The sequence below is a fragment of the Epinephelus lanceolatus genome, chromosome 24 (assembly GCF_041903045.1).
Source record: "Epinephelus lanceolatus isolate andai-2023 chromosome 24, ASM4190304v1, whole genome shotgun sequence".
Taxonomy (NCBI): Eukaryota; Metazoa; Chordata; class Actinopteri; order Perciformes; family Serranidae; genus Epinephelus; species Epinephelus lanceolatus.
In genome coordinates, this window is record NC_135757.1 from 7,353,719 (window position 1) to 7,462,557 (window position 108,839).

Here is a 108,839-nt window from a genome sequence, read left to right on the forward strand (position 1 = left end):
TAAATGAGATGGCAGTATAGAGGACTTCCACTTTATCAGGATCAGTCTCCTAGCCAGTATAGTGGTGAAGGTGATTACGTTCTATTGGGATAAAGAGAAAGAGGGTAAAGAGGTTGACACCCCAAAGAGAACTCTGACAGAGTTAGGGTCAAGCTTTCAGCCCAAAATCTTTTCCCAGAGGTTGAACAAGGATGGACGAAGCCAAAGCATATGTACAAGATTGGCAAGGGCCTGATTACATCTGTCACAATTCAGGGAGAAATCCTTGTGAATTTTAGACAGGCGAGATTTGGTAAAATAAGCACCAATTTACATCTTATCAAACTATGCTTTGCACGAATAAAAGAACTGTGTACCCTTAAGCAATACTTCCTCTCCCAGATCTGTTCCCCATAACAACGTAATTGCATCTAGTGAGTCTATGTTTAAGTTATGAATCTGGTGCTAGAAATAGCCCCTTGAAAAGATGGAGATGGAATTAAGAAAATCATGAAGAGGTGAATCCTCTGGCAGACTGCGTACAAAGCTATGGGCCTGTAAGTATCTGAAAAAGTGTTCCTTGGAAAGCAGGATAAGCAGTTACGGAAAATGGATGGATGGATATTAGTGTACCAATCTCAGAAAACTGTCATAGGATGTTTCTATGAAAACAGAAACAGTGCTCTGAAAGTGTGCAAACATCTTTAATGTTTCTTCTATAAAAACTGTTTTCACATCAAGTGGGTAAAAACCAATCAAGACACAAACATGAACAAATCTGAAGGCTCAACAGTGAACAGGTCATGTAAGAACACTTAAAGTTTATATATTGAAACTGTTCCTTTTACTTTAATATGTAAGGCTTAACTTTGATGAAAATTTCTCCCGACTTTGGACATGAAGTGCACAAACACAGATCGGAGAAGTTAACACAGACGGAGGTCCGGACTTAAGATCGTGAATCCACATCAGAGGTTGCTGTTTACATCCCGACCCTGGAAACACACAAACACTTGTCATTTATCATCGCTCCCACACTTCACTATTACCAACACTCCAGGTAAACTAATGGAGTCCCTCCCTGCTCACAAATGTGTTGAATTCATTCGCGCTTGATACTTTCGCTATTGATAGCCTACGCAGCTGTAACGTGGATGTGAAGCACGGATTGCAAAACAATGGTAGAAGAGAAGAAGAAAACAGTTCTGTGTGTATTGCAAAACGGGGTTAGCATACCACAATAGCACGTCCTCAATGCTACAACATCTAAGAAGAAAACATCCAGTGTATATAACGAGTTCGCCGAATGGACCCGGCAGAACAGGGTACGTTAACGTCATGTTTAATTGCATTTAACCTTAATCAGTGATCACTAGCTGAGATTCATAACGCATGTAAAGAACGTACGTGTATTATGGCTTTATAATGGCTGATTAATAACAGAAATCAATGGGGTGGCTAACGTTACCTGGCAATGCATCATGTGTATTAGCCAAGTTTTATGAGAGAATGTAGCAACACGCGGAAAATAAAATGTGTCCAGTGTTGGTTGATTTTTCGGCGGAGCGGGTTTAGCGTTAGCTCAGCTGTCAGCGGCAAACTATATCCTAAGTCCTTCTTTCAATGTTAAAAATCCAGTCCAGACGTTTGATTTAAATGCCTATGGTGCATTTCTAATTTCTTTCTCTGGTGCCTCCATCTTTGTTTTGATGAACTTCCTGCCAAATGCAGCTAACTGTGACCTCTGCTGACCTCACCAGGAAAAAAACAACATCAGCACCAACATCTAGTGGACTAAAAAAAGCAATTGATTTTATTATTCCTGTAACAAAATGTTGTATTAAAATGCATTTTTCTGTGCTCACATTAAATCACACATGGTCCTATATATGTGGTCGTTTATTCAACCTACACAAGTGTAAAATAAACCTGTCTCTGTCTGGAGAGGATCTTAAACAGTGGCTCTGTGTTATTCATGTGTGTTTAAGGACAAAGAAACTGAAGCAGCTAACATTCATTTTATTCTTCACACCTATGCTTTGCCTGCTGTCACGCATTAAAATGTGTGTCTCCACCTCTGTGTGCCGTCCTGTCATGTGAGGACTCTGTCAGCCGGACCTGGATTCAGTGTTTTATTACACTCACAAATGATCTCTAGATACAGTTTGTTGTTATTTCTGATTGTTGTAGACACACCTTCTTTTTAGGAGTGGTCGGCTCAAGGGGCAATTTTTGAAGCGCAGTTTGGGCACTGCCTGTTAAGTATTTTAAGACCTGAGGTGAACAAACCTGTCCTGCAAGACAAAATGTGAGTGTGGCACCTGTTGGAGGGTCTGCAGGTCCTCCAGGGTCTGCTGGGCAGCCAGTCTCAGGCCGGGCTGAGCGCTGGAGGTGAGACGATTGACGAGAGCCTGGAGGTCTGGATCCAGCAGAGAAGGGCCCAGCAGGAGCAGCACCTCCTCCTCCAGCAACACTGACTGCAGGAGACGCAGAGAGTGGAGAGACACCTCCCAGTCTCCATCTGTCGGACAATGAGAGATCAGAGGTAGGGTGGAGGCCGACACCTGGACGCTATCAACAATTCAATCATACACTGGTGTGACCCTGTGCTTTTCAAATGGAGAAGGAACTCCAGCAGGTCAGCCTACAACTTTGTAGCCAAAGTGATGTCACCCACTGGTTTTTGAAGCCTCAAGTTTGACATTTTGGCTGTCGCCATCTTGTCTTTTTGGAGCCAGAGGTGACCTCCCAATACCGAAACTCGCATCCACGTTTCCCTCGCTTGCATCTCTTCCTCGCGTCTTAGCTCCGCCCTCGTAAGACACGGGGGAGAGATGTGAGGATGTGACGCGAGGAGTAAAGAAACAAGGAGATGTGACGATAGAGAAATGAGACGTCTTTTCCTTTAAAGCGCCGCGTGAAGCGACGCTAAGCGTGTATCCTCGCTTCCCCTCAGAAAGCCTCCTCTCTTCGACTCCTCCGAGTGCATTTAACGAATTGAGACGTCCTACAAGATGGCGAGTCTCAATTGATATCGAGGATAGAGGACGGAGGAGTTGAGGAGGGATATTGGGATGAACCCCATATTTAGACAGTAGGGTGGAGCTGTGGAGGAGCGAGGGGTGGATGTGACTGAGAGCACAAGGGCACTGTCGGCATTGTGGACAGCTTTGTCTCTCTAAGCGTACTGCCCTTAATTACACATAAGTATAAAGAGGACTTTTAACCAATTTTAAAATTCATATATTTTATTCCTATGGTTTAAGACAGTCCAAAAATATGAGTAAAAATAAACATCTACCAAATCTATGGAAAAGTCTTTTCGGACCACATGGCATCACATGACGGTGTTTGGTGGCCACTCAGAAAATTGGCGTCAAAGCCCTCTGCACCTCTTGGGAGTCTGGGCTAATCTCTATAAGCCCTTATCTGCATATAAATGAAGACAAACAAAGCTAATGCTAAGCTAACGCTTTGTTTGTTTACGTGCCTCAAACATAATTGGTCGATGATACTCAGACTACAAACAGAAACCAGAACAAAACACATCTCCTGGTAATTTGTACTTCCAAACCATTGTTGCACTCATGATTTTGGGACCTGTAGTTGCTCAGTATGGCCCCAGGTGACATTCACACACTCTCAGATCCTTACTGAACTCTTTGGACTCTCCCACTGAGATGTTTGTGGCTCATTCAAATGCATGCAGTCAAACACGCCCTGATCGTACAGGCACAGAGAAGCTGCCAAGTGTAGTAAATCATAATCACTGATGGGAAGTCAGAGGCACTCCCATAACGTGACACTACGGAACATTATTGTGTGTTTCCAAATGGTGTCCTTACCATTCAGCAGGGTCCAGATGAGAGGCAGGAGTCCTGGGTTCTCACTGAGCCACTTCAGTCCTTTAACACTGATGCTGACATTATACAGAGCCATCAGCATCAACCTGCAGCGACACACAGCTGCTGTGAAGTGCAGAAGCACAGTGCCGACACCTGCTGTTCACATCGAGACACTGACATGCTTTACTGAGTGAGCCACACTGGCCAGAGGTGTTGAGTGCACGTACAAATGAATCTTCAAATTGAAACTACCAGTGGTTTGTGTTTTGCATTCTACTACAGCGCCACGTACACTTTCAGTTTGGGGAAGACGCCGGGCTTCATCAGCTCCAAAAGCTTCACCAGAGTGTCCAGGAGGACGTGCGCCGAGCTGGAAAGGAAGTCCCGGCCACAGGTTACTGCTGCTATGTCTGATTGGAAAGGAAGAAGGCAGATGATTGGAGGGGACACCTGGTCCGTTTTATGTTCCGTTCTTTATCAGCCTGAGAAATAAATTCTGACGGTACATCCAGTGCTTGAGGCTGCGACAGTGACTAATGACCTGCATGTATTTTAAATAAGGGCAGGAAATTAGACCCAACCCTGATTCAAATGAGCTGCTGTGACTCGCTGGCAGTGCAGCAGCTGTGAACTCACTGGTGATGGTTCCAGCCAGCGCCAGCACGAACTGGTGCTCCTGAGAGGTGTGGTCCTCGGTTTGAGTTTTGGCCTCCTCATCCAGAGACCTGACGAAGCTCTCCAGAGTATGAGCAGCGACGGCCAGGAAGGCCTGCAGCTTCCCCTACACACACACCAGACAATACACCTCCACCAATCAGCTGTCAGATATCCAATTATCTCACTGTTTAATATGAAAGTGGAGACGACTCACATCAGCCAGCCAGCGTGTGACCGCGTCCTCGCTGGCAGAGCAGCTCCACAGCAGACCGCCGGCTGCCGATCCCAGACCGGAGCAGAAGTCCACCTGCTGCTGCAGCTCTGCGTCGCTCTGCCACAGCTGCTCGCGTAGCAGCAGCTTCTCCTACACACACACACACACACACGTCTTGATATGACACACTAAAAGTCAAGGTAAAGCCAGAAACACAGCATCTCTCACCTCTCTCTCTTTCTGACACTCAGTCTGAGCTGCATCCAGCCGGGACTGAAGGTGCAGACACTCCTGTTGCAACTTCTCCTGCTCCTGCACAAGCTGCTCCTTCACTACACACACACACACACACACACAAAATGTCTGCAGGTTTGTGGGTGTCCACTTACCCAGGTCTATGTACTATAAATGAGCCAAAACACGTGATATTCACATTATTTTGACTTCTTGACCTATTGACGTCATACTGTTACCCATGGCAACAACAAACATGGCTGAAAGCGAAAGTGTTACCGACTCCGTAGTGGTTCCAAGAAGAGGAGCAGCTTCAGTAGTGTGGAATAAACTGTGGCGTCCTGAACGCCCCGGACATCTCAGACTCTTTTAGCGACCCACCGCTCAGAGGGAACTCAGTCAGCGGCTCCTCTGGCAGCAGCACAGCGTCTCTCCCTCTATACTATGCTGTATCGATTTTCCCCTCCACCCCTAACAGTTACTAGCTAACACATGACACGTGGCTGACACGAGGTTTCGTTCAATAGGGGCGTACTTGTCTGAGCTGCACGAGCTTTATGCAGCATTTCAATCAGGTCCGCCTTCAGCACTCTGGGCAGGAACTCCCTCAGCTGCATGACCTCTGTGGTTAACTTCTCCAGGTCTCTCTTCCTCACTCTGACAAAGTCATCCTGAGAGAAAAGAAAGCTCGATCTCAATGCATGGATCATTTCTGAGGCGGCAATTTGATTCTCTCCTCCACTTTCTTTAGGCCCCCACCCCACCCCAGGGGCCCCAGTGCAGCCACACTGTCTATATTTACGTCACATGGATGTATTCAGAGACCATGGATTGAAAGTGTGTTGAGTAAAGTTACCTGTTGGCTTGCCTTCATGTTTGCACCATGACTCAGAGGCAGAGATTTCTCTCCTAATGATGCTGTCATCTTTGGTGGTCGGTTTATTGTCTTCTTCTTCTGCTGCTGTGGTTTCTTCTTCTCCTGTGGGAGTGTTAGCATTGTCAGTAGTATTAATAGCTTGTTAAAGGAACCAGTGTGTAGGATGTAGGGGGATATATTGGCACAATAAGCATGTCTTCTTTGGTGTATAAACATCTGAAAATAAGAATTCCTGTGCTTCCTCAACATCTGGATCAGACAAGGATGAGCACACACTAACATGCTGAACTGTATCAGAGATGCACTGATGTTTAACGTGAAACTGTTTTATTCAATGTTTCTAGTGGTTTAAATCACCTGCTCTGTTTGTTTTGGAGAGGAAGAGACCTTTGTGGATAATTCGGCTTCTGGTGAAACCCTCCCTAACATCTGGATCTTATGTTATCTTACTTTGATGTTATGTTATGTTACTTTATCTCAGAGGTTAGGTGTTATTTTTTTATATAGTGTGTAAGGGTTATCGTTTAAAAAAGAAAATACTGTAGGGATTATATTTTTTAAACATTTTTTGGGGTTATCTTTTTTTAATAAATATATTTTAAGGGGTTATCTTTTTTAATAAATATATTTTTTGGGGTTATTATTTTTAATAAATATATTTTAAGGGGTTATCTTTTTTTAATAAATATATTTTAAGGGATTATCTTTTTTTAATAAATATATTTTAAGGGGTTATCTTTTAAATAAATATATTTTTTGGGGTTATTATTTTTAATAAATATATTTTAAGTGGTTATCTTTTTTAATAAATATATTTTAAGAGGTTATCTTTTTTTAATAAATATATTTTAAGGGATTATCTTTTTTTTAATAAATATATTTTAATGGGTTATCTTTTTTAATAAATATATTTATGGAGTTATCTATTTTTAATAAATATATTTTAAGGGGTTATCTTTTTTTAATAAATATATTTTATGGGGTTATTTTTTAATAAATATATTTTATGGGGTTATTATTTTTTTAATAAATATATTTTATGGGGTTATTTTTTTAATAAATATATTTCATGGGGTTATCTATTTTAAATAAATATATTTTAAGGGGTTATTATTTTTAATAAATATATTTATGGGGTCATCTATTTTAAATAAATATATTTTAAGGGGTTATCTTTTTTAATAAATATATTTTAATGGGTTATCTTTTTTAATAAATATATTTTAAGGGGTTATCTTTTTTTAATAAATATATTTTATGGGGTTATTTTTTAATAAATATATTTATGGGGTTATCTTTTTTTAATAAATATATTTTATGGGGTTATCTTTTTTTAATAAATATATTTTAAGGGGTTATTATTTTTTAATAAATATATTTTAAGGGGTTATTTTTTAATAAATATATTTATGGGGTTATTTTTTAATAAATATATTTATGGGGTTATCTATTTTAAATAAATATATTTTAAGGGGTTATCTTGTTTAATAAATATATTTAAGGGGTTATCTATTTTTAATAAATATATTTTAAGGGGTTATCTTTTTTTAATAAATATATTTTAAGGGGTTATCTTTTTTTAATAAATATATTTTATGGGGTTATTCTTTTTAATAAATATATTTTAAGGGGTTATCTTTTTTAATAAATATATTTTAAGGGGTTATATATTTTTCATAAATATATTTTAAGGGGTTATCTTTTTTTAATAAATATATTTTAAAGTGGTTATCTTTTTTTAATGAATATATTTTATGGGGTTATTCTTTTTAATAAATATATTTTAAGGGGTTATCTTTTTTTAAGTAAAAAAAATGTAACCTCACACTGACCAGCTGCCTGCATCAATGTGCCAGATTGCCTTGGAAATACATGGATTTGTAACATGAAATGGCATTATTTGGTGTTTTTTGTGGTTTAATGATTGCATCCGTTTATTTTGGAGAGGAAGAGTCCTTTGTGGATAATTCGGCTAATGGTGACAACCTGCTAAACGTTTCGATCTTAACTTATCAAAGAAAAAAAGGTAACCTGACATTGGCATGTGTTGGGCTAGCCGCCTGCAGACATGCCAGACTGCATCTAAAATACATTGATTTGTAACGTGAAACTGGATTATTCAATGTTTCTAGTGGTTTAAATTACCTGGTCCTTTAATTCTGGAGAGGAAGAGTCCTTTGTGGATAATTCGGCTTATGGTGAAAACCTCCTGAAGGTCTGGATCTTATGTTATTAGAGAAAAAAGGCGACCTCACATGGGCATGTGTGAGACTAGCTCCTCGCAGCTACAAGCCAGACTGCGTCTAAAATACGTGGATTTTAAGCGTGAAATGTCATTATTTGGCTTTTTTAAGTTTAAATCACAGGCTTTGTTTGTTTTGGAGGGGAGGAGACCTCTGTGGATAATTCGGTTTACAGTAAAAACCTCACCCACACCGCTAGACGTCACCAAATCTCCCTAAATCTTACACACCTCACCTTTACATTGGCACCCGTGTCGAAGCTAGCATCGTTAGCATAGTTAGCTATGTTTGAAGCAGGGAAACAGCCCAAAGTTGTTTGGTATTTAAAGAATATTTTCAGAGATACTTTGATAAATAATGTTCCTTACTTCCAAGTTTCCCTCTGACCTGTGGGCGGCACACCGGCGGGAGTGTTTCAGTCCGGTTTCCAACCAAACTGGAATGGCTGTCAGTCACAGAGCCGGCAGACTCCAGTCCGGGTTTTGTGACTCTCCAGCCGCTCTAATAATCTTACCTACTCTTCCTTTGTGTTTGAACCGTGTCAGTGTGCTCGGTGGGACCGGGAACCTGCAGAAAAACGCCTCAGTCCGCCACATTCATACTTCACTAATGTCTGAGGGACTAGAACCGGACTTCTCCGGGGATGAGGCGTTCAAGGGCCGGTTTCCCATCCACCGAGCCTGCCGGGATGGAGATGTTGGAGCTCTGGTGTCGCTGTTACAGCAGCCCTCTAACCGGGCTCATCTGACCACCGAGGACTCCTGCTACGGATGGACCCCCTTACACTGGGCTGCTCACTATGGACAGGTAGGGATTAACACTAACGTTAAACTACAGGCGGGATTAACAGATTTAGTGACCGAGCAAATGTCGTCGACTTCTACAAGTCAGTCGGGGATGTTATAACTTGACAGTTATTCACCATGTAGTTAATGTGACTTCATTTAACAGCCGTTAACTTCAGTAACGGCTTCACTAACGTTAATTTGCCCTCATGATAGTTTACAGTCACAACATGGCGGTGCACAGCAGCTACCAGCATGAACCTAAAGGTGTATATTTAATGTTTAATACTGTTCTCTGAGTGAAGTCTGCTGCAGCTCGTGAACCCGCCGTTTTCCTCACTGTCACTGAGTCGCTTCCTAACGCAGCAGCTGTCTGACTGTGACTGTACAATAAAGTTATGAGGGGAGGAAAAAATAAACAACGTCACCGCATGCTGTGTTTTTATTGGTTCCAGTGCAGCCAATAGCGGCTCAGGCGCCAAAACAACTCCAGAGAAGCAGGAAATAGTTAATAATAGATCAATAACGTGTCAATAGATCAGTGATTGATACTGTAAGATTTAAGATACAGTTCATGCTGACATGACGTCACTGTCCTCACATCTTTCACTTAAAAATAACTGATTTAACCATGTGCAATAAAGCCCAACATCCTACGTGACACTTTTTCTCAGGGGCTAGGTGTTATTTTTAAGGGGTTATCTTTTTAAAAAAACTTATTTTATGGGTTATGTTTTTTTAATTTGTTTTCAAGTTTATCTTATTTTCAAAAATATATTTAAGGTTTGTTTTTTTTTTTTTTTAATTTATTTTAGGGGTTATCTTCTTATAATTTATTATAGGGCTTAACATTTTAATACATATACATATATATATATATATATATATATATATATATATATACATATATATATATATATATATATATATATATATATATATATATATATATATTTCAGAGGTTATCTTTTTTTAAAAATTATTTCAGGGGTTATCTTTTTTATTTAAGGGGTCATCTTTTTTTAAGGGGTTACCTTCTTTAAATTTGTTTCAGGGGTTATCTTTTTTTTATTTAAGGGGTTATCTTTTTAAAAACTTATTTTAGGGGTTTTCTTTTTTAAAAACTTATTTAAGGGGTTATCTTTTTTAAATTTGTTTTCAAGTTTATCTTATTTTCAAAAATATATTTAAGTGTTTTTAAAATTTCTTTTAGGGGTTATCTTTTTTTAATTTGTTTCAGGGATTATCCTTTTTTTTTTAAAAAAAAAAAAACATTTTAGGGGGGGTATGTTTTTGAATTATATTTTAGGGATTTTTTTTAATATTAAAGGGGTTATCTTTTTCTTAAAAAAAATTAGGGTTCATCTTTTTTTTTAAATTCAGTTCAGGGGTTGTCTTTTTAAAAGATATATATTTCAGAGGTTGTCTTTTTTGAAAATTTGTTTCAGGGGTTATCTTTTTTTATTTAAGGAGTTATCTTTTTTAAAAACGTATTTTAGGGGTTTTCTTTTTTAAAAACTCATTTAAGGGGTTATCTTTTTTAAATTTGTTTTCAAGTTTATCTTATTTTCAAAAATATGTTTAAGTGTTTTTAAAATTTATTTTAGGGGTTATCTTTTTTCCAATTTCTTTTAGGGGTTGTCTTTTAAAAATATATATATTTCAGAGTTGTTGTTTTTTTTAATTTGTTTTAGGGGTTATCTTTTTTGAATTTGTTTCAGGGATTATCCTTTTTTTAAAATACATTTTGGGGGGGTTATGTTTTTGAATTATATTTTAGGGATTTTTTTTAATATTTAAGGGGTTATCTTTTTCTAAAAAAAAAAAGAAGAATTATATTTAGGGTTTATCTTTTTTTTTAAATTCAATTCAGGGGTTGTCTTTTTAAAAAAATTATATTTCAGAGGTTATCTTTTTTTAAAAATTTATTTCAAGGGTTATCTTTTTTCCAATTTGTTTTAGGGGTTATCTTTTTTTAATATGTTTTATATTTAAGGGTTTTTTTGTTTGTTTGTTTTGTTTTTTCATTTATTTTAGGGGTTGTCTTTTTAAAATACATTTTAGAGGCTATATGTTTTTTAATTATATTTTAGGGATTATCTTTTTTTTTTAATATTTAAGGGGTTATATTTTTTCCAATTTGTTTTAGGGGTGGTCTTTTTTTAAAAATGTATTCAGGGTTTATCTTTTTAAAATTGATTTTAGGAGTTATCTTTTTTATTTGTTTTTGTGGTTGTCATACTTTTGAAAATATATTTTAGGGTTTGTTTGTTTTGTTTTGTTTGTTTGTTTTTTCATTTATTTTTAGGGGTTGTCTTTTTTTAAAAATATATTTTAGGAGTTATCTTTTCAAATTTATTTAAGGGGTTATCTTTCTTTTTAATCTTTTTATTATAGAAGCCATCACTTACAACATGTGGCATTAGGACAAAAACAAAATCATTCATGCATCATACCCAAATAAAGATAACATCACAGGCATGACTCCACTCTTGATGGGTCAAAGCATCCAGCGTGACCGCACAACATCGGGTCAAAGTAAGCTAATATAGAACAAATAAAAGACAAAATAATAACAATTACAGAAAAGGTAGGCAATAAAATCACATTTACATTCATAAAATAGATGTTTGATTAAAAATCTTGATGAGTTTGTTGGCTGGATAAATATCATGCGCAGTTTTGTAATGTTGTTTGTTTGGGGTAACACAGTGAGAAATGTGGGTGTTTCAGCAGCATCAGGACAGAAATAAGTACAGATAAACAGGGAAACATAGCCTAAATAATAATAATAAAAATAAGAATAAAAACAGAAACTATTAGATTCAGAAATACAAATCAGGCAGTATACATACACTACACATAACCAGAGCTGTGCTTAAACTATACAGGGCAACACCATCTCAGGCAAAGTCTGATTCTCATCACCTGCCTGTGTTCTGTGTTTCCTTGCACACAGCTGGAGTGTGTGGTGCACCTGGTGCAGATGGGTTGTGAGGTGAACACGGTGACCAGCCGCTTCAACCAGACGCCAACACACACCGCCGCGTTTGGAGGACATCCTCACTGTGTGGTGTGGCTGACTCAGGCTGGAGCTGACGTCAACAGGCAGGTCAGTCTCCCAACACCGCCCAGCAGGTCCATTTAACATGTACTATACTAGAGTGGATGTACTTGTAATGTGGTTTTTTAGCCTTCACTGATCTCTCCAGAGTTTGACATTGTGTCTTCAGGATTTTGTAGGTGAGGCTCCCATCCACAAGGCGGCTCGTTCAGGTAGCTTGGAGTGTATCCAGGTCCTGTTGATAGCAGGTGCTAAACCACAGTAAGTATTCTGCAGTCTGACCTCTGTGCAGCATCAGCAGGATTTGAAGGTGTAGAAATATCCCAGATGTTTCGTTGGCTCTTCCCTCCCAAACCAGCTGATGTAAAGTGATCTTATCTGTGTGTGTTGTATTTTCTCCAAGAGCTGCATAGGTAAAAATGCCCTCGTATGTTATATGTTCAATGATAGAGATAGTTAATGAGCATGTTGGCAGCACCAGAAGCAGAAAAGCTCATGTGTTTCTATTTACGTACGGCACACAAACAAAAACACTGTATTCACCTGGAGACAAATATGTAAGACCTGTATAACTGTGTAACTACACTGCAAAATATTTCTTCTAAAACTTCTTCAACATGCATTATATCATAAAACGCAGTCTCATTTTGTGATGCAGTTCACTGCATCGCCACCGGGTGTCCTCACCTGACAGGCTAACAAAAGACAACCAATCACACCTTTTAAAAGAATGAGTCATATCCAGCAACAAAGTCAACCACACCTCCTCACTGAGGTAAACGTTTCTGTTCCTCTCTTGGTCAGGTCCTAAACTAGTCCTCGCTATAATCTTTTTAGCTAGGAACTGTTTGAGAGTAAACTCATAATGTTTGTGTATAAGGCTCCAGGTTTCCAGCAGCAGCAGAAAGTTTCTCCACATCACCTGTAAAAGCTGATGAGGTGTCAGTGCTGTGATCTCGCTTTTAAATTGGCAGTCGCTGCCCCAAATTTGGCACAAACATCCACTTTGACTCATGGGTGAACTGATTAGATTGGGTGGGCAAAGGTCAAGGTCACTGTGGTGTTTTGTCTGTCTCATTTTCATGAATGCAGTAACTCGAGCGCACCGTGGGAATTTATCGAAATTTGGCACAAACGTTCACTTGGACTCAAAGATGAGCTGAAGGGGTGTAACTGTACACAAAATTCACGGTTCTGTTTGATATGATACAGTGGTGTCACAGTTTGGTACGTTTTTGATTCAGCAAAAAGTAGAAATAATTTGGGCTTTTGTTTTTGTATGAAGCAGGAATTATAGTCAGCCGGGGCCCCTTAGCTACTGGGTTAGCTGCTGAAGAGAGTCTGAAGCTGTGCGGTGGTTCGTTCTTTAGCTCGGTGGTTTTTCCCATACTGTCTTACCGTCATACTCTAAACTAATTTACAGTGAAACCGAAGTGGCTCCAAACACCAGACTTGTAGGTTATCGGAAGATCTTCTATTTCTGATCTGGTAATGGTGTTAAAGGTAGAGTCTGGAGGATTTTCCAGTTGCTGTTTGTAAACACACATTCAAATTTGGCCCCTCCTATCAGGCTCAACTGCGCGCTGCCCCTAACCCTCCCAGCAGTTGGGTGTTACACAAAATGATTCAAAGCTCAATCCTCACACTACATCAAGCCATATATTAGCTAAACGTAAAGTTATTTGCATCAGTTGATAGTCAGAATTAGCCTCCACAACAAACTACGTAGGAATTACAGTTGTTGTAATGGAAAAGTTGATAAACTAGCAAACTAGCACAAGCTAACCGGCCTGTATTTGGTATTTACCTGTCCAACAGAAAGCAGGCCAACTCCGTGTCGCTGTATATCCCGAGCCTCTCCTTCAGTGTTCGAAAGTGAGTGAAAGCCACCATGATATTCACATGAGTTTTGGCCCGTGCTTTATCGGCTCGGCATTTTGCCTCACTCACATTTAATTTCCTTTTCTTCGTGGGTACGTCAGTATCCGCCATTTCTCCCGGGTGTACGGAGCCCAGAGGTACGGAAGAAGGCTTCACAGAAGAGGTTCAGGCAAGGCTCGCGCTGGTGCATGCTCGGACATGCTCGGGCACGGCACCTGCGCTCTCTCATTGGCTGGGGAAATCTCCGCCCAGAAGCGGTCCCAGTTCACAAAAACATCAAAATACAGTTAAAGGGCAGGAGCTCTGCAAACAGAGTCACCACCACACATGAGTAGAAGCCCATAGGTGATGATTAAGCAGGATTTCATTTGTATATGTCTTTAATAACCATCTTGCAACAAGCTAGCTTAGCATAGCTGCCTCCCATTGTGTCTCACTGGAGTAGAACGTTCTGGGCAGAGGTTCTGGGTTGGGGGTGCTAGGGGCCGACAGCATGTTGCCTGTTCCGTCCTGTTGGCCACCTTGTCGAGGGCAGTAGACTGAGAGCGTCATATTAAAGATTAAGCTGTACATTTTGTTTTCCAAATGTAACAGAATACCGAACCGAAAGCCTTGTACCGAACAGTTCAATACGAATGTGTATGATGTTACACCCCTAATTAACTGATTAGATTTTGGTAGTCAAAGGTCAAGGTCACTGTGGCCTTGTGTCCGTCTCATTGTCTCGAATGTTATGTCTCAAGTTGAGTGAATTTCTTCAAATTTGGTACAAACACCTGCTTTGAGTCGAGGATGAATTGATTAGATGAGGTGGTCAAAGGTCAAGGTCACTGTGACCTTGCGTATGTCTCATTTTGTGAAGGCGATATCTCAACAACGCCATGAGGGAATTTATCCAAACTTGGAACAAACATTCAATTTGACTCAAGGAACAGATTAGATATGTAGCTACTCTAATGTCTCTGTTTGCTCTGACTTCAAGAGACATCAAATGAGTTGTGGTCGATTCGGACATGGATCAGTGTCAGTAAACGGACATCATGAGCTTTTCAGCCTCAGGGGATTTTAGCAGCGATAGTAATGAGGGTGTTTACAGACTTGTTTTAATCTGACACTGTTTGTTTTGTCCTTACATGTTACATTGTGAACTGAATATTTAGACTTGCTTTTGGATCTTATGCCATATTCTGTAAAGAAAGGATAACCATGCGCTGCATTTTCAAACTGCAAACACCCTGCACGTTCTGATGTTTTACAGCTATTGAATTTGAACACGATTTGTCTTGAGTAATCCCAGAAAGAGGGAGCAATCCAAATAGGCACTGCAGAATCTGCCACATGTGCATCAGCGAGCATCTTACAGTTGTTCGCTTCCTACACTTTCCGCAGCTGGCAAACTGGCGAGGTATTTCCTGCAGTGATTGGTTTCAAGTTTCAGAAAGAACTGATGATGATAGTCATGTCTTGACCTGCATGCTTACTGTGTTAACAAACTGCGAGCTTATTGACACACCTCAGGAGTTAGTGTAGAGATCACAGGGAGCTCAGTGTGGTGGAGGCAAAGGAGCAGAGTAGACAGTGACACGTGAAGAGTCAAGTCAGGAAAAGAATAAAATGAAATGTTTCTTTGAACAGGTTCTTAGCTAAATATCAGCCGTAGAGATGTCTGCCTTCTCTCCAGTATAATGGAACTAGATGGCAGTGAGCTTGTGGTGCTCAAAGCGCCAGAGAAATACCTTTAGAAAAACTCAACAGCAATGTCTCTCTTCAGAATTCTTGAGACTCAGTGCTCCTCAAAGTCAAGGATGCTTCCTCGGTTGGATGGTCCTTCGGAGTCGGGTCTTACAGAGTCTAATCAAGACTTCTTCCTAGCATTCGGCGAACACAAATTGGAGCAGGCCAGCATGTGCCGAGGTGTTTGTCATTGAAGAGGCCTCGCCTTCAGTTCCGGCAAAGAATTGTGGATACGTCATGCCTGTTGAGGATACACACATGCATCCTCGAAAATTCCCCAAAGGAAGGACCTGGTCCTCGGTGGAATTCGAAGCATCCTACTGCTAGCTGCCGATACAGTTGATGGGTGTAGTTTGGTAGAAGGAAAATAGTTCCTTCATATAACTACTCACAACAAGGTCTGTGGATTATCTTGAGTAACCAGGTCGCGGTTTCTGCAAAGACACATTGCTGTTGAGTTTTTCAAATGTATGTTTTGGCACATTGAGCACCACAAGCTGAGTGCCATCAAGTTCCATTATATTGGAGGGAAGGCAGACATCTCTATGGCCGATATCTCCGACACTCGGCAACTCACACCAAAGCTATCTAGAAACTATCTAGACTTTAAATTGAATATTTGTGTCACTTACATTCTCAAAATCTGAAACTGACAGAACTCTAAAAGTGAAACTTCTCTCAACATCAGACATATTTTTCAACTCATTAGAGAAGATGGTCAAATTAAAAAAGGCTTAATCCATCATGTATCGTGCATAATGAGTCATTGTAGTTGTTTTCGGACCGTAGAATAAATGTTTGCTAAGTCTTTTACACTAAGTTAACTTTAACTTCACAAGTTATATACTGGATTCCAGTACGTCAAACGTCCAATATTGTCTTATCACGGTATCACGAGATATGTATTAAAAGGAAATCACCAGAGGCCCCACGATAGAATAGTTTTACAATACTTTAGTCACGATACAATATGATTTTAAACATTTTGCATGATGTTTAGTTTTGCAATAACATATATTTGAGGATGCACGATAATATCGGTACGTCATCCGTATCGGCCAATATCACCGTTTGAATGAACCATCAGGATTGGTCAACATGGTTTTTCCTAGACTTGATCACTAAAAGTAGTTGACGAAAAAAGCGCATTTATCGATATTGGTACCAAGTATCGGCCAAATAAGTTGGGGTTTTTTTCGGGCATATCAGATATCAGCAAAACTCAAATATCGTGCATCCCTACATACAATGCAAAATATTCTGATTTATTACTTTTTCAAGTGCAAATTATATCCCCAAAGGAAAACTTCATCAACATCATTGTTATAAACGGGGTCCCTGCAAATCCTTAAAAAGTCTTAATGGCATTTAATTCATTAATCTAAAAAAATAAGGCCTTAATAGGTATTAAAATGTCTTAAATCGATCTTTAACAAGCAATTTTTATGAATTGTAAAATTTCAAAATAATATGTAACTTTAAATTTAAAAAATGTTTCTTGCATAAATGTCACCAAAATTAAATGTAATGTTTTATGTTACAGTAAATATTTTGGTAACATTCTCACGAACTGTAAGTAAGTAAGAATTTCACTCTGTGGGGCATTAAAAAAGTCTTAAATCCCACTTACCTTAATCTGTAGGAACCCTCAAAGATAAAGTTTCTCACTTCTATCATTTTTATTGCAGTTAAACGTATCTAGTGGACCGAAAAAGCAACTTTTTTTTTTATTCTAGACGGCTACCAAAAGGTTATTTGTATTTGCAATATAAGTCATTTGTATAAAAAAAAAAAAATAATACTTGTTGTCTGGTATTGTAGAAGATAAATGATATAATAATTTGGTTATTTCAGAACCTCGTTATGAGACATTTCATTTTATTTAAATGAAGTAGAGTTAGGATTATCTAACTAACATTTCAGCTAACAGGACTGTGTTTAAACTGTAGATTATTCTGTTTTTTCATTTGTCTTTAATCAGTTCTTTTATCTTTTGGTCATAAAAGTAAAATACTAAAGATGTCAGATATCATTTAACATACCCACCCTTTATATTTTACTCATGTAGCAAGCTGAGTGTTTCAGGGGGAGATGGTCAAGACCAGAACACATTTAGGATTTAAGGTCATATTGACCTACTGTGAGCTGTTCTGAGGTCTGTTACTGGCTCATGACGATCTCTCCCTGCAACGTCACAGTCCTCTAACTGACAGACTTGATCAGAGTAACACAGTGATGAGTGCAGGATGCAGTCAACCTGTTCGTGATGTCAAACAGGAAGCAGAGCGTCTCACCCGTCCCTCCTCTGGTTCAGGTTAAGGAACGCCAGTGGGCAGACGGCAGCGGACCTGGCCCACGCGCACGGCTTCCTCGACTGCTTCTGCCTCATCTCCAAAACCAAGAAGCACCTGCAGCAGTGCGGCGGGCTCCACGTGAACGGGGTGCAGAATGGGAACGGCGCCCCGTGTGGTCAGGGTTTGCTCGGCAGGAAGAGGCTGCTAGCAGCCGTGGATGCCGGGCACATGAAGAAAGCCAGGGGACCTGATAGTAAGAGTTAGCTTAGCATTTGTTTCATTGAATTTTACACTGTGAGTCATCGTGATAATGATATAAAGGCTCCCAACACCTGTCACACATGTCACCTGTCCTTACTCTCCTCTTTGTGTGCGTCCTGCTGCAGATGTACTGGAGCAGATGCAGAGCAGCGAAGGAGAGGAGCTGGAGAGCATGAACATGGAGCTCAACTCAGGTGCGACTGTTAGACTGATAAAACAATCACAAAACGACAAAGTATAATGTTGCATGAATTGCTAACGAGGAGTCTTTGTCTTTGAAAAACTAGATGACGACACCAAAGCGATCACCAACGGCCATCATCACACGCTGCCTTACACCGACCAGCCACCCAAAAGGATCCCCTCGCCACCATCCCCTCCAGCCAACCAGCAGGTGGCAGCGGCGCCTGCTCAGCACTCCTCTGCCGACATGTGTGGCTCTCTGCACCTGACTGGCAGCCCCAGCAGCTGCGTGTCCCACCGGCCGGCCTGGCGCGGGCTGATGGGAGCAGACAGCGGGGACTTCCTGCATTACGGACACTTCCACGGCTTCGGGGACACGGCGGAGGAGCTGAGCGACGGCCAGGCCGAGCACAGATACAAGATCCAGCTGTACCACGAGTCATAAGGACAGCCAGGGAACCTCTGCTCCTCCACACGCTTTAAAGAACACTCACAATGTGCTGCCAAACACACAGTCACTATTACGGACATCGCAGACACGTTAGTTAACCTAGTTTTGTTTGTTTGTTCCTGAGTTTTTAACTGCATGTCATGGTCTTCATCAGTGGATGGAGCTGGCCTCCTGTCATTTTACAAAGTGGCCTCCGAGTTAAGTCAAATTAATATATTGCATTTCAATATAAGTGGTTTGGGGTATACTTAATTTAGTTTTTTCAGTGTGACACATTTCAGACTTAATAGTCCTGTACTGTCATAGTCAGGGTTGCCAGGTCTAGTGGTGTTACTTGAGTCAACGTAAAGTGAAGGTTGCCGAGTCAAATTGTTACCCAGCCTGTTAGGTCTAAATTAGCATTTGTTAATTCATTTTACCCCAAGATGGCGGCTGTGTAGTTGGCTGTTTATTGGTGATGGTCAAATGAAGCTTCATGAAGCACCAGTTGTATTTGCTGAACCCACTAGATGGCGCTCTTGGTGTCATGACAAAGGCTCAAGGGACGGCAATGCAGTTTGGTTTCATCAAGTAATGGCCAAATGAAACTTTATGAAACATTTTCTTTATTTTTTTGGGGTCCACTCCAGCACTCTTTGTTCAGCAAAGGGTTAATATATAATATTTTTAGCAGTGGAGTACACTCAGTTGTCCCAGAGACGGCTGATGTCAAAATGAAACTGACAGCTTTGCATAAAACATCGGACCGCTCCTTTTAAAGCTTCAGAGTTTGCAAGACAAAAGACCAGTTTGCCTTCGTTTCCATTTTAACATAATGTTCGGTTTAAAATGAACAGATGGAGGTGTGGATTGTTGAGGATCTGGACCTGTTTGACCATTTGAACTTCCTGTTTCATCTTTGCTGATATTTCCTGTAATGTGTTTCAGTATTTACAGCACTGATCTGTGTGTCTGCTCCTGCCGGCTGGTTTGCACTATTAAGGGCTGTCTGCTTGGATTATTCAGTGTTGTGTGTGTGTGTGTCCATCCTCTCTGAATGTGGCCTGATCTGGAACATCTGCACACACACTACTTGCTGGCCTTGAATACCAAAGGGAATATGTTATGTTTGTTTTTTTGGTAGCTTTTAATTTGAAATCCTGTATTTATGTTTTAGAGCAGATGAATGTCTTTATCCAGAGCTGTACTGTAATTTTATAAAGCATACTGTAGGGGAATCTGTGGGGTTACTGTAACGTACAGACAGCGTACTGAAGAAACGCTGCCTCTTTGTAAACACTACATCGGCTGCTGATTCTGACAGCTGGTTTTATACTTGTGGTTTTGCCTCTTTTGCTATTAAAATGTGTTTTGCATTTTCGTAAAAATGGTGTCAAGTGATTCTCTATAACTCGCAGCATTCACAGACAAACACTTGTCTTTATCTGGACACATTTTCCCAACAAATACAAAATGCTAACGTTATTAGCACAAGCCTATGGCATTTTACATTGTATAAATTAGCCTAGCAGCTAGCGGACTTTTCCTCTACTCATGAAGCCAGAGACAACAGCATTTAACAAAGGTAATGGTACATAATTCAGCTCCATTACAGCTCACAAGGTTCACTGAAAAAACAAGTGTCTTATACTAAACACGTTTTCCAAAAAAATATAACATGCTAATGTTATTAGCACAAGCCTATGGCATTTTACACTGTATAAATTAGCCTAGCAACCAGCAGACATTTCCTCTGCTATCATGTTCACAAGAATGAGATGGATGCAAACTCAGTGACCTTGACCTTTAACCATCAAAATCTTATCAGTTCATTGTCAAGTCCAAGTGAACGTTTGTGCCAAATTTGAAAAAAAAAAAACATCCCTCAATGTGTTTTTGAGATATGGTCCATAAGACTGAGACAGACGCAAGGTCATAGTGACCTTGACCTTTGACCAACAAAATCAAATCAGTTTAAAGTTGAGTCCAAGTGGACGTTGTGCCAAATTTGAAAAAAAAAAATCCCTCAATGCATTTTTGAGATATGGTGCATAAGAATGAGACGGACGCAAGGTCATTGTGGCCTTGACCTTTGACCACCAAAATCTTATCATTTCGTAGTCAAGTCCAAGTGAACGTCTGTGCCAAATTTGAAAAAAAATTCCCTCAATGCGTTTTTGAGATATAATCCATAAGAATGAGATGGATGCAAGGTCATAGTGACCTTTGACCTTTGGACTTTGACCACCAAAATCGAATCAATTGAGTCCAAGTGGACGTTTGTGCCAAATTTGAAAAAAAATCGACTATAAACCACTAAAATTTTGCCTGTCCTTTTGTCTCATCACAAGTAATGATATCACCACCAAGAAAATATTAAATGTGCTTTATTTTCCATCTGAAATATCACTTATTAAAATCATCCCAAATGTAGAATACAATAGAATGTGTGCATTACAACATATCTCGTACAGATATCAAAGCTGAGTGTGCATCACCTCCCCAGATCAAGTTGAATAGTCTTCTGCAGGCTGGCGATGCTGGCGTCCAGAGCTGCCAGGCCGTCTCTGAACGCCGCCTCGTCTCTGCTGGTGAAGGTTGACCCTGACCTCATGCTCCAATCAGACCACACCGACTCCACCTCACACTGAGACAGCTCCTCCTGCCGCCGCCCACAGGACTGGACTCCATCCAGACAACGTGACTGGTCGGGATGAGGTTTGTCACCTCGCTGAGATCTGACATCAGGATGTGATAATGTGTCTCTCAGCTCCTGTAGTGTGTCGTCTTCTCTCTCCGCGGCTACAAACACATGCTCAGTGTGTGTGGGCTCCAACTCGCCCAGAGACAGGAGGAACTGGGTGATGCGTTCAGTGGGCGGCTCTGCTGGATCCTGTTTAGCTGGCATGGTGTCTGACACTGAGCTGTCGACAACTGGACGACGACTGGATGGATCCTGACTCTGAAGAATCCTGAAACACACAGAGGAGAGAAAAGGGGCGGAGCTTCGAGGAGCTTTCAGCACTAAAATCTCTTTAACACTCACATTTGGGAAAACACCCAGAGGGAATACACCCCCCAACCTCACACACACACCTTTTAAGGTTTCCTATCTCTTCCAGTCTTTGCTGGGCGAGTGCAGCCAACTCAGTCTTCTGTCGTTCACTGTCCAACAACTTGCTTCTTGTGGCCTCCAGGTCTACACACACACACATATATTGAAACGATTACACATTAAAGGGACAGTTTGGATTTTTTCAAGTCGGGCTTTATGATACGATATTGATTTTTCAGTCTGAACCTGTTTTGAGGAGCACATTCTCTTTCTCTCTGTCCGTCAGCTGGCTCTGTGTGCCCTGAAAGGCTTTCCGTAGCTCTGTGAGGTCATCCTGGAGCTCCTGCAGACGTGCCTGAGCGTTCGTGAGCTCTTCCTGCAGAGTGGACGCTGCGGAGACACGCGGGAGTCAAACTGTGAACTTCACAGAGAGCAACATAAGCACACTCACGGTTCTTACCCTCTGAGTGACACAGCGTCTCCATGTTCTGTCCCCTCTCTGCTTTCTCCCGCTCCTTTAACTGCTGGTTCAGAATCCTCACACGCCTGGCACACACACACAGATCAGTTAGTGAGGGTCCATGTGTGGGGCCTAAAGTGAGAGCCAAGTTAAGGGGCTGACAAATGAAGCCAACGTGGAAGTGGCCAAAATTGCAGTTCCTCTAATGGCCACTTGAGGCTGGCTCCAAGAGTGAGTCAGTCCCCATAGACGTCCATGTTAAAATGCCCAACTTTACAGCGGAAATAAACATGTTTATGGTACGAAATGAACTGTACAGGGGGTGTTCATATTATTAAAGCTTAAAATTATGTCATAGGGACGTGGCCAATTTGAATGACAGGTGGGTCCTGTTTGCTGACAAGTCGCTACGACAGCGACAACATTGGTTACAGGAGTGTATAGTATAGGCATAGACGTAGCTGTCGCTATTTCAGTGTCTTTTCAGTTCTCGAAATTTAAATATTTTGGTCTCCTAAAAAAAGTTGTTTAGTTTTTGTTTGTACTTTTTGCTGTGGTTAACTGTGATAATGCTAATGCTAATTTTTGCTAGCGAAAAACAGGCTTAAAACCATTAATGCAAAATGTACTTACGAGAAGAACTGAAATTTCAACATTTTGTATTAATGCCTGTTTTTCGCTAGCAAAAATTAGCATTAGCATTATCACAGATAGCCATAGCTGTAAATGCACTGTGCTAACCAAGCTAGCTGCTAGCATAAGGGTTAGCTCAGCTGTCTGGTCTGAATATGGTCACTTCTGGCTCCAAAAATCAAAGATGGCAACAGCCAAAATACACGGTGGTTTCGTCCATTGTGTTATACAGACTATCGTGTGTGTGTGTGTGTGTGTGTGTGTGTGTGTGTGTGTGTTACCTGCGGAGCTGAGTGTTCTCGCTGTGCAGTGACGACACCTGTGGTTTAGTCTGGATGTTCGAACCACCAACATTTATCAGTGATGAAGACACCGTGTGCTCCAGGTGACTGAGCAGTCGCTCTGCTACACTGCCTGCACACACACACACACACACACACACACACACACACACACACACACACACACACACACAGTATGACAGCACAGAGGGTGGTTTGTCTTCTGTAAATTACTGTGTCCACAGATTCTGTACTGACGGAGCGACACGTTACCTTGTCCAGTGATCAGAGCCTTGAGTTCTCCCAGCAGATACTGAGCTGTCTTGACTTTCACTTCCTCCGTCTCTGCACTGCTGTCTGAGTCCTGGTTCTGTCCAGGCTCCAGCTGCATGACTGACACGGCCGTGTGTGTGTCTGCGGCACTGCTGTGGCCATTCACGTCTCTCACAGGAACAAAGTCCTCCTCTTCTCCGTCACACTCTGCCTCATGGTGTGTGTGTGGAGCTTCAGGAGCAGCCTGGCTGTCAGGTTGAGGTGGAGGGGTGGTGGCGGTGGTTGGGAGGTGCTGCAGGGTTTGGCCGGGTGATGGAGGGAGGTGACACCGCAGCGGGGTGGCGGGATGTTTGCGAGATGGATGGAGCTTCACTCCTGAGTGTGCAGCTGGAGCAGCAAACTGATGAGCTGTTTTTGGGGTGGTGCTGCCCGATCCACGCTGGACTGGCTGACGGCTCTTCAGGTCTGGCGTGTTGTGCGTGCGACCCACTGCAGGACATTAAAAAGTAGTTGATAGCAGTTAGCAGCTAACTCCAACTGCCAAATAAACGTAATAAACCTCACACATACACACTCATGAACACGCAGCTACCTGTCTTTGTAGGTAGCTTCTTGATGGTCTTCTTCCCCAGTGACGTAGATGGTCTTGATTTAGCTGCTCCACCCTTCACTGCTCTGGGAACGCCTGGCAAGGCTTCTACACACACAAAAATAACCAAGTCCAACCCCAAGGGTTTAAATAACATACGGTTGTGGCTGCTCTCTACATGGCGTTTATGTTAGGAGACTCATCTGACCTGTGTTCTCAGCCTGGAGGATGCCACCGAGCAGGGCGGCACAGCGGTCCAGACCCTTGTGGAGCGAGGTGACCTGAGGGGGCGGAGCACAGCTGTGAGTATCACTGACGCACTTCCTCTTCAGCAAGTCCACCTACTGTCAACGTGATGCTGCTTTCTCTATTTACAGGCAGGCAGAGGTGGGAGATTTAAAAAGCAGCTGATAGCAGTTAGCAGCTAACTCAAAGACGAACACAGGCCGAAAATGTCCGCAAACTGGGAAAACAATGAGGTCCAGGAGCTCCCTACCCTCACAGAAAAATTACCAACTGTAGCTTTAATTATAATGCTGCTGACTGTGAATCAGTTCACCTCCTTACCTGGTCCTCGGAGTCTGTGGAGTACAGAGAGTAGGCGGGCTCAGGGTGGGCTGCTGGTCCTGGATTTGGAGGAACTCTGCTAACACAAGTCAGAGGAGCAGAGAGCAGCATAAGGATGGGGAGGGCTGAGAGGAACATACAGTATATGTAAAAGATGATAAATAAGGCCAGTGTGCTCACCGTCTCCTGGCTGGCGGCCCTTTGCCCTCTCCTGTCAGCCTCCCTGATGTCACCACCTGCCAATCACAAGCCTGCATTTTAGCCAGCTGCAGTACTGAAGCATGTTAACAGTCAGCCACTCAGAGCAGTAGTAAAGGTCTCCTCTGCTCCTCTCATGACACGTAGTTATCTTAAGGTGTCTTAGCTGTGTATTAAGTTTGACAGTAGTCTAGTCTTACCTTGCTTTTAGCTGCTTTCATGGCGAACAGCTTCAGTTACTGTGCCGTACTGAGCTCAAATATTCAGCCTCCTGAGCTACTTCATATTTCCCCGTGCTGTCAAACCGAGTGACGCTTTTTCTGACTGTTAAATATTTCTATATTTGCGCAGAGCTGTTAAGTTTGAAGCGGTTTCTCCATGTACGGCTCAGTTATTCCCATCACTTCCGGGTGAAGCTTGAAGTTTGAAACGGAAAACATGCAGCTGACCAATGGGAGAGCGGCCCGCTCAGAGTGGGCGGGGCTACAGAAGAAGCAGAGGAAATCAGTGCGCAGTGCCGTGTGCTTCATAGTGGGTACTGTATCAATCCGCGTCTTATGTTACACGGACTACTTTAACTTGACCAGCTACGTTTTATTTATTTGTCCAACTGACGTAATTATTACAGTTGCCGCGTGTCTCATTAACCGTTGCTATGGAGACGACCCACGCCACCTCAGAGGCAGAGTGAAGAGAGTAGAGTCTTCATGTATGAAGGGCTGAAACTGTCAAAATCAAAACTAAATAAATAAATTAAATCATAAAGAGATGTAGAAATAAAATGCTCAGTTATCAAATAAATGTGCAGGTTAATTTGAAAATAAATAAATATGCACAGAAATACAAAAATTAATAAATAAAATTTATTTATTTATTTATTTATTTGACAAATTACTTATTTTCCGTATTAATTTCTTTTTACATTTATTTCCCTATTTATTTCTATTTTCATTTATTTCCCTATTTTTTGTTTTCATTTCCCTATTTATTTGTTTTTATTTATTTCCCTATTTTTTTTATTTTTCATTTATTTCCCTATTTATTTGTTTTCATATATTTCCCTATTTTTTATTTTTCATTTATTTAGGTATTCGTTTTAATTTGTTTTCATTTATTTCCCTATTTTTTGTTTTCATTTATTTCCCTATTTTTTTTATTTTTCTGTATTCGTTTTAATTTTTCATTTATTTCCCTATTTGTTTTAATGTTTTCATTTATTTCCCTATTTGTTTTCATTTATTTCCCTATTTGTTTTAATGTTTTCATTTATTTCCCTATTTATTTATTTCCCTATTTGTTTTTTTATTTATTTCCCTATTTTTTTATTTTTCATTTCCCTATTTGTTTTAATTTGTTTTTATTTATTTCCCTATTTATTTTTTATTTCCCTATTTTTTTATTTTTCATTTCCCTATTTATTTATTTCTGTATTTACAATGTATAAAAATAATTGTATTTATTTTTTATATTTCTGTGAATATTTATTTTCAAATTACCCAGCACATTTGATAATTGGGCATTTTATTTCTACATTTATGATTTCATTTCTTTTTGATTTTGGCAGTTTCAATGTTTCGCTCTTTTAGCTGTCGGAGTACAATCTGGAAATCCATCGGTACCTTCTCAGTCGCCATGCCGTTTGTTTGTACTTACAGGAGTTACTGCACTGCTGCTGCATCATCTTCTTCCTCCAGGTTAAAGACTGAAAAAATAAGTGGTTCACGCGCACACCACCGTGTCAGACTACAGTTGTACTAAGCTGCTTTTTATTTGATGGCACATTAAGAGTGTAATCCAGAGAGTTCTTGATTTATAAAACGTCCTCTGGGCCTTTCAGGGAGAACTCACCTCAGAGGATTAAATGCTTTGGAAACACATTAACCAGGTCCTAAAGACCTTCCATTCAACACATTTCACAATAAAAGGAGGCTTTGCTTTGAACATGTTTTTATTTATTAGTGTCTATCTTTGCATCAAACAAAGCATAGTTGGAAAATGACACGCTTCAGTTTGACCTCTGGTCAGACACACTGTTTCCTTATTAACCATGTTACACGTTAGTGATGATTCAAAAGTAAAGTTTCCACAATATGTTGCTCAGTGAAGATCAGAGGAACCGGTTTCCTGTTTCACATCTCGCTGGACGTTTTTAACCTTTTTTTTTCTTCTTTTTTTTTTTATAAACACAAATACTTAGATAAAACTCCAACAAGCTGAACACTGGAAAAGAAAAATAACTCAGGTCAATGTGTGAATGAGTGCTGCTCTGATCTGATCGTCCTCTATTCCCACTCTTCATCATCGTTAGCCGTCTGAGCAGCCGGAGGACTCTTCACACTGTTGTCCTGGAAAAATCCTCCCTGAGGAAACACAGTGAGGACACAGTGAGGACACAGTGAGGACAAGGACACTATGGGAGGACACAGCAGAGGACAGAGTCAGTCCAGTTACCTTCCTGGAGTCTGTGGAGGCAAAGCTCTTCCTGGGGGCGTTGAAGCCTAAGCCTCCACCTCCGCCGCTGAACACTGACTCCTCTAACCACGCGGGCACTTCCTGTTGAGCCTGTCAATCAGTCCACACACACACAATCAAAGATGGCCGACACTGGCTGTGCCCACGCATGTACAAAGCCTGTGATGTGGATGTCTCACCTTGGACAGGATCGTGACCAGAGAGCGGGCCAACTGGTTATCATTATCTGGGTCGTAGAAAGACACTGCCCTCCCAGTGTTCCCACAGCGGCCAGTTCTCCCAATACGGTGGACGTACTCGTCGATGTTGTTGGGGAGGTCAAAGTTCACCACGTGCTGTACGTCGGGAATATCCAGACCGCGGGCAGCGACAGAAGTTGCCACCAGGACGGGACATTTGCCGGAGCGGAAGTCAGCCAGAGCCTGCTCTCTCTCCCGCTGCTCACGGTCCCTGACACACAACACAACACCACACATGACTAACTGCCTTACAACTTAAATCATAGCGTCCTGGATGAGCCACTCACCCGTGGATGCTCGTAGTTGGAACCTTCTCCTGGCACAAATAAGTGGCGATGAAATCAGCTTGTCTCTTGGTCTCCACAAACACCATGGTGCGCTCCGTTCCTGCAAACAATCAGCACGACTCATTTCCTTGTCGACTAAATGACAATTTTAATCAAGACTAGTCGACAAGTCTAAAAAGGGAAATCACAACTAGGGCTGCAGCTATCGATTCTTTTAGTAACTGAGTCATCTATCGATTATTCTGGCGATTAATCAGTTAAGAAATACTGCATGTTTTTATAAGATTACTTTAGCTTTATTTAACAACAATATATAAGAGGAAATAAGAAAAGTATCTGAAATGGGCAACACGTGTTTCCTTTTTTGAGAGTCGGAGTTGTCAACCAGTCACGCTAATGACCGATTTCATACGCACTCATGCTACGTTGCTATTTCTCATGCTGTCAGGAATAATCAGTGTTGGGAAGCAGCTCACTACAAGGTGCTACCTTACGAATTTATCAGCATTCTCAGTAGCGTGGTGGTGACATCACTACTTTCTGAGTCAAACAGCTTTTCAGTAGTGAAGTTAATTGATCGACTGAGTAGCGCAGTAGCGTCCATAAAGTTACAAATGCAGCAAAGTGTTTTCCTGTGGAGGTCTGGATAAAAGTAAGGATAGTAAAACTAAGGATAAGTGATGTGACTGACGCCAGCACCACACCAAGGCATGAGACGACAGAGTTGCCCCTCATCCCATATTGAAAAATAAAATGCACTGTCCCTTACTGATTCAGTACGGGATGCAGTTTGTCCCGTATTTCTGTGGAAGGAGTTTAACGAGACATAATGGAGAAATATTAAATCAAGCCGAGAATGTCACATAACGGCAGGTCTGTCACTCAGCGTCATCGTGGCCATAATTACAGAGACTCCGCTCAGGACCACTGTTAGTCCGCTCACTGCAGAAACACCCTTCAATCAGTTTGCATATTTGTGCCCGCTCCACCACTCATTAGATCTGTCACTTAAAAATACGGCAGAGAAGAAGTGCAGTTTTACAGACTGTCTCGCACCGACGTGGTTCTCCGACAGAACAGCTGTCATTTCGCGCGACAAATATGCACAGCTGTGGCTGTTAATAGAGCCCATGCCACTAATTCATGACATGTAGCCCTTGTAAGTAATCGAATTATTTGAGTTACTTGAGGAATCGAATAGTTAACCACTAAAATAACATCTAAAATAAACAAACTGCCTCTGGAATGTGCGGCACATTGAACCTTGCAGATTATCTGACAGAAATGACAGCAACTCAATTTAAAGTTAATAAAACATCTAAATTATAATTAAATTTCAGCTGAAATGAGGCATTTTGCTCCGTGCAGTATGAATGTAAACCTGCACATTATCTGACAACATTAACGTCAACTTAACAAATAATACAACATCTCAAAAAAGAAACTGCTGCTCAATTCATTTTCTAGAATGAAGTGCTGCCAAACCGGCTGGTTTTGAGAGAGGACATCTCTTCAATTTTCCACAGTGCTGTTTTGAAACTCCAGTCTACTCGAGCATTACAGCAGGGAGGGGGACTGCTGTCTGACGGCTCTGTAGCACCCGCTAGTGGCGGGCGGCTGTATGACAGTTAAGCAGCAGTACTGTTAACCTTTTCAGCCACTTGTTTTTAGTGTCTTCTTTTAGCTGCCAGGATTCTTATCGCTTATACTGAGGTTGTTCTGAACACTGGAAACCAAACAACTGGCAAAATGGCTACAAAATAAACCATACCAGTGGTCTTGAGGAGGTCGAGGAGCTGCTCTCTCTTGGAGAACTTGGTGACTTGCACAAATGACTGCTCCACGTCACTGCAGGCTCCGCCCACAATACCCACAGCCAAGAACAAATAGTCAGTCTTGAGGAAGTCGGCGGCCATCCTGCAAAAAACACACGTCCATATTCACACATGCCGAGCTGAGATCAACACATACAGATGTGTTTGACGGGGGAGCAAACCTCTGGATGTCCTCGGGGTAGGTGGCGCTGAACATCAGAGTCTGGCGGCTCTCTTTGGGTGGCATTCCAGGGGAGCCCACCAGACGGCGCATGTCAGGTTCAAAGCCCATATCCAGCATCCGGTCTGCCTCGTCCAGCACCAAGTAACGCAGCTTACTCAACCCAATCTGGAGCACACACACCACTCAGTCACAGTTTCAGCCTTTAACTAAGTACAACTTCGACATAAACAACTCTATAGTAATTTACCTTTCCTCGTCCGATCACATCCAACAGCCTCCCTGGTGTTCCACACACCACATTGCAGCCCCTGCAGATCTCTCTGATCTGGTGTCCAGTGCTGACTCCACCATACACCACGACTGGACGCACACATGTCCTGCAACAGTCAGAACTTAGATTAGAAACCAGGAGTGCATTTAACATCTTGCTGTGTGATTAAGGATCTAAACATACCCAAAGGCAAACTTCCTGGCCTCCAGGAAGATCTGGTTGATGAGCTCTCTGGTCGGGGCCACGATGATGGTCTCAGGCTCCTGCAGCTCGCTGAAGCTACTGGCTGCCACACCGTCTGCCATCAGCTGCTGCAGAATGGGGAGCAGGAACGCAGCCTGCGTGGAGGGAAATCTGCATTTATACCCTGCCCATGAGCACACATCAAGTCAAGTGTTAACTTTGTGTCGTCTCACCGTTTTACCAGATCCAGTCTGGGCACAGGCCATGAGATCTCTGCCGGCAGAGATGATGGGGATGCCGTACTTCTGCACAGGGGTCGGCTTCACGTAACCAGACTTCTTGATGTTTTTTCTCAGGGACTCGCACAATGCTGCCTCGTCAAAAGTCTGAAGGAGAAAGGAAGGAAGTTTCATACTTTTCTAACGTAGGATGAGGCTCTGACTGCAACTTGTGTTCAGGTCTTCAACGTGCTCTTAATCTGGATAATAATCTAAAACTTTAAAAATAATTTCATTTATACACCTGCATTTTGTAAGTAAGCAATGGACACGGTACGATAATCGTCAACCTTTACATCACAGTATGCCTTGAAACCAGTATACCGCTGCGACCCTACTTCTCACCATGATGGCCTGTGGTGGGTTGGTTCCACTGACGTCCACCATGATGTCATCATACTTGTCGAAGTTGATGCCTGACTCGTAGTGGGCGAAAATGGAGTCTTCGTCCTCGGGAAGGGACGGGGGAATATACGTGACCTTTGGCTCTGCGGGTCAGAACAGAAACTCTGTTGTGCAGAAGTGAAATAAAACCACAGTGAACACATTTACATTAAACACTTAATTAACTTACTGTCACCATCGCCTGCATCCTTCTCTGGATCTCTGTCATCCCCTGTGTCAGATACAGATGTCAGCCACATCAGTGAAATGTTTCAAATCAAACTGAGCAGCTAAAATCTGTTTATCATCATGAAAATGATTCCAACCTTTAGCAAAGACCTCCTCATCTTTCCCACGGTAGCCTGCAATGATGAAGACACACTCGACATCTACCCACATGAAATTGACTCTTCAAAAACAGCTACATGATTGATCACTTACCTCCTCCAAAGCCTCCTCTGCCACCCTGGTCACCACCTTCAACACATAATCAACCATTAACGATCGGCTCACATTTGAGACTAGACTCAAAATGCTTTCCTGCTTCACTACAACAGAGCTACCTTGTCTGAAACCTCTGGCGCCTCTTCCTCCTCGGCTTCCTCCTCTAAACCCTGTTCAGAGCAGACAGGATTGAAATATAAAGACTCACATGCAGTAGATATAAAGTATTCCTTTAGGGGGGTGGGGGCACCTACCATTTTCACACACTCCATTATCATCTCCTGTAAAACCAGGCAGATCATGACATCAGATTAAACTTCGTCAGCTGCAATGAGAATAGATCTTAGAACCAAACTTGAAAACATTACCACTGAATTCACTGCCATCCATCCCGCCAAATCCTCTGCCGCGCCCTGAGAGAATAAACACGCTGTCAGACACACATTCACATTAACAGCTTAAAGCATACAACTGACCCCAACACATTCTTCTGAAACAACGCAGGATTTGCTCTTCACATTGTTCAGAAAGTTTAATGGCTGACTACATAATGAAACAACTGTCTCTGGGACTCTCATCTCATCCAGATACTTCTTGCAATGTTCATGGTTTGACACGAAGGCATGTCATTTCTGTCTCTACATGGTCGCGTGTTTATCACGCACGGCGGAGTTCTGCCCCGATGCATACACTAGGGCTGGGTTAAAATAATCGATTCATCCAATTAAATCGATCTTCACTGGAATGACCCGATATCGATTCATAAAATCAGAGACCGATCTTTTCATATATGCTTTCTTCCCACGGATGTGTGAAGCTTTAACCCCGTTAATCTCTCCATTAGTAAACGAGCCGCAGTGCTAAGTTATGAACGACCGCAGTCTTGAGAAGCTCCGACGTTACCGACTCTCTTGTCTGTAACTGCTAGCTTACTGTTTTACATTTGGGTGTAATTTATTATCATGCTGCAGCATCTCCTCCTGCTGTCTGTGCGTCCTGGCTGCTGCACCACTTTTACACACACACACAGACGGAGTAAAGATGCCACGGTGGAGACAGAAGTGAAGATAACGTAAGCCGAGTACATCTGTGGGACAAAGCGTGTAATCAAAGATCAATCTCTGATTTTACTAATCGATATTGGATCATTCCAGTGAAGATCGATTTGAATCATGTGAGTTTTTATTCCGTCATTTACCCAGTCTGGCAAGTGGTTCACAAATCAACTTGCCCAGAGTCCATTTTTACCGACCTGTACTGATTATCAGCAGTTATCAAATAACAAAGACTTGAGTTACTTGTACATGCATAGCTGGAGTTTCCCCCACGTCCTCCAACATCACTCAACTCCCTTCAGCTTAAACTTAGTCTTCAACCTGCCAACATGTGAGGTGAAACAATATTTCTTCTGTCCGTGTGGTTAATCATAGTTTTGCGTCTCACCTCTGCGTCCTCCTCTCCCTCTGAAACCACCTCTGTCTCCTCCTGCATGGTTCCAAGTGTCCTGATCTGCACACAACAAATTGGAGGGTCAGTAGCACCGAGGACGGAGTAACTACTGACACTATTTAACATCATACTGCTCAGTACTCACCGTTCCCGTTCTCATCACCACCTAAAAAACAAAGATCAAAGCACCAGGATTAGATGAGATTAGCATTAGGCTACATCCACACTAACACGTGGTCATTTTAATACAGTTTTTAAATAAAAACTATGACCGTACACGATCTCTAACACACATCGAATCACATTATCCCATGAGCATTCATGTACACTGGGTATGCGCATGCTGGGCAGATTCTCTAATCTGCAATTGGTTGCTTTGTACAGACTATTTTGGAGTGAGTGACAAGTAAGATCAGGGATTTCTTTGGTTGGACCAAACTCAGTACAGACTAATTTGGGATAATGTCTGAGCCCTGCTCGGGTGGTGATGGAGGGTATGTTATGGTGGCACATCACTTCATCTCACCACTCAAGATGCTAAAATTAGCTCACCTGGAGCCGAGAAATACCTGTGACTATTTTCGAGTCATTTGACTGGAGAGTAAATGCCAACTGTAACCTTTCCCATTACATTACAAAACCAGATGTCAGCAGGTTTTTCAGTCACTGAACTAAGAATCTTTTTTCTATTTGTTTAAAAGTATGAGAATCATGGGAACCTGAGGAGAACGAGCTTTTAAATCCTCCCTGTCTGCCTCTGCCTCTTCCACCACGACCTGCAGAGAAACAGAAAAACTGTCTCCATCAACATACTGTAGGACAAAGACGGGCAGTGTTGATCGTCTCTACACTTACCCCTGCTAAATTCTCCACCACCAGTGTTCCAGGTATCTCCTTGGCTGGTTGGTGCAATAGTACAAGTGGTAGTTCCCTGTAAAGATGAGTAAATTCACATCAGGTGCTGTACGTCTGGCTCCGTGGCACAAACATGAGCTGGACATAATAGCCCTTTCTCAGAGCAGACATTTTGACTTGTCACAGTTGGACACAGGTGTCAGTAAAGCCCTGTTTCCACAAAGCAGTTCAGGCACATTTTTGGTCCCCCCTCTGTTGGGGTACCTAGCACACAGATCTGGTACTAAAAGGTGGAGCTGTGAACACTGCAGTCTGATTGGTCAGTAGAAGACGGTCACTCTGCTCAGGGGTGAGTTGTGTCTGGTTTTGAGGCTCATGTAACCACTGTTCATACTGTGGAGAGTTTTACATACATTAGGAGACTAACTATAAAATGAAAGGATGTTTTGCTGCCTCTCACAGCAGCTGGAGTTGAAGAAAACAAAATTAAATTCACTGGGCCGACTGCCAGTATTTTTTAAGGTGGAACGTTAACTTGTAATGTTACTCAAAGCATGAGCTGACAACGAGAATCAATCAACACACCTTAAAATTTCACTGCGACCTAGCGTTTCCATTTAATCCAGGGGTGGCCAACCTACAGCTTGTGGGAAAACTGTTGTCTGCTTTTAAATGGCTTACAGCCAATTCTTCAAAAAAAAAAACAAAATAGAAACAGGGTTTAAGTCCCCTGTTTTTGCTGCATGTGTTTCTCCACAGCAGGGCAGGTAGAAGAGGTTTACTTGTTGGAGGTGAGCTGTTTGCAGAGGTGCAGTTGTCTGCAGCTCTTCATCAACATCTCACTGTGGCTGTTCTTACTTTTAGTCTTCCTTCCTGCTGAGTATTACACTTGTCTTAATTGAAGAAGAGCCGCTAATAAAGTTCCACTAATTCGGTAATACACATTTTATTAAAAATAAAAGTCCCCTGTTCTTTTGTTTTGTAAAAACTTTTATTGTGAAGCAGCTAAATAACGAAATGTTGAGTTTTCGAGCAGCAACTTCACACACCTTCTGATACGGTGGACAACGAACACGAAACAATAAAATAAAGCAGATATCTGAAGTAAAAACAGGACGCCGGAAAGAAACTAAACTCCAAACCACAGAGCTTCACTTAGAAGCTACAGACGTAGTGAGAGCTGAACACACAGAGACTTTTATAAACGCCTTTCTCTCTGGTCTCCTGCAGACAGAGGTGAGGAGAGTCCTGCAACACACACGGCTTGTCTGAAGGGAAGAAACGAGGTGGTCTGGTGTTGGCTGTGGTTGGCGAGACACCACCACTACCTGCTTGAGGGCGGGCGGTCCAACTTTTGGACCTGTGCATCTAAACTGACAACAGAAACGCAAATTGGCACAGCATGGCTTGACTGGACGCGGCTTAAAGTTACAGAGTAAAAGGCCCACAGCACTGTAGGTGTGCTACTGCAGTAACTTCATTCATGAAGTTGATTTAGCGTAGCACGTGCCACATATAGATCAATGTCTCACTGTAGACTACTGAACAGATTAAACAGAAGCAGCTCTGTGTCTCTCCGAGTGTTGGAGAAACTGTGAGTGAGTAGTCTGGGGCCATTAGTGGCCGTTTTAGTAAGGAACCGGAACCAGGGCGAGTGAGACAGGATCCGGAATTGGATGGATGCGCCTTTCCGTCAAAATAAAAGCACCAAGCTAATAAAAATGCGGTGAAACTTTAATTTAAAGAATATATTTTTCAAGAAAAGCCCCAAGCCATTAAGTTAATCGATTTTCTTATACCCCTCATCACCCCAAATCAATGGTGCGCCAGAATTTAAAGTTTTACTTTGGTGAACACTTTTACTTTGGTGAATTTGGTGAATTCCACATCCACTCTCTAGACCGGAACTAGAATTTAGACAAAATTCAGAGTGAATAGAAACCAGGCTCCTCACTTTACGTGAAGAACCTGGTGACGTGAGGCTAGTGAGTGAGTGAGTGAGTGAGTGAGTGAGTGAGTGAGGGGGCGGAGCTGTGCAGAGAGAAAGAGAGGAGAGATGAACACTGGTATGCCGTATGTGGCACAACTTGACCCTATATCGATAAACGGTGTTGACTAAATCTATATCATGCTTGAAAATATATCATAATATTTAAAAAACGATGTCCTTGCCTGGGTACACAAATAAACTACTGTAATGTCAAATGCTGGATTGTTTAGCAGTGTTGCATAGTTGCAATAACATTAATTTTCCACTAGTATGATTGACAACTTTTAAATTAGTAATGTTGGCCTGTAGCTCCTAATTTTTTTTCCTATAAATAGCTCACAATGAAAAAGGTTTGGCCACCCCTGCTCTAATTAATCACACCTGTGCTTCTCCTACTGTGACAAGCCAAAAGGCAAATGGCTCATTTCAGTGAGTGCTTACCTCTTCGTCCCACTCGTCCATTTTATTCACCTGAAAAATTGAAAGGAAAAGTAGACAATGAGACGCTGAATCTGTATTACAGTAGCTTTACAAAGACTGTTACATAGGAACAGCTGGGGTTATGAATCCTTCCTGAGGACTGTGAAACAAATAAACTCAGTTGATTTATACTAATGTGACATAACACAAATACTACCTACTGTAAAGCTGATTTGGAAACGTGTAAACAGCGTCTGTGTTAAAGCAAAATCCCCTTTAATTCGTCCCCAAACGTAAAATTAGCACGTTGTCGTGCTAGCACCGATCTACTGACCTCGTGCTTCACTCGACGCAAGCTTTACGCTAATGCTAACTTTCGTTAATACACAAGATAAATATTATAGGCGAGCCAATTTGGACATGTCAAAGGTCGAACAATAAATTGCGCGTCGAGTTGTACTCGGAATTACCCACACATGAAGATTTAACGACCACCTTCACCGCGACAGACTGCTAACGTTAGCTAGCATCCCTGCTACCCGTTCCCTTGCTAGCCAAGTGTGGTGTGCAAAATTATCTCGAACTACTTTTTACTAATTAGCTAACACCGAGAGACTTAACGGCCCATTATATCTGCCATAAAGTCACTCCCTAACAAAACACCCAAGTAAACCCGGAATTTTTTGAAGGGTAAGATAATGTGACCTAGCCAGACATTTTGAAGGTGACGGTTACGTATAAAAAATGGACGCCTGCTAGCATAAGCAGTTCAGGGTGTGGCGCTAGCTGCAGTTAGCTAACTCCGCATGAATGACAAAGCAGTTTTTTTCGTCCAGTTTTCACAAAATATCCCCTCTGTTCTTTAAAAATGTTTTACAGAATGGTAGCTGCAATAAAGACAAGCGAAACTGTACAACCTTACTTTGTCAAACGCGTTTAGAGTTGAAAACGACGCTGGTCTCCGTCGTGGCGTGGCTCCGCTCAGTCTGCCTTGCTGCTCTGTCACATAATGTGTGCCGTGTGCACAGTGACCAGCGAAGGTTGCCAGTTCCGCTGCTTTCCCGCCCAACGGCACAATTTTGAGAATATAACTAAAAATAAATTTATATGACTAATAATAAACTGTAATCAGAGGTTTAGGTGATTTGTTTCCCCTAGAAAAGACATTTTTGTTGTCATTTGGGTCGCTAATAGGTTATTTTGTATATTTTTTAGCTAATTTTGTGTCTCTTTGTGGTCATTTTGAGTCTACTCCTCCTCAATCACCTGCCCTTTTGGCCTCTGACTAGGTAAGTGATAATTTATTTATTTTTTATTTATTTTTGAAAATAATTTTCTTTTTTAGTTTTTTAATTTGGCCCTTGGCATCAATTCTCAACTACTGCATTTGAGTTTTAATCCTGTGAGACCACAAGAGCCCCTGCCCCTCCTTCTTCACCTTCCATTATTGGCAAAACTACCATAGTTTGTTTTTTGTTTTTTTTTAAAAATGCAAATTTAATTTTATTTATGAACCAACAGGAAATTAACTGGATCACAGGTTAAATTAAAGGGTTCTGGTGGGACAGTATCAACAAGAGAAAATATGAAAATGACTCAAACTTCCCCAAAATACTCTTTCTCTCTTCAGCACTTTGTGTATTTCACATTTAATTGAAGAACTTTGAGGTAGAAATCGTCCTCACAGTGTGTTAGTGTGTCAGAGCTCTAACATCCCGAACCATTAAACCTGACTGCAGAACAAGGTCCCTCATTTATACACAGTAAAAAAAAAAAATGTGAGTCAGCAGAGATAATATGAAATGGAAAAAGTGTAAGAGGGGATAATATATTTAAAAGCAATACGGAATGCTGAGAGCCTAAAGTGAGGTGTGGTTTAATATGGTCCTGGCAGCTTATTTTTGCTCCACAGTGTCCTAACAGGTTCATCGAGCCATGCTTTCACCTGGCTGCATTCTGAATCTTCAACAAAATCAAACAAAAGCCCAAAATGACCAAATATAGAGATGTTGTCATGAATGAACTCATCAAATTACTAGTATTATGGTGCATGTGGTTTGTGCAAGTGGTGTTGCCATACACCAGCAGATGCCGTTGCTCGACTGCTGTGGTTAGAATCAAAATCAAACACACACTGTTCTGTCTATGTCACGACTTTCAAATAAGAAAAAAATTTGAAAAACTAGAATGTGTATGAGTGTTACGTGGCCTATATCACAGTTGATGTCCACAGTGTGTCATAAAATGAGATTAAAAGTCATAGTATCATAGAATATGTCACAAAAATAATATAATATATCATGGTGTGAAATGCTCTGCAGAACTAAAGGTCAGAAAACATAGTAAAGGAAATAACAAACATTAATATTGTACAATATCAGATTTATTTAGTGTCCCTCGTAGAGTTTGGGTTCATATCTTGATCTGCAGCTGGATTCTTCTTATATCTGATGACCAAAGGCACAAACTGTTTCCCAAGTTACCAGCCCACGTCAGACGTGGTCTTAATGCTCCATCCAGAGGTGACCACACTACACTACCTCAGACTCCTGATCCATGCTGCTGTCACATCCTAGTTTGAGGTGTTATACAATACCAGTCACACCTGAGACAACATTGGTTTAGCTATCTTTTTTATTTATTATTATTATTTTTTTTAAACTGCAATATTTTTCTTTTTTATTGTAATGTCTGCATTGTATCGTCTTTGTGTTGTATGTGTTTCTGCTGGACTTGGAGTCTGACAATAAAGCTGAACTGAAGCAATGAATCCATTTTATAGCACAGTACAAAAAAAATTCCACTGTGAATCAATTTATTTTCATTGTGAAATTAAAAATGGTTGGGGTGCCACCTGGCACCCAACTGGGGCCATATTTGGTTTTTGTTTGGTTCACAATTTGAATTTCTCCTAGCTATTTGGGATCAGTAGAACCTGATGAATATAAAAACTAAACATTGACAACATTAATTAAGCCCCAATGGCCTCAAACGAGACGACAATAAAGTCCCAACGTCCTCAAATGAGTGTTTCCGAATCAACAGCGTCTTAGCTTGTCGCTCTCCCTAAAATTGGTCAAATGTGTTGCCGTATCAAACAACAATCATTATTAATCATAAATAAACAAGTTTCAACCATTAAATGTGATCAGGTTTTTGGATCTTGTCCACTGTTATGTCGGGATCGGCTGCAGACTGAGTTAGCAAAGATGGCGGCCATCTTGTTTTTACACGTGCTGTGTCTCAGATCGCGTACTTCTGTACTCACACTTAATATTTTGAGTGCATAAGTGCGTTCACACTGAGAAGTATGGAAAAATGCAGTGCACTATGAGTACCCGGATGGTGCACTCAAAACGGTCAAGAAGTTGAGTGTGGAACTATGGACACTTTTCACCCTCAATGGTCGCCATCTTGGCTGCGTAGCGGAAGGAGAGGGACCACTTTTCAAACTGAGAAATGGCAGCCGAGGACTGTGCGACCGTGAACGTCGCTGCATTGTACATTTGTTTTTTGCACTAAGCACCACTATACTGTTGTCGGGTATAAGTCAGCAGTATGTTTACTGGGTTAATTTAGCAGTCTGTAATGATTTGGTACCGCGAACGATAACGCGAATGCTAATGCTAGTTTGCTAACTAGCTAACAGCTGCACATTTAGACGTTGTGGGCAAATGGTGGCGGTAATGCTCCACTGCCCGGTTACAATTAGGCATTAAAAGAAGAAGAAGAGGTCGAAATTTATGGTCGTCATTTCTGGTAAGTGCGCAACGGCCGTGTTTGGTTTGAGACAACACTACCCTGTCGAAATTCGCGCACTACGCCAATAAGTATAGTGCACATAGTATTCTACATGGAAGTGTACGTGACGGAAGTATGTGATTTTAGACACACCAATGGATTAGTGTGTTGTCCTCTTACTGCCACTAGATGGCACAAAAAAGCGTCCACGAGCAAGGACAACAGGTCTAAGGTAAGGAGAATGAACCCAACATATGATGTCATCCTATTAGGACAAATATAAACTGTATGAATATAAAGTATATTTATTGTAAATACATATTATCCTCCAGTGCTGTGTTAGTGATGGTAAAACCAGGGTATACTGATTAGTAACATGAGTCCAGGTCCTTGTAGCATCATGATCCATTCCGGCAGGTCTTGCAGCTAGAGCGCAGTGCATTGTGGGACGTGGGTTGATGGTGAAGTCAAGATGGCTGCGAACCCCAGGCTGCGGAGAGAGCCTGCTGTAGGAAGGCCGTCAATGAAGTTTTGAATAGAAAATCCGTCTTCGCTGCTCGTTTAGACTCAAACCAGTGTGCTGTTGAAGTTGTTACCGACCCGCGGAGGACCTGATACTTTCACAGACAGCAACAGGATAACAAACAACTGAGGATAAAGTCTCGTATGAATTCCGACGAGAAGGAGGACTGTGAGTGTGCGCCACCACAGGCCGAGACGAGCCCCGCAGGAGGACCTTATAGGTGGGCACGTCCGCAGGAAAGAGTCGGGGATGCCGGGGATGCTAGGAGGATCACTGGTAGCGTTAGCTAGCTAGGTGCTGCTGGGAGCTGTGTGGGTGCTATTGCTCTGACGTGTTTATCAGTATAGTTAGGCAACATTCACAGTCAGCACTGGTTAAATAACAATTAATAAAATTTTAGTAGTTTCGAAACATCAGTGCTGCGTGAATAATATTAAAATAAGGCCTGCAGGCTAGCTAGTTGTGGCTACATTAGCTTGCTAGCTTACTAAGTCAGCGTCAGGATGTGCAGGTCCCTGACATTTCTCCCACTTCACCACCCTGCTGCCCCTCCAATACTAAAACATATGATTCTGTTGTATGTTTATTTTAATGATAAATACCAGCTTATGTTTATTAACTAATATTATAGCCACACATTTATCAGAATACACTGTGACCCTAACCACTGTAAGGCTATGATGGTGCTAGCTCTAAGGTTGCTTTTACTTAACATGTCATTTTCTCACCGTGTGTAAGGCACATGCATTTTGTAGACGAAAATATGTTCTTATCATGTAGTATAATCAGATTTCTCCAGAGACAGACAGGCAGCAGTATTTGTAGTCACCATCATGTCAATGCAGCACAGCTTGACCTCTGCTGTAACGCCAGTTCTGTTGTGTCTGTTGTTCAATCAGAGAATACGAGGAGCCTGAAATAGAAAACCCAGAAGCAAGCCGAATGTAAGTCAAACTTATTTTGTCCCAGTGCATAGGTGTGCCTGTCAGTGTGTGTTTGAGACTGCCTTGCCACACCAGCAGCTCCAACAACTCTTGTTTCTGCCTGCTCTCACTTCTTGTTTTCTTGCCTTGCTGTCATGCATGGAGTGACTGTTATCATGACCATGTTACAGACATTTTCAAACATGACAGCCGAAATATTTCACTGTTGGAGTGTTTGTTAGTGCAGTGGGTGACCAAGGAAACTGTAAAAGTGTGGTATAGTTTCTACAGTAGCTGCAAGGGACATATAAAAGATGGAAAGGACAGTGTTTGAATTTTGCATCGGAGCCAGACTTTGGTGCCAGGTCTATTGGTGGTGCAGTATTTAGCATTGTCGCCTCACAGCAAGAGGGTTCCTGGTTCGAGGCCCTTCTGTGCTGAGTTTGCATGTCCTCCCCATGTCAGCGTGGGTTTCCTCCAGGTACTCCAGCTTTCTCCCACAGTCCAAAGACATGCAGGTTAATTGGTGACTCTAAATTGCCCGTAGGTGTGAATGTGAGTGTGAATGGTTGTCTGTCTGTATGTGTCAGCCCTGTGATGTGGTGTACCCCGCCTCCCGCCCAGTGTCAGCTGGGATAGGCTCCAGCTCCCAAGAGGATAAGCTGAAAATGAATGATTGAATCTATTGGATCATATGAGGCGAGCTTGGCAAATCCCACCCTAACCCATCTTACTTTTGTTGTTTCACCTTTGACTTTAAATTTTAATTAAACAAATAATTATGTGATGCTGACTGACAGTTGTTAGGGAGCTGCAGTGTTGGTGAGTGACAGGAAATGTTACAGCCTCTCTAGCTTAATTGTTGAAATGAGGCAAACTGAGGGAAATTACAACACACTGAAGCATACAGTCAAGTCCGAGTTTAGTGGATGTATCATGATGTAGCTTGGATCATCCAGCTATCATGTTGTAGAGTTAAGTGCATCTTACAGACAGAGCCGTGATCTATTTGGAGACTAATAACAAGGAATACGAACATGCACATTAAGATAAAAAAACATCTGTCAACAGTGCATAATGTGTGTTGTTTAATTTGGTGGAAGGATTTTGAAGGTAAAGGTGAAACAAAAAAGATATGATGGGTTGTAGTGTGATTTGCCGGGCTCTAATGTCCCTTTCCTTCTTTTATAGCTTCCTTGTTAACTGTCAGGAAGTAAGCAGGGACCAAAGCTGTTTCCATAGCAACAGAATAACAATGAAAAGGTATACTGCTGCGTTCAAATGGGGTCGTCGTGCTTACTGAGTCCATGTGAACACTCCCCTGATGTGGTATTCACGACCTCGTGAGTGAAAATTTTCTGAAAGCTCCGAGTTCAAGACTTCGGGTACACAACTTCCAATGTCATAATCGCTCACGAGATCCATTTGAACACAGCATGTGTAACGAGAGCCTCGTAAAGAATGTCAGGAGAAGTTTTGTGTTTATGTTAACACACACTGCGTCACATCACTATTGGATTTATGTAACTCTAAAATTGATGCTGGCATCATCCTCTTGGGCTCTGTCCATATTTAGCCATATGCTGCAGTTATCTCGTATAGGAGTTACTGTTATCACCAGTTTTTGACACATAAATAATGTTCACGTCAACAATATTGGTGAAAAAACTGCTAGAGAAGGCAACGTACGGATGATTCACGTCAGCCAGCATCCACACTTGATGGATGTGGTCATATATTTATTAATACACTGTATTTTTAGCGCTCAACCAACCAACTACAGTCATACAGCTGTCTTGAGTTGTCAGATGAAATGGAATCTCAATGATTACCATCCCCTGTCGTACTAATTGCTCTAAACGCTCAAAAAAAATGAGACCACACAGTATTTATAACCCGTTGTGCCTTACCTTTAAACACAGGAAGCGAGCAGCTGCCAAACATCTAATAGAGCGCTATTACCACCAGTTAACGGAGGGCTGTGGGAATGAGTCATGCTCCAACTCATGGTGTGCCTCATCACTCGGCTTCAACCGCATGGATAACAACGCAGCCGCGGTCAAAGCCCTGGAACTCTACAAGGTCAACGCTAAGCTATGCGACCCACACCCCTCGAAGAAAGGCACTGCCTCGGCCTACCTGGAGAGCAGCGCTCACAGCAACTCGGCCTGCAGCAACAGGAAGTTGAACCATAAAGATGTCCACGCTGTACGGGATAATTTCAAAGGTGAGTCGATGCCAGATGTTTAGGATCCACACACTGCTGCTGATGAATGACATAGAGCAGGATATCAGATATTGCAATCACAATAATTAATGCAAATTCACTCCGTATGAACTCAAATCCAGTTGCTGCAACTTTACCGCAAATTTGACTATTTAAAAGGGTAATTAATTAGTATGTCTAACCTTGTCATGTTTGATTCTGTACACAGATGTAAATTACCTGACAGAGGAGAAAGTGTATGAGATCCTAGACATCTGTGGAGAGAAGGAAGACTACTCACCTCTGATCAGGGTAATCGGCAGGGTGTTCTCCAGTGCTGACGGCCTGGTGCAGAGCTTCAGGAGGTCCAAACCTCACACTAAAGAGGAGCTCAAGTCCCTCCAAGGTAAGGACGAGGACAAGGATGAAGACGAGAAGGAAGCAGCCGCCTGTTCTGCTACAGCTATGGAGGAGGACTCCCCCTCCGCATCCTCGTCATCATCGAGGCTGGGAGAGGGCTCCTCAGGGGAAAACGATGTCCAGAAGCTGGCCCCCGATGAGGTGTCGGTGGACATCGAAGCCGTGCGGCGGGTCTACGAGCGCTTGCTGTCCAATGAGAAGATAGAAGCAGCCTTCCTGAATGCACTGGTCTACCTCTCGCCCAACGTAGAGTGCGATCTGACGTACCACAATGTGTATTCACGAGACCCAAACTACCTGAACCTGTTTGTTATCGTGATGGAAAACAGCAACCTCCACAGTCCAGAGTACCTGGAGATCGCCCTCCCACAGTTCTGCAAGGCCATGAGCAAACTCCCGCTGGCAGCTCAGGCCAAGCTGGCGCGCTTATGGGCGCACTACAGCGCGGAGCAGATCCGGCGCATGGTAGAGACCTTCCAGCAGCTCATCACCTACAAGGTGATCAGTAATGAGTTCAACAGCCGCAACCTGGTCAACGATGATGACGCAGTGGTGGCGGCCACCAAGTGCTTGAAGATCGTCTACTATGCAAACGTGCTGGGCGGCGACCTCGACATGGAGCACAACGAGGAAGAGGACGAGGAGCCCATCCCAGAGTCCAGCGAGCTCACCCTGCAGGAGCTGCTGGGCGAGGAGCGGCGAAACAAGAAGGGCCCTCGGGTGGACCCGCTGGAGACGGAGCTGGGGATCCGCACCAACGATTGCCGACGGCCACTCATTGCCTTTGAGGAGTTTGTCAATGAGCCTCTGAATGAGGTGCTGGAGATGGACAAGGACTACACTTTCTTTAAGGTTGAGACTGAAAACAAGTTCTCCTTCATGACCTGCCCCTTCATCCTCAACGCCGTCACCAAGAACCTGGGCCTGTACTACGACAACCGCATCCGCATGTACAGCGAGCGGCGCATTACTGTGCTCTACAGTTTGGTCCAGGGTCAGCAGCTCAATCCCTACCTGAGGCTGAAAGTGCGGCGAGACCACATCATCGATGATGCTCTGGTCAGGGTATGTGTGTGCCACCTCAGCACAATACATTCAGTTTAATCCGAACACATTCCCCTGACGTGTTTCTCTTGTGTTGCTGCAGCTGGAGATGATCGCGATGGAGAATCCTGCAGACTTGAAGAAGCAGCTGTACGTGGAGTTTGAAGGAGAGCAAGGTGTAGATGAAGGAGGCGTATCCAAAGAGTTCTTCCAGCTGGTGGTGGAGGAGATTTTCAACCCAGATATTGGTAAGAAAACACAATATCATGAGTACAATAGCATGAGTAGGAAACAGGAAGCAACTCTCAAGACGTAATGGAAATATTTGTTGGACAGCTGGGGAAATAACGTTCACCTCAAGCCTGTACTTTCATTTTCAGTTTGAGTCAAACATTATTGCACTGGAGTGACCTTGCAGGATGGTGGCAGTTGTAGAATTAAAAGCACAATATTTCATCCTTATTTGAAACTTGAAATTTAATTAAATGAAATCTTTATTTCTGATATTTGGAGTGGGGTTAGTTTGGCATATTTGTGTTTATGCAGTAGTGTACAGTCCAGGTGAAGAGAGGAGATGTGAGTAACAAAGATTACTGTCAAACACAGATACTGTGTCCTTAGATCAGATCAGTAAAGGTTCAATCCCTATTGTTCCAAGACAATGAAAGTTTATTTGGACATGTTTGTGGTATTCTCTCTGATATTCTTAAGACATTAAAAGGGTCTTAATGGCTACATATAAACAGAGCAGCTGTGTGCCTAATGCTACGTTCATTAGTGATGTCCAAACGAAGCTTCATGAACCACCAGTTGTATTTGCTGAACCCACTAGATGGCGCTCTTGGTGTAATGAAAAAGGCTCAAGGGATGGCAATGCAGTTTGGTTTCAACCCTTTGTTGAGCAAAGAGTGCCAGAGTGGACCCAAAAAAGAAAGACAAAGGTTCATGAAGCTTCATTTGGCCGTTGCTAGTTGAAACCAAACTGCATTGCCATCCCTTGAGCCTTCTTCATTACACCAAGAGCACCATCTAGTGGGTTCAGCAAAATTTGGACATCACTAGGGCTGTTCCCAAATATTTGCATATTCGAATATTCGTTTCTATGGGTAGGTATTCGTTATGAAAATTTGGTATTCGGTATTCGTTTTTTTATTTACTAATTTTTTTAATTATTATTATAATTTTTTTTACATATTTTTTTGGTGCTAAATGTAGTCTTTTGTTGTTGGTAAATGTAGGTTATCAATAAAAATCAAAACTTTTAAATTGCATTGTTAAAAATATGAAAATATCGTATCGCCTACCAACGGAGCTTGTGCACACGGCACGCTTGAGCGCATCTGTCTGAGGCTGTGGATCAATGCCAAGTTTTACCATCTTATCACTATTCCCTCTAACTTGTAGCTGTTTTGTCGTTATCTTTTGAATTTAATATGAATTATGGAACCGTTTTTGTCAACGTTTGTTTCCCCCGTTTTGTACAATAAACTATTGTTTAAAGTTTCAACAAGTTCCTTTTGGAGTGCGTGACACAAGTGTGTTTTGAAAACGACCGCGGACTGTCACCTGCTCAACGCATCAGTACCTTCGGATGCCATGACAGTAATAGCCAATAATGTCAAAATATCATTTACAGACCGATTTAACAGGCGATCACTGCTGCCTGACCCGCAGGTCCATTTGCGGGTCCCGCGGGTTACAGGTCGACCCGCGCATCACTACTCAGCTTAGTCTATAAAGGCTGTGCACACAACAGTAAGGCTATAGACATTATATTCTATTCAGGCCGGCAGAACCAGCAGCGCATCGGCTCTACAGTGCACGGCACTGCTGATTAACCATTTTATTGCAGCACAGAGTGTCTGCCAGCAACCAATTACTTGCAGAGGCTTCCTACAACTTGTTTCAACGGTTCTGATTTAATCAGAAGACAAATTAAACAGGATGACTAACCAATGTGAAAATCAAAAGAAAGCATAGAATAATGTACTGAAGGAGACTGTTGTGCCATCACATTTTTTTGTGGTTTGAGAGCAAAGATCCGGTCGCCGCTATGCAAAACTCTGCAATACAATTAAGTCCGAAAAAACCCCGGAGGAGTGCTTCACAAGGAGTCTTTGAAAGGAGCCAAGCCTGGCGTAAAACCGGAGAGAGCAGGCAGCACGGCCACCCACACACACACACACACACAAACCCCCGCCCGCCGTGAACAAATATTCGAATATTCGTTATAAATTCTGCCGAAGGTCCGAACGTTAAAAAACGGTATTCAGGACAGCCCTAGACATCACTAATGTTCATGCAAGGTCCTCCATAAGCACCGACGGTCGACTTTTGAGTCACGTCACTTTTAATTTTATCTTTTAACCAAAGGTTTTCAGTCATTGAAAGTCTTGATCTTAAGTTATCGGAGAAACAAGCTAAGCTAAGTTAATGTTAGCGGTAGCTCAGCTTGCCGTCCCTATTTCATTGTTTCAGGCACTGGTTTTAAAACAGTGCTTCTAACAAACACAGAGAGATCGTTTACAATACCAGACACATGATTTTAGCAAGATTTGCAATCATCCAAAGTTTATTTTAGTCCGTAGTGACCGTGCTGCTACTTTTACACTCTGATTCCATCAGTGCAGCTCAGAATAACATGAGACACCTGTGTGATGAGAACTAGGATAAAACAGTAGTTTGTTTCGTTAGTAAAATAATGCACACTCTGTTAATTAGCTCCTGTTATTATAAATGCATCATTTCAGTCACTGCTTTTCCACCCTTTACTTCAAGAGCTGAAACAGTCTGGTTTCACTTTAAAGTGTTTTATGTGACATATTCAGAGTATTATTATCATCATCAAACTAAACAGCAAAACATACTCTATACAAATGTCACATAGGCCCATAGCTCAGTGATACCTGTAGGTAATTTAAGTCTCAGCTGATGGTGACTTTTTGAAAAGCTTCAGGTCTCTAGATTACAGAGTGTCGGTTACATCCCACGCCGCTGACATTTTTCTGTCTTGCAGTCGCAGACGCTTTTGCTACAGTTTCATATCATATGAAGCAGTCAACTTAATTCATGGTTCTGATGATGTCGCTCGCTGAATAGGAAAAAAAACTAGAGTTGACTGAACTAGTTGATAACCAGCTTTGTAGTACCAGTTATCCAGACGGCCAATGTTAGGGTTAGTCAAACCTGATAACGAGAAGCTATCCTGGGTAAGTTGTAGTGGCTTTGTAGTACAGAAATCCCTGACACTGACCAATCAGATCAGTGGGAAAAAGGTGTCCTGACTAGAGGCGTGTAACGATCCATCGATTGAACGAACAATCCAATCTCGTCAATGCAAAGTAAAAACATCAATCCATAACCTCATCCTTAGGACACGCTCTGATTTTGAAAGTCTGTGTCACCGTCAAACAGCTGCAGGCAGATGGCAAGCAGCCAAGAGAGAGAGACGATGAGGATAAAGTTATTTACTCGGGAGTAAATCAGTAGCGTGGAAATAGTTTGCATTTCGGAGAAAATACAGGTCAACAGACAGAGCACATGGCGTATGTAAACAGTGACATCACAAGATAGTACACGACGACAGGCTTCCTGTTTCTCTGGTTTTAAAACAGAGCTTCTAACAAACAGCGATAACACACTCAGATAACACAAGACACCTGTGTGATGACAACGGGAAATAAAAACCAAAGTCAAATAATCCACACACTGTCAACTGGTTCCTGTTATTAGAAATGCGTCCTTTCTGTCAGATCAGTCATTAACTTCTCTCCCACTCTTTACCTCAGTAGCAAAACAGTCTGGCCTTACTTTGAAGTGTTTATGTGACATATTCAGAGTCGTGTCTTCATCATCTACTCACTCCACATCCAATCATGTCACAGTTCCACACGGTCCTAGAAATATAAAGTGTCACAGTGGTCAAAGTTCAGTAATAAAATCTGCTGACACTGGATGGCAGCAGAGAAAGCGGTGCCAAAGTGAAGCTTCATGAGTAGTTTACATGACTTTCTAATCATTAACATCAACAGGACACCCCTGTGTATATTTTACACACATATTAACTCAAACTTTTCTCTCCCTCCTGCAGGCATGTTCACATATGACGAGGGCACCAAACTGTTTTGGTTTAACCCGTCATCGTTTGAGAACGAGGGCCAGTACACTCTGATCGGCATCGTCCTGGGCCTGGCCATTTACAACAACTGTATCCTGGACGTCCACTTCCCCATGGTGGTGTACAGGAAGCTGATGGGCAAGAAAGGAACCTTCAGGGATTTGGCTGATGCCAACCCGGTAAGAGCAAATGTCCTGACTGCTGATAATTCGTGTAGCTACAGAGCAAATCCACAAACTGTCAATTCTGTACTGTGTCGGAAAGGTTCTACACCAGAGTCTGAAGGAGCTGCTGGAGTACGAGGGCAGCGTGGAGGAGGACATGATGATCACTTTCCAGATTTCACAGACGGACCTGTTTGGGAACCCCCTCATGTATGATTTAAGGGAAAATGGGGACAAGATTCCAGTCACAAATGAAAACAGAAAGGTGAGCCGAACAGAAAATACGCAAGACTATGTCTGTGGCTGTACGTATTTATTCCCTCTGACAGCCTCAAACTGCAGTAGGAGGTCTTGGTCTGCATCCAGATGAACTCTAGTTTTGTTTAGGGTGTGCAAGTAAAGCAGACTGGTCGTGTTTATAGAATGAATCTATTTCACCACTAGAGGGAGATCATGTACCACCAGTAGTTTGTGTAGGATCTAACTGTCCCTGCCGATGTGTGTGCAGGAGTTTGTGGCCCAGTACGCAGAGTACATGCTGAACAAGAGTGTGGAGAAGCAGTTCAAAGCCTTCAGGAGAGGCTTCCACATGGTCACCAACGAGTCCCCGCTCAAATACCTGTTCAGACCAGAGGAAATCGAGCTCCTGATCTGCGGAAGCAGGGTGAGATTCTTTTTTACTAGACATTTGAATATGTCAGGAAGTCATTTAAAGTTTCTTCAATGCTCATGCTTGTTTTGTCTCTCAGAACCTGGACTTCCTAGCCCTTGAAGAAACGACAGAATACGACGGCGGTTACAACAGAGATTCTCGAATCATCAAGTAAGAAAGTGTTTGTGTTTGTAGGCACAGTGTGTGTGCACACAAGTAATGATGATGGTTTGACCGCACACCCAACGTGCAAGACCCTACTGACCTTGATCTTTTATATTTTGCACTCATTTGTAATTTCGCTATGTTGCATCGTAGGGAGTTTTGGGAGACATTGCACTCGTTTGGTGAGGAGCAGAAGCGCCTCTTCCTGCAGTTCACCACCGGCACTGACAGAGCACCTGTGGGTGGGCTGGGCAAGCTGAAGATGATCATTGCCAAGAACGGCCCTGACACTGACAGGTGAGCCTCCTCTATCATAGCCTCTTCCTGAAATAGACTTAACATAGCGTCTTCTACAGACCTTGTTGTGGGCAGATTCATTTGGGAACCATTTTCTTTCTACTGAACTGAGCTAGCCACCACCCTTTCGTCCATGAGTAGATGCACTCTTCCTTCTAGGCGGTGATTCATTTGGTGGGTGTAGTTCGATAAACAATAGTTCCGACATGAAATTGCTCACAAGGTCTGTGGATTATTATTATTATGGAAAATACTGATTTGGGGTAAACTGTCCCTTTTAAGAACAAGCTAGTTGGTACCATAGACTGTATATAAAGATGGATGATGTGCCTCCACTTACCCCCACTGTACAGAAGTGAAGCTAAAATATCCTGGATACGGCAAGGTCATTTGGAGCCAATTGATTGATTGGCTCACACAGTTGTCAGTCATGTTTTAAAATTCATGTTTTAGCATTAAATAAAGAATTAAAACCAAACTAAGAAAAACAAACACTTGAACATGTAGCGGTGAGATAAAAATGATCTTAAATAACAGAAACCATCTTTGCGAAAAGTTTATTTGATGTGTACTTTGAATTTTGACATGTTACACACCAGCGTTGGCCTCAAGTATGACATATACGCTTTGGTAGCACTTTACAAACAATAACAATCATGTAACATAGCAATAACGATCATTAACCGCCCCAGTTATTTGGTGGCTGATCTCGTCCTCTGCTTAGAGGGTAAGGAGCTCCTGGACCTCATCGTTTTCCAAATTTGCGGACATTTTCACCTGCCGTTGTTCCTCTTAGAGTTAGCTGCTAACTGCTATTACCTACTTTTATAATCTACTGTGATGGGTTGAAAACATGCCTGCTTCCACTTAAAAGTGATTTGAATTTTGAAGTTACTTCCCTGTCACTCTCTTTGAATAGATCTTGGGCCCTCTGTGGCAACACAGTGTTCGCATTGAACTAAAAGAGGAGGCTATGTGTTTTTTTTTAAATGCCTAAATCTTAAAATGAGTCTGAGTTGGAGCTGTGGCACACATACACAGTTGGTGCTATACAACACTTGTTTGATGGAGTATAAATAACACCTACAACTTAAAACCACATGGGTGAGAATTCTCATGTGGCCCCGCTGAATTACAGTTTACCTGTTTATTATCACTGTGCACCAACGCTTAACGGATCACAGGTGTTTTGTGCTCTAATTATATTCCCCATGGTAAGTGTTTGCTTTGTCTCATCCAAGCAAGGGTGGGAATCTAAGAGTACTGTGTAGTTGCTGCGTTGTCCCACACATATGTAGGAAAAAGCGTATATTAAAAGATTGATCTGGGATTTTATGAATCGTAAATGAAGATCGATTCGAACCAGCTGAATCGATTAGTATAACCCAGCCCTGATTTCTACCAGCATCAGAAACAATTTGGAATGAACAGAAGATGACCAATATCAGTTCTTTTGGCTCTCATGTGGTTACTGTGGTGTCGCCGTAGCTCCAACATGTGGTCGCATTTTCTAGGATAAGCTACAAATTAGCCTTAGCCTGTAGTGTAGCTTCAAACTCTTATACATTGGCATTGATACAGTTATTCTTCCTCCAGTGAGTCGAGGAAAACTGACCGTCAGTGTGCTGTTTTGTCTCGGCAGGTTACCGACGTCTCACACTTGCTTTAATGTGCTGCTGCTGCCCGAGTACAGCAGCAAGGAGAAGCTGAGAGAGAGACTGCTGAAAGCCATCACCTATGCCAAAGGGTTTGGCATGCTCTGAGCCCCTGCTCCGAACACACAGCAAAACGGACTCCTTCTCAGAAAGCCCATCAAACCCTGCCCTTCCTTTGTCAGACACAATCTACAGGTGACAAAAGACAGAGTATGTTTTAAAGGAAAAGCAAAGTCAATAATGAAAGCAGAGAGATGGTTCCAATAGAGCGCTCCAGTAGTTCTTTACTGTGCCTGCATCATCCCACATCAGTCAGTGTAAGCACAGAGACCTCCTGATCAAAGTACCCACCCCCACATCCACATTACGTGAATGTGCAGCAGCCTCCCCATCTTTGTTTTCTATGTACAGAGAGGATCATTTTCCTTATTATTTATTTTAAGGTTAAAATGGGTTATTTTTCATGCCTGCCTGTTGTGATAGCTTCCCTACTCGGGGAACGGGGGAGGGTTATTATTAAACAATGTAAATTTGGGACAATGCATTAACAAGTCAATATAAAACCCATTTATTGAACAAAGTTGTGTTAAAGTAGACTTGAACTCTGGTTCACAGACCGCTGACAAAGAAAATCTAGTTTTAGAGTAGCCTTTACTACAAAATATTATATTCCCCACAGAAGAAAAACCATTCCACTCTCAGCAATCAGTTATTGTTGTTTCTACCAAGTCCATTTTTGATCAAGGTAAGCATTTAGAAATGTCACATGGTCCTAAATGGCACACTATAAAATAGCTGTTTTTGTTTTGGGCCTCTTTTCCTTATTTTAGGGGTGGGGGTGGGGGGCACCGCAGGTTAGACTAAAATCTTGTCAGAGCTGTGTAAGTGCACTTAGACATTTTCAGAATGTTTGTTTTTTGGCCACAGGTTGCCATGATTGTTTGAAGCATTTTATTTCCATGTCTTCCTGTGTTGACGATTCTAAATAAAAACAGTATTTATATATCAGTGCGGTTGGAACTGCGATGCCGTATTGTGCACGTTTCGGAGGATGTACACACGTAGACCAGTCACTGATGATGTTCTCAGATACAGACATAGAGCTCTTCTTGTGCCAACCTATACAGTCAGTCGATAGGTGGGTGAAACCCCAGTAAGCACTTTGTGTCGTCTCGTTCTGGCTTCGTCTGGACTCGTCAATGTAACGGCAGTTTATCTGAAAGCCCCCCATGTAGAGTCAAGAAGGCAGTCACTGTTGTGATTTTTAGTCTCCGGCTGTGGTTACACCTGTCATTTTAATACAACATGTATCACAGGTTCAAGTGAGGACAGCAGTCTACGCACAATCTGAACAAACTGTTACGTCAAAGCTGCAACCAGCTCGGTTAATCCTGAAGCCACTTAGGCCCTGTCTATATGTATACAGATGTTTTAGAATACGGATATTTCGCCCCCTAGCTGTCCAAACAAAAACGGAAAAATGGCTCCAAATGCTAGCCCGGGACTGTCGCTGTCGGTAGTAGAGGAAATATAAAGATGAAGGAGCTTATTCAAGCATACGAGAGATGCTCTGGACATGCTGCTTTTATTTCTAGACGATAAAAATGTATTGGTCCAACCGGTCCTGATCCAAAACTGTCGCTTCTGGCTGACTTAAAACCGCAAACGCTGGAGCAAAAACACTGGGTGCAGATGTTTCCATCCAAGTTTAGGTGTCATTGGACCAAGCAGCGCAAACAACATGTTAGCAAACCAGTTTCTAGAAATTTTGTTTGCCTGTGGACAAGAGGCGAAATCATAGAGGAAAATATCCATTTACGAGCATACCTGTATACATATAGAGAGGGTCTGACGCTCAGAAAAGCGCCTCATATTTTCCTATCAGTCCTTCGTTTGCTGTGCGGATCACAATGGAAAATAATGTCGAAGACAACAAAAAAAAACACTTTCTAATTGTGCTTGCATCCAGTAAGCACAGCTCAAAAACCAATTAACTTGGCTCTGTAGAACAAACAAATCCTCCCTCTCCACTGCTCTCACGTTCTATCTTTTCGTTTAACATATGTAGCGAGGCTAGACTAACTGCGTCCTCCTGCTTCCAGTCTATGTCCTAGACCTTTGTACCTCTGTATAACACTGATACTGACTCTGGGGAAGACGGTACTGTACGGACACATCACTGTGATCAGATTTATATTCGGATCTGTCACATTCAAAGAGAAATCAAACAGGTGTAACCACTGTCTATGGAAAAGTCTAGGAAGCATTTCATAGCACTTTTTCAACATTGATTGGAATAATAACTGTGAAATCATCCTCCCACAGAACAGGCTGATGTTTCGTAGTATTTGATAGTTCTGTTTTTGTTCAGTTGACTAGGCTGTACCTGTAAAGAACTTCAGTAATGTCTGCATGATGTTCTTGCACACAGACTTTATAATTTGACACTGTCAGCAGAGTGCGTTAGGTCAGGCAGCACGTCATCAGATACCCAGGTAGGCAGGCTTTAAACCCATCTACAGTTTAACTGAATTATTTAAACCACTTATTTGAAAGTGAAAATAAAATGGACACACTGAAATGTCACTTTTGGCAGTTTGTTGCATTGTGCACAGCCACTAACTATGGTAAGTATGTTACCTGGAGTTTTATAGAGTGCTCCAGGGATGACATGGAAGTTAGCATCGCCCTGGTTCTCTTGTCAGAAAGCCGACAGGATTGCTCCATTGGATTTCGGATTATTGCAGAAACTAAGCTCTGTGACAAACAAACATTTATGTTACTGATATGTTTTGTTCAGCAGGATAATCTTCTCAAACGGACACCACGTTTATGGTCCTTAAAGCTTAAATGCAAGCTAACGTTAGGCAATAAAGTAACTACACGGTTGCATGACGTAATATACCTATCACAACAAGGCTGCAAAGTGTCATTTAGCTTCTTGTCAGCAGCCGCCTTTTTGTAAGGCACATAAAGGCTTTAAAATTCACCGTGGGGTATTGACGGACGTATTTTATGTCGTAGAACAAAATGTGAAAGCCTCTTGTGTTAACCACAGACCTTATTTCAGGCGTCTAACTGAAAACTATTGACTTCAAGATGAGGGAACAGGAAGTGCTAAAATGCAAACTCATTTCTGGGTTTTAGAACTCATTCCTGGGGCACTCTATATATTCATATACATACATTACAGCTAGGTATGGGACGATGTACAATTTCATTGCATCATCGTAGGAGTATGCATGCGTAATATGATGTTATGGAGACTTAATGATGACTAAAATTATGTGGGGAAAAAAGTGGATATATCGATATCAGTATCTGTTATCGGCCAAATGAGTAGTTATATATAGGCATATCGGATATTGGCAGAAAATCCAATATCATGCATCCCTCTTATGATGCCATTGCAAATAGTTGAAATGACTGGCTTTTTAACATTGTCTTTCGCTTAAAAGAATAACAAACGTGCGTCCTATCTGTTACACCTTAAAAATATTTCTGTCTTAACAAAATGCCAGGTAAAGTGATGCAGTATGTTTAAGTATCAGGATGACATCGTGAATCGCAATAATTTTGGCCATGAAATTTTCATATCGTCCCATGCCTACAGCCAACCCTTTTGCAAAACATGCTTTGTTTTAGGAATTTAAATTATTTCTACCATTCCGTGCAATATGAATATATACAGTATGAAAAGCATACTGTAATCTTAAATCTGAGGTAGTGCTGTGTCAACTTTTCAACCCACTTTACCACCAGACGAAGACATTTTAACACACATAGGGATGGATTACACAACTCGAGTACATGTCAGGAATCTTACATATTTTCATACATAGTGGCAACGAATGGAAGCCAATGGCAACCTTAAACAGTTTGAAAAATACACCCCGAAATCAAATTGAACATGGTTATTAAAAATGTAAGGTCCTTTAACATTACCTTTTGTTTTACTTCCAAATAAGTGGTTGAGATAATTTAGGTAAACTGGACAAACACTTGTTTGACCACTGCTGTAAAACTGTCTTAACAGTTTCCCCTCATCTTCAGATTTGCCTTGAAATGTCATAGCGTTTATGTCAAGGTCCCCTTACTTTCTTTCTTGAGCTTTTGAAAATATTATAGCCTGGATCAGTAAATGTAGCCGATCTGACACCACTCAGCCAAAACATCAAAACCACTGGCTGGTGAAATGACAAACATTGATCATTTTGTTATAATGCATTGTTCTGCCGGGAAGTATTAGGTCCTAGTATTCATATGGATGCCACTTGGCGCGCTCCATCCAACCAAAACACTGTTGTAGACCAAAGTACCCCCCCCCCCTCATGGCAACAGCACCCCCTCATGGCAGTAGTCCTGCCCAGCAGGACAATGCACCATGCACCACCGTAAAAACTGTTCAGGAATGGCCTGAGGAACGTGACAAAGCACTCAAGGCGACAACCTAGTGTCCGAATTCCCCAATCTGATAACCACGGATCGGGAAGACCCTAGAAGTACCCTCACTTCACAACGGGGCCACCTTGGATTGGACTTGCTCTGACCTATCAAGGCATAGGCACAGGACCTCTTGGGGCAATTGATCCTTTTAGTCCTGTGGCTTGCAAGATGGGGTATGAACACATCCCACAGATGCTTGATCAGATTGGGATCTACTGAATTCGGAGGCCAGGTCAACGTCTTGAGCTCTTTGTCACGTTCCTCTGGCCTTTCCTGAACAGTTTCTGCAGTGTGGCATGGTGCATTATCCACTGCTGTTGACATGTGTTGTTGCCATGAGGGGGGGGTTTGGTTTGCAGTTTTTTGTTGAATGGAGCATGTCAGGCGGCATCTATGTATGCCAGGACCCAAGGTTTCCCATGAGGACATTGCGTTTTGGCCGATTGGCGTGGTCTTACACAGGTGGTGACAGTAAACCCTGTCTCTCTTCAAAGATGGTCCTTGGTGTAGGATGTGAATATTTTCAAAAGCTCCCGAAAACTAGTAATTGGATCCTGAGTTTAGATTTGATCAAGACCCAGATTATCAAAAAAACAGGTTTGATATATCCAAAGCTGGTCGGGGACTACAGCAGTCTGCAGATGGTCACTCAGAGGGGTGTTTTTTTTGTTGTCATGGGCTTTTTGGTCTTTGGAGATTGAATCAATGACTTCTCACTCTAACCATGAGGTTCCTGCTGTCCTAGTGATGTGTCTGCAAGAGGACTGTCTCCTTTTTTTTTTAAAGTGCTGCTCAGCCTGTGAGCGCGATGGTGCCCACAACATGCCACTGAACCACAGCGCTCAGACCACAGCAGCACACAACAACCCTGAGCCATTCTTTCTGTTCTTTTACTTTCTCATCGTCATGGTTTCAGCTGGACCTGGGCTAAATGATGTTGGAGAATACTTTTCATGGCTTGTTTCTAGCTTTCATTGGAGTCACTTTGGACAGTACAAGGAGTGCCTGGAAATGTGGACTAACAGTGGACTGTGTTGGAGAGTTTGTGGAAATAACAACTAAACATTGTAGTAACCTCAATCATGTGGAACTCTGTAGGTTCAAACAAAGGTTAAGGATTACTTGCAACTGTTATTGAGCCCAGGTCTGGTTTCTGCTGTTTACCATTACTCTGTACCTCCGTTTTGAATGCTGAAGATGCTGCTCACGTGGACATGTGAAAGGGCTCTAGAGCCTGGTGAAGGTAAAAGGGTGAAACCTGATCTTGGAAAGGGAAGCGGTTTTAATCGATTGGTTTGACTTGACAGTAACATTCTAAAAGATACAAACTGATGAAAGGCTACAAGTATTCAGTGTTGTGAAAACATGCTAAATAAAGATGACAGCTTTTTTCCAACTTGTGTTGCCTTATAATCCTGATTCGAGTCTGCAGGTCCTTTGGTTTCACGACAGTGAGTCTTACCCATGTTCAGGGATTTCTTGTTGATCCCTGCCAGTGGAGCATAGCCACAAAATAACTCTGTCACACTACTTTGTCATGAACCTTTAATGCTGAATCCATAAAATATTTACATCAGGACCATTAAACGTATGTCACGCTGAGAAGCTAACCTTTTCGGACTACATATAGTTGTTAATAACTTTGACGAGGCTTAGCATCGAAAGCTAAGCAAGCTGTTCTGTGAGGCTAAACGGGCTACTACTTCCTACTACACCACTGGATATGAAGCCATAGACTGAATATAAAGAACAGATGTAGGCCCCGTGATGTCACCCACTGGTTTATGGACTGCCATTTCAAAGCCTTGAGTTTGACCATATTTGGACGAGAGGGTGGAGCTGTGAAAGAGCAAGGCGTGGATCCAACTCAGACACTGGAAACACCGCACAGACAGCTTGTCACTCAAAGCGGCCATGCCCTTAATTATCTTTAACTTTAAGCCTTAACAAAATTGAAATGGGTGAGTTGAATAAAAATGTACCCTCTGTACAGCTGTTATGAACGGGAAAATTAGCTATGGAGACTAAAACCGTTTTTGTACGAGGTTGTAAACACTTTTATTTCTGCTGTAAAGTTTGGCATTTTAACATGAGGGGACTGACTCACTTTTGGAGCCAGCCTCAAGTGGCCATTAGAGGAACTGCAGTTTTTGGCACTTCTGCGTTGGCTTCATTCTTTAGCCCCGGCAGTTGCGGCTTGTATGTAGCAGGAAGTGTTCGCCATGTTAGCATGCTAATATTTGCTTATTAGCACTAAACATACATGTTAGTAGTTTTGCAAGTATTAGGAGGTAAACCAAATTTAAATTTTGACATGATGATGGCACTAGATGGTAAGCAGGGATCATTTGAGTTACAATTACAATTACAATTAATCCTAACAGGGAATTAGATATTTGTACCAAATTTCATCAGTCCAACATTTGAAGTACCTTCTTCTATATTAATGATACTGTAATGTTTGCTTACATGTTACTTTACAAATTGACTGCTAATGTCTTTGTGCTGCAGATGGAAAAAGACACAGACTGACTTCAAATCAGTTTATTTCAATCAGTGCTTAAATAACAGACCCTGGAAACAGTACTTCTGGTAACAATGTTGTTTTCAATATCATGCTACAAATACCACAAATAAAATTGAAAAAGGGTTGTGATTTGTTTTTAATCACAGAAATTTGGGCAGGTGTGTGAATTACAATTTTTATTTTCAATAAACATGTAGCATTGACAGATGCCTTTGTAATTACTCACGAAAATGCATTGCTAGAGTTGGGCGTCATATAGATTGCTTCCAGACAGGTACAAATATGACACAAATCTTTGTTCTTGGACCAGACTGGCAAAGAAACATTTTAAAAATTCAACACAATAAGCCAAATATCTCAACTGCATCACATAAACGGCTGCAATGAAACTTTCCTGTATATATCAGTACAAAATGATCTAAATGATCAGAAAGTGCCTGTTTAATGTTCACGAAAATCTTACCAAGTATCCTATAATCTATTGAAGTAACAGTTTTATGATACTCAGTAGGGACACAAAGAAGAAGATACTTTATCAATCCCTGAGGGGAAATTCAATTTTGTCACGCTGTTGTCATGTACACACAGGCTTGGAATACACACACAAACAGGAACTATACATGCATTAAGTGGAGAGATGTCAGAGTGAGGGTCTGGCTATGGACAGGCGCCCCAAGCAGTTGGGGTTTCAGTGCGTTGCTCAAGATCACCTCGGTAGTGCCCGGGAGTGCCAAGTTCACACTCCATGTTAAATCCAGACGGGGACTTGAAGCGACCCTCTGGTTCCCAACCCAAGTCCCTAGGGACTGAGCTTATCAGTTGGTACTTATGAAGTATGGAATTACCCAGCCCTCTGAATATCTGTGTGTATGAGAGTGGTCAACCTTCAAGGCAACCTTTCTATTTGACCATATATAGGATTAATGAATGGAGACAGCCACTGTCCAAGTGCTGGTCATGTGCTATTTGGTGACGAGTCCAACAGCACCATGGAATGACCTCTGAAAGAATGCCCTGAAGTGGAAAAGTCCTTAAGACCAGCAGTAGCAGTGCCAAGCCAAGATCTACTCGTCTATTCTGAGGGTTCGGACCTGGTTTGAGATATTAGTGAGCCGTTGCTTTAGTTTACGCTGGGAAGATTCATACTGGTCTGCTAGCTTTCGAAATTTGACTGTCATGACCTCGATATGCCCCTCAATTTTGTTGACCTTTTCCTCCAAGTCTTTGACATCAACAGCAGCGACCAGTGACTCATCTATGAGATTATCTTTCATCAGAATGGACTTTCCCTTCTCCTCCAGCAAGGTTTTAGCATCAGGATACTCAATGAGTGCCTCCATCAGATCGTCTTTGGACAGGGCAAACAGATCAGAATAGCCCACACTTCGAATGTTGGCTGTTCTTCGGTTTCCTGCCTTACTCCCCTTGATACCAAGGATGCTGATTTCTCCAAAGTATGCCCCATCACTGAGGACCACAAACTGGGTCACCCCATCATCTGCTACCACAGCCAGCTTTCCTTCTTTGATGATATACATTTCTCTGCCAATGTCCCCCTTCTTACAGATGTAGTCACCAGGACTGAAAACTTGTGGCTGAAGTTTAAGGACCAACTCAACAAGCAAACCTGCTTCACAGTCTTGAAAGATGCGCACTTTCCTTAGAGTCTCCAGATGGACGTTGATGGCTATCTCAGCTTTTAGTTTGTCCGGCAGGTTCTTCAGCACCAGCTTCTCATCGCAGGTTTTCTCCTCCGTCCAAAGGTAGTCAAACCACTTCACCACCCTGGCCTCCAGGTCTTTGGTGACCTTTCGAAATTGCATGTATTGCTTGATAGAGTCAATCTTAGCCTGGAACTCTACACGTGCAGCATTCATGTTGGAAATCATGGCACCAACATTGCCTACAATTGTAGCAAAGATCAGAACCCCAGTGAGGAAGTCAACTACCACAAAAAAGTATTCAACATCTCGGACAGGGGGTGGTGTCTCTCCAATAGTGGTCAGGGTAAGAGTGGACCAATAAAAGCAGTAGATGTACTGTCTCGCCAGACGAGCAAATTCAGGATTAGTGGTGGCTGGATAAACCCAGGTGTCTGAGCCAAAGCCAAGTACCTTGGAGATGGCAAAGTAGAGGCAACCATTCCAGTGGATAATGATAATGATGTAAAGTACAAGGTTAGCAATTCGAAAGATGTTGGGGAAATTGGTTCGAGTTTCAGTCCGGTCAAAGAACTCAAAGAGTCGCGCTAACCTAAAGAGACGGTTGAACCTCCACTCTGGGTTGTCAACTCCAATTTTGAGGAAAACAATATCTGTGGGAATGATTGATATGATGTCTAATTTGAACTGGCGCGTCTTCATGTACTTTTCTTTCAGGATCTTCTCATCCTTTACAAGAAGACCTTGCTCCAGAAAACCTGTTGAAACAACAGTTTTATTAGCATTATCATGAGCTTAAAGTTTCCTTTAATCTTCACACATCGAAGCAACAATTCCTGTCACTGACCTGTCCTGGCTCTCACAAAGGTGTCAATGTAGTAGATGACATCTGAAATGTAGTCCGCAACCATCCATGTGGTTGAATTTGCATACTGCAGTTCGTTGAAACAAGCCCTACAGAGAGGCAAAACCATGACATAGAGCTCCGAAGCAACAATAGGGTGAAGAGGAAATAGAAAATGTCATGAATACAGACCTGGCCACCAGGAGCATCAGGTTGTAGAACACTGGAATAGATATTGAGCACAGCCAGTAATAGTACATATCTGTGGCGGGGTCCATGATCCACACCTCCTTTCTGAATTAGAAAAGGGATGTTTTATGTTAAAAAGCATGTTCATACTTGGCAAAGTAAGGTACTGTCAAAGGTTGTTGGTATCACTGAGATCCAAGTATTTTATCAGTATAGTATTGAAGATTTTCAACATGTCCAGCCCTGTTTTAGTGATGTCCAAATGAAGCTTCATGCACCACCAGTTGTATTTGCTGAACCCACTAAATGGCGCTCTTGGTGGAATGAAAAAGGCTCAAGGGATGGCAATGCAGTTTGGTTTCAACCCCTTGTTGAACAGAGTGCCAGAGTTTACTCAAAAAATAAAGAAAATGGTTCATGAAGCCATTGCTAGTTGAAACTGTAGTGGACATTTCAAAGATACCAAATCAAAATGAGCAAACAAATGTCTAAATCCTCATTTAATAGAAAGTTGCAGCCACAGAAAATACTATGTGGTACTTACGGTTCTTCCTTTTTATCATCCTTTTTGTCGTCTTTCTTGGCATCTTTCTTATCGTCTTTCTTTTCATCTTTCTTTTCGTCTTTCTTCTTGTCTTTCTTTTCATCTTTCTTCTCGTCTTTCTTTTCATCTTTCTTCTCGTCTTTCTTTTCATCTTTCTTTTCATCTTTCTTTTCGTCTTTCTTCTCATCTTTTTTACTGTAGATGTACAGAAACAGAGGCAGGTGAGGTAAATATCTTGACCCCTGTCATTCAGTGCTACCAGAGAGCCTGAGGAGGGCGCTGTGACACAGTACAGTCAAGCAGTCCCAATGCTCTCAGCACTACATCCATCACTGATTTTAAGTGAGATAGCCAGTTTGAACAGCAGAGACATGCTGTGTGAGGAATAAAGCCTTTCTGTAGCAAGTCAAGTGAAGGGCTCGTACATTATGCAGTTTAATAAAAGTGTCGGTCGCTCATTTTTTAAATCAGTTAATAGGCCAAATATAATTGTAGACAAATTAAAGTCCTGGACTCCCCAGGTCTTACATGACCACAGGATTCTCCCTGGCTCAGTTCATACATGTAATCTTTCAGCTTTTTAGACAACAAACAAGAGTTTTATAGCAACCTGTCACCAAATGTGGGTGTTTTGAAATTACCCATTGCTGTTTAGTGGTTTTTATCAGCCCGTTACTGTTTTTCCAGCAGCTTTTTATACAGCAAACATGAGAGTTTGTTGTCAACCTGTCGCTGTTTTACAAGCAGCTTTTTAGGCTCCAAGTTTGGGTGTTTTTGGTGACCTGTCAGTGTCTTTCCACCGGTTGTACCACGAAAAGACATTGCCGCTTTTCCAGGCAGGATTGCGCCCCTGAAAATGTTTTTTTAAAACTCAAACAGGATATTTTCTTTATCAGAAACGAACAAAAGTAAAGTTTCAACGTGTCCATGACATGATAATGTATAAAGGTAATGTATCTGCAGTTTTTCAGAAACGTAAAATGCCAACATTTTTTTCTGGTGATTGGATTACCTAACCAAGACTTTGGTCCAGAGTGAGATATCATCAGCTACATGAACAGATGGCCTTGAAATTATCTGTTGATATATATTGCCCCCTGAGCATGAACCCTAACAGTTTGTCGGCCCTTTGACCGTCGCTTTGACCAACTCTTTTGGTCCATAGCAAAGTCTCAAAATCTCGTGGTTGGACTATCAAGACTTATCATCTTACCCATCATTGTTGTTGGAGTTGTTCATGTTTTGTGCAGCCAGGGCGCAGCGACAATCGCTGGAAGAGAAACAAATCATTGCATGTATTACGAGAGGTATAGCAACTCAATATCATAAGACTACCCTGGCTTTAAGTCATATGACAAGAGAAAAAAAGGTGTAATAGTTTAAGCATTAAGTCATGATATAATACATTGCTTCGAGCAGAGTAGCTTTCTGTCTCTGCGTTCCCGTCACTTTGCTGTGTTTGGGACTGATAAAAAGCAGAGCTAAATCTCTGTGGTGATGGACTGAAAGATGGCGCCAAAATCTGGGTCAGATCCTCCAGCAGTGCGGTCCCCCAAGGACTGGGATGTGTTTGCAGCTCACCTGCTCCTGCTCCTCGTGTTCTCCTCTGTTCTCTGGCTGCTGACGCTGGACTCTGCAGGGCCAACGCTGCTCCTCCCAAAATGCATCATGTTGGACAGCCTTGGAAAAGAGATCATGTTTTATCAGCAGATACACACAAACTGTCAGTTTAATATCCATTCCCATGACTATTTATATTATCTGCAGTGAACTGAGACTGCCTCTGATGGATCCATAGTCCTTAGCCAGACTCACCTGGACAGCAGTCCTGTCCCCGTCTGATCCTGAGTGTCCATCAGCCTGGAAACATGGAGCAGGATAATATAATGAGCTCACAGTCACACTTGTATACCGTATCATATTACCATGCAGAGGTAAGTGTGCATCTACTCATGGCCAGGAGGCTCGTGTTTGTGACAGCACACAATGTAACAACCCGTTCTCATACCATCATCTATCGCCACTTTGCAGTTGACTACATATTACACGCTAGGTATCCCACTGTGTTTATGTTACAGGACGCCACAACCAACACCACGATATCAACCAAAGCACAGGGTTAAATTTAGAAAACAACATCATGGTTTGGCTCTACATTCAAGCAGGAAGTGAACAGCAGCCTCCCAGGTGGAAGTCTGGGCTTATTTGGACCCATCCACCACTTTCCAGCTCTTCATATTAAGGACGCATTCACACTGGCACTATTTGGTCCGCTTTAAATGAACTCTGGTCTACTTCCACGAGTACTTTGGTTCGTTTGGATTGGTGTGAACACTCATTCAAACTCTGGTGCGGACCAAATGAGCGAACCCTGGTCCACTTGAAAACTGGGGGTCTCGGTTCACTTGCAAGTGAACCCTGGTGCGGTACAGTGGGAGATGCAAACGGACTATCCAGCGAACCAAAGAGAAGAAGTGACGTAGAGCGTAGTGCGTTTTTGTTTTTTTTGTGGTGACCAAGCCGGCTGAAGGGGATGGATTTCCGTTTTCGGTCCTGGCCAGTCGATGAGCTGGGTTTTCTTCTTCCTGGTCAGTGGTTGTTTCGGGCAATACCGCCCCCAAATGAGCAGCTGTTGTTAACTTCTCAAATTTAATGAACATTTTTTGGGACATATTAACCTTTTTTTGACATTTAATTAACATTTTTTTGGACATTTTAATAATATTTTCTAGACATTTCATTAACATTTTTTGGGGTATTTTATAAATGTTTTTTGGACATTTTAATAAAAAATTCAGTCATTTTATCAACATTGTTTCAGACATTTTTAATATTTTTAGGACATTTTATGAACATTTTTTCAGGCATTTTATTCATACTTTTAGGACATTTCATTAACATTTTTTTGGGGCATTTTGTCAATATTGTTTCAGAATTTTTTAATATTTTAAGGACATTTTATGAATATTTTTTCAAAGATTTTATTCATATTTTTCAGACATTTTTTGGACATTTTGTCAGCATTATTTCTCAAATTTAATGAACATTTTTTTGAACATTTTAATAATATTTTTCGGGCATTTTGTTAACATGTTTTTGGACATCAATATTAATAAATTTCATTAACATTTTTGGGGGTATTTTATAAACATTTTTTGGCCATTTTAATATTTTTTTCAGTCATTTTATGAACATTCTTTTCATATTTTTTGGAACATTTTAATAATATCTTTTGGACATTTTTATCAAGATTGTTTTGGGCATTTTAATTGCATTTTCTTGACATTTCATGATCATGTTTTTGGACATTATTAATATTTTTAGGACATTTTATGTCGGCCGCCCCTGTACCGCCCCCCAAACGAGCAGCTGTTGTGACTGCGTGACGTTGTTCAGGCGGTTTGGTCCGCTTTAAAAAGTGCAGTGTGAAAGTGAACCGAACCAAATGAAGGTGTGAAATTTTTCCGCATTCCCCACCCAATCGAACCGAGTCCCCCGGACTATCCTGGTGTGAATGCGCCCTAAGTTGTTCCTGATAGTGTTTCAGTCATCCACTGGTGTATTATACAGTCGTCCAGCCGACTCGTGGCGTATCATAACACTGCAACAGGTTCCATCCAACCATGTTACATGTTGTTGTCTGACACCAAATCCAAACAAAGCGGCAGTATTTGACAACTTTGTAATGAGAATGGGCTGGATGTAAACATTAATGGTGTCTGTCTTGGCTAACGTTAGCTAGCTCAGTGGTGCTAGGTGAGTAGATGCACACTTCCTTCTGCCGTCTGTTTGGTTTCAGTAATGTCTGCTGAACACAGGAGTATTTTGCACTCTAGTGTGTCAGTCAAATGCACTCTTGTCCAAACAAAATCAAACCAATCAAATCATCAATGATGCTCCAATCTCGCATATTGTAACCGAATTCAGTGCTAAATGTTGGCTTTAAATCTGTTTGTGTTTAGTCCCATTAGCTCCACATGTTTCCCAGCACTGTTAACTCAAATCCTTCTCCCAGATTACACCGGCTAAAATTAGATGTTCAGCCCGGTGTCACTTGTTAAGCTCAGGACTTCAGAGTCTTTTCTTGTAATCACACTGTAACATTAAAAACAAACCCAATCTGGGTACATTTGGCTTACCTGAATGTGAGTGAAGATGATGATGACGGTGAAATCAGGGTGAGCTCTGAGTGAATCCCATATCGCTCCTCGTTTGTTCTTCCTCCTTCACGTCAAACATGAGGCTGGACTTGTGTTCGGCGACACAGATCCTGCTGTCACAGAGTTAATTTATCTTCTAACACAAGTCACACGAGGAGACAGCACACATGCTTTGCTGTGGTGAAGATCTTGCCCTACTGCTCATCCACTCAGCACTGGCTCCCAGCAGAGGATGAAGGGGGAGGGAGGAGGAGGAGGAGGAGGAGGGAGGAGAAGTCACTTTCATGAGTATGTGAGATTAAGGTGGCAAACTTGGGGCTGCCCTGGGCTGTTTCTGTTTAAACAAAAAGGATCTTAGTCTTTAACTAAAGGTCTATCTCTGTCGGGATCCTCTCCATAATGTTGTCAGACACTTAGAGCAACAATCTGAGCCTGTCAGTGACAAAACAACACTTATAATGGACGTAAATTCATGTTGTTTGTATCACTGGATAGGTAAACAGGAGTGACCAGAGTCGGAGCCACCTCTTTATTTATATCCCTTCCAGTCTGAGTCAATCCTCTTAGTGTGTGGACGGCTAAAGTGAGACATCAGACTCCACCTCCACTTCTCGGAGAGGAGCAGGACAATCCCCCAGCAGCCTCAGCTAATCTCTGCTCTGCTCCCGCTGCCTCCCTCTGAGCCCGGTGTGTGACAGCTGGGAGCTGCTGGGGAAGTGAGAGCAGCTGATCAGTTAGAGGTGCGAACAGGTTACAGGCAGGGAGAGCGTGTCAGCGGGGTTCAGCAGTCAGTTGTGCGGTGTCTCTCTCAGGGCCAGTGTATGTTGGAAAAGCCAGTTTCACGCTGAACATGTCTGTTCACTGGTGCAGATCTGCCGAGTCAGATTAGCTGCTGTAAATGAGATTAGAGTTTATCTGCTGATGCTTGTCGGTAAGCAGACGGAGAAGAAGTGATGGATCACAATTCACACTGATGAGCCTGTAGTGATGAGGCTGGTGTGGAGGCAGTTTAGAGCAGTGGTTCCCAGCTGGTCCAGCAGCAGGGTCCAGATCTCTCCTCAGTCATTAGTTCAATGTCCCACACAATTTACTATAATCAGTGTCATAACTGAGTTTGGCCATGTCGTCAGGCTAGTTTGCGTCTCTGTTGAGTAGCTGTCCGTTAGTCATTCACTCCACAGCAGGAAGTGGGACTTAAAAATAAAATCTTTGTGCCTGAAATTCGCCGTTCTTCAAATATGTTCTTCAACATGCTGACCCCATACGTCCAAAACTGACACAGGAGGATACTTAGCCTGTCATATTTTGATGTGGAGCCCCAGAAGCCACACAACACATGATTTTATAAATTTTTTTTTGGACATTTCATGAACATTTTTTTGGCCATTTTTAAAAAAAGGTCATTTTTGTCAACATTGTTTAAGAATTTTTTTTAATATTTTAAGGACATTTTATGATTTTTTTTTCAGGCATTTTATTCATATTTTTTTGGACATTTTGTCAGCATTATGTCTCAAATTTAATGAACATTTTTTTGGGGACATATTATGAATTTTTTTTGACATTTTAATAATATTTTCTGGATATTTCATTAACATGTTTTTGGACATTATTAATATTTTTAGGACATTTCATCAACATTTTTTGAGGTATTTTATAAACATTTTTTGGACATTTTAATAAATTGTTTTCGGTCATTTTATCAAGATTGTTTCAGACATTTTAAATATTTTTTGGGACATTTTATCAAGATTGTTTTGGGCATGTCATATTTTTTTGGACATTACTGAACAAGTTTTTAGACATTTCATTAACATTTTTTGGAACATTTTAATAATATTTTTCGGGCATTTTATTAACTTCTTTTGTATATTTTAATAATATTTTCTGGACATTTCATTAACATTTTTTGGACATTTTAATAATGTTTTTTGGACATTTTATCAACATTGTTTTGGGCATTTTAATTACATTTTCTAGACATTTCATGAACATGTTTTTGGACATTATTAATATTTTTTGGATATTTCATTAACATTTTGGGGGGTATTTTATGAACTTTTTTTGGCCATTTTAATTTTTAAAAAAATTCAGTCTTTTTATCAACATTGTTTTGGGCATTTTAAATGTATTTTCCGGACATTTCATTAACATATTTTTGGACATTATTAATATTTTTAGGACATTTCATCAACATTTTTTGAGGTATTTTTTAAACTTTTTTTTTTTTTTTGGACATTTTAATAAATTGTTTTCATTCATTTTATCAACATTGTTTCAGACATTTTAAATATTTTTTGGGACATTTTATGAACATTTTTTCAGACATTTTATTCATATTTTTTGGACATTTAATTAACATTTTTTTGGATATCATTTCTCAAATTTAATGAACATTTTTTGGACATTTAATTAACATTTTTTACAACATTTTAATAATATTTTTCGGGCATTTTATTAACTTCTTTTGTATATTTTAATAATTTTTCTGGACATTTCATTAACATTTTTTGACATTTTAATAATGTTTTTTGGACATTTTATCAACCTTGTTTTGGGCATTTTAATTACATTTTCCAGACATTTCATTAACATGTTTTTGGACATTATTAATATTTTTTGGGGTATTTTATAAACTTTTTTTGGCCATTTAAATTAAAAAAAAAAATTCAGTCATTTTATCAACATTGTTAATATTTTTAGGACATTCTATTAACATTTTTCAGACATTTTATCAACACCCCTTCTCCACCCCTGCTAAGTTAGTCTTTAAACTACAACAAAAAGTACAAGACACAGACATTTTGTCATGTTTTACTGCTCAGTGAGTCTGTCCTGCTGATCTGTTGACGCTCATTTTATGACATTGGAGGCTGTCCATAGATAATCACTGGCCCCATGTGCATTTATAATTGCTGAGCTGCTTTGGGTTCAGTTTGTTGTCTCCAGTGTCTCCCAGGATGCACTGCTCACTGACTCACCCTGCTGTCAGGATATTATCACTGGATGATTTACTGTGAAGAGCTAAACATCTTCATCTAACAGATCAGTGTATGTACCAGTCCTTGATATGAGAAATATCTTTGCAACACTTTCGGTTATCTTTAAAACTGCAAGCACGAGTGAACAATGGAGGAAATTTTTCAGATCAGTCTGGGTGGAGAATAGGCTTGTGCCAACATCAGTAAATCAAACTGTGACATCACTGCTGTCATTAACTCCCAGTGCTGCTGATGTCTTAACAAGCTGCTGACAGCCAACTCACCAATTAAATTCATTACAGCCTCAGCTGTGTCTGCCTCCCCACAGGACCACCGTGTCATGGCGGCTCCTGCATCAGCCACTCTCCTGCGTCAGACACACGCTGGACCCCGGGTCACTTCAGTTCACCTCCACAAATAAGACAAAATGGTCACAGAGACACAAACTAATGGTGCGTTCAGGTGCTCGTCAAAGCTGTGACACCAAGTATGACATCAATAACGTATTGTGATTAACATGTTCAGGCTCTACCAAGAAGAAAGACACACGATTTTACCAATATTTTTTTGGACATTTCATTAACATTTTTTTCAGGTATTTTATTAACATTTTGGGGGAAATTTTAATACATTTTTTGGGACATTTTATCAAAATTGTTTCAGACATTTTAGGATGTTTCATGAACATTTTTTTTGGACATTTTGTCAACATTATTACACAAATGTGATTAATATTTTTTGGGACATTATAATTAACCCTTTTTAGACAGTTAAGTAATATTTTTTGGGACATTTTATTAACTTTTTTGGACATTATTAATATTTTTAGAACATTTCATTAACATTTTTTCAGGATATTTTATTAAGATTTTTTGGACGTTTTAATAATTTTTTTTTCGGACATTTAATCAACATTGTTTTGGACATTTTTAATATTTTTAGGACATGACATTTTTTAGACACTCTATTCATATTTTTTTTTGACATTTAATTAATTTTTTTTGGACATTTTGTCAACATGATTTCTCAAATTTAATTACCATTTTTTGGGACATTAAAATTTTTCAGACATTTAATTAACAATAATATAATGATATTTAATAATATCATAATAATAATGTTTTTGGACATTATTGATATTTTTATTTATTATTTATTTATTTTATGAACATTTTTTTAAAACATTTTTCAAAAATTTTATTGACATTTTTTCAAACATTTAATTAACATTTTTTTCAGACATTCTAATATTTTTTGGAATTTTGTTGACATTTTTGTGACATTTTAATAATATATTTTTGGACAATTTATTTACATTTTTTCAAACATTTTATTAACATTTTATTAACATTTTTCAGATATTTAATTTAACATTTTGTTAGACATTTTAATAATATTTTTTGGAAATGTATTGACATTTTTGGGACATGTTGATAATATTTTTTGGGACATTTAATTTAATATTTGTCAGATATTTCATTAACACCTTTTTGGACATTTTATGGTATTTTATTTTGGAATGCCTGGTTTCCAGTAAGAGCCACAGTCGTCATCTACTCAGAAAAGGTCAGGAAATTCAAGAGATGAAAGACCCCTCTTCTTTAAATCACCAGCCAGGAGCTACTACACTGTCAAGACAGAAATCTAAGGCACTCTTTAAGGTCCAGTGCAACACATTGTCACTCTGACCTCGTCACATATTGACGTTTTGGTCATGGACTTCTCCACGTTAGGATTTCCTTATTGTTCATTGTTCAGGTGGTTTTTACCAGGAGCCAAATTGTCCACAGAGGACTCTTCCTTTCCAGAACAAACAGCGCAGATGAAGAACTGTCTGATTGTGCCATTGAACAAATCTGCTACACTACACATCCCAGCAGACATGACACATCTGACTTACCACAGTTTAGAGAGATAGATCCTTCCTACGCTCCTGTCAGCTGAGTGACCAGGTTTATGTGATGCTGCCCTCTTGTGTTCAGATGGCTCTTGTTTAGTGGCTGGGATGCAACTATGACAGATATTTGGAGACAAATTTAATTTAATCATGGATGGAAAAAAATGTACATGAACACTTCTGGACTGAGGCTTCAGATGTTGTTCCAGGAATCTGCCGGAGCCACTCTCCCAGTTTGGGGATCACTGCCCCAAGTGCTCCTACGACCTCAGGGATCACGTCAACTTTGACCTTCCACATCTGTTCCAGCCATTCTTTCAGCCCCTTGATACTCTTTAGCCTCTTCAACCCTTTACTCTTTGACCTTTGATTCTTCTCCACCTTTTCATGTTCCTTCTCTCTGATGTTGCTGTCGGCTGGTATCGCCACGTCTACCACCACTGTCCTCCTCTGGTGTTCGTCAACCACCGCTATATCTGGTCCGAAAGTCTGGAAGCTGAAGCCCCACAGGATCTTAGCCCTGTCGTTCTCAACCACCTTCTGGGTGTGTCCCATTGTGATTTGGGTACTTTGAGTCCATTCTGGGTACAGAACTTCATTTGTTTTTTACTGAGGCATCCCTGCATTTCCTGACAGGATAGCGCCACCAAAACCGGGCACTCTAACCCAAAACATGATATGTTCTCACATGATAGTGTGTGTTCCCACAGGCAGCAGCTCGTCATGTGTGACAAAGAGACGTCCCCACCGCACCGCTCCCCCACTGCCAGCCGACCACACGGCATCTGTCAGTCACATGATAGAGTGTAACCAGTAGAGATGCTTCTGATGGTGTGTGAATGAGATAGGGGTGTGGCCCTACTGACATTAGACACATCCTCGCAGTACAACACACGCTGATAGGAGTTTAAGGGCACCGGGGCTGTGATGTCACCACCAGGCTGGGTGATGGGCTGACTTTTGTTTACTGTACTCCTGTTACATTTGCGGTGGGCCTGCCTCGTTGCCATGGAGCTTGTTTGTTGGTGTCTGCTGCAACACAGGTGTTAGGTGAGGTGTGCTGGTGACTGAGCCAAGAGGTTTGACCAGTTCGCCTGCTGTTGGATCAGCACGCACAATCCCAAAATTTTGAGCGGCCCCATCTGGCCACCCCTATACAACATTTCCAGGGACACCACTACTTCTCAGAAGGTCAAAGCTGGCTGTTGTGAGATAAAGTTGCTCTCCGTCTTAACTGTGTTCCTCAGTGTTCAGTGGAAACACTGTGCCCTGACAGTGTGATGCTATCTCACTGCTCCAGTACTGTTATCTGAGGCTCTGTCAACCAACTCCCTGCCTGCCTCTGTCTCTCTGTCCACACAGTCTCCACCTTTACAACTGTGACACAAACAGTCTTAATCAATGACTCTCTCATCCTGTGCAGGGTCATGGATGGTTTTTATAGGTATATACAGTGCAGGCCAAAAGTTTGGACACACCTTCTCATTCAATGCGTTTTCTTTATTTTCATGACTATTTACATTGTAGATTCTCACTGAAGGCATCAAAACTATGAATGAACACATGTGGAGTTATGTACTTAACAAAAAAAGGTGAAATAACTGAAAACATGTTTTATATTCTAGTTTCTTCAAAATAGCCACCCTTTGCTCTGATTACTGCTTTGCACACTCTTGGCATTCTCTCCATGAGCTTCAAGAGGTAGTCACCTGAAATGGTTTCCACTTCACAGGTGTGCCTTATCAGGGTTAATTAGTGGAATTTCTTGCTTTATCAATGGGGTTGGGACCATCAGTTGTGTTGTGCAGAAGTCAGGTTAATACACAGCCGACAGCCCTATTGGACAACTGTTAAAATTCATATTATGGCAAGAACCAATCAGCTAACTAAAGAAAAACGAGTGGCCATCATTACTTTAAGAAATGAAGGTCAGTCAGTCCGGAAAATTGCAAAAACTTTAAATGTGTCCCCAAGTGGAGTCGCAAAAACCATCAAGCGCTACAACGAAACTGGCACACATGAGGACCGACCCAGGAAAGGAAGACCAAGAGTCACCTCTGCTTCTGAGGATAAGTTCATCCGAGTCACCAGCCTCAGAAATCGCAAGTTAACAGCAGCTCAGATCAGAGACCAGATGAATGCCACACAGAGTTCTAGCAGCAGACCCATCTCTAGAACAACTGTTAAGAGGAGACTGCGCCAATCAGGCCTTCATGGTCAAATAGCTGCTAGGAAACCACTGCTAAGGAGAGGCAACAAACAGAAGAGATTTGTTTGGGCCAAGAAACACAAGGAATGGACATTAGACCAGTGGAAATCTGTGCTTTGGTCTGATGAGTCCAAATTTGAGATCTTTGGTTCCAACCGCCGTGTCTTTGTGAGATGCAGAAAAGGTGAACGGATGGATTCCACATGCCTGGTTCCCACTGTGAAGCATGGAGGAGGAGGTGTGATGGTGTGGGGGTGTTTTGCTGGTGACACTGTTGGGGATTTATTCAAAATTGAAGGCACACTGAACCAGCATGGCTACCACAGCATCCTGCAGCGACATGCCATCCCATCCGGTTTGCGTTTAGTTGGACGATCATTTATTTTTCAACAGGACAATGACCCCAAACACACCTCCAGGCTGTGTAAGGGCTATTTGACCAAGAAGGAGAGTGATGGAGTGCTGCGGCAGATGACCTGGCCTCCACAGTCACCGGACCTGAACCCAATCGAGATGGTTTGGGGTGAGCTGGACCGCAGAGTGAAGGCAAAGGGGCCAACAAGTGCTAAACACCTCTGGGAACTCCTTCAAGACTGTTGGAAAACCATTTCAGGTGACTACCTCTTGAAGCAAAGCAGTGTGCAAAGGCTATTTGAAGAAAGTAGAATATAAAACATGTTTTCAGTTATTTCACCTTTTTTTGTTAAGTACATAACTCCACATGTGTTCATTCATAGTTTTGATGCCTTCAGTGAGAATCTACAATGTAAATAGTCATGAAAATAAAGAAAACGCATTGAATGAGAAGGTGTGTCCAAACTTTTGGCCTGTACTGTATATATATATAAGCTGTGTATCCTTTGCTCCCATCAGAGCGAGATAACATGGACACCCAAAATTAGAGTCACAAATTCAGTATCTGACCAAAAGTCTACTTCTTTTCCTGCAATGTGACATTGACAAATAGCCAGAGAAGGGTTTTTGCAGACCACTATGTTGTCACAGTAAATTTAGCCTTTGAACATTTGGATATGAAACGTATCTTTTCATCATTTTATTCTGTGTTTGTGTGAAATTTTGTTGTAGTTACATCAAAAACATGTTTTTTAGGTCACAGTGACCTTGACCTTTAATCTTTGCCCACCAAATTTGAATTTAATTCAATTCTAATCTAATAATCAAGTCCAAGTGGATGTTTGTGCCAAATTTGAGGGAGTTCCCTCAAGGCTGTCTTGAGATATTGCACTCAAGAATGTGACAGACAAAAGGTCACAGTGACATTTAGCTTTTGACCACCAAAATTTAGATGTTTGTGCCAAATTTGAGGAAGTTCCCTTAAGGCTGTTTTGAGATATTGTAGTCACAAGAATAAGACAGACGCAAGGTCACAGTGACATTTAGCCTTTGACCAGCAATATTTAATCAGTTCATCACTGAGTCCAAGTGGACGTTTGTGCCAAATTTCAAGAAGTGCCCTCAAGGTGTTCTTGAGATATCACGTTCACGAGATTGTATGAACACCACGGAAGCATAATGCCTTCGACTGTGGTTGTCGCCTGCACAGAGGCATAAAAGTGAAGGGTAGCATGTGATGGGTTCACATATAAAGTCAAGGTCACTTGCGCGCAGTGATACGGTTGGCCGGTGTAGTTTGGTCGAGAGAAAATAGTTCCAACATGAAAGTGCTCACAACAAGGTCTGTGGATTATCTTGAGTAACCGGGTCATGATTTCTGGAAAGAGACATTGCTGTTGAGTTCTTCAAATGTATTTTGGGGTGGACTGTCCCTTTAAGCAGCAGCTGAATGTCCGGCCTCATTGGCCCCCACGGCTCCTGGTGACTTAATACCTGCTCTCTGCTGGTGTCTGAAACAACATCCCTCTGTTAGCTACTTCACAGCAGCAGTGACCTCTTGTAATTACAGAACCATGTGTCTGCGACTGCTCCAGCAGCCTCCTCCAATCTGAACACTGAGAACTCAATGACTGAAGGGTAACAGAGATCGTGCAGTCACGCTGCTCCCCCTCAGCCAGCAACAATTCATTCATTCATTCATCTCTGAGGTCAGACAGGAAGAGGGAGAAGGGGTAAAGTCTATCACACAGACAGAGAAAAGGACATTGTTCCGAAATAGTATATTCATATCATTCTCCACTTGTCACTGGGTTTGTGCAGGGCTGCTTAGAGAACATAGTATTACTGAGATGAAGGAGCTGCACATGGAGCTCCACTGACTCTGATGATGATGTAATTTCTGATTTCTCTTTGGAGCACTGACTCCATCAGGCAGTTTGTGACTGGACATTGAAGATATTTGAGCTTCTATCAAAGTCCAAAATCATGAAAAAAGTCATAAGGCCTGTTTTCCACTGAAGAAGTTCCTGGTACTATTTGGGGGCAGGAACTACTACAGGAACATCCTCTCGCTCGGCCTTCTCAACCGCCGTGTCTCCACTGAGAGAGCGGAGTATGAGGAAGGTTCCTGTAAAGTTACGGGCTCTGGATGTGACGTAATCGTTGCGCGACCATTTACCGGGGCGCCAGGAGTCTTTTGGGGCCATTCTGAGTACCTACTCCAAGGCAGGGACTTGTTTAGCCCCCGTAAAACCATGAAAAAAAGTCATAGTATAGTATGTCATCCAAAATCATAAAAAAAGTCATAGTATAGTATGTCATCCAAAATCATAAAAAAAAGTCATAGTATAGTATGTCATCCAAAATCATAAAAAAAAGTCATAGTATAGTATGTCATCCAAAATCATAAAAAAAAGTCATAGTATAGTATGTTGTCCAAAATCATAAAAAAAGTCATAGTATAGTATGTTGTCCAAAATCATAAAAAAAAGTCATAGTATAGTATGTCGTCCAAAATCATAAAAAAAAGTCATAGTATAGTATGTTGTCCAAAATCATAAAAAAAGTCATAGTATGGTATGTCGCCCAAAAAGTCATAGTATAGTATGTCATCCAAAATCATAAAAAAAAGTCATAGTATAGTATGTCATCCAAAATCATAAAAAAAGTCATAGTATAGTATGTCGTCCAAAATCATAAAAAAAAGTCATAGTATAGTATGTCATCCAAAATCATAAAAAAAAGTCATAGTATAGTATGTCGTCCAAAATCATAAAAAAAAGTCATAGTATAGTATGTTGTCCAAAATCATAAAAAAAGTCATAGTATGGTATGTCGCCCAAAAAGTCATAGTATAGTATGTCATCCAAAATCATAAAAAAAATTCATAGTATAGTATGTCGTCCAAAATTATGAAAAAAAAGTCATAGTATAGCATGTCATCCAAAATTATGAAAAAAAGTCATAGTATAGTATGTCGTCCAAAATCATAAAAAAAAGTCATAGTATAGCATGTCATCCAAAATTATGAAAAAAAGTCATAGTATAGTATGTGGTCCAAAACCATGGAAAAAACATCACAGTATAGCATGTCGTCCAAAATCATGAAAAAAAAATCATAGTATAGTATGTCGTCCAAAATCATAAAAAAAGTCATAGTATAGCATGTCGTCCAAAATTATGAAAAAACGTCACAGTATAGCATGTCGTCCAAAACCATGAAAAAACGTCACAGTATAGCATGTGGTCCAAAATCATGAAAAAACGTCACAGTATAGCATGTCGTCCAAAATCATGAAAAAACGTCACAGTATAGCATGTCGTCCAAAACCATGAAAAAAGTCATAGTATAGTATGTCATCCAAAACCATGAAAAAAGTCATAGTATAGTATGTCGTCCAAAACCATGAAAAAAGTCATAGTATAGCATGTCGTCCAAAATCATGAAAAAAAAGTCATAGTAACTGGTTTTAAATCACCCAGTGTATGCTGGGAAAAAGCCCTGGACAAACACATTATGATCGGATTCTGTGGTTCAGGAAGTCGATCTGCGAACGTCACAATATAACACAGGAAAAAGAAAACACAGGAGAAAGGTCCATTATGATTTTATTTGTTTCTACCTTTGATTAAATGACAAAGCTGGATGGAAAGTTGACTGATGTTAAAGTTCAAGTTGAGTATTTCACATCAACATGAGATCCTATGGAATATCAAAGCCAACATCATTGATCGTCTAAAGCCTCTGAGCTCTGGAAGAACTCAAGTTTGTTTTTTTTTAAATGCATGAAATCAAGTCATTGTGGAACTAAACTGCTTGTTACCTGTTCATTCTAACTACATTCATGGCCAAAACACGAATCAAGAGTTAACCACTGAGGTTGCAAGGCGAGACATTGACTTTAGCACTTAACATGATGAGATCCTAAAAACGAGTACTGCATTGTTTCTGTTAAGACTCTCATATCAACTCGTCACTTTGGTATTGCATTTATACATTACAATATTCTGCAAAGAAACAAAATGTACAACTGCATAAATATAAAATTCTTCCACCATGTTTAAATGGCTAAAAACATTCAGAGAGTTCCGGCAAAACAAAAAAAAATCTTTAAAAACTTGAGTTAGCACCGTCGCCCGTATAGCAGGCTTAAGTGTCTAACAGGCTGGACACACAACTCTACATTCAAGGCAAAATCAAGAGTAAAAGGCATGAAACCAAAGTAATAAAACCCCTTCACACATTTACGTGATTTAACAAAGCAATAAAAGAAGAAAAAAAAAGGCAAAGTAATAAAGAGTCTCCCGTGATCAGATGTAAAAGACGAATAAAAAGAGGAAAGAAGTTCCCTGGAGTGCAGCCTTTTCCTTACACAGATCAGAAGAGGGCGTCATGTCAAACCATTTCAATCATTAAGTAACCGGAAGTGTGCGTTCATGTCTGACACACACATGCCTAGGACAGCTAAAGCTTGCTCACAGAGGAAAATGAGGAACAGCGTGGACCAGATTTTGCGACTACGGCACACTCCAAAAATATCTACTGAAACCACACGAGGCAGCGATATGCAGAGGGGACAAACACGGCTTGCTACACGTCAGAGATGGAATTTAACTTTACAGTCGTCAGTGAACGATGTCCCATGGCTCGTGGAAAAGTCTAATCTCCGGCGGAATAAATATTTTTATTAGGCCTACTGCTACTTTTCCTCTAAATTACATTCTAACGCTAGACAGAAGTGTAGAAGCTAGTGATGAAAGCAGACGAGATTACACATCGGTCCCCTATCATGGATTTTCTTTCATTTATTCATTCAAGACTATTTGTGATTGACTTAACCGCTACAGCTTACCCCCCCCTCCCCTCACTTAGAATCTCCTACATTAGATTTGTGTTTAGTTAAGGACAGAGGGGGCAGAGGTGGGAGGGGCGGCCAGGGAAAGTGCTACGGTCCTGATGGCGGTCATAAACTGTTAACCTGGATCTTAATGTCAAAGCGTCCCTGGTAGCGGTCCTTGTCGCTATAGTTGATGTTGTCTCCGTACACTTTGCACTCGATGCGCAGTTCAGTGTTCAGGGTCAGGTTGGTGAACTGCAGAGCCACCAGCGGCTGCAAGTACTGAGGGTGCAGCAGCTTGCCGTAGTAGGGATAATACTGCAGGGGGAAGCCACCGGCGATACCGTGGTACTTAATCTCCCCGATTTTACCGGCATCCTCCTCTTTCTGGAAGGACAAAAAAGACAAATGTATGGGTTATGTGCAGAATTCATTTTTTGAAATCACATACACTTTTACTGAGGTCTAAACTGAAGGAATAAAAAGTGTGTACCTTGTTGGTGCAGTAGAGAGGGATGATGTTGGGCTGCACCTTGGGTTGAGCCTCTTCAGGGATGCTTTCATTGGAGGTAGGAGGCTGAACAAAAAAGGATAAGTTAGGAGGTGGACTGGACCCAAATGCTTCAGTAGAAATCTCAAGAGACTAGGGCTGAGCAGTTAGACACATATAAACTGAGACTGCAACGTAACAGAATGCAATATTCAAATAGCGATAGTCAAGTTGCAGTTCACATCCATGTCTGTCCAGACTGATATGTAGCCATGACAGTCACCAATGCTTCCAGTACGGATGTTGCTGCCAAGTAGCTACAAATTCTAAAGCATGTCTACTGCTCACGCATTTCCACATTATCCTATCCTTGAGTTATGGCCACAAACATTTTGTGAGGTCAAGGTGACCTTAACCTTTGACCATCATCAGTTAATTCTTGAATCCAGGTGGACATATGTGCCAAATTTGACAAAATTCCCTCAAGGCCTTCTTGAAATATCGCAATGACGAGAACGAGCCTGACGCCAAGTCAAAGTGACCTTTGACCATCAATTTCTAATCAGGACAGGGACATCTGTGCCAAATTTGAAGAAATTCCTTTGAGGTGTTCTTGAGATGTTATGTTCATGACAATGATATGGACCAGTTCAGAGTAACCTTGACCTTGAAACTTCAACCACCAAAATCTGGTCAGTTCATCGTTGAGCCCACGTGGACGTTTGTGCCAAATCTGAGAGTTCAAGGCCTGCATGAGATTTTGCTTTAACTAGAATGAAATGGATGCAAGGTCACAGTGACTTTGACCTTTGACCACCAAATTCTAAATCAGTTCATCCTTGAGCCCAGGTGGACATCAATGCCAAATTTGAGAAAATTCCCTCAAGGCGTCCTTGAAATATCACAATCACGAGAACATCAAAGTGACCTTTGACCATCAAATTCTAATCAGGACAGGGACATTTGTGCCAAATTTGAAGAAATTCCTTTGAAGTTTTCTTGAGCTGTTATGTCCATGACAATGATATGGACCAGCTCAGAGTAACCTTGACCTTTAAACTTCAACACCAAAATCTAGTTAGTTCATCGTTGAGCCCGCATGGACGTTTGTGCCAAATCTGAGAGTTCAAGGCCTCCATGAGATTTTGCGTTTACTACAATGAGATGGATGCAAGCTCACAGTGACTTTGACCTTTGACCACCAAATTCTAATCAGTTCATCCTTGAGCCCAGGTGACCTTAGCCTTGAGGGTATTCTGCATCACTTCCCTAAGGCCTGCGACACACTATATGACAAGTCCGCCCTCTTAGCCTACCAAGTTTACATATTGATATCTGATCACCAATGCGAGCAGAGGTCTGAGATCAGATAATGTATCCAGAGATGGCAGATAAATTCCAGGTGGAGCTGGAGGGAGGCTTGGGCATCAGATTACACTGTGAGAGTAAGTAACTCTCCTTGGGTGAGCTAACACTAAAATTAGTCGCTGGCATTATCAATGACATACAGTCAGAGTCTAGTCTCATATAAAATTACCTTCGGACGGTAGTTGACAATCCTGTTGAGCTTTACAATCAGGCAGGGTTTGCCCTCCTTGAAGCCAAAGTCTCGGTCCTCGATGCCGGAGCAGGGTCCCAGCAGGGTCCTGGAGAAACGGCAGGCCTTCCTGATGCCTACATCGCTCTCCAAGTCGCCCCTGTTCTTGTACTCTGCAGGCTCATCTGGAGTGGGGGATGAAGTGAAAGGTTAACTTGGGCGAGGACTCATCTGAAAGTCAAGCCTGTTGAATCTGGAAACCTCTCTTAAGAGGTATTTAAAAAGTTCTGTATACATGTCCAAAGAATACTCCTAAAACCTGAACGATATCGGCATATCCTACATATCTTCATCAGAAAATGCTTCATTCGGAAAAAGGCCAAATTCGGAATATCCAGCTGGATTTTGTAATTTACAGGCCCGCATCAAATTTAACGTATTTTCATATGCGGAATAATAGTGTGCATGGAAATGTAGTCACTGGTACATTCTGTCTACGCTATTCTCTATGGGGTGTCTGAGTTTATCCTACCTCCACAGTCCTCGTACTTCATCTGATCCCTCTGGAATTCGTCATCGTACTTGGCCAGGAAGTCCTTCAAGGCCTTGGTGTAAGGCAGGTAGGTCTCCACGTCATTGAGGTTGAAGCTGACTTCAGCTTTGTCTGATCGTGGGGTGTGTGTAAGGCCTGCGGGGACACCAAACTCTTATTTTACATGTAATCGTAACAGTTCTCGGTTATTTGTGCCTTTGACCATCATCGGCTGTATGCCTCCATGAACCAGTCAAGCTGCACTTACAGTTTACATCCATGTCATAGGTCACAGTGACCTTTAACTTTTGACCTTCGACCCCTTAATTCTAATCACTTCATTCTTGAGCCCAAGTGGACATTTGTGCCAAATTAGAGGAAATTCCTTCTGGGCCTTCTTGAGATTTCACTTTCACAAGAATGAGACGGACACAAGACAACAGTAACCTTGACCTTTGACCACCAAATTATAATCAGTTAATCACTGAGTCCAAGTGGATGTTTGTGGCAAATTCAAGGAAATTCCTTCTGGGCCTTCTTGAGGTATGGCGTTCACGAGAATGAGACGGACACAAGACTAAAGTAACCTTGACCTTTGACCACCAAATTGTAATCAGTTCATCACTGAGTCCAAGTGGATGTTTGTGCCAGATTTTAAGAAACTCCCCCAAGGTGTTCTGGAAAAGCCTGTTCACAAGAATGCGATGGACGGAGTGACAGTGCCCTTGACCCTTGACCATCAACTTTCTCGTTCTCATTAGTTTAGTCTTGAGTCTAAGTAGAAGTTTGTGCCAAATTTGAAAAAAATCCTAGATATGGCGTTCACCAGAGTGAAACTGACAGACAGGTGGACAGTCGACCCAAAAACATGACGCCTCCAGCCAAGGCTTTGGTCGGCGCAGAGTCATAAAAAGGTCTGAAAATTGCACACTAGAATTTAGATGAGATGACATCAGAGTTACTGTGACATTCAGGAACACTGACTGTGTGGGAAATACAGATTTTTGCCAACTTCTGCAGATTCAGATGAGATCATCAATATTAATGTCATGTCTGTGCATTCAGGATACAGATACTGTTCCCCCGCTTCCACTTCTTGTGCTAATATAAGCTGAAAAGGCTGAATACAGTCTAAACCGGCAGTGTCGCTGTACTGGACTCAGATGACACCATGAGATCTCATGTGACTGAGTAAAAAACGCAAATCACAGACTGGTCTAATCAGCTGACCAGAGATCAGGTCATTGACAGATTTACTTGAATGACCTCAAATGAACAAATCATGCATCCTGCTTAACGTGGAAGTCTGACACTAACTCAAACAGCAGTCATACAGCCGCCCCCTTCCACCAGCCCTCCACCCGTCCACTCAGACAGTCGACTGTGTTTGGCACATGCTCAGTTCAGCCTGGTAAATCCCCACTGGCCCTCCCCTGCCATGGAAACCAGGCTGTGGTGTGTGCACAGGGGAGGCTGCCATCAGTACAGGCGATGCACTGGGACCACGATGTGAAGATATATGATGAGCTCATTTCCAAAACAATATGCAGCCATGTTACCTGAGGCAAGGATGAACATATGTAGCAACACTTTGAACATATGTGTTGACTCTTATTGGGAAAAATGTCACCAAGAGTAACACTTCTATGCCTGCAGTTAATATCTGATGTGGAGAACCCTGTTCATGTGGAATGTAAACTCTGATCTGATTAGTGTCTGTGTTGAGACAATGAGATGGTGAATTTGTATCATTTCAAATATCCAATTAAACTCCAAAGACAGGAAGGATATCTCACATCTAACTTTGTCTGGAACTTAGTGCACGCATTCATCCTGACAATGTCATGAGAAACAATCTTGTTATGTCACCGAGAAGGCAACCTCTGATTCACTGAGTAAACACCAGAGGTCATAGCTCATCTGAAACAACTTGATTTACTGCTTCAGGGTTGTGTGCCCCCTCCCCCCGCAAACCAGTCAGGTCGGGTAACAGTTTACATCCAGGTCTGTGAAAACAGAGGCCTCACACATGTCTTCAATCAGCACAGCTTCAACGTGGACACCCAAGATTCAAGTCACCAATCAGTATCAAATATTTCTGCCTCTGTTCCTGAGTTATGACGTATAGTGGCCAGAAGAGTGTTTCTGCAGAACATTATGATGTCACAGTGAAGTTAAAAATATCACTTCATCACTAAATCATTATTTGTGTGAAATTTTGTCATAATTAGCATATGAATTCTTGAGTTACGGCCAAAAATGTTGTTTTTTCTTAGGTCACGTGACCTCAAAGTTTGACCTTCGACCATCAAATACCATTCAATTCATTCTTTAGTGGATGTTTGTGCCAAATTTGAGGAAGTTCCTTCAAGGTGTTCTTGAGATATCGCATACACAAGAATGTGGCAGACAAGGCCACAGTGACCTTGACCTTTGACATGTGACCACCAAAATCTACTTAGCACGCCCTTGATACCAAGTGGATGTTTGTGCCAAATTTGAGGAAGTTCCCTCAAGGTGTTCTTGAGATATCGCATACACAAGAATGTGGCAGACAAGGCCACAGTGACCTTGACCTTTGACATGTGACCACCAAAATCTACTTAGCACGCCCTTGATACCAAGTGGATGTTTGTGCCAAATTTGAAGAACTGTGTCCACAGAGTCAGTGGCAGATCTGCATGCAAACATCTTAACAAGACAGGAAGTGGGCGCCTCTTCTTACCAGGGGGTGCGACTCTGTCCTGCCAGGTGGGCTTGTAGTTGCTCAGGGTGAGCAGCAAGGCTTGGATAGTGCCGATGAAGATTCCAGCCAGGCAGCCGTAGAAAATGACGTAGAACAATAGGATTTTGACTGCGTAGGGGAGAAAGAAAAAGTGTGTCAGAAACAATACCACGGTATAACCATACCTTATGATACCATTTCACTAGAAGGACGATAAGTCCTAATGCTATCATCTTGGAAAATTCTAGATACTACAAGAATCACTTGCTCTCACGGTTCAGAGTGTCAAAATAAAAAGGGTCCCAGACTAAGGTATTCATTCTGGTAGACCTTATGAGACTTACATTACCATTGAGCAACAACACAACAGCTGATAACAACAGTTACACAATTGCAAATGTGATAAAAAGATATTTACCACCTTGGATTTCTACACATGTAATACACTACTGACCACCTACTAGGGCTGCAACCAACAATATTTTTAATCTGTCTCTTGGTTTCTCGATTAATTAATCAATCAATCACTTGGTCAATTTTAAAAGTCTTGTTTTGTCGTCCAGAACCCAAAGATATTCAGTTTATTGTGACATCAAACACAAGACAAGTAGGAAGTCATTATTTGAGAGTATGGAAAGAACTCCCCATCTCCAGTCATTTCAATGAACGTGCACAGACTTTGCCCTCCCCTGCTGAACTAAAGGAGTTAACTGCCTGCTTTGGCGGACCGAACGGAGGGGGAGGGCAGAAAGACGACAAGATAAAGGAGCTGATAATGCTGGTGTGTGAATACAACAAGCAACTTATAAGAACAACCAAGGGGACATCCAAATATGTAGAAACCTTGGGTAATTTCAGTGTTGTCTAGCTACATGACAGCTCGCACTTCCGAAGGCGACGTTCACCAAAGCACCTGCCTGTTAGACCAAATGTTGCTCTTAAAAACACTTTGCTATTTAGGGGAGGGCTCTTGGAGGCAGGTTGGTCGCCGCACGGCAGGGAAAGCAGCTTCAAAGCTGTCTCTGCGTGACGACGACTGGTGAGGGAGGACACCCGGATGCACGGCTCCATGGGAGACAAAGCAGCAGATGGTTTTATGTTCTCTTGAAACCATAAAATCATAGACCATAAATAACTCATTTGGGCTTTTTGGCCAATGAGCAAGAAGCTAACATCAGAGGGAACACACAATCCCCAGTGTGAAACCTGCTGGTGGCAGCAACTTGCTGCGGACATGCCGCACCTTTGAGGTAAAGGAGGAAGGTTAAAAGAACATACAGAACAGAACTCAAAAGCAAAGGTAAAACAACAAAGGAACCAGACGTACAACCAATCCAGTATTCGTACAAGACCTGAAGTCCAAGTTATTCACTTGAAGCACCCTTGTAACTTGGCAGAGATTAAAAGTTAGGCTGAGAACTAACTTTTTAGAGAGTAATCACTTTTAAAAAATCAATCGTTCGGAGCTTAATTGGACTCTTCTTTTGGTCTCTCCAGCATGAAGTAATCTATCGTCAAGCTGCTGGAGCCCCGAGGCTGCCCGTCAGACACCAACATGTTAACAGAGCCTGTGTCTCCACCACGGATGTAGGGAGCCACAAAGCCAGCATTCATAATAAAACAGTCCCAACAGTGGCGGCCATTGTCCGATTTACAGGAATTCAACTGTGAAGCCTGTTCTTACAGTTGAAGGTAGAAATTACCCAAAGCACTGCTGGTTGGCTGCTCAGTGGAATCAGTTTTTAGCATGAAGATGCTGTAAAGCGGGCTATACATTGGGATCCTTTTGCTGCATGAGGCAATGTCAAAAGGTCACGACAGCGGGAACCAATTAATATGACACATAACTTGGACATGCATCAAAGCTTGAGTCCTCTGGGGATTCTGACCCGGACATTCCTTCATATTTACAGCACCATATCTGAGACACGGAGTCAAGACAGTTTACGTGATATTGTTCTTAACGTGGTCTCATGTCAGCCTTTTATGACACGCTTCATCACGGCACTGCGCATGGCACACTTCCCAAATGCATCAGCATTTTTCAGATGACCTCAGAAGGACAAACATGAGCGGCGCCGCTCAAACACCAGCCTCCCTGAGCTGCAGCTCTGATGTGAAGCTGAGCACACATCATGTCACTGCACAGTGCACACACATTCTTTATACCCAGGTGTTAGTGTCTAGACTGAGACTGAGGAGCTGTGTGACATTGAGAGGAGCAACAAGGACATGCGCACTGGCGCTGCCGGGGAAACAGGAGAAGAAAGGTCGAGCAAGTTAATCAGTTGTATTGTTTGGTAGATTACAGTGACACCTGATCACAGGAACCCGACACGGATCGATGGGCTCCTGTCCGTTTCCGAACAGGGCCCCTGTCACCTTGACTCACCTTGGACTGTGATGCATTTTTAACCCTTTGGCGGCTCGTTCCCAAAACTGCTATATGACAAGTTCCCCAACAACAAACAGCCAGTGTGGGCACCACTGAGGTCCAATCGGTTGCAGGCGTTCACTGTCTGCACCGCAGCGTCTACGCTCCCTGAATGCATAAGATCCAGCAGAAGCACGCATGCACCTACCTGCTTTTATCCGTCTTTACGCTTTTTAATAACCATAATAAATCAATTGCATGGATGCGCATGTGACGTCAGATAAAAAGCAGGCGCGTGGGAATGGAGCAAACTTAGAGATGAATGGCACAGTGACGCAATTACTAGTAATGTTTCCGTTTTGTTGCTGAATGCAGCAAAGTCAAATCAAACAGGTGGCATGAAACACGAGGCAACCGGCGCGCGCTCTCGGCTTGCAGAAGCGCGCGCCCACCCGTGCGGTCAGCATACTCACACCAGCTGCCTCCGGTGCGACCGAGCAGCTCTCCTTTCTCCGAATCCCACAGAAACTTCTTCCATCCGCCATCATCTTTAGCAGCAGGCATTGTGATTTAGTCCCTGTTAAAGCGCTCCCTTCAGTCTGCAGACTGCCTCCGTGCTATGACCAAGCCCCGACCCGTAGCAGAGGAACCCAGCTCGGTCCGCTGGAAGGCACCCCAATATATAAACCGTTCGTCCTCGACTCCGCCCGAAACTCCTAACAAGTTACCTAGTGGCAGGGCGGAGCGGTGCCGGCCAATTAGGGAGCGGACAAGCCGTGCGCACCTCTGACGTCAGGAAGACGGACAGAAAGCCTATAGATGCAGACGTTTAAGATTCCACAGATCCTGGCGGAGCTTTGCAGATAGTGTGTGTCCGTGTGTGTGTGTGTGTGTGTGGAGGCATAACTTACCCACCGTCTGCAGGTGCTGTAGGATAACCTGAGTCAGCCCAGAGTCAGACTCATCAGTCACTACAGAGAGGTGGTCCACAATATGTGATACACTTACACACCTATGAGTGTGGACATGTGTATATACATACATGGGCAGAGTATGAGACAATGGGGCCCCTGGGCACAGATATACAAAGGGCCCCTCCACCTCTCTGACACAGGAGCAAGACTCAAAGACATTGTGGCAGTTTTGCGTTTCTTCATAGTTGTGACGCATCTTTTTGTGCTCACATTGTGTCAACTTGTGGGGTTTTTTTTGTGTCTCTCTCTGTAGTCATTTTGTGTCGTTTTGTGTCTCTTTGTGGTCATTCTGTGTCTATGTTTGGTTTTTTTGTCTTTGTGGTAATTTTGTCTACTTTGGGTTTTTTTGTGTCTATTTGAAGTAATTGTCTGTCTTTTTGTTGGTTTGTGTCTCTATATGGTCATTTTGTGTTTAATTGTATTTTTTGTGTCTCTTTGGAGTAATTTTGTGTCAACTTGTGGTCATTTTGTGTCTACTTGTGTTTTTTTATCTCTTTGAAATTGTGTGTCCTTTTTGTCGTTCTTTGTCTTTTTGCGGTCATTTTGTGTCTAGTTGTGTTTTTTTGTGTCTCTTAAAGGTCATTTTATGTCTTCTTGTGAGTTTTATTTGTATGTATGTGTTTCTTAAAGGTAATGTTGTCTCTTTCTTGTCATTTTGTGTCTACTTGCAGGTTATTTCTGTCTCTCTAAGGTTATTTTTGTGTCTTTTTTGTCATCTTGAGTCTCTTTGTGTTCATTTTGTGTCTCTTTGTGGTCATTTTGTGTCTTTTGTTTGTCATTTTGTGTCTACTTGTAGTCATTTTGTGTCTACTTGTGCGTTTTTTTATCTCTTTGTAATTGTGTGTCTTTTTGTCATTTTGTGTCTCTTTGTGTCATTTTGTGTCTCTTGGTGGTTCTTTTGTGTCTCCTTGTGAGTTTTATTTGTATGTATGTGTTTCTTAAAGGTAATTTTGTCTCTTTCTTTTCATTTTGTGTCTACTTGCAGGTTATTTCTGTCTCTTTATGGTTATTTTTGTGTCTTTTTTGTCATTTTGTGTCTACTTGTAGTCATTTTGTGTCTACTTGTGCGTTTTTTTTATCTCTTTGTAATTGTGTGTCTTTTTGTCATTTTGTGTCTCTTTGTGTCATTTTGTGTCTTTTGTTTGTCATTTTGTGTCTACTTGTGAGTTTTATTTGTATGTATGTGTTTCTTAAAGGTAATTTTGTCTCTTTCTTGTCATTTTGTGTCTACTTGCAGGTTATTTCTGTCTCTTTACGGTTATTTTTGTGTATTTTGTCATTTTGTGTCTTTTGTTTGTCATTTTGTGTCTCTTTGTAGTCATTTTGTGTCTACTTGTGCGTTTTCTTATCTCTTTGTAATTGTGTGTCTTTGTGGTCATTTTGTGTCTCTTTGTAGTCATTTTGTGTCTACTTGTGCGTTTTTTTTATCTATTTGTGGTCATTTTGTGTCTCTTTGTAGTCATTTTGTGTCTACTTGTGCGTTTTTTTTATCTATTTGTGGTCATTTTGTGTCTTTGTAGTCATTTTGTGTCTACTTGTGCGTTTTTTTTATCTATTTGTGGTCATTTTGTGTCTTTGTAGTCATTTTATGTCTCTTTGTAGTCATTTTGTGTCTTTTGTTTGTCATTTTGTGTCTACTTGTGCGTTTTTTTATCTCTTTGAAGTAATTTTGTGTCTTTTTTGTTGTTTTGTGTCTCTTTGTAGTCATTTTGTGTCTACTTGTGCGTTGTTTTATCTCTTTGAAGTAATTTTGTGTCTTTTTTGTTGTTTTGTGTCTTCTTGTGAGTGTATTTGTATGTATGTGTCTCTTAGAGAGTTTTTTTGTGTCTTTTTTGTAGTTTTCTGCCTCTTTGTGGTCATTTCGTGTCTACCTGTGGGTTTTTGTGTCTTTTTTGTCATTGTGTGTCTCTTTGTGGTCATTTTGTGTCTAGGTTTGTTTTTTGTGTTTCTTTAAGGAGATGTTTGTGTGTTTCTTAGTCATTTTGTGTCTGTGTTTTTTTCTGTCTCTTTAATGTAATTTTGTGTCTTTTTTGTTGTTTTGTGTCCATTTGTGGTCATTTTGTTTCTACTTGTGTTTTTTTATGTATTTCTCAGGTAATTATCTGTCTTTTTTTGTTGTTTTGTGTGTCTTTGTAGTCATTTCATGTCCACCTGTTATTTGTCTGTGTCTCTTTGTGGTTATTTTGTGTCCTCTGGCATACGTACTGTACAAACATAAATACACAGAAGTTACTGTAAGGCATTGTGAAAGGCAACAACAGGTGACCATGAGGTGCAGGGCTTGTTCAATAATCCATCCATGTGCTCAACCATATTTCTATCCTAAACCCAGCCTGTATGAATTTACCTGCCTAAACCTACCATACATAACTTCATGTTAGGTATGTAACTTTTTGTAAGTATGTAACGTGACAACGGCATTCATCAGCCACCACAAAAGGCGGTCCACATACATGCATTTATACATAACACACTAATGACACATAGTGAACCTCTGTTATCGTATAGATTCATTTCATTGCAGTCTAATGGATCTGTTTTGTCAGTGAGGAGTCTCTGCAAGAAATGTTGGGCCCTGAATGCTCAACAGCTCTCACATGGTCAATATTTATCCAGCGCTGGGGCCCCAGCATCATTCACTCCCCCACCTACCACTGAGCCACCACACCCCCACCCCCTTATCCCCTCTCTGTCAACAGCACCCCGACTCCAGTGATCCATCAGCCACTTGTCATGAATGGAGAGTGTAGATTAGCACAATGACTCCAGACATAGATACTCCAGGACATGCATCCATCTCGAGTGTCACAGACTACCAGAGGGGTGCATGACTTGGACTTGAGTCAGACTCAAGTCACAAATTTGAGGACTTTAGACTTGACAAAATCAAAAAAGACTTGCATCTCAACATGGACTTTAATACCAGTGACCAGTGTGGGAATGTCGGAAGAGAAAGAGAAAGAGAAAGAAAGATATGTTTGTAACATGAGATGAGTTTAATACAACAAGACATGACAGAAACACATAAAATGTATTATTTATTTCTGTTGTAGTGCTGGTAAACAATGCTATATGCTGTGAAACTGCATGTCAGCTTTCCTTTTTATGATTTAGTTCAACTACACTTATTTTAACAAACAAATACACATTTTAAAAAACATTAATGATTTATGTGAATTTAATAAATTATTACTCTTTGTTTTGAGCGCATTATGACGTTGTAAGGATTTGAAAATCAAAGTTTATGACTTGAGACTTGAATTGTGATTTGATTTGGGACTTGAGTGGAAAGACTTGAGACTTACAAAACAATGACTTGGTCCCAACTCTGCAAACAACAGAGGGACAATAAGCCACTCAGACTTTTTTGAAAGCTGATGTCTATCAGTCAGTGCATTGAGGAGTGTGTTATGACTTGTTTAAGACTCGCAACTCTAGGTTTAGGATTTGGGACTTTACTTGGGACTTGTCAGTCATGACTTGGGATTTGATTCTGGACTTGAATGGAGAGACTTGAGATTTGCAAAACAATGACTAGGTCCCACCTCTACTAACAACAGAGGACACAATAAGAATCGCAACTCAAAGTTTGGAACTTGGAACTTCACTTGGGTCTTGTCAATCTTGACTTGCAAACCAAAGAGAGAGGATAAGCTAGTCAGACTACTCCCTTGAAGTTGGTGTCTGTCAGTCAAATGCATTGACAAGTGCACTCTGACTTGTTTAAGACACACAACTCAAGGTTTAGGACTTGGGACTTGACATGGGACTTGTCAGTCCTGACTTGGGACTTGAGTCGGGGCCTAACTGGAGAGACTTGAGACTTGCAAAACAATGACTTGGTCCCACCTTTGCAAATAAGAGAGGGACAATAACAATCGCAACACAAAGTTTAGAACTTGCCTGTCATGACTTGGGACTTGCATGTCTTGACTTGGGACTTGATTCCGGACTTGAGTGGAAAGACTTGAGACATTGAAAACAATGGCTTGGTCCCACTTCTGCTAACAACAGAGCGACATAAGAATCGCAACTCAAAGTTTGGAACTTGTAACTTGTAAGTCTCGACTTGGGACTTGAGTGGAAAGAGTGCGTTATGACTTGTTTAACACTCGCAACTCAAGGTTTAGGACTTGGAACTTGATTTGGGTCTTGAGTGGAGAGACGTGAGACTTGCAAAACAATGACTAGGTCCCACCTCTACTAACAACAGAGGACACAATAAGAATCGCAATTCAAAGTTTGGAACTTGGAACTTGACTTGGGTCTTGTCAATCTTGACTTGGGACTTGGTTTGGAACTTGCCTGTCATGACTTGGGACTTGCATGTCTTGACTTGGGACTTGATTCTGGACTTGAGTGGAAAGACTTGAGACACAGACAATGGCTTGGTCCCACCTCTGCTAACAACGGAGCGACATAAGAATCACAACTCAAAGTCTGGAACTTGGAACTTGTAAGTCTTGAGTTGGGACTTGCATGTCTTGACTTGGGACTTGATTTGGGACTCTGCTAACTACAGAGAGAGGATAAGCTAGTCAGACTTCTCCTTTGAAACTAGTGTCTGTCAGTCAAGTGCATTCAAGAGTTGGGACTTGATTGGAGAGACTTGAGACTTGAAAAACAATGACTTGGTCCCAAATCTGCAAACAACAGAGGGACAACAAGAATCGCAACTCAAAGTTTGAGACTTGGAACTTGACTTGAGGCTTGTCAATCTTGACTTGGGACTTGCATGTCTTGACTTGGGACATGCAAAACAATGAACAATGGCTTGGTCCCACCTCTGCTAACAACGGAGCGACATAAGAATCACAACTCAAAGTCTGGAACTTGGAACTTGTAAGTCTTGAGTTGGGACTTGCATGTCTTGACTTGGGACTTGATTTGGGACTCTGCTAACTACAGAGAGAGGATAAGCTAGTCAGACTTCTCCTTTGAAACTAGTGTCTGTCAGTCAAGTGCATTCAAGAGTTGGGACTTGATTGGAGAGACTTGAGACTTGAAAAACAATGACTTGGTCCCAAATCTGCAAACAACAGAGGGACAACAAGAATCGCAACTCAAAGTTTGAGACTTGGAACTTGACTTGAGGCTTGTCAATCTTGACTTGGGACTTGCATGTCTTGACTTGGGACATGCAAAACAATGAACAATGACTTGGTCCCACCTCTGCTAACTAGTCCAGTGAGAAGTAAAACAGGAAGGCTTGAACTTAATAACAACAGCACCTCAGTGCCACACCGATAGAGAGTGGAAGGTTGGTTGTGGACACCTACTGGTTATCAGCTTTTTTAGGTGACAGATTATTATTTAGTTTGTTTGTTGGCAGAGCAGACGACAGCGCCTGTGAATTAAAGTTTTTGAAAATAGAAGCAGGTCTAATGGATGTGCCTGTGTGGCTAAAGACTTGTGATTCAGCATGACTGTCGGGGTTAAGTCCCTGCATGCCAACAATTACAACAAGGCACACGCAGAATGCCAGATTACAGTGCACCAACCTGCAATTGTGAATGAAGTCGCTTGCTCTAAAACATCTTATTATGGCACAAACAATACAATCATTTCATCCCCTTCACTAACGGGATGGAGCTCATTTAGCTGAAGCCTGTTTGGCTCACACTGGTTCCCACTTTAACTTGGTGGGTGTCCTGTGTTGTTGTGTGCAGCAGACTCCTCCTCACAGCCACCCCCCTCACACCACAGGGATCATAAGCTCTAGCTTCACAGCATTGCCAAGTATACACACAGTTGAAACCTGCATATATATCCTGCCTTCTACAGCTCATAACCCCTCTCTAAAGCCGGCTCCAAGGGCATTTCTGCTCCCAGTGCCAGGGGCCGCATGATGACCCAATTTTCAATCTCAGCTCGAAATAAGAGGCTTTTAATTCATACCGTGTCACCTAGTACTCAAATGCGACAAATGCCTCGTCTGAATTAATGTTGAAAAGACTAGAGCCACATGCACACTGACAATACAGACATGTGTCCATCCCTCACATTCTTGTCTGGCTATGTGAGCTGTGTGTAATGTGTGTGTTCATGCATGCATGTGTGAAATCGCTCTGCAATTTGCTCCCATCTGAGTTTCTTGAGCTGTGTACATTTGTTTGAATGTAAATATTGTACATGTGTGTATGTGACATGGGTCAGGATCATGCATATAGGGGTTTTGACCTTTAAGTATCTCCCCAAGGACATGAACAGTAAAATCACTAATGCTGAGCAGCCCTATGTAGCTCCATCATGAAGGAAAGACCCATCTGGCACCCTGACGCTAACAAGCTCTTGATGGCATTCTACATTTCTGCACACCACAGATATATTTGTACGTTTCATACGTATCATTTCAGTGTTTCAAAAGTGCCGCAATATGTGAACTGACTTTGTTACTGGGAAGTGAAGGGGATTGTGGATGGCATGATGCCTCGGCAAGACAAAGAAAAAGAGAACAAAGAAAACTTTATTTCCATTTGCAGTTTTATATTTGGTGGTATGGCTCCGTTCTGGGGCCCCTCTGCTTTTCCTCAGGCCTGTGCAGAAAGTCTCTTCCACTTGCCTGTGTAGAAAGCCACTAGCCAGAGAGAGCACACCTCCCTGCCCTTCCATGTGCCTTCATGGAAAGCCGGAGGCAGAGAGAGCAAACCTCCCTGCCCTTCCATGTGCCTACAGGAAACCCCAAGGCAGGGAGATCAGCAGCAAAGACCCCTCTGGAACAAAACAAAGCAGCATTAATGACAAACAGAAATGACATTGATAAGTCAGATACAACATAAAAAGGAGGAGCTGGGGTGGAGGAAGCAGCAACAGCAGGCAGGCCAGAGCAGTTTAAATAGGGCGCCCTGAATGACATTCGCCAATTCAATTCAATTCAATTTTATTTATAAAGCCCAATATCACAAATCACAATTTGCCTCACAGGGCTTTACAGCATACGACATCCCTCTGTCCTTAAGACCCTCACAGCGGATAAGGAAAAACTCCCCAAAAAAAACCCCTTTAACGGGGAAAAAAAAAACGGTAGAAACCTCAGGAAGAGCAACTGAGGAGGGATCCCTCTTCCAGGACGGACAGACGTGCAATAGATGTCGTACAGAACAGATCAGCATAATAAATTAACAGTAATCCATATGACACAATGAGACAGAGAGAGAGAGAGAGAGAGAGAGAGAGAGAGATGCAGGTAATGACAGTAGCTTACAACAACATTAATGAAAGTAATAATATTATAGTTATAGTTCTGGCTACTGTGGTACAATATGTTGAAAGTATATATTAATATCTGACAGTATACTTGTGTGACAATAGTCATATGTGTATAATAACAGTAGAAGTATGACTAATGACTAATGATGGCAGCAGCAGCAGGAGGCATCTGGCAGGACCACGGCAGCAGCACAACCACACACGTCACACTGTCCAGGCACCGCTGCGGTATGAGTTATTCTGAGAGACAGTGGAGCACAAAGGCTCCGGAGAAGAAGCCGAGTTAGTGACATCCAGAATGGCCGAGTTAGCAAGATGCAGTAATAGGATGAGAGTGAGAGAGAGAGAGAGAGAGAGAGAGAGAGAGAGAGAGAGAGAGAGAGAGAGAGAGAGAGGGAGAGAGAGGGAGCCCGGTGTATTATAGGGGGTCCTCCGGCAGACTAGGCCTAAGTCAGCCTAACTAGGGGCTGGTACAGGGCAAGCCTGAGCCAGCCCTAACTATAAGCTTTATCAAAGAGGAAAGTCTTAAGTCTAGTCTTAAATGTGGAGACGGTGTCTGCCTCCCGGACCGTAACAGGAAGATGATTCCACAGGAGAGGAGCCTGATAGCTGAAGGCTCTGGCTCCTGATCTGCTTTTGGAGACTTTAGGGACCACGAGTAACCCTGCGTTCTCAGAGCGCAGTGTTCTGGTGGGATAATATGGCACTATGAGCTCTCTAAGATATGACGGAGCTTGACCATTTAGAGCTTTATAAGTTAACAGTAGGATTTTAAATTCAATTCTGGATTTTACAGGGAGCCAGTGCAGAGAAGCTAAAACAGGAGAAATATGATCTCGTTTCTTAGTTCCTGTTAGTACACGTGCTGCTGCATTCTGAATTAGCTGGAGAGTTTTTAAGGACTTACTAGAGCTACCTGATAATAGAGAGTTACAGTAATCCAGCCTTGAGGTAACAAAAGCGTGGACTAATTTTTCTGCATCTTTTCGGGTCAGGATAGGCCTAATTTTCGCAATATTGCGCAGATGAAAAAATGCAGTCCGTGAGGTTTGCTTTAAATGAGAATTAAAAGACAAATCTTGATCAAATATTACTCCGAGGTTTCTTACGGTAGTGCTAGAGGCCAGAGCAATGCCATCTAGAGAAACTATGTCATCAGATAAAGAGTCTCTGAGTTGTTTGGGGCCAAGAACAATAACTTCAGTTTTGTCTGAATTTAACATCAGGAAATTGGTGCTCATCCAATTTTTTATGTCTTTAAGGCAGTTATGGAGTTTAGTTAATTGATTACTTTCTTCTGGCTTCATCGATAAATACAACTGTGTATCATCCGCATAACAATGGAAGTTTATAGAGTGATTTCTAATGATGTTACCTAAAGGAAGCATATATAGAGTAAATAGGATTGGTCCGAGCACAGAACCTTGCGGAACTCCAAAACAAACTTTGGTACGTAAGGATGATTCATTACGAACGTCAACAAATTGAAAACGATCAGATAAATAAGATTTAAACCAGCTTAGTGCTGAACCTTTTAGGCCAATTAAGTGATCCAGTCTCTGCAGTAGAATTTGATGGTCAATTGTGTCAAACGCCGCACTAAGATCTAATAAAACAAGAACAGAGACGAGTCCTTTGTCTGAAGCAATCAGAAGGTCATTTGTAATTTTAACTAGAGCTGTCTCAGTGCTATGATGCACTCTAAATCCTGACTGAAATTCCTCAAATAAATTATTATCCTGGAGAAAATCACACAGCTGGTCTGCGACTACTTTCTCAAGGATCTTTGACATAAAGGGAAGATTAGATATTGGTCTATAGTTGGCTAACACCTCTGGATCCAGGGTGGGCTTTTTTAGGAGAGGTTTAATTACAGCTACCTTAAAAGACTTTGGTACATAGCCTGTTAATAGGGATATATTGAACATATCTAATATATGAGTGTTAACTAAAGGAAAGACCTCCTTAAGTAGCCTAGTTGGGATGGGGTCTAAGAGACACGTTGATGATTTAGATGAAGAAATCACTGCGGTCAATTCTTGAAGAGAAATTGGGGAGAAGCAATCTAAATATATATTAGATTCTACAGCTGTGTTTGAGGTTAGATAGGTAGGCCTACCATCCGAGGGCAGGAGGTCATGAATTTTGCCTCTAATAGTTAGAATTTTGTCATTAAAAAAGCTCATAAAATCATTACTGCTAAGGGCTAAAGGAATACAAGGCTCAATAGAGCTTTGACTCTCAGTCAGCCTGGCTACAGTGCTGAAAAGAAACCTGGGGTTGTTCTTGTTTTCTTCTATTAATGCTGAGTAATAGTTTGCTCTGGCATTGCGGAGGCCCCTCTTATAAGTTTTGAGACTGTCTGTCCAGATTAAACGAGATTCTTCCAGTTTGGTTAATCGCCAATTCCTTTCAAATTTTCGCGATATTTGTTTTAACCTACGGGTTTGAGAGTTATACCAAGGAGCAAACTTTCTTTGCTTTGTTAACTTCTTTTTAAGAGGAGCTACAGAGTCGAGCGTTGTTCGCAGCGAGCCTACGGCGCTATCAACAAAATGATCAATTTGGGAGAGGTTAAAGTCAGCACGGGAAACCTCTGTTACTGAAGGTATTGGTATTGAATTTAACGACGAAGTAATCTTTTCCTTAAATTTTGTGACAGCACTATCTGATAAACATCTAGTATAGTAACTGTTGCTAAGTGGCGTGTAATCGAGTAAAAAGAAATCAAAAGTAATCAGATAATGATCTGATAGCAAGGGATTCTGTGGAAAGACTTTTAGGTTATCAATTTCAATTCCATACGTCAGAACTAGATCGAGGGTATGGTTAAAACAGTGAGTGGGTTCATGTACACCCTGACTGAAGCCAATGGAGTCTATTAATGAGATAAACGCGGTAGCCAGGGAGTCATTATCAACGTCGACATGAATGTTAAAATCGCCTACAATAATAACTTTATCTGATTTAAGAACTAAACTGGATAAAAACTCTGAGAATTCAGATACAAATTCAGAATACGGGCCAGGAGCACGGTACACTATAACAAATAAAAGTGGCTGCGAGGTTTTCCAGGTCGGATGTAAAACACTAAGAACGAGGCTTTCAAATGAATTATAATCTAGTTTAGGTTTAGGGCTGATTAACAGACTAGAGTTAAAAATGGCTGCAACTCCCCCTCCTCGGCCGCTGCCTCGAGGAATGTGGGTATTATTATGACTGGGAGGAGTGGACTCATTTAGACTAACATATTCATCTTGACACAGCCAGGTTTCAGTGAGACTGAGTAAATCAATATGATTATCTGATATTAATTCGTTTACTAACACTGCTTTAGACGATAGAGACCTGATATTTAACAGTCCGCATTTAATTCTCCTGTTTTGTCTTTCTGTCACAGAAGAGGTTTTAATTTTTATGAGGTTGTTATGCACAACTCCTCTTTGTTTAATTTTAGATTTAAATAATTTAGGTGGTCGGGGGACAGACACCGTTTGTATAAAACTATGAAAACTATGGCTGGGTAACTGAACTAGAAGCTCAGAGAGGCGTTTAGGACTGCAACTCTCTGTCCTGGTCTCAACTCTGGGTTGTCAGGGATTTAAATTACTAATAAAATTTGCCAGGTTCCTAGAAATGAGAGCAGCTCCATCCAAAGTGGGGTGAATGCCGTCTCTCCTAATAAGACCAGGTTTTCCCCAGAAAGTTTGCCAATTATTAACAAAACCCACATCGTTTGCTGGACACCATCTGGACAGCCAGCGGTTAAATGATGACATGCGGCTAAACATGTCATCACTGGTCAGATTTGGGAGGGGTCCAGAGAAAACTACGGAGTCCGACATCGTTTTTGCATATTCACACACCGAGGCAATATTAATTTTAGTGACCTCCGATTGGCGTAACCGGGTGTCATTGCCGCCGACGTGAATAACAATCTTACTGAATCTACGTTTAGCTTTAGCCAGCAGTTTTAAATTTGATTCAATGTCGCCCGCTCTGGCCCCAGGGATACATTTGACTATGGCCGCTGGTGTTGCTAATTTCACGTTCCTCAGAATAGAGCTGCCAATAACCAGAGTTTTATCCTCAGCGGGTGTGTCGCTGAGTGGGGAAAAGCGGTTGGAAACGTGAACAGGCTGGTGGTGAACCGTGGGCTTCTGCTTGGAGCTGTGCTTCTGGCGAACCGTAACCCAACCTCCCGGCTGAACGGGAGTTACCGGAGGACAGTTAGCAGAGGCTAAGGCTATGCTATGTGGCTCCGCACCGGCTACAGGGGGCTGGCTAACTACCGCAGCTTTTGAATGGTTTTCCATGGTGCGGAGCCGCGCTTCTAATTCACTAAGCCTCGCCTCCAACGCAGCAAATAAGCTACACTTATTACAATTACCACTGTCGCTAAAGGAGGCAGAGGCATAACTGAACATTTGGCACACCGGGCAAGAAAGAGCAGGAGAAGGAGAAGCCATGGCTAAGCTAAAGTAGCTAACAAGGCTAAGAGCGTGCAAACAACAGCTAAGAGATTAGCGAGAAAGTCGTAGAAAGAAGGAGAGCTATAAGTGCTTAAACAGAACCAGTGTGGGTTATGACTTGAAGTAGACGTTAAAGCAGCGTTAAAGCAACTGAGGTGAGAAAGCAGGCTAGCAGAATTCACCAGAGCAGTACAGAGACACTGTCACAGAAACACCGGAAATGACACAACTCGCTTACCGCAATACGTCAATTGGTTGCTATCTGCTGACTCTCTTCCGTCAATCAGCTGCTCCATCAGTTGATTGGGCTGTTTTAGATCAGCTGATGTCGCTGGGATGTGAGCTGAGCATGACATCGTGTCCTGCCTGAACTAACGCTGTGCTCAATTTGTGATGTAGCGAGTCTTTGCTGTGTTTTTTTTAGTCACCAAACACTGGTGTTTTGTCGCAACTTGTCACTGTTTTTCCAGCAAGGATAGTGGCACGAAAGGCGTTTGTATCTTACCAAGACACTGACGCTTTTCCAGCGGGGATTACACCCCCCAAATCCCAGTATTTTTAGCTAAAACATGAGTGGTTTTGTGCCTGAACCTAACCACACGTTAACTACAGTGTTGTTGAGACATAGAGTTTCAAAGTGAATGTAATGTATCCATAGTTTGCAAGAACATACAATGCTAACATTTTGTTCTGGTGATTGGGTTGGACATCCAGTTGCACTGTAAATTCACTTTAAGCCCAGTATACACTGGTGGCCAGCAGCAGGGCTAATGTGTGCGATGGCAGCAACAGAATGTTTGCTGAGTCCCCAGTGCTAGAGTTTATACGGGCTGAATTTGAGTTGCAATAGCCACTGACTGAAGGTCTGTGCATTGAGATTACATACTTGGAGGTTGTCCCTCACTACAACACTGAAATATGTCCTTGAATTAGCCGCAGCTATTAGCCTTTGGTGGCGGTTTGCAGAAGACTAAACTATTAGCAAAATGTTTTCTCCATCTCTGAAATACTTAGACTTTCTTTCTGATGAGTCCGTCTCCCTTTATAAACGCTCTGATTTTAGTGCTTTCATGTGAGTGTTTTGACTTTCTAGCAGTCCTAGTTATCTACGGCTCCAAACATGACACGACAAGCTCTAATAATTGCTGAGAACCTCACCGCTACTGTATACTTCTCTTGATCCAAAATTGGTCATAATTTGCACGACTACAATGCTCATTTCCTTTGTTTATACGCTGGAGCTCATGTGAAGGTAACCGTCAGGCTGGAATCACAGAGCCAGGGTTTGTGGAGCAGCCAGTGAGATAAAGCCTGCCATTTTATAATGATACAGCCTGGCGTCTGACAGCAACCACGCCTAGACAACTGCTGCCTTTTGTCAGCTTGTGTACACAATAAACATGTGTACTGTATGAGGGTGCGTGGGGGAGGGTGGACTCAAGGTGAAAGTGAGTTGATCTGTGTGAGGCCTGCATAGGTTGCATGTTGCTATCTAACCAATGTAAGTGTCCGGTGCTGTGGATTATTACTTTCTGTTGCCTGCTGGTTTCCAACCCTTAACCCAGATTGATTCTTCTGCACTGGTTAAGTTAATAATTTTCCACTTTTGATGATAATATAATTTATTTCCTTGTGCCAGTGTTTAAACTGAGTAAAATATTCAACCCAAGACACAATGAGTTATTTGGCTTCAGACAGGGGCAGCATTTTGATTTATGCACCTGGCGTTTTTGCCGGAGCGCTCTGAGCTCCTCGAGTTGAAAAACCGCCAACTCAAAACAGAAAAAACGCCCCACGTCATCTCTTATCATCATCTCTTTGTCATTACTCTTTTTCGTCTTCTGTGGTCACGACAACAAGTTTACAGTTGGTAACCATTGGAGGAGAAACTGGTGGTAGAGGTTGCTGGATACCCAGAGTTATACGGCCCAACGATTGATAGCAGGTTGCCTATTGTCGGCCATCATGGATGCGAAGCTCCTGGACCAACTGGTGGTACTCCCCATGATCCACCCTCTTCATTGGGATCTCATGTACCCACACAGATCTGCGTTTCCCTTTGTGTAACGAACTATTTGCTGACAGCCTCTCACCCTCAACCAGAGCCACAGCAAGTACCCTCTGCCTCACTGATTACTGTCAAGGCACAGCAAGCATTTTTTTCAGAGTGGCGTTCAATTTAATAAAAGGCAGTGAGGCGCACCTTACGTTTTTTGACCTGCAAAATGCTTTCTGTGTGTTAGTGACACTGAAAAGTCTGTGTCAAATCAAACTAATCTCTAGTCGCCTTCAGGGCTAGTGCCGTGAAGTGAGCTCAGTAAGAAGAATGGGCCTGGAGCCTTTGTTACTCCAAGTGATGACCTCACAGTCCTAGCAGGGAATTTCTTAAAATTTGGCACCAACACCCACTTGGACTCAACAATTAACCGATCAGAATTTGGTGGTTAAGGTCAAGGTCACTTCTGTCTCATTCTCTTGAACGCAATATCTCAAACAACAACAACTTGAGGGAACTTTTGCCAAATTTGGCACAAACGTTGATGATCAAAGGTCAATGTTACCTCACAAAACATGTTTTTGGCTATAACTCAAGAATTCATATATAACATTAGGGGACATGCCCCTGTGTGCCACCCGTACATTATGCCCCCAGCTTTACAGTTATTCAGTAGAATTATTTGACATTTCTCGTGCATCATTTTGGGCTTCGATGACCTACATTTTCAGCCTGATATGATGGAAGCTTTGCCACTTCCACTGGAATGTAAAGTAGTTGAGTTTGGACGGCCTGTTGTTTCAAAGACTGATTCACGCCTGTGTCTGGCAGGCTCAAAAAGGTTAATTACTAATTAACCAAAGAGCTGTGGATGATAACATTCTATTTCCTGTTGGCTTCCTCTCAGCGTCACAGCTGAATGAAGGAGCTGATCCTGTGTGCTGCTTCCATGAATTCACTATGAACTGTTTGTACGCCAGGACGTCTCTACTTTACTTCTAAATCACATATTATAATGTATTTCATCATTAAAGAGGTACATATAGAGGGGTACGTTTTGCTTCTCTCCTGCCTCCTGTTCTATCAGACTCCATCCTACAGTTTTTCACTGAAAAGCTCAACATGACTCTGAACTACTCTGCTCATCTCCTGTATATTATACTTTTACTGCACCTGCTGATTCCATTTGGGCACTCTGACAATTTCATTAGCATTGAACAACAACACTGCCTGTGAGAATCTGATACGGAGAAAACCATGCTTTTGCTTAACACTGACAAAATCTGTCACATCGTTAAACCTAATACTTTTAATTTCATGGCTATTCCCAAATAAAAAGTTGAGGATATAGACAGAATACAGTCGGATCATATTTCAGGCTTTCAGACAGTCGTTTCCGTCTGTGTCCACAGACAAAGCTCCTGACCTTGACCACGTTGCACACCGTGATGGCAGAGTGTACCGTGAAGCTGTTTGTTGGTGAAACACTGACGGAAATGCCATAGTACGTTACGTTGCAGGGTATTGATGTGTGGTATTTTAGCCTAAGTTTAGAGCTGATGGACCTGGACTCACTGGCTGTGGTTTGTTTGCAGCCAACATAAACTAGAAAGAGCAGGATACATGACATTTTTCACATTGGCAAAATTAAATCTATTAATATATATATATATATATATATATATACCCACTAATCAGCCAAAATATTAAACTCACTCACAGGTGAAGTGGATAACCAACATATTGTTATGTTTATTTCTTTGTGCAATAAAAGACGTGGTTAGGTTTAGAAAACGACATCATGCTTTGGCCCAGCATTCACACAGGAAGAGAACAGCAGTCTCCCAGGTGAAAGTCCGCCATTTGTTGGACCCATCCACTTCCCTTCCTGCCTGTCCTATGGGGATTTCCAGCTCCTTATATGACATTGTAACTGGCAGGGTTTGAAACTGTCCAGCGGCATGATAAACTTTGTGTTGGCAGGTCACTCTGAGTGGTAGCTGTATTTGTCAGGACATTGGTACCCCAGAGGTACCTCTGATCTACAGTGGGGCCTCTTTGGATCTTGCTTGGCTTGGAGTGTCCTTGGGAGTGTCTGGCAGCAGATAAATAGATAGAGTTTGTTTGGGGGAGAGAAAAAAGTGCCAGGGAGGATCCCCCAGAGCCCCCAATAGAGGTCTGGGCTAATGGTGCGTTCTATTTGTACTGGACATTTGGAGTTTCCAAGTTTCCCGTTTGGAAATTTTGACTGGAACACCCCTTGAAGTTGAATTTCTAACTTGAAAAGCCAGAGGAACCTCCTCAACCCCAACCTCAAAACCCAATATGGCTGCTCGGCGCATCAACAGTAGTGAAGACATCCACACACCCCTGTCCAACTTCTACCTGTGGACACGCTGCTACAGTGTTCGTATGCACAAAATAACTTGTATTGCTAACAATGGTGAACCTGGCTTGAACTGGTATAGCTAGCAACATCTTGGTTTTCCGACTAGTTGTATTGGAATGCGATCAACTCGGGTGTGACATTCCCAGCTTCGACCTCCAACTTCGAAGGTAAGTGTTCGGGGCCACATGTTTTGTGCCCTCAAATAAATATATTTCAATGTGGACACGCTCAAACACTTGCGCAACACCAGAGCCAAATGACAAACCAATCACAGCAAATGGACATCTTTCCTTTCTTTCGTAAATATCAGTCTGTGAGAAATATTAAGGAGAAGTTGATAGTTTTAGTTCAGGGCTGCCAGAGCTTTACATCTGCCCCACGAACAGTAGGCCTACACACAAACAGCGCCAGGAGGAAGATCAGCTCTGCACTCAGGATTTCAGGTAACAGTGCTTGTTGAGGTTGCTAAGTAACCTCAGATGCAACCTGCCTTCGCACTCTTGAAAACTGGCACAGAAAAGGCACAAGAGTAGCACTCAGCGCCTATCTCATGTTTACAAGGCGGTTAAAGATGCAGCATGTGTATAGCCTCTAACATAGCATAAGCCCCAAATGTCCTCACATCCTACAAACACCCCTGCATACACCTGATCTGCACAGGACTGCTGTGACTGGATTTGTTTATCAACTGGCCCCTGGTCTGCTGTCATGTTGTAGAAGTGGCCACCGGGCAGCACAGGTTGAGTATCCCTACAGAGGTTACTGGAGGTGAGTGAACTTTGTAAAACCAAGCTCACTCCAGGCAAAGCTGTTTATTTAGAGTTACGTCTCCCTCGGGGGGGGGACACACAAGTGACGCCATCATATGTCTTTAACATAGCAGGAGAGAATTCAACTTCATTTGGTTCTGTGTGTGTGTTTGTTGAGAGGCATTGTGGCCTGTGTGTGTGGATGAACAGGTGGAGGAAGAATTTTAAAGGTCTAACAGGAAAGTCAAAATTCTGGCACTGACAGCTGTGTTTGTGTGTGAGTGTGTGTTGGGTGAGTTCAGACCGAGGGCAAAGGGCACACACGAGCACAGCACTGAAACAGTAGTAATATTTTCCCTTGTACAACTCGTTAAAGATAAACACGGGAGTACGGTCGATAGTGAAGCCTCCCTGTGCTCCCCTTTAACGTTGCCGTATGGAATGTCTGAAGTCCTGCTGTGAGTCACAACCCAAGGCCACACCATAATGCTCCAGAGGTCAATAATTGACAGAGGATCATTATGGAAAGTTTAAATGTCCTCTCTGAAAGGCACTGGTTAATGTGTAAGAGCTGTGGTTTCATTTAACTTGTTCAACCTGACTCACATCTACTAGAACCTCACAACTCGTAAGTGAAGTCAGCAAGAAGGAAAAAGAAGCAGTGGAATACAAACAATCATGCTCCAGCCACTCAAACACTGTTGCAGACCAAGTACTCCCCCTCATGGCAACAGTACTCCCCAATGGCAGTGGCCCCATCGCTCAGGAATGGCCCAAGGAATATGACAAAGACCTCAAAGTGTCAACCTGGTCTCCAAAATTCCCCAGATCCCAATGTGAATGAGCATCTGTGGCACATGCCATTAACCCACCTCACAACCCACTGGACTAAATGGATCTGCCGCCAACGCACTGGTGCCGGACACAGCAGGACACTCCCAGAGATCCTGTGTCAAGGGTCAAGTCCGATCCAAGGAGGCCCCACCTTGGATTAGACGTACATCTGGGGTGCCGGTACATCACAAGAATCCTTGAGCAGATTGGGACCTGGGAAATTTATATGCCAGGTCGACACCTTGAGCTCTTTGTCACGCTCCACAGGCCATCACTGCCATTGGGGCGTACTGTTGCCATTAGGGGGGGTACTTGGTCTGCAACGGTGTTTGAGTGGGTGGAACATGTCAGGTGGTATCCACATGAAGGTTTCCCAGCAGAACAATCAAAGTTACTCACTTCACCTGTCAGTGGTTTCAATGTTTCGGCTGATTGCTGTATAATACGTGATCTCTCCGGATTACTGATTTGCCTGCATTTGTGTCGCTCTGCTGCTGATACACTCAGTCAGGTGAATGTTTTTCTTTGCAGCACTGTTACCCAATCCACTGAAGTCAGGCCATGATGTCACGACAGAGTGAAGGTGGGAACCCGATAGGGCTGCTGACATTTCATCAGCTCCTTTACCATCATCAATATGCAATCTTGGAAATAAATGGGACATGGAGAAATGATCGCAGCGAGGGAAATGTAACAGTGGGAGGGAAGTGTGTGTCTAGAGGTAACATTCAAAACAATCCCTGAAGCAACACAACTTTTATCTAGAAGTCATCAGCTTGTGCCGGTACAGTCAAGCAGAAGGTGCATATGACCAACGGCTGGTGTCCACTGTGTAACAAACACCCCCTATTAAACTTTCATTGTTTTCCCTCTTGTCTGAGTTGCCACCATGCTCCAAACCTGTTCGATGCAGATCACACATCCTGACTGGCCACTCCTGATGCTGTGGTGAAATATATGCTCTTGTGAAACTCTGCGCTGGTTACAAATTAATCCACATCTCACTCATATTTAGCTGCTGCTCACCGCAGTACAAAGTTTAGAACTCATTCCCTCCAATAATTCATGTGATGGTTAATATTTGAGCTGCACAGATAACAGAATTAGACTCAAGCTGTCTGAACTGGGAGCATAGTGGCACTACACAGTCACACTATAGATGTTATGAAACTTGTGTTTAGACGCCAAGTGCTTTAAAGAAGATCTATCTCTATAGGGATCCTTTCCATGATGTTGTTGAACACTTATAACAACAATCTGAGTGTGTCAGTCACAAAAACAAACACTTTTATCCAACCACCCATTTTCATCCACTTATCGCGGGGGCAGCAGGCCGAGCAAAGCACCCCAGACGTCCCTCTCCCCGGCAACGCTTTCTAGCTCCTCCTGGGGGACCCCAAGGCGTTCCCAAACCAGATGAAATATATAATCCCTCCAGCGTGTTCTGGGTCTGCCCCCTACCAGTCGGACGTGCCTGAAACACCTCTAACAGAAGGTGCCTAGGATGCGTCCTGATCATATGTCCGAACCACCTCAACTGACCCCTTTCGACGCGAAGGAGCAGCGGCTCTACTCCAAGCTCCCCCCGGATGTCCGAACTCCTCACCCTATCTCTAAGGCTGAGCCCAGACACCCTTCAGAGGAAACTCATTTTGGCTGCTTGTATCCACGATCTTGTTCTTTCGGTCACTACCCAGAGCTCATGACCATAGGTGAGGGTTGATGGACCAGTAAATCGAAAGCTTTGCCTTCTGGCTCAGCTCCCTCTTCACCACGACGGACCGGCGCACCAAACTGCTGATCCATCTCGCTCTCCGTTCTACCCTTACTCCTGAACAAGACCCCGAGGTACTTGAACTCCCTGGCTTGAGGCAGTAACTCTCCCCCAACCCAGAGTGCAAACACTTTTAGAGGACATAAATCGCCCTTTGCCCAATTGGACCATTTTCAAAAATTGTCATCTGCACTGGTCACCCAGACACAAAAACATGGCAAATAGAGTCAAGGTTGATTTACATTTAAAACAAGGACAACAAAGCTGAACAAGTATTTGACTAGTATGTACAGATACATATGTGTGTGTGCAGCAGTCAGATGTTTACACTATATACAGTATAGTATATTGTTCCTACCTAATCCCATTCGTCATATGAGGGTGGGACTATAGGAAGGTTACGGAGTTCTAACCTTGACTTCATGACATTGCTCGGAGTGTCTCATACAGGTAAAGCAGAGTGAAGCCTGTAGCAGACCTACAGTGCTGCAGAGGAGCAGTGCGTCCTCATATTAACACCTGTTGAAAGGTAAACCAGAGCGTTTGGCTTAACATTAGAGACAAAGGAGACACTGTGAGGGCAACAGGAGCCATTATGCCCTTGAAATACAAGGTGAAAGTAACCCAATACACCCTGTCACAGCCGATGTTACCTGCTGTCATATAAAACACACAACCATTAACAGACTCTGATAAGGGAATATTAAGCTGTAAATCAGAGAGCAGGGAAACTGAATCCAGCTCGCTCACAATCTTTTCAGGACTGAACCCTAATGTGTTGTTTACTGCGCTGAAAAACATTTCAGACTAAAGTTGTCATCAGCCTGAAATATCTTTTGCATCATGAGGCGTATCAGAGCTTTATCTGGCTAACCAGCAGAGGAGATGTAGATGAGTAGACGTAATCAGCTTCTATTGTGACGACGACAAAGTCATCGTCAAGGATCACAAGTCAGCTGCACATAGTGTCAACAAAGTCTGTGTTCGGAGGAAGACAATCTGCCTCTGGTCTGCCCTTCACCTGTCTGCTCTCACCTGTCCCCTGCAGAAAATGGCGGCATGCGGACAGATCAGGGAGCAGGTGTGTGCACTTAAAAAGGCAATCCAGGAATTTATAAAGTGTTTCACTTCCATAACGTTGGAGGATTCAGAAGAGACACGTTGTATAAAGACTGGTCACTGTCAGAGCAGCAGAGGCTCATGGGTCAAGCTCCAAAACTATGGTTTCTACACACCGATCTGCCAAAACATTTAAACCACTGACAGGTGAAGTAAATAACATTGATCATCTTGTTACAGTTCAATGTTCTGTTCGGAAACCTTTGGTCCTGGCATTGATGTGGATGCTACTTGCTACCCGAATACCATTGTAGACAGAATAAACCCCCTCATGGCAACAGCACTTCCGTTGGCAGGACAATGTACCCTGCCACATCACAAAAACTGCTCAGGCATGACCCAAGGAACAGGACGGAGGAAGGAAAGAGCTCAAGGTGTCAACCTGACCTCCAAATACCCCAGATACCAACCTGATCGAACATTTGAGGGTCGTGCTGATACCCCAGAGGTACCCCCGATCCATGGTGGGTCCTCCTTGGACTGGACTTGGCTCTGACCTGTCAAGGCATGGACACAGGACCTCTGGAGGGTGTCCTTTGGTGTCTGGCACCAGGGCGTTAGCTTCAGATGTTTTGGGTCCTGTGGGTTGTGAGGTGGGGTACCAGCATGCCCCACAGATTGACGTTTGGGCTTGGACTTGGTTAAGATATGGCGTGCAAGGTACCCTGGATGCATTGGAAATGGACTGTTTGCATACAGTCTCTTTCAAGTTAATCGCCTTTCGCCACTGTTGCACCACATTTCCACCTGACTCTGACCAGCCATGTGTCACGCCAACGTGAAAGAATGGCTTTTTGATCTGTGTCTAACGTCAGAAGTCTCTGACTTAGGAGTGGCACCGGGTTGTCCGTGTTTGTAAACCTGGAGCCTATGTCCCCATGTTTTGTGTCTAAGGACTAATGGAAAAGAACATTTTTAAACTGGTCCAGTATTGAGCGAGAGGGCTGTTGTCAGCAGCTGCTTCACAGGTTGTGATGTAACCGCTCTGAGCATCTGGCGCCATCAATTTACGTCCACTAAAAGTGCTTGTTTTTGACTCTGACAGGCACAGATTGTTATTATACCTAGTGGACCACATTATGGTAAGGACACCACAGAGAA

General features: G+C 42.0%; 7 protein-coding genes across 11 annotated transcripts; 2 read left to right on the forward strand and 5 right to left on the reverse strand.

Moving 5' to 3' along the window:
- Positions 1 to 664: 664 nt before the first annotated feature.
- Positions 665 to 8,554, reverse strand: hsf2bp (heat shock transcription factor 2 binding protein). Of its 3 annotated transcripts, none has more exons than XM_033616015.2 (10): positions 8,418 to 8,554; positions 5,786 to 5,908; positions 5,465 to 5,600; positions 4,924 to 5,027; positions 4,696 to 4,845; positions 4,461 to 4,605; positions 4,117 to 4,234; positions 3,825 to 3,928; positions 2,301 to 2,500; positions 665 to 974 (listed from the first exon to the last, which is right to left on the reverse strand). In XM_033616015.2, the coding sequence occupies exons 2-10, from the start codon at positions 5,852 to 5,854 to the stop codon at positions 948 to 950; spliced, it is 1,053 nt and encodes a 350-aa protein (XP_033471906.2). In that variant the 5' UTR covers positions 5,855 to 5,908; positions 8,418 to 8,554; the 3' UTR covers positions 665 to 947. The 3 variants fall into 3 exon arrangements, with proteins under 3 accessions (XP_033471906.2, XP_033471908.2, XP_078021665.1); XM_033616017.2 differs by lacking the exon at positions 8,418 to 8,554 and adding an exon at positions 8,285 to 8,409; XM_078165539.1 differs by lacking the exon at positions 8,418 to 8,554 and adding an exon at positions 7,952 to 8,209.
- Positions 8,491 to 20,069, forward strand: ankrd10a (ankyrin repeat domain 10a). Its single transcript, XM_033616014.2, has 6 exons — positions 8,491 to 8,856; positions 11,794 to 11,946; positions 12,068 to 12,159; positions 17,828 to 18,060; positions 18,194 to 18,262; positions 18,356 to 20,069. The coding sequence occupies exons 1-6, from the start codon at positions 8,491 to 8,493 to the stop codon at positions 18,694 to 18,696; spliced, it is 1,254 nt and encodes a 417-aa protein (XP_033471905.2). The 3' UTR covers positions 18,697 to 20,069.
- A 983-nt stretch (positions 20,070 to 21,052) lies between these two features.
- Positions 21,053 to 25,164, reverse strand: ccdc14 (coiled-coil domain containing 14). 2 transcript variants are annotated; one of them, XM_033615653.2, is made up of 11 exons: positions 24,938 to 25,164; positions 24,720 to 24,775; positions 24,540 to 24,618; positions 24,181 to 24,253; positions 23,976 to 24,080; positions 23,384 to 23,872; positions 23,111 to 23,243; positions 22,197 to 22,282; positions 21,983 to 22,126; positions 21,778 to 21,880; positions 21,053 to 21,653 (listed from the first exon to the last, which is right to left on the reverse strand). In XM_033615653.2, the coding sequence occupies exons 1-11, from the start codon at positions 24,956 to 24,958 to the stop codon at positions 21,176 to 21,178; spliced, it is 1,767 nt and encodes a 588-aa protein (XP_033471544.2). In that variant the 5' UTR covers positions 24,959 to 25,164; the 3' UTR covers positions 21,053 to 21,175. The 2 variants fall into 2 exon arrangements, with proteins under 2 accessions (XP_033471544.2, XP_033471545.2); XM_033615654.2 differs by having other exon boundaries at positions 24,540 to 24,615; positions 24,938 to 25,163.
- A 1,503-nt stretch (positions 25,165 to 26,667) lies between these two features.
- Positions 26,668 to 37,057, reverse strand: ddx4 (DEAD (Asp-Glu-Ala-Asp) box polypeptide 4). Of its 2 annotated transcripts, none has more exons than XM_033616209.2 (22): positions 36,930 to 37,057; positions 36,029 to 36,058; positions 33,598 to 33,673; positions 33,462 to 33,518; positions 32,888 to 32,908; positions 32,737 to 32,802; positions 31,662 to 31,706; positions 31,548 to 31,574; positions 31,413 to 31,463; positions 31,291 to 31,326; positions 31,176 to 31,211; positions 31,040 to 31,081; positions 30,811 to 30,953; positions 30,421 to 30,573; positions 30,188 to 30,342; positions 29,981 to 30,110; positions 29,732 to 29,898; positions 29,507 to 29,652; positions 27,736 to 27,835; positions 27,389 to 27,659; positions 27,189 to 27,299; positions 26,668 to 27,097 (listed from the first exon to the last, which is right to left on the reverse strand). In XM_033616209.2, exons 2-22 carry the CDS (start codon positions 36,047 to 36,049, stop codon positions 27,020 to 27,022), a joined length of 1,932 nt encoding a protein of 643 aa, XP_033472100.1. In that variant the 5' UTR covers positions 36,050 to 36,058; positions 36,930 to 37,057; the 3' UTR covers positions 26,668 to 27,019. The 2 variants fall into 2 exon arrangements, with proteins under 2 accessions (XP_033472100.1, XP_033472101.1); XM_033616210.2 differs by having other exon boundaries at positions 36,925 to 37,048.
- A 3,130-nt stretch (positions 37,058 to 40,187) lies between these two features.
- LOC117250209 (ubiquitin-protein ligase E3A) lies at positions 40,188 to 57,756 on the forward strand. Its single transcript, XM_033616303.2, has 11 exons — positions 40,188 to 40,491; positions 41,171 to 41,215; positions 43,117 to 43,421; positions 43,630 to 44,885; positions 44,968 to 45,112; positions 48,955 to 49,160; positions 49,246 to 49,410; positions 49,654 to 49,809; positions 49,895 to 49,968; positions 50,116 to 50,259; positions 51,902 to 57,756. The coding sequence occupies exons 1-11, from the start codon at positions 40,415 to 40,417 to the stop codon at positions 52,020 to 52,022; spliced, it is 2,694 nt and encodes an 897-aa protein (XP_033472194.2). The 5' UTR covers positions 40,188 to 40,414; the 3' UTR covers positions 52,023 to 57,756.
- A 1,133-nt stretch (positions 57,757 to 58,889) lies between these two features.
- Positions 58,890 to 66,559, reverse strand: LOC117250210 (cyclic nucleotide-gated channel alpha-3-like). Its single transcript, XM_033616305.2, has 8 exons — positions 66,265 to 66,559; positions 63,941 to 63,985; positions 63,707 to 63,805; positions 63,339 to 63,395; positions 62,126 to 62,320; positions 61,585 to 61,686; positions 61,396 to 61,502; positions 58,890 to 61,306 (listed from the first exon to the last, which is right to left on the reverse strand). The coding sequence occupies exons 2-8, from the start codon at positions 63,979 to 63,981 to the stop codon at positions 59,952 to 59,954; spliced, it is 1,956 nt and encodes a 651-aa protein (XP_033472196.2). The 5' UTR covers positions 63,982 to 63,985; positions 66,265 to 66,559; the 3' UTR covers positions 58,890 to 59,951.
- Positions 66,560 to 77,318: 10,759 nt separating this feature from the next.
- Positions 77,319 to 86,895, reverse strand: atp1b1b (ATPase Na+/K+ transporting subunit beta 1b). Its single transcript, XM_033616112.2, has 6 exons — positions 86,696 to 86,895; positions 83,849 to 83,977; positions 81,124 to 81,279; positions 80,592 to 80,776; positions 79,058 to 79,141; positions 77,319 to 78,951 (listed from the first exon to the last, which is right to left on the reverse strand). The coding sequence occupies exons 1-6, from the start codon at positions 86,784 to 86,786 to the stop codon at positions 78,691 to 78,693; spliced, it is 906 nt and encodes a 301-aa protein (XP_033472003.1). The 5' UTR covers positions 86,787 to 86,895; the 3' UTR covers positions 77,319 to 78,690.
- Between the last annotated feature and the right edge of the window lie 21,944 nt (positions 86,896 to 108,839).

Excerpts from the sequence above, each read along its gene's own strand:
- hsf2bp (XM_033616015.2), bottom strand. The coding sequence starts at position 5,854 with ATGACAGCATCATTAGGAGAGAAATCTCTGCCTCTGAGTCATGGTGCA. Across the intron at positions 4,846-4,923 it reads AGTGTCAGAAAGAGAGAGAG|GAGAAGCTGCTGCTACGCGA; the intron begins GTGAGAGATGCT and ends GTGTGTGTGTAG. Across the intron at positions 4,235-4,460 it reads GCTGGCTGGAACCATCACCA|ACATAGCAGCAGTAACCTGT; the intron begins GTGAGTTCACAG and ends CTTTCCAATCAG.
- ankrd10a (XM_033616014.2), top strand. The coding sequence starts at position 8,491 with ATGGCTGTCAGTCACAGAGCCGGCAGACTCCAGTCCGGGTTTTGTGAC. Across the intron at positions 8,857-11,793 it reads GGGCTGCTCACTATGGACAG|CTGGAGTGTGTGGTGCACCT; the intron begins GTAGGGATTAAC and ends CCTTGCACACAG. Across the intron at positions 11,947-12,067 it reads GAGCTGACGTCAACAGGCAG|GATTTTGTAGGTGAGGCTCC; the intron begins GTCAGTCTCCCA and ends TTGTGTCTTCAG.
- ccdc14 (XM_033615653.2), bottom strand. The coding sequence starts at position 24,958 with ATGAAAGCAGCTAAAAGCAAG. Across the intron at positions 23,873-23,975 it reads GAAGCTACCTACAAAGACAG|TGGGTCGCACGCACAACACG; the intron begins GTAGCTGCGTGT and ends AATGTCCTGCAG. Across the intron at positions 22,127-22,196 it reads GACGCTGTGTCACTCAGAGG|CGTCCACTCTGCAGGAAGAG; the intron begins GTAAGAACCGTG and ends GTGTCTCCGCAG.
- ddx4 (XM_033616209.2), bottom strand. The coding sequence starts at position 36,049 with ATGGACGAGTGGGACGAAGAG. Across the intron at positions 32,909-33,461 it reads TAAAAGCTCGTTCTCCTCAG|GTGGTGATGAGAACGGGAAC; the intron begins GTTCCCATGATT and ends TTTGTTTTTTAG. Across the intron at positions 27,836-29,506 it reads CGACCTCCTCAAGACCACTG|GAACGGAGCGCACCATGGTG; the intron begins GTATGGTTTATT and ends GATTGTTTGCAG.
- LOC117250209 (XM_033616303.2), top strand. The coding sequence starts at position 40,415 with ATGAATTCCGACGAGAAGGAGGACTGTGAGTGTGCGCCACCACAGGCC. Across the intron at positions 45,113-48,954 it reads GATTTTCAACCCAGATATTG|GCATGTTCACATATGACGAG; the intron begins GTAAGAAAACAC and ends TCCCTCCTGCAG. Across the intron at positions 50,260-51,901 it reads AACGGCCCTGACACTGACAG|GTTACCGACGTCTCACACTT; the intron begins GTGAGCCTCCTC and ends TTGTCTCGGCAG.
- LOC117250210 (XM_033616305.2), bottom strand. The coding sequence starts at position 63,981 with ATGGACACTCAGGATCAGACGGGGACAGGACTGCTGTCCAG. Across the intron at positions 63,806-63,940 it reads GGGACAGGACTGCTGTCCAG|GCTGTCCAACATGATGCATT; the intron begins GTGAGTCTGGCT and ends CTCTTTTCCAAG. Across the intron at positions 61,307-61,395 it reads CTTTGTGAGAGCCAGGACAG|GTTTTCTGGAGCAAGGTCTT; the intron begins GTCAGTGACAGG and ends TTGTTTCAACAG.
- atp1b1b (XM_033616112.2), bottom strand. The coding sequence starts at position 86,786 with ATGCCTGCTGCTAAAGATGATGGCGGATGGAAGAAGTTTCTGTGGGAT. Across the intron at positions 80,777-81,123 it reads GAAGTACGAGGACTGTGGAG|ATGAGCCTGCAGAGTACAAG; the intron begins GTAGGATAAACT and ends CCCCCACTCCAG. Across the intron at positions 79,142-80,591 it reads TTGTCAACTACCGTCCGAAG|CCTCCTACCTCCAATGAAAG; the intron begins GTAATTTTATAT and ends TTTTTTGTTCAG.